The sequence below is a fragment of the Sturnus vulgaris genome, chromosome 6 (genome assembly GCF_052056855.1).
Source record: "Sturnus vulgaris isolate bStuVul1 chromosome 6, bStuVul1.hap1, whole genome shotgun sequence".
Lineage (NCBI taxonomy): Eukaryota > Metazoa > Chordata > Aves > Passeriformes > Sturnidae > Sturnus > Sturnus vulgaris.
In genome coordinates, this window is record NC_142248.1 from 45,710,055 (window position 1) to 45,820,584 (window position 110,530).

At 45.7% G+C, this 110,530-nt stretch overlaps 1 protein-coding gene across 3 annotated transcripts; it reads left to right on the forward strand.

Annotated features, from left to right (window-relative positions):
• The first annotated feature begins 29,527 nt into the window (after positions 1-29,527).
• On the forward strand, positions 29,528-92,140 carry DDHD1 (DDHD domain containing 1). Of its 3 annotated transcripts, XM_088166411.1 has the most exons (13): positions 29,528-30,229; positions 44,143-44,316; positions 49,241-49,342; positions 55,958-56,086; positions 57,613-57,760; positions 68,549-68,655; positions 69,679-69,785; positions 79,318-79,580; positions 80,967-81,042; positions 84,804-84,953; positions 86,441-86,693; positions 88,627-88,806; positions 91,042-92,140. In XM_088166411.1, the coding sequence occupies exons 1-13, from the start codon at positions 29,551-29,553 to the stop codon at positions 91,221-91,223; spliced, it is 2,550 nt and encodes an 849-aa protein (XP_088022537.1). In that variant the 5' UTR covers positions 29,528-29,550; the 3' UTR covers positions 91,224-92,140. The 3 variants fall into 3 exon arrangements, with proteins under 3 accessions (XP_088022537.1, XP_088022539.1, XP_088022538.1); XM_088166413.1 differs by lacking the exon at positions 86,441-86,693; XM_088166412.1 differs by lacking the exon at positions 49,241-49,342.
• Positions 92,141-110,530: the final 18,390 nt, after the last annotated feature.

Genomic DNA, 110,530 nt, shown 5'->3' on the forward strand with positions numbered 1-110,530 from the left:
CCCAGCCCTGCCTCCAGCCCTTGGCTGCCCAGCAGGGCTTACTCTGCCCAGGCCTCAAAACCAAACACTTCTGCTCCAAATTCCATCCAAGGTGGTGATGCCTCCTACAAAGCAGAGTTTTATCTGCTGATGACCAGTTCCTGAAGTCTGGAATGGGTGCAACACACTCATGGAAACAGTCTGTCCCAGCCTGTATCAAGGCAAAGGTAGAAAACACAGGAGCATGGCTGTGCATCAATTTGTGGTTTTAAAATCAAAACATGTACAAGCAGAGTTGCTTTTATCCCACAGGGAAGCTCTGGCCATGACCTCTCTCACCTTCTGTGTCTGTGCAATGCCTGTCTCCCATCTCCTGCTGGTCACGAAAGAACCTGAGCCTGTGACTCCCACATGTCCAAAAGGAGATTCAGCATTTACATCTCATGGCAGGTGCCATACTCTGGTAACATCTAATGTTTCACGCTTCTCATGCAATGAGTGTCCTGCACTACCCAAACAAAATGATTTAAAAATACTAGTAAAATAAACAAGAAAGGTCCTTTATGTCCCTCAAAATAATAATAATAATAATAATAATAATAATAATAATAATAATAATAATAATAATAATTTTTAAAAAATCTGGTTTAATTAGCAGTGGAATCTGTTGGTCCTGAGAGCAAAGATTCATAGCTGGAATAACGAGTGTTCAGCCCAGCTGTTTCTACTATGAGGCCATATTTCATCTCCCTCTGAAGGTCCTTCATGTTTCCACAGACAACTATCCTTGTACAGCCCAATAAATTCCATCACCTCAGCTGGCCAAACAACCACTGTGGTCTGGTGGGGTCTGACCAGCTTCCAGGATACCAACCAGCTTTGGGAGCTTCATTTTACACCTCCTCTTCTCCCAGTGAGTACCCAACACCACCCTAACTATGGATCATTGGCCTGGCCAGCACAGGGCTAATTTTTTGCATCAGCCAGGAGGAGCTGCTCTGCCTGGCTGTCCCTCTCAGTCTCAGCACTGTGACCCCAAATCCCTCCCTTCTGGCCCAATCCTTCCTAGTGCTGAGCATAAAAATTGTGCAGACAAAAAAAACAGGGAGGGAATCTCGCCAGCCATTTATCACCTCAGCAACAAGAACTTGAGAACAGGCTGTTATCTTTAGCAGAAAGCAGCAACAGAAAGGAGACACCAGATCAGCAGCCCCAGGTCACACCCCTGACGGGTGTCCTTAGCAGTTATCAGTGTCTGCAGCTCTCCAGGAGCTCAGGGAACAGGGATGCTCTTCAGCACCTGCAGATCATCTTACCCATCCACCCCAAACCACAGCCAGCTGTGTGCTCCTGCCCACCAGCACGTGCCAAGGCACAGGGTGGGATCCTTGGGGTGTCCTCTGCAAGGCCAGGAGATGGACTTGATAATCCTTGTGGGTCATTTCCAGCACAGGATATTTTGTGATAGCCTTTGGCAGCCCAGGTTTGAGCCAGCTCCCTGATCCATGCTGATTTACCCCAAAATAGGCCTTCCCTCTGTCCACCCTCCCAGTGCAAGGAATGTGTTGCATCAACCCCAGCCCCCCTGCTTGTGTCTGATGGATCATGGTGACCTTTTCAACATATTTCTTGGAGTATTATAAAACATTATCTGACAAAAAAAAAAAAAACAAAACAACAAACCAGCCCAAACCAAAGCAATGTGGGTAATGATGGCTTTTTGTTCCAGTTTATCCTGTACCAAACTCCATAGATGGCAACTCTGAACATTTCCCAGACCTTCACAGTAGAGCTTGGAACTGTCTCTCTGATTTATCGGTTGTTTCATGACACATGCATTTCTCCTATATAATCCCAGTGTTTTGCTTATAAGCCATATTGTAACTGTGAATCAATCTTCTTTATTTGAACATCTAGGACAGATTCACACATCATTTCACCATTAACTAGGATAGACTCAGCCTTGCAGATCTTTCAGGTTTCGAGCCTGGCTGTGTTGTTTCAGTTCTTTGCTGCTGCTCATGTTTTGGGGGAAAAAAAAAATTTAAAAAGCCAGACTTTGGGACTTTCTGTTGCGGCTTGAAGAAGAACACAGGTTGTTTCATCAGTGCTTGTGAGACATGTGTTACCCGGCTCATTAATTCACAACAGTTCTTGTTTTCTCTGCCTTTTTCATGCTGATGTGATACATTTGTGAAGTCCAGGGTTGTACTGCAAGTGATTAATGCTGCAGTAAAGTCTAATAAACTGAGATTCCAACAAAAAAGTGTGAAAAATGTAATCTCTAAAGTTCTGAAAGCTCACATATGACAAAACCCATAAATCACCCCAGAAGCAGTCATTATGGTGAGTTACTAACTAGATTATACAGCTGCATTTGTCATAATTTCCCATTACGTAGAGAATAAACCTATCAGGCTGATTTATGGCAGAGGGCTCCACAATATGGGAACTGGGACCTGTGCTGTTCTATGGAAAACGATGAGAAATGTTGTGTCTACTCAAGTGCTGAATGGAAAAGGAAGGAGGAGAGATAAATGTCATTTGAAGGCATTGGTTCAGGGACAAAGATTTCAGAGAGGAGTCAGGCTTATACCCATGGGATGGCAGGAAGAGTATCCACCAACCTGTCCCAACACCACCAGCAGCACCAGAATGTACTCTCCACAGGTGGGGGAAATCATAGAATCCTAGAATGGTTTGGGTTGGAAGCAATCTTAAAAACCATCTTATTCCACCCCCTGACATGGGCCAGGACAAACTGAACAGCAGAATGCCTGGATACTCAGAGGATACTCGAGGTTTTGGATTCCTTGTCTCTGTATCTACCTTGGAGCAACTGGGCCTGTTGGGAGCAGATGGAATCCACCTGACCTTAGACCACAGGCAAAAAGATGGGCAGATATGGGACTCAGCAAGGCAAAGGACATCCCTGCACAGCAGCCCTCTGACAAGAGCAGCAGTGGCCTCTTAATGGCCTCCATGGTGCAGCAGCCACTGAAGACCATGGTGGCTACACAGATACTTTTTGATCTTCAATCCCTTTGCACTCAAAGGCCATGCTGGGCATTGGCTGGCAGGGAACAGGCAAGAGGCACTGCTGTTGTGACCTCCGTATGTTTACTGGGGACACAATGAAGATTCTGTTTGTCCCAGACACTGCCCAGGGCCTTGGCACTGCAAACCTGAACTTGTTGGACATGCAGCAGACTCTCTGTTGGCAGTGGGAGTTGCCCACAGGGAGATTGCCACCTGCAGCTGCTCATCACCCCTAGGAAATATCTCTTTGGAATCAATGTCCTCTTGCAGTGGGACAGCAGAAACAGAAGCACTGCACTGGTGTCCCCAGAGCAGAGACACCTGGGCTCCTGCAGCTCTGCATCCCTCACGGCTGATGCCGAGGTTACATCAGCCCACACTGTGCATCCAAACTGCTCCATGGAGGAGAAACTTGCAGAGAGGCTTACAGCTGGTCTGTGAGCCAGAGAGGGTTAATGAATAAGGGTTATTTCTGAAAAGTATTCTATCAAGGCCGTTGGCCCGGAGACCAAGAAGAGAAGAAGAAAAAGAAGATAAGCAAGAAGAAACCTGAGCTGGGAAAAGTATTTTTAGAAAAGTTTTGTGGAAAATAGAGGTGTAGATGGCTTTACACCAATCAACATTATGTTGATCTATTGTAACCAATGGATAAAGTTTAACTTTGTAGAGTGTATAAAAGACAGCCAGTTGTTGTAATAAAGAGAATATTAGCCTTCTGAAATGTAGTGTGGTTATTTGTATGCCCGCCTGCCTCTACAGTGACAAAAACCTGACAAAAGCCTGCGTGAAGAAAAGCTTCCTGCTGGAGATGCTCTTTGGGCTGGCCAAGGCGAGCCGCACATCTCTGTGAGCAGCCAGCACACAGAGCTGAGCTGGGGCAGAGGCTCAGGGCTCCTGCCAGACCCTGCCCCTCCTCACTGCATCTCTTAACTCGATCTGCATTAACTGCATCTAGCAATGCTTTTCCATGCAGAGGCCTGCACTTCCTTGATGACGGAGCCATTTGAAGGAGGATCGGGCTGGATAGCCAGACATTGATTTAACTTCTTGATTAGTTTAGAAATATTTTAAATATTTAAAATATTTCATCTAAAAATCACTTTAATGTATAGTAATACTATTGTACAATATAATAATAATTATAATACCAACAAATAGTAATTTCATTAGAACAGTTAAACATTCTATTATATATAATCGTTCTTAGTAATAATTACTATGAATTGTATTAATAATCCACAATTGAAACGTGTTACATTTTTATCATAACCAAGGAATTTTATGTATTCTTCAGTGTTAAATTAAACTTCTTATTTGTGTTAATTAATAGATAATATGTAACAGATGAGAAAAGAATTATAATAGATGAATGATTTTAATTATTATTTGTTACTGAAAAGTTTGAAATACGTGATTGTTTCTTCAAAATAACATTGACTACCCTCCCGTCTTGGGAGTGTGTGTTCCCTCTGGGAGCTGCAGTCAGTGCAAAGTTCCAATAAAGGCGATGCTTGAACAAATGCTGTGTCTGTGAGTGTCCAGAGTGACCTCCAAGGCCATCCAGTTCCACACCTGTGCCATGGGCTGGGACACCTCATGAGAACTCAAGCAGACACAGGGGGAAGTATGAAAGAGAGGTGGGAGGAATTCTGCTAAATAATAACTTACTAGACAGGGTGTACATGTGGGGGTACAGGCCAGAAATTAGGAAGAAAGCAGCAAACTTTATGCAAATGATCAAGAAAAAGGCCACAAAGAAGAAAACTGCCTTTCCTGCTCTTTCTATAACATGTGCTCTTCTAGAATCTAGATTTTGCAAGTTCTTCTTGAACTCAACCAGACCTACAGTTCTGAAATGGTTCTGATTTGAAATTAAGCCAATTTGCATCCAGCACTTCTGCTCCCAAAAGAGCAGAAAAACAATTGGGCAAAGGGATGTGGAAGTGAGACTATGGTGCCACTCTTCTGAAAACTAGAAGAAGATCTTTCAAATACAATCCCTGAAGTGATCTGTGCTCACTCTGGTGACAGCAAGACCAGCAACAAGCAAGTGTAACCTGAGCAAGCAATTTTACTTCTGTGACACCTGGAAGGCGACTTGTGAGACGTTATCACTGAGCAATACTTTGATCTACCAGGTGGGAGCCAAATGAAGTGATGCCACTCATTTTTCAGGAGACTTCTTCACTCCAACTCTCCTGGCCCAGCCGAGCCCACCTGTGACATCCAGCTCTGTCTCAGATTCCCATCCCAGCTAAGCAGCTGTGGAGTTGAAATCTACCTTGAAAAACAACTGAAATAAACTCAGGCTGAAGAAGAAAGTTTCTTTTGTGGCAGACAGAGAGGTTTGGCCAGACAGCAGAGCCCTCTTCAGTCCAGTGAGGGGTAGTGAAGAGCTGGTTGAACCAACGTGACCTTGCAGGCACTGGCAAGCTCCCAGCTGGGCCAAACTCGGGTTTATCTGGTATAAATTTGGTACAGGAGGCACCAGGGTCTTCCAGACAAATGCACCCACTCATTGCAGCTCTCACTGTAGGTAGAAGACAAGGATCAGTCAAAGCCACAGGGTGGGAAATGCAGAAATGCATCATATAATTACAGATAGCAATTCTTGGAACAAGGATTTTTGCATGGAGAAATTTGGGGTGGAGAGGAAAAAGAGGGAGGAAAGGGAGGGAACTCACACTCTAAAGCTAATAAATAAAATTTTTTAAAGTGATTTGGCAAAACATGTCATCATGTGGCAAGGTAGTTTCTCTTGCAAACAGGTGCACCACAGTTTTAGAAATGTTAAATCTTAAGAGGTTTGCATTGCACAATAGATGGCAGCCAGAAAGCATGTTGATGTTTTTTGGCAGTGTTTCAGATGTCATGGTATTTTTTTTCTTTAAAGCTTCCATCAGCAGGAGGCAAAGCCGTGCCAAGGAAAAGGAATCAAATCTGGATGCAGCAAGTCTCACATTCAGACAGAGGCTCCCTGCCAGATGCTACGGGGCCAAATCGGAAACAACCACACTGAGTTCATTATGAAAACTGCATAATCAAAAGCCTGCAAAAAGGCAAAAAGAAAAAAAAAATTAATCTGTTTAATACTTAGCTAAATTCTCAACTGTTGAAGTAGATTTGAAGAAAAATTCATCATAATCCCCTCTTCCTTTTGAGGAATTCCTCCGTGTTCATGAGGTGTCCATGAGATGGCAGGAGTGCACTGTCCTCCGGAGGTCGAAGGACTGTCACAATGGTGACATTTCCACACAGAGAATCTCACTCTGGCTGTGGGCACCGCAGACAAAACACTGATTTATCTTTCTGTTTACTGCTCGTGGAAAGAGATAAGGAAGTGGCATCAATGGGCACATCTTCAGAGAAGGAATTGACTGGTGCAGTTTCAGCAGCCTCTTGCTTTGGTTGACAGAACCCTGCTCAGTGCAGACCCTGGATCTACAAACTCATCCCATGCCGTGCACAGGAATTTGTGACCAGGCACTGCAAAACTGAAAGAGTGCAATGAGAAAAGGATCCAGACATCTGCTAGAAAGAAATCTGGAGGATGGGATTTAGAAATCACAGCCTTCATATTTATGTCTGGGGATGACTGTGGAAACAAACCCTCAGGGGTGTCCCGGTTTTCAGCTCTTTTTATGATCCCGAGTTCTCCACACAACTGGGGCACAGCTGTGAGCCTGCCCCTGGCCAGACAGGATCCATGGCAGCCCAAGTTCTGCGAGCTGGGCCAAGGGATGGGCTGGCAAAGTTGTGCAAGTGCTTCCCTGAGCCAGGCTGCAGAAGCAACATCCCAACAAAAGATGGATGCTCGTGACTGAAGAGATCTCAGCTGCCTCAAGAGAGCAGGTTGAATGATGGAGCTACTCTTTTCATGCTCCTGGTCTTAAGCCAGGACATCTTCCAAGTTTTTGTCCACACTACCCGGACAGGAAAGCAAAAAGAATCAAAATGATTTGGGTCAGAAGAGATGTTAAAGATCACCTAGTTCCAATTCCATTTCCATGAAGCACTCCATCAGTCTCACACTGGATCTTATCTAGCAGAGAGTATAATTGGGATGTTCCAGCCCACAGCTCTTCCCACTGATCCTCTCATTGCATCTGCCCTGGGGGAGCAGAACTGGAGCAGTTTTGCTGTGCTGGGAGCTCCCTGTGCACCTGTGAGCTCTCACCTCCAGCACTGCTGTGATGGAACAGGTCTGCCTCATACTGAGCAGGGAAGGGAGGCTTAGGAGCCGCTGAGGAAGACCCCAAAGTGTCACTTGATCTGTATGTTTTAGCACTGCAAAGGCTCATTCCCTTTCCAGTGTCCCATCCCACAGCAAGCCAGGCATTCCCAGTGACATCACTGGAGCCTGCAAACAGCTCTGCTGCAGGGAGACACTACCCTCTACAATGACCAAGAGATGACATTGGTTAACTTTTCTCATTGAATCCTTTCAATTTCTTGTAGATGTGGCACTTGGGGACATGGGTTAGTGGTGGCCTTGGCAGTGCTGGAGGACTCGATCTTAGAGGGCTTTTCAAACTTAAATAATTCTATGATTCCTTACTTTCAAATTTTCAAAGATTTCCAGGCTTTCAAATTCTGCAGTTCATGATCCCTGATGTGATCTATAAGATTGCTTTCCTGCTTTTACTTCCCTGCTTCTCCTGATGGGATATCAAGTGGTATCCCAGTTCCTGGTTGCAAAACCAGTCTCACATAAAGACCCACAGACCCAATGCATTCTGCTGCAAAGGTGAACCATCTCCAGAAGCTGAAATTTATCTGCATCCATGGGCAGTTGATGGCTATGGACAATGCTCTGAAAGCAGTGGGATGGTAACAGTATGAATCCATCAGTGTGAGACCTGATTAGGAAGAAATTCTTCTCTGTAAGGGTGGGTTTTCCACCTGTCACAGGGTGCCCAGAGAAGCTGTGGCTACCCCATCCCTGGAAATGCTCGATGCCAGGCTGGAGCAACCTGGGCTAGTGGGAGGTGTCCCTGCCCATGGCAGAGGGCTGGAATGAAATGGTCTTTAATGTCCCTTCCTACTCAAACCATCCCATGATTCCATGATCTGGCTCCTGAGAGCCCATAGAGCCCCAGGGACAGCAAGGGGATGTCATTGGGATACAAAAGCTTTGAAGATGGGGGGAGAATGGAGTGGGAATTGTCCCTTCCTCCTGAGGACTGTACCATTCCCAAGGTTAGTGCCCCATTTCCAAAGTACTTGCCAATCCACAGGTCTTGGCACTCTTCTTGAGTGCTAATCTTGAACCCTCGGCCTGACTTGAATCACTGCTTCTCTCTCCAGTGTTTAAATAAATTATTAGAAAACCTCTCCCAAATGCATAAATCCCATCTTAATGCCCTCTGATGTCAGAGGGAAGGTGCCTGGTGATGTTGCAGGTCCTTGGATCAGGCTTCAGAAAAGCAGCTGCAAAATATAAACCTGCAGGCTCTGAAATTCATCTTTGCTTTAACTTGGTCTAAACCTTTGTAAATGACTCACAATGGGTTAGGGAAAAGAGAATTGAACAGCTCTGATCTGGCTGTGTTCCCCTGTCCTATAAAATCAGCTCACGCCCTTTGCAAAGAGGAAAGCTCACTAAAATTCACCCACAGCAGTGGCAGCTCCCATCCCACAAACCAAACTGTTGGAGAAGTGCAGAAATCATTGTGATGTTTCTTCACCTTTTTCCAGGGCCCTTAACAATTTCTTCCTTGTTCTGTTCAGCATTCCCCCTGCAATTCCTTCCTACCACCTCCCAATTGCCAAGAAATCCCTCCTGCTGCTGTGAGAAACATGAGAGTTCCTGGGGAATATCTCCTCATGGCATGTGAAAGCAAGGGGGGAGAGGAGCTGGGACGTTTTCTTCTAGAAGGAGATATCATGGGCATCTTGTGGGGTACCAGGCTTTAGGGGTTGGGTCTGTCCTAGCTTGGGATGTGTGTAAATCATTCCATCTTCTCCTAGCTCCAGTTGTGCCAACCAGCACAAGAACAGGCGTTACAAACTGAATGCCATTTTCCTTTGTTCTTTAAGGTGGTTCTGAAGTGGCAGGTGCTGTTACCTGGCTCAGCTGAGAAATTACTCGGTTTTTGTCATAATTATCAACTCCCCAGCTGGGAGAACAACAGCTCAACAGGGAATTACGAAGCTGGAAGGCAGTAAAGATGGGCAGTGATGGCTGAACACCATGTGAAATCTCCCACAGGCAGAAATACGGAAATTTTAGCATGTTTTCCATTATGCAAAGGGCAGAATTCCCGTGCAGCATTGGCATATGCAGAACAGCTGGGGAAGGTGGGGATGGAGTGTACCAAGCTGTCACTTCTGGGGAAAACAGCCAAGTGCATTGACACTTCTCATGTAGGCTGGCTCCAAACCAAACGGCTTCACAGCAGGATTTCCAAATTACTACCTTGACCACTCCAGGTGCTTCTTCCACAGTCTTAAAATCCACCTATGTAAGTGATCATTGCTTCCTTCCTCCAGGATAATTAATTTCTGCCCTAAAGCACCATTTTCCAGTTCACATTTCTGTAGTCCCTGTGAGGACCTTAACAAGGCTGAGAAACCTCAGGCCTCACACTGCCTCCATCGAGGTGTTGTTCATCTGCCTGTGAATCCTCTCTCAAATCTTGGTAGGGCATCTCCACCAAAGCTTTGCAGAGCCCAACCCCAAGCAAATTGCATTGCAGGGATGAAGGGCATCAATGCTTAAACTGCTGCTGAAATGTGGTCACACAAAATCAGCCATTTAAAGCTCAGCTCCAGCAGAAATTGCAGGCAGGAGTGGTGGTGGCACAAGGTGGGCAGAGCATCTGGCTCTGTTGAATTAGGTGTCAGAGCAGACTGGCTCCTAACAGCAGTGTCAGACCAGATGTGCTGCTGTTTTCATATCAGCAGGGATTACATTGCTTAAAACCATTTATTTGATACTGACTAATCGAGGAAGGCTCAGAGGAGCAGGGAAATGAAAGGGGTAATCAGATATTCCAGAGCTCAGAGCACACACACACAAAATGTTCAAGCCAGCACGGTGCAGGTGCTTATTCCCAAATGTGGGCTGGGTTGGCAAATGACCCGGTTTTCCATAGGAGCTACTGTGTCTGCAAAGGACTTCCCAGGCTCCAGCTGCCATCTCGTGGCCATACAAGAAATCTGCCTTTATTTTTTTTTTTCCCCCTCTGATTACCACCATTCATGGCTCAAGCAGTACTTTTCCAAGATTGGTAACGTTAAAAAATTCTGGGAAATGTTTTCCCCAGGAAAGCCCTGGTCGGAAGCATTATATTCCCAAATAGCAGTGGGTTTGACCTTTTCACCACGCATTAGAGAGGATACTTTATTTTCCATTGTGTGGAGAATAGTGACGTTTGGAAAAGGGAGAGGGGGTGTTTAACATCCCACATCATCCTTGAGATCTCCAGGGAATTTCAAGCAGTGTTCAGCAACACTCTCAGGTTTGAATTTTGCTGCTTCCTGATGGATTCCCTCTTGCCCAGCCCCCAGGCTGGGATGCTCTGGAGGGATGTAGGATCTGCAAAGCCACAGCAGCCCCTCTGAGCTGGAGTTGCTGTTTGTTGGCTCCTTCCTCTGAGCACTTGCTCCAGCAGCAGATCCCAGAGCCATCTGCAGCCCCAGGAAAACCAGCAGAGCTTTGAAGAAGATCAGAGCTGCATCTGCAAGGAACAGCTTGAGGTGTGGAGAGTCCCAGGGTAACATCCTGGCTCTGGGGAAGATGATGGGAGTTTGGCTGGGTTTACAGCAGGACCAAGATTTTTTAAATTTTTTTTTTTTCCAGCCTTGTTCAGTGTGACTCAGAGTGTCAGCAGGACCTGCAGCTGCTCTGGGCATAAAGCAAGGCACGTTCCAAAAACCTGCTCTGGTCTAGAAATTACCTAGTGTGAGTAAACACCACGTGGTACTCTGCTCCCTTGTCATGGAATCACAGAATGGCTTGGATTGCAAGGAACCTTTAAAACCCATCCCATTCCACCCCCTGCCAAGGACAGGGACACCTTCCACCAGCCCAGGTTGCTCCAAGCCCAATCCAACCTGGCCTGGAACACTTCCAGGGGCAGCCACAGCTTCTCTGGGCAATCTGTACCAGGGCTTCAGAGCCAAGAATTCCTTCTCAAAAGCCAAGCCAGGATCATGTCCTGGCAGGACCCCTGGACCAGCTGTTGTTACAAAATGTTCATGGCTTGTTGTGCAAGGTCCTCGGATCAGAAAAAGCCATTTTCTTTTTATACAGTGCTCTTGCTTAGAGTAGATCTTGGGTCAAACCTTCACAGCATATGATAATAATAAAATCCAAACATTTTCCCCTTGTAAAAACTGGGATCTGAAAACAATAAAATTAATGGGACCTACTGACTGAAATAGGGCAGTAAATGTGTAAGGAGAGAAGAGGCCACTTAAACTGGCTTCTAATGCCCAAGAGAGCTGGACTGGGTTACATGTTTTCAGAATTGGGTCAAATTTCTTCACACAGAGGGTGGTTGGGCACTGAACAGGCTCCCCAGGGAGGTGGTCATGGCCCCAAGGCTGCCAGAGCTCCGGGAGAACACTCTCAGCACTCTCATGGTGTGGCACTTGGTGTGCCCTGTGCAGGGCCAGGAGTTGGACTCAATGATCCTTGTGTGTCCCTTCCAAATCAGAACATTCTGTGATTCTAGGAAATTTCATTGTCCAGCTCATGGGGGCTGGAGTAGGGCAGATAATGGGGTATTTTGTGTTGATTTTATTTTGATATTTTGTGTGTAATCAAAACATACACACACAGACCAAAAAAAAGCACAAAAAAATTATAAAAATATAAATAAATTTTTTAAAATAATTTAAATAAATAAATAAATAAACCACCAGAAATTCTGGGGTGAGCCCTCAGCATTGCTTCTCACAGGCTTCATAAGCCACCTTGTTTGTGTAGGAGTGATGCAAAGTTCCTGTAATCTCCTTTACATCTCACACTGGCCAACCAGTTCCTTCTTATCTCTTCTTATCCTTCTTACCTGCTTCCCAAGCAGATGAAATCATATTTCATGTGCTTTGCTCAACTCAGAGATAAGAATCACTGGTAAGAAAGGAGGTCAGATGCCAGGTAAGCAAGATTTGCTGCAGGAATGACTAAAAAAACCCTCATGACAACACCAGTGAATTTGGCTTCAGGAAAATACCTGCAGGGATGAGCTTCAAAACACAAAATATCAGCAAAAATATTTCGCAGGGCATTTCTATCCTTTGGCTTTTTTATTTGCCATTGCTCCTGGCCATGAGACCTCATCCTCTCCTGCTCATTTCCAGCCACTACAACAGCTCCAGCAATTTCTGAGCTCTGCTCCTGCAGAGCTGAGGGGCTGGTGAGCTGTGAGGAACCTCCTGAAAGACAGAATCATGGAATCATTAGGGTTGGAAAAGCCCTCGGAGATCATGGAGTCCAACAATTCCCCCAGCACTGGCAAGGCCACCACTGACCCATGTCCCCAAGGGCCACATCCACATGGCTTTGAAATCCCTGCAGGGATGGGGACTCCACCACTGCTCTGGGCAGCTGTGCCAGGGCTGGACAAACCCTTCCATGAAGAAATTTTTCCTAATATTGAATCTAAACTTCCCCTGGTGCAATTTGGGGTCATTTCCCCTTGTCCTGTCCCTGTTCCCTGGGAGCACAGCCCGACCCCCCCGGCTGTCCCCTCCTGTCAGGAGTTGTGCAGAGCCACAAGGGCCCCCCTGAGCCTCCTTTTCTCCAGGCTGAGCCCCTTCCCAGCTCCCTCAGGAATTCTCCATTCCCTTCCCAGCTCCCTCAGCCTCTCCCAGTGCTCCAAACCCTTCCCAGCTCCATTCCTTTCCCTGGACACTCTCCAGCCCCCTCAATGTCCTGTCATGAGGGACCCAAAACTGTCCCCAGGACTGGCAGTACCTCAGCACAGTGGGAATATGTGGGTGAATGTCTTATTAGCATGTTTGGCTTTGTGCATCTTGACTTTGGAACTTAAACAGGTGGCAGAGGGAAAATCTGCCTTTTTCCATTCACTGTCTGAACTCGGTGTGAAGGTTTAACCAAGTTCAGCTCTCTCCAAATCAATACCAAGTCTGGGCACTGCCTCAGCAGTTGCTGGGAGCCTCGGTCCATTTCCCAGCAGGGTTGTGCAAAGGCACTGATGTTTTCCAGCACCAGTGGTGGGGAATCTCCTCCTGTCTCCAGGCAAAATAGACTTTCCTGTGACATGACATGAAATTTTATTGTAAACCATGGAAGAGCAAAGCCATGTGATCAGGGCTGTATGAATGAAATTCCAGCCTGGAAAAGCTCAGGCTGCACACTCCCCACACTGCTTTATGAGCTTCCCTACACTGTGATCCTGGTGCTGGCTGAGGCCACAGCCAGTTTACTGCACCAGGCCCTGGGATGCAATTCCCTTCCTTTCCAAAGAGGTTTTTTTTACAGCAAGCTGGGGCTTGCCAGGTGCCACACACCCCCAGTTCCCATGAATTTCAGAGGCAGCTCTTGGCAGCCTGCAGGGCTTGGCTCATGCCAAGGAATGTTTCAGCATCTCTGGCACTCGGATTAACGGGCTCTGTGCTGCCAAGCAGAGCCAAAGCCGACTGCTCACACCTTTGATTAGACCAGCCTCAGTCTCATTAGCATTGCCTAATAAAATAATTTCTATCTGTGCTCATTGACCTTCAAGAAATTCCAATTTCTGCACTGAAATACGTCTACCTGCACTTTGCAGAGCAAGGATTCAGGTGCAATTCCAATTCCTCAGGACAACCATGTATTTCTCATTGTTTTATGCTGTACACTATGTCATTAGGATGGAGTCTTTTAGGAAAAAGCCTCTACAAAAAGAAGGTTTCTAATTGCTTTTATATTTCTTTTCTTTCATTTAAAGAGTCAGACTCCTGCAGAGACAAAAGGCACATCTAAAAAGTTCAGATTTGTATGTGAGGCTCAGAAAAGTGACCATTTTTTATAATTAGCCTTATTACTACATTTTCTATATGGATTTCTAAAGACTGTCATATTTCCTGTTTCATAGAAGCTGCATGGCATGAAAAAAATCAGCATTTTACCAACAATGATGCAGGACTGTCTTTCCATGAACAGATCTTTCTTCCAGAGGGCAGATCTGGAAATGAAAATGTGGGGATTGGATGGGAAAAAAACTTGTGTCTCATCATCACAGGATAAGTTTGAAAAGCCTACTTTTAATGACTCTTGTAAAGAGCCACAGGGGATAGGAAGTTTAAGTCTCTGATTCCTCCATCACATCTTTTTGGACAATGTTGGATGTGTAGTTGCTGCAGATGGGATCCAAATGCTTGAGATGGTCTTGCTGCAGAAAAAATAGCAAACTCCAAAGCAAATAAACAAAAAAAAAACCAAAAAAAAAAACAACAAAAAAAACCAAACAAACAAAAAAAAAAAAAAATGGACTCCTGTGGCAGTCATTTGAACAGTTGGCAGCTTTTTATCAATCACTATTTATCTACCATGGAAGTGCAGCCAGCTCAGCTGTATTGACACAGGTCTGAGCTTGCTTTTCGTGGAGCATGGACACAGTTCCAACCAAAAGCAGCCAAACCTCGAGCCTGAGCTGGTTGGAAGGTCTGTGCATCCATCTCTGCCTCCCCAGCATCAATGTTCTCCTCCTGAGAGAGGAGACAGGAGAGGACAGGGCAGGAGCAGGGCTGCAGGAGACACCAGCCCTTTCCCTCAGCCCTTTCTTGCAGCCGTGTTTTCACCACGGTGATTTTTCCCTAATTCTTCTCTAAGAGGGGCTCTGAAGACAGATGTGGGAGAGGGGGCAGCTGTTATTTGGCTTGGGGATGCTTTCTGATCGGGATTTACATCTAGACTCTGTCAGAGCCCCATGTGCCCTCCCACAGACCATTTGATCATTCAGTGTTTCACTTTACCCTCTGCCAATATGTTTAAACACTTCCTTTCTCTTGATTTTTTTTCAATTTCTCCTTGGAGTTTGCACATTTTTGGGAAGCAAACATGGTTGCACTTCTCTGTTTGGGACCACACCCAGGCCAGTGATTTTCTGTCTTGGTTAAGGCCTTTAAATCATACATAATCATATTATTAAGAGTTATTAAAGCCTTCTGAACATTCCAGATATGTTATAATTTGAGCAGGTATATCTGGATCACCAGCTATGTTGTTGCCAAAAAAAGGAGGAAAGAACAATCTGCAATAAATAAACATCACCTGTACAAATCAAATTTGACAGGAAATCTATTTCAGATCTTAAAGAAGAGTTAATCCAGGCTGAAATCAAGCCAGAAGGAAGCTGAATTTCCAAAATTTACTGCCTTGAGACATCCCTGTAGTTGTGGTGGGTTGCTGTGGGGTTAAGGAGGAGGGGGCTGTATGGAGATGGTTTTGGTGATCTGTGCTGCTCTGCAGCATCAAGGGCTTTGTTTTCAGGGTGGCTGTGTTTGCTCTCTGCACTTCCCTGTCCTGCTGGTCCCTGGCTCCAAGGATCAGCTTGGTGGGCAGCAGTGCAGGGGCTTTGCACCACCTAATTAGTGGTTTGTCAATCAGTCTTGTCTGTCTTTTTCTCAGAGGTAGGATTAACAAAAACACAATTGAAACGGGGTTTTTTGTGTTCAGGCTTGGATGTTTATTATATCTTATCAGAAAGTACATAGAGTATGAGAGCACTTCCAGCTCCTTGCTAAAAGTGAGGAAAAATTGCTACAGAGGCAACTGCTACAAGGTCTTTTAAGGCTAAACAGTTCAATAGAGAATTAACACCTACATTATTTACATTTTTTACCCAATAACTACGTTGCCATGACCTTTAGAGTGACACCAACTGACTGACCAGAAACTGCTGCCTGAAAACCATGAACAAAGAAAGAGACAATGTCCAAAATTCGCTATCTTGTCCTATACTTACATATTACTATACTGTAAAAACCTCCGATTTAAAACCCATCACCCTGTGAAATCACACACTTCTATTTCACTCCACACCCGTGATTTTAACTCCATCACTCAAATTTGGAGCCTTCTCCAAGGTCCAAAGCAGTGTTCTCCAGGGGGTCAGTGCCTGACAGCACTGAAAGCTCAAAATCCCCAGGTTTCTGGGATCCAACAGGTTTCTGCCAGCTCCAGTGGAGCCCTCTCTCCTCCAGGAGCAGGGGCAGGAGAGGGCTGGGTATCTGTGGGGCAATCCTTCCTGCACCAGGGAGAGGGCTGGGTGTCTGTGGGGCAATCCTTCCTCCACCAGTTTCGTGCCTCCAGGGCACTGGATGGATGATGGCTGCAAAGGGCCAGCTCTGACTTTTGCAGTGAGGGTGGAGGGAAACCCACAGCAAGCTCGGATGAAAGCAAAAGAAAAGACCCCCACCATGTCATCTTCCCATCCCTGGAAGTGTTCCAGACCAGGCTGGAGCAGCCTGGGCTAGTGGAAGGTGTCCCTGCCCATGGCAGGGGGTGGAATGAGATGGTTTTTAAGGTCCCTTCCAGCTCAAACCATTCTGTGATTCTGTGGTTTATGATTCTGTAATTCTAGAATTCTGTGGCTGTCTCTTCAGGGTGCCAGAGGCACCTTAGCTGAGTAAAGTAAAATAAAGCAAGAGCACATAGAAGCTCCTGGAGAGGCTCCTGGTTCCTTGACTGAATCAAGTCCTCAGAGAAGCTCACTAATGGATCCACCTCAAGCCATTCCAGCACTATCCACTGATTCATACCAGGCACAGGTGGTAACAAAGAGCTTCTCCTGTTTGCTGTGAGCAAAATATTTTCAAACTGAGCTGAGGGAGTGATCCCAGAGGGGATGAGTTTCTTGTCAGAGGATGAGGCCACCCCCAAATCCAGGAGCAGCAGAGCTGTGGGGGGAGTGTTTTGTTGATGACAAGGAGACACAGAGTTGGTTTTTGTTCCCCAGTGCATCCATGAGCTGAAGCATCCACAGGCCACATAGAGAGGAAAAGCTGGATGTGAGGGAAAAGGAGGCAGCACGGCCCTAGGAAAAATTCCCAAGGCACAGGGATGTTTTCCCTAAGCATAGTGCTCAGTTTGAATGGAATAAATGAGCTTAGCAGACCAAGAAAATGAGGAAAAATTAATTGTCAAAGACCTTTTGCACCAGTGTTTGCCATGAAGTGACCAAAAAAGGAGGAGAGATAATGTGTTTGCTGTTTCCCTGTGTAACTGACAGGGAATCCATGGAAAAAAGCCCAGATCCCTGCCTTTCCCCAGGCAGTGCTTGCAATAGGCTCTTACTTTCTTCAAAAATATCTGGTGAAAGCACAGTAAAGAGAAAATATGAATAAAAATAGAAATCACTGCTTGATTTCAACTGTCATTTATGATTTGGCTGCCAGTGAAACAGATCCTTTCCCCATCTTATCAGCAGCCCTGAAACCTGACACATTTGTGCTAGCTTTGGCCTCTTTCCTGGGGTATTGCTTTCCCAGCATCCAAAACAATCACAAAAGTTACAGCAGTTGCAAAATGTGGATTCTTGGCTGGCTTTGCCTAGGCCTTGAGAAAGGAGAGAAGGGAAGCATATGGAATTGATGGAGAATTCAAAAAAAAATTCACAAGGCCAGTAGCAATCCTAGAATTTGAGAGTGGTGGGGCTTAGAAGGGACCTTAAAGCCCATCCAGTCCCATCCCCTGCCATGGGCATGGACACCTTCCCCTATCCCAGGGTGCTCCAAGCCCCATCCAGCCTGGCCTTGGACACTTCCAGGGATCCAGGGGCAGCCACAGCTTCTCTGGGCACCCTGTGCCAGGGCCTCCCCACCCTCACAGCCAGGAATTCCTTCCCAATCTCCCATCTAACCCTGTCCTCTGGCAGTGGAAGCCATTCCCTGTGTCCTGTCACAGCAGGCTCTTGTCCAAAGTTCCATCTCCAGCTCTGTTGGAGCTGCTTTAGGCACTGGAAGAGGCTCTAAGATCTCCCCTGGAGCCTTCTCTTCTCTTCTCTTCTCTTCTCTTCTCTTCTCTTCTCTTCTCTTCTCTTCTCTTCTCTTCTCTTCTCTTCTCTTCTCTTCTCTTCTCTTCTCTTCTCTTCTCTTCTCTTCTCTTCTCTTCTCTTCTCTTCTCTTCTCTTCTCTTCTCTTCTCTTCTCTTCTCTTCTCTTCTCTTCTCTTCTCTTCTCTTCTCTTCTCTTCTCTCCAGGCTGAACAATCCCAATTCTCTCAGCCTTTCCTTGTGAAAGAGCTGCTCCATCCCTTTGGTCCTCCTTGGTGGACTCACTCCAAGATCTCCATGTGCTTCCTGTGCTGGGGACCCCAGAGCTGGGCACAGCCCTGCCCCTGAGGAGGAGAGGGGCTCTCCTCGAGCAAGAGGAGTTGTGCTTCTCATTTTGAGCCTTGTTCAGGTCATAGAAAAAGCAGCAGAAAGAGCAGAACGTTTTGCTGGGTGACTCTTACTGGGGTCTGGCTCAGGTAGTGAAAGGTCCAATCTTCTCTCCATTTTCTTGAGGACCTGAACAGAAAGTGATGGACAAATATGTAACACTGGAGGTGTTTTGCATCACTTGATCAGTGGTTTATCTGGAGTCTCTTCTGTCTTCACTCAGAGCCAGGATTAAAAAACACATGAAGGAAATGGATTTTCTTGTGTTTGGGCTTGGTTGTTTATTAAATCTTATCAAAAGTACAGAAAGTTCATCAACACTTGTAGCTACCAGCTAGAAGCAAGCAAAATGGAGATGAATCCAGATAGTTACAAAGTCTTTTAAAGCTAAACAGTCCAATAGAGAATTAACACCGATATTATTTATCCTTTTGACCCAATAACTAAATTCCCATGACCCTCAGTGTGACACTGACTGACCAACCAGAAACTGCTGCCTGAAACCATGGAGAAGAAGAAGATGAGCACAGAAAGAGACACCACCCCAAATCTCCCATCTTGTCCCATACCCATTCCTATATTATAAAAACCCCAAATCCCAAACCCTTCCCCGTGTGCAATCACACACTTCTATTTCACTGCACACCCGTGATTTTAACTCCATCCCCCAAATTTGGAGCCTTGTCCAAGGGCTCAGCTCCAAAGCAGTGTTCTGCAGGGGGTCAGTGCCTGACAGCACAGAAAGCTCAAAATCCCCAGGATTCTGGAATCCAACAAAACAGATCCTCTGCTCAGGGTTTTCTCTGCCCACAGAGCTCTAACTGCACCATATCCACCTTGTCTGACTCTGCTTTATCTCCCCAGGCCACATCCAGTGATTTTGGCTGCCCACTCAGGCCAGGAGGGCTGGGAATACACAATTTAATGTTGGTTTAATTCTCTCCCCTTCAGGAACTGCTGATTTAAAATCAATGTGAAAAAAAGAGTGAGGCACAGTACAGCATGGCCTGGATAAGGATGTTCACTTCACTAAACCTGTCATTGCTGCTCACAGGCTGATGGCAGTGCTGACACCAGCTCTGCATGTGGCACTGTGCTACCAGAACCTCCCTGGTGAAACACAAATCCCAGGTAACAACCCAGAGATAAAAGTCCTGTGGCACAAACAAACCCTGAGATCAGGGTGTGAAATCAGCTGCAGTGAGAGTGACACCAAACACGTGCTCCTCCCTCACCCACCCAAAATTCCACTCCTGTTCTGAGCCAATCTGACAGGACAGGTGCCTGTTTTCCAGAGCAAGCACCTCATTGGGGAGCAGATAAATGATCATTAATGACAACACTGGTTTGCAGATCCACCCTGCTGTACAAACATGATGGACAGGACTGAAAGCTTCTAACTCACATATTGCCCTGCAGGGAGAGGGCTACTGTGACCTGGGGTTTAAATAAACAACCAGCCTTTCCTTGGAAGTCTTTGGGATCTTTTGGGTATGATTTAACCCACTAAAGAAGGGGAAATACTCAGAATGGTTTTGGTTACTGCATTTCTGCTAGGCTAGGGACAGATCCACGAGGCAGAAGCAGGAGGAACTCAGTCCTCTGAGTGGCCACACATGTCCCCATCCCTGGCAATCAGACAGGAGGTGTTGGAAATACTCTTGTATGTCACTATTAATTATATAAATGAGAAATTCTGGGACTGCACATGGATGGAAGTGAATGCAAGTTGATGGGAAGCCAAAGGTTTGTTTCATGGTGAGATGATTGCCTGCCTCTGCAAAGAAACAGAGAGGAAATCTCCTCAAGTGGCCTTTTCCATAATCTCAGTCCTTGGAAGTTTTCCACCACAGTCAGGTTTCCTACCAGAGTCACACTTTCTACTACAGGAGGATTTTCCACATCATATGTTTGTTCTTTCTCTCTTTAATTTTTTTTTTCCTTTTTGATCCTTCCATACCATATGAGCACAGACTGCCTCAATTCAGCCCATAAGATCTTGGAAAATGTGAAAGTTAAATAAGTTTAACTGGAAGGAGCTCGCCTCTCCTGACTTTCCTTGCCAGGCACTACTTGCTAAAATAGAACTTCCACTATAAATAGAAAGGAGCTCTCCTGCCTGACCCACTGGCCTGGCTGAAGGAACAGTTGGCCTTCATTCCCCTTCAAAACTACAGCTCAGTTCATCTTCCAGCTATGACTTAAAAGAGGGGACCTTTACCAGTGGAAGAGAAGTGAATAAATTGGCACTGGAGGCAGAACAAAGCAGCTGGAATATTCATCAAAGAGCAAAACTGGAGCGTCCTGTAGGAGTTGGAGGCTTTTGATGGAAGCACTTCCATGTAACAGATCTAATATTTATAGCTGGAATGTGCTCCCAGCCACCACCTGACCGTCCAGCAGCTCAGCACAGATGACAGCACGGTGGCTTTGGCTGCACAGTGACAAACTGCAGCCACAGGCAGCAAAGGTCCCACTGTACCTCCAAAACCAGGAGTCACGGGGCCATTCCCTGGGGGAATGGCAGTGCCAGATGATCCAGGGTCACTCAGCTGCTGTCAGGTGACACCTCACAGACACTGCAACGTCTTCAGCTCTGCAGATTCGTGCAGCCTTAAAGGTCTTCCCAATCAGGGGCTATTTCAGTCGGTATTTAAGTCATACCTGGATTTATGTGAGTATTTCCAGTGCTGGTCTCATGCTGGGAGATATTTCCCTCGGTGCTCCCATGGAGGATGGGATGATGAGCATTGCTATCGTGCTTTCCTAGAACAGAGTGTACCACGAGGGCTGGGTGATGCATTTAATATCTCTTATGATTCATTGTGCATTACAGTCGTGGGAGATTTGAGCCAGAAATACATCCCAAGTGCATTGGGATCAATTGACAATAATAAACATTTGGGAAGGGAAAGGATGACCCCCAGAGAGCAGGTGAATTTTTAACGCTGCTGAAATCAATGGAAATTCTTACAGCAGGGGCAGCAAAGCCAGGATTTCACACATGACCACGGTGACAGTGACCTCAAAGTCACTTTTACTGCCAAGTGTTCCCAGGGTCCTGCAACTCCAGCACCGCTTTTGGGGGTTACTGTGACACAAACCATTTGTGTGTAACCTTCCAGGCCTTGTGACTCTGGCCCCGAGGGCATTAAAATGTCATTTTTCCTCATCTGACCCCGCTCTGAAGAGCCTCAGCTGTGAACTCTGGCACAGCCCCACACCCCTACAAAACCTTCCTCACCCTGGCCATGTGTATTCCAACCCTGTTCCAAGGGAATGAGGGTATAATTTTCATTTGTTTCATTTTTAATCTCTATGTGCAGGAGCTTTTCACAACTTGTAACCATGCCTTGCTCTTGGCTTCTCAGCCACTCATCACACAGAGGGTTTTGTGCAGAATAAAAGGGGTTTTATTTTTCCTTGTGGTGCTCCCAGCTCTTGTTCTGTGTGTTGTGTCCTTTCAGACACCCAACAAGCAACGTGACAGTGACCTCTCACTCTTTACTTCAGCATCCACAGAAAGGAGCCAGCTTCCCATTTTCCCAAAGTTCTGGGATGGTTTCCTCTGGAGGATCTCAGTGCTTTGTCTCCTGGCTTAGTTGTTGGCACCTGTGAAAATTCAGAGCCTTTGTTTCCAGCCTTGATCCATTCAAGTCCACAGGCAACACTGACTGGAATGTTACACAACACTTCTCCCTTTGTCCTTAAAAAGTATCTGTGTCACCTTCATTTATTGTTCTTGGACCTACAGAACTAATTATTTGCCCTCTTTGAGCCCAAACTCTCGCTATCTCCTCAGGAAATAACAATAACAAAAAGAAAAACAAAAATGCCAAGAAATAAGTTTACTCTCAGATTATGTTTTAAGGGTTTTGGTTAAATGAAAGACCTGAAGAAAGTGAAGCTTTGAGGAATTTCTGCATCCTGTTTCAACTGGTTGAAAACACCAGAACCACCTTTTCTTCATTATTTATACTTTTCACATCCTTGTCCCATTCTTTCCAGTGGGACAGTGCAGGACCATTTTTTTTTTTTAGAAAAAAGGGAGCAATAATTCACATCCCACATCTCTCTGACAAGATAATTTTCCAGGCTCACGGTCAGAAACTCTTCCTTTATCCCATCAAGTTTGTCATGTTGCCCAGGTTCCCTTAGTCCAAGGACAAAATGCAGAATCCTGGAGATGCAGGATGAGGTGAGGAGGAGCCTGGAGTGGTGGCTGAGCCCACAGCAGCAGCACATCTCCAGTCCAGCCCTTCCTTTGCCAGGAATCTCTCTGTGCCTGGCTTTCCACCAGCCTCACCTGCACAAAGGTGAACTCTTAACACCGGGATTTCAGCAGATCAAAGCCTGAAAGAGTAAATATTTTTTTTGTCAGGGATCATTGATTCCTTCTTTTGTTTGCCCTGGAACAATGAGGGTGGGGAAAAGAAGGAAGAAAAAGCCTGTGCAGTTTAACAAAGCTGCATTGACAGAGACAAGATTTGATATCCCAGGAATGACCTCCTTGCCCCCTAATCCTTGTCTTTAAAGCAAGGGGGATATTCTGCTGCTGCTTGGAGCAGGAGTAAAGGAATGTGGAGCTGTGGCTTTGGATGAACATTTCAGATCCAGCAAAAGGCACTTTGACCTTGGCCTAAGAGCAGTGCCAGTAGTGCTGGTGTTCAAGGAGAAGAAAAAAGTAAACAAACAGACAAACCTCACATGTCTGGCAGCAGAGAAAAGACTCACAAAAGGAATTTTAAATCAGTTGACCAACATCCTTTCTAAACCAGCAACACAGTTAATGTTCCCTGTGCAGAAATTATCACATTGTATGCAAAGATTTTTTGGAACTCTGCTTAATTTGATGAACAATATTTTAGCAGAGTCCAATTACCAATACTCTCTGTGTATCCAAATATATTTGGATAGCTGTGAAACAAACAAAACAAAACAAAAGTCTGATAAATATTTCCTGCCTGTATTTGGGACAAAGTTGAATGCCATTTCCACGTTATATAATGATGATGAAATTCTTCCTACCCAAGCAACTTAAAAAAAGAACATCAAAAGCACAACTAACATTTCAAAGCCAGTGAGTCTAAAGGACATGTGTGTCATCATTTGCAGAGCTGGCTCTTGTTCTCACACCAGGTGGGAATGTGAGAGTTTATGAACAGCCCAGGAGACCTTTTCCAAGAAGAAAAACAGCACTGAGTCAATGTTTGAAGAGCGTGACTCAGGGACTCAGGTAAGTCCACAAAGTTTCAGGCTGGCTCATCCAGCATTGCTCCTGACCCTGGCATGATGAAATGTTTATACCAGCTAAGGAGGAAATGGAGAGTGGGGATGGAATGGAACAGCAAGCAGAAGTTTTCACGGCAAATGGTTCCTGTCACAGAACAAACTTCAGCTCGTTCTTTAATAAAATCACAAGCACAGTTGTTATCAGGAATGGTGTTGACTCAGTGCTGTGCAATACCCTGATTTGAGGGGGAAAAAAATAGACAAAATCAATGTGAGTGCATAACAAATGGTTTAGAAACAGCTAATGGAAAGATCTGAAAGTGGCCTGGAAATAAAGGATTCATCAATGAATAAAGGCTGCTTCTAATGGACTCTTGCAAGCACTTTCACTCATGCTGTTCATTGTGCTTTACTGCAGGAAAATCAAAGATGATCACATCATGAGAGATTTTCCAAACTATAAATAGTTTCACTACTTAAAATTGCAGATTGCAACTGATCAGAGCAGTTTATTTGTAAACAAAGGGCTGCAATGAGGAAAAGGAGAGGAATGTGGTAAAATGAGTTCAGAGTCATGGAATCATTAAGTTTGGAAAAGCCCTCTGGGATCAGAGTCCAACCCTTCCCCCAGCACTGCCAAGGCCACCACTGACCCCTGTCCTCAAGTGCCACATCCACATGGACTTTAAATCCCTCCAGGGAGGAGTCCATTGCTTGTACATACTTTTTTTTTAAAGTAGCATTAAAAATCGGTGGATATTCAAGAATGATGTGCAGTGCATTATTTTTTCAGTTACACACATTCTCACTACTTTTCCTTTTCCACTTGGATAAAGGGAGGTCCTGAGGAGCTTCTCATGGACCTCCTTACCTCTTTCCCAGCAAATTCCCAGCTGTATTAACTCTGCAGAGAGAAAACATGGAAAAATAGAAATAAAAATAAAAATAAATATAAATATAAATATAAATATAAATATAAATATAAATATAAATATAAATATAAATATAAATATAAATATAAATATTATATATATATAGCTATGGAAATCTTCTATGAAAGTCTCATTACAGAAGGATCCCAGTATCCACCACTCTTAATCATAGGATAGAGTATTCTGAGCTGGAAGGGACATGTATGGAAATTCACAGTGCTCTATAAATGACTTTTCAAACTAAAGGTAACTTGGCTTTAAGACTTCCACATTTATTCTACTCAAAGGAAAATTTCCTCCTCTGATGGTAAATGAAATTTATACTTTTGGTCTTATTTTTCATTTTGTGTAACTCTGTGCTGATGGAACCTGAGTCCCATGTCATGCCAGAAAGTTTCAAGCTCCTCCACATCTGTGAGCTTAGAGCTGCCAGAAGCTCTGAAAAATGGGGAAATTGTCCATTTTTGGGTTCAGATGAGAGAAGTCTGGGCTTCCAACATCATTCATACCAGCCCACTCCAGTAAGACCTCCCAAAATCAAAGTGAAATCCATCAGAAATCCTTCAGGAGAGGCTCCAGGCTCTGTAGTTCCTTTAATTTTGCCTTTAATAAACTGTTTTTGAGGCCATGTGTCCCCATAGGTCTCCAAGGAAGAACAGCCACATCACAACTCTCCGTGCCGTGGTTCAGCTTGATGATGATGATGAGGAGGAGGAGGATTGTGATGAATATCTGGTGCTCAGTTAAGTCTAAGGTTCTTCATCCTGGAGAAGAAAAGGCTCCAGGGAGAGCTCAGAGCCCCTTCCAAGCCTAAAGAGGCTCCAGGAGAGCTGGAGAGGGACTGGGGACAAGGGATGGAGGGACAGGACACAGGGAATGGCTCCCACTGCCAGAGGGCAGGGATGGATGGGATATTGGGAATTGGGAATTCCTGGCTGGGAGGGTGGGCAGGCCCTGGCACAGGGTGCCCAGAGAAGCTGTGGCTGCCCCTGGATCCCTGGAAGTGTCCAAGGCCAGGCTGGATGGGATTGGAGCAGCCTGGGACAGTGGAAGGTGTCCCTGCCATGGCAGAGGGTGGGATGAGATGAGCTTTAAGGTTCTTCCAACCCAAACCATTCCAAGATTTGAAAGAATTTATAAGACAGGTAAAGAACATTTGGAGTGCCCCTTGTTCATTTGGAAAATCTTGCCTTGATCTCAGGCAAGGAGAAAAAGGAAGGGAAATTTGAGTAGGATGACATGAAAGGTGAAACACTTCTCAGAGGAGAAAAGATGTTGAAATCACACTGGCATTGATGGAAATGTGGATTAAAAGTGAGAATCCTACAATCTGTGTCTAAAAAATCAATCTACAGCATAGGGAACATTCCCTTCTTCTTCCCCACTGTTGAGAAAAATCTGGGACGAGGCTTCAGGGTGAGGTTACCTTGTGCAGCTCATTAGAAATGCAAAAGATAAATTAAACAAACAGATCATGTCCCTGTTGCTAAAACAATGGGGCCAAACACCGCAGCCTCCTCCCCTGGCTTCTTGCTTGTTCCTTGTTTGTCTCCTCTCTTTTCCCTCTTTCTCCATTTCAAAAGGTAGAAGAATCATGCTCAGAGCTCCTCGGGTTGGATTCCCAACGTTCTTGGAGTTTTCGGGGTTGGAAAGCGCTGCTGATGCATCCAAGGATCCACGTGCAGCGTTTCAGCAGGATTTTAATGACTCAGGGAAACACCACGCCAGCAGTGAACATTTTTAAAAGCTTCACCTCCCCTTGCAGCCTGAACTCAGTCTGGCCTCTCTCTGGGTTTTAACACACTCCATTAACAGGATTCCCCGGCTGAAAGCAAACGTAGGAGGTGGAGCACAAGCCTATTTTTGGATATCCAACACCATGCGATGCACAGAAGTCCCCTGGTCACTGCAGGCTGGAGAACGGGGACAAGCAGGATGTGTGGGAGAAGGGGGAATTAGGAAACACATGCTCTGTACCCTGGGGATTTTTCCCCACAGTGGGGCTGTGAGAGGGGGTTTGCTGAAAATTCCGAAGGAGAATCACACACACACAGACTTTTAGGGGTGCACAAGAATATACATGACACTCACACTCACATTTGCTGTTTTTTTAAGTGGGGTAAAGCCCCTCATCCACCAGCACAGGGTAATTCAGAGGCAGAGGTGACATCCAGTCATCCCCTTTGCCCTGTTTTTACCCTGGGAAAGGTGTGCAGGTGTGTGCAGGAGGGGCTGGGGTACAATCAGGGCACAGCTACAGCCCCTGTCAGGCTGTTGGTCACAACAACCCCATGGACTGCTCCAGGGTGGAAAACTGGAAAAGGAAGGGAATGGAGCTGGGGAAGGGTCTGGAGCCCCAGGAATGGCTGAGGGAGCTGGGAAGGGGCTCAGCCTGGAGAAAAGGAGGCTCAGGGGGGACCTTGTGGCTCTGCACAACTCCCTGACAGGAGGGGACTGCCAGGGGGCTCCCAGGGAACAGGGACAGGACAAGGAAAAACGGCCTCAAGTTGTGCCAGAGAGGGTTTCGGTTGGATATGAGGAAGAATTTCTTCACAGAAAGGCTTGTCAGGCTCCGGAATGGGCTGTCCAGGGAGATGTTGGAGTCCCCATCCCTGGAGATGTCCAGGGAAGGACTGGAGGTGGCACTCAGCACTCTGGACTCGATGGTCTTGGAGGTCTTTTCCAACCTCAATAATTCCATGATTCTGTAGGGTGAATCTGGCTCGTGGGCACAGAGCAGCGTCCTGTCCCAGCTGTGATGTGTGTGTGGGGACACTGCACACACAGAGGGGACACTGCACACACAGGGGTGACATTGCACACATACAGGTGACACTGCACACACAGGGGGACAGAGGTGCAGGTATCAGCTCCCTGCCCATCCAGCTGTCCCCAGGACAGCAGTTTCACTCTCCCTCCTCCCTCGTGGGCATGTTGCAAAAAGGTGGGGGGATGTCTCATAAACAGGTGACCCCACCCCAGTAAGCCAGGGTGTGTTTCTGGGAGTCTCTCCTTCCCACACCAACCCTCAGCCCATGGGAAAGGGGGGAAGTGGCACCCTGGAGGTGATCCATGGCTGCCCCTCGTAGGCTGTGAGGTGTGGTTTGGGACGGGGAGTTGTCCCACACAGGTGTAAATCCTGGGAACCCTCCGTCCTCTCGGGCTGCCAGATGTTTTATCACACAAATAAGCATTTCAACACCCCCTCCTGCTGATTATCAGGTGCGGATTGGGGGTTGAAGCAACTTTCTCTCTCACACACATACAAACAAGCACAGGTGAACCCCACCTTTTTCAGTTTTGGGGGACACAGCAAGAATTCGGAGGAGTGGGGTTTCTCTCACACAAAGGTGTGTTCCTGTGTTCCTGTGCAGAGTGACAGCAGGAGGAGTGCTGGGGTGTCTGAACTCCCCTTGGCATCAGGAGGAGTGCTGGGGGTGTTTCGGATCCCCCAAAAGGCAGCAGGATGAGTTTTGGGGGTATCAGGTACCCCCACAAGGCAGCAGGATGAGTTTTGGGGGTGTCTCACCCCCCTCTTCAATCCCCCATGGGGCTGTAGGATGTGATCCCTTACACAAAGGGTACAAAATGTGCTTTAAGAGCATCTGTCACCCTCATGGGGACATTCCCGCGTCTTGGGGTCGTTGGTCACGTCACAGAGGGTTGTGCGAGGAGCCACGAGCACTCGGGGTGTGGGGTGTGTTTCAGGGCACACACGGGGCTGTCACCAGTGTCACACACGGCCCTGGGGGCTGTTCACCCTGACTGGGGCTGTCACACACACACAGGGACACGCGGAGTGTCACAGTTTTACACTGAGCACGTTACGCTGTGATGAGCATCACAGGGTTTTACACTCTTTAGCACGTCACACTCAGTGTCACACGCTGTGCGTCTGAAGATGTCACACTCAGTGTTACACCGTGTCACACGGTGTCACATGCTGTGTCACACACTCACCATGTCACACTCTGTCACAGAGTGCCACGTGGGGTCTCTGTCATGCACGTCTCACACTGTCACACGCTGTCACACTCAGTCACACTGTGTTACACACTGTCACACACCCATTGTCACTGTGTGTGACACTGTGTGACACACTCAGACACAGCGTGTGACACTGTTTCTGTCACACTGTTTCAAATGCTATCTCACACACACTCAATGTCACCCGCTGTCTGTGCCACTCTTGGTGTCACACACCCTTGGTGTCACATGCTCTGTCACACACTCGGTGTCACACTCCACGTCACACTCTCAGTGTCACACACTAACATCCCACACTCTCAGTGTCACACGCTGTACCACACTCGCAGTGTCACATGCTATGTCACACTATGTCACACGCTCACTGTCACGTACACTGTCACCCTCACATTGTCACACACTGTCTCACATACTCTCAGTGTCACACAGTGTCACAGTGTCACACAGTCACAGTCACACACGCAGTGTCACACATTCTGTATCACACACTCTGCCCCGTACTCTGTGACAAACACACTCTTGTGTCACAGGCAGTGTCACTCTCAGTGTCCCACACTCTGCCACGCACTCTCAGTGTCACTCCCATGTCCCCGTGCCGTGTGTCCATGTCCGTGCCGTGTGTCAATGTCCCCGTGCCGTGTCCCCGTGTCCCCCCCGCCGTGTGCCCACTGTACCGTGTGCCCCGTCCCTGCCGTATGTGTCCGTGTCCCCCGTGCCGTGTGTGTCCGTGTCCCCCGTGCCGTCCGTGTGTCCCCAGTGCCGTGTGCCCGTGTCCCCCGTGCCGTGTGTCCATGTCCCTGCCGTGTGTCCGTGTCCCCCGTGCCGTCTCTCCGTGTCCCCCTGCCGTTCCCTCCCCGCCGCTCCGCTCCGCTCCGCCCCCTCCCCGTCGCGCCGCCCGTGACGAAGCGGCGGCTCCGCCCCCGCCCGCTCGGAGCCGGCGGCGGCTGCGGCAGCGCGGCCGGGCCGGGGCAGCGGCGCGGGGCGGGCGCGGGGCGGGGGCGGGCGGGGCGAGGCCGGGCGGCCCCGCCGGGCAGGGCGCGCTGCGGCATGGATTACCCCGAGCCCGGCTCGCCGCAGGGCGCTCGGCACCTGCCCGGCCAAGCCGGCGGCTACGGCAGCGGCGGCTACGAGCGGCCGAGCCGCGGCGAGGAGGAGGAAGCGGCGGAGGAGGAGGAGGAGGAAGCGGCCGCTGCCCGAGCCCGCCCGCCCCGCCGCCCGCAGCCGCTCCGCGCCGCGCTCTCCACCTCCTCCTCCGAGGGCGACCCCGAGCCGGCTCCGCCGCGGCAGCGCAGCCTCAGCGACGAGGCCGCCGCCGGCGACTTCGACTCGGCCGAGTCCGGCGCGTCGCTGCGGTACTCGACGGGCACGGGCGGCGAGGGCAGCGAGGGCGAGGGCGCGGGGCTGGGCAGCAGCGACAGCGGCGGCAGCGGCTTCTCGCTGGCGGCCAGCGCGCTGCCCGAGAGGCGGCGGCCGGGCGGCGGCCGGCCCCGCTATGAGGTGGTGCGGGAGCTGGGCGCCGAGGAGGTGCGCTGGTTCTACCGCGAGGACCGCAAGACCTGGAAGCCTTTCATCGGCTACGACTCGCTGCGCATCGAGCTGGCGTTCCGCGCCTTGGGCAGCGGTGGCGGAGCCGGGGAGGCGGCGGCCGTGGAGCCGGTGTGCGTGCGGAGCGGGCTCTACGAGGTGGATGTGGCCAGCGCTGAGAGCTACCCCGTCTATTGGAACCGTGAGTGCCGCTGGGCTGGCCGGGGCAGGCGGCGGGGTGGTCCCGAGGAGGGATGCTGAGCATCCCCCGAGCGCACGGAGCTGCGCTGGTGACACCGGCTGGGACAGCGAGTGGTCCTTGCTGTCCCGGCGCACGACCCGGCCGGTGTGCTCGTGTGTTAGCGATATAGGACAAATTATCCAGAGAGAGAGGACCCGCGGTGCCCACCTCCAGCACGTACCTGAGCCAGGAGGGGCTGGGAATTCCCCTTGCAATGCTCTGGGCATCGCACCCTGCCAGCGACACTAAGGGAAGAAATCTGGGCATCCCTGAGAGAAGGGACACTGGGCCATCCTCGCCTCCCCACCACACTCAGGGTGTTCTGAGCACGTCCAGCCGCAAAGGGAACTGAGCATCTTTATCCTCCTCGCCTCCCTGTGCACACAAACCTGGAGGAGGTGATCTGGGGCATTGCACACCTGGCACCAGAGACTTGGAAAAGGGAGGTCTGGGCATCTGCTCATTCCTTGGCGTGTGTGGGAGAAAGTGGGAGGGAAGGTGGCTGAGAACCTTCTTAAGCTCTGCTTTTCCTAAGCAGAGGGTGAGTGAGGGTGGATATTTGCTTTCAGCATTCTCCCTGCTCACCTTTCCTTCAGGTGCAGAGCAGAAACATCAGTTGTTTGTGCACTCTCTCCTCCCCACAGACATGTCTATGATCCCCCATCTTCAGTGAAAAATGATGGAAGAGAGGGTTGTCCCTGGCTTCCCCTTTGTGACCCCTGTCCTCTCCACTAGGGAAATGATGATCTTGTGCTTTGTATTTTTCTCATCACCTGCCCACTGGGAGGAGGCATGAAGTGGGATTTGGTGTTTGTCTTGGAGGAATTGCAACAGGCATCTCATACATACATAATCCTTAATTCCTACCCTTCCAGTAGAGCGAAATTTGTTTTCCCCCCCTCAATTTCAAAATGAGGTGGGAATACACCCCCTCTGCCCCCTTTCCCCTTGCATTCCTGTGTCCTTTGCTGGAGGACAGGAGACCTTGGTGGGGCAGGGACCCCAACTCCCTGCACTTTTCCTCTGGTGGGAAGGGCTCAGGGGTCTTGCTGGACAGGTGAGCTCCTGCTTTCCTGAGGCTGACAGGCTGTGCCACTGCTCACCTGCTGTTCCCGAGGACTTTCAGCTTTCCAGCTGCATTCCCTCAAGGACAAGGGAGATGTTGTGGAGTCGAGTGAGCTGCAGAGGAGCTGAGCATGTCCTGGCATGGGCTTGGCAGAGGGGCAGGCAGGTTTCTCTCATCTTGAGACTCAGTGAGAGTCTCAGGGGACCAGCAGAGCTGTTTCAGAGATGAAAACCAGGGTTTTCTGTTGTTTTCCCTCTTTATTTATCAGCCTCTTTACAGGAGGGAGCTCCATAAATGACAATACTGTGTGGTACAGTTCACTTGTGTGACAATTTGTCTTTCAAATCACCACCCCGGCAGACAGACACTGAGCTCCAGGAGCGGGCAGAGGTCTCAGTGCACAGGAATTCTGAGCTAGAGGAGCCTGGGCACGGCTTCTGGAGCAGAAACTGGAGCTGCTTCTCCCCGTCAGCACCCTGCAGCCCCTTGCTGTTGGCACTGGGTGCTTCTGGTTCCTGGGAAGAGAAAAGAAGCAGGACAGCCAGGGGAAGAGGAAAAGGCTGCCAGCCCTGTAACTGTGCCATAAGAGAGAGGGGAAGGAGCGAGCAGAGCTGTCAGGTGAGGCAGGATTGCTCCTGGTAATGGGAGCAAGGACTGCACTCGTCAGCAGCTTAAAGGTTTAATTTCTTGACACTGTGCCTTGTCCATTTTGGAAGCTGATTCAGTCTCATTAAGCTGGAGGAGCAGATGTTTCAGATGGCAGCATAGGCTGTGCAGAGACGATTTCTGGTGCTGGAAGGAAAGGTTCCCAGAGGTACAGAGCACCAGAGGCAGGGGAGAAATAAACTCCTGGGCCTGAGCAGACTAATGACGGGGATGATTTCTAGTCCTCAGAAAGCTGATTAAGGGCAGTGCTCAAGTCTTTTCTTATTAGCAGGTTAGTCCTTTGCAAGGCTGAGATCAACTTTTGATGTTTCAAGGGGCTTCTGGTGCCTTCTGGTTTAACTTCTTCACTGCACATTTCCTTGCCTCTATTCCCTATGAGTGCCTTTCTCCCATTCTTCCTAACTGCTGCATCCAGATCTGAGAAAACAGCAAGGTCAAATCCCAGGATTCAAATCAGTGTTATCTGTGCCTTTGAAGGCCTTGGTGGAGCCATAATTCCCATATTATTCCTGTTTGGCAGCGTGTGTGTAATTCTGGATCCAAAGGGTGGCTGCTGCCCTGACGTGGAAGTGTCAAACCAGCTGTGAGTAAGGCAGGAGAATGCTCCCCTCTGACCACACAAGCACGAGGTGTGATGTGTACAACTGACTTCAAATGTGCTGAGGTGCCTGCTGAAGAGTACAGAAACCTCTGGCTGCTTTTGCTGATTCATGGTTCAGCTCAGAGCAAAGGTCAAAAGCCTTTCTGTTTGTTATTTTGCCCTTTTTCCTGTATGTGCTGGGCTCCAGGGGAGGATGCTGTCACACAGCCACCACACTGAGCAGTTGGTTCCTCAGCTGACAATTCCTGGGGCATCACAATGCCAGGGAAATGTTGGTTGTAGCTTGGCATGTGCTGGAATACTTTTTTTTATATCTGCATTTTAAGCTCGCTAAAGGATTCCTTGGTAACATCAAGAATATCAGCCTGAGTTACAATTTGAGCAGATTAATTACTGAGAATTTTATCCTTACCTTGTGACCTCTGGGATTTATTTAATTAGTGCTGAAGAACCAGCAAAAAATGGTTCAAGAGGATGAAAATTATTAGTGTAGGCTTTCAGATAAGTCAGTAATTTGGAGCAGGGCTCCTTCTTGTTTGCTGTGGAGATGACAAGAGTGATATTTTATACAAGGGTCTTCTGTTTAAATCTTAAATTATCCAGCCCTTTTCAGCCCTCTCAGTTGAAGAGGGCTGCTTTACAACCATTTTGCTGTGGAATTTGGAGTTTTCAAAGTCCTGTGTGAGTTTGTTCTATCTGTGGCCTGTAAACTTTTGGGTGACTCTCTCCTGTTTTCTGGCTCATGGGTTTGTCCCATGCAACCATTGTCCTGTCAGGTATTTGCTTTTTCCAGGCTTTTTTTTTTTTATAGGTACATTGTCAAGTTGCCTGTATTTATTTAAATTCTCCACTCCCAGACACAGGTTTGGTAAGGTTGGGGTTTTTTTTGCTTGTTTTTTTAATGTATATTATTTTTCTACCAAACAGTTGCTGAAATCTATTAAGTAAAAAGCCTATTTTTGTATATATAAAAAAAATTATTCACTTGAACCATCCCTGAATGAAGATGTACTGATGTAACAGATATTTTACTGACTTTAATCTGGAAATACAAATACTTTAATCTGTGAATACAAAGTGGACCTCTAGGTCTTAAACTTAAGGTCTCTCTGCTCAGGCTGGAATTGGACTGCTTTAAAAAAACATTTTAGCTGCCATCTTGATCAAGATGAAAATTAAGGGTATGGAATCAAGAGTATATCATTGTTTGGGATTTTAATTTGGTTTTGTTTAGTTTTAGTTGTTTTACAGCACACTTAGAACATTGGTTTCAGTGTGCTGGACAGTCTTTGAACTTGTTTGATAACAATTTCCTTTATTTAAATGACCTTTTGATTGAAGGCTAAATTCCTAAGTACTATTTTATGGCTTTTTTTATCTCCAAGTGTGTAATTCTTTGGCAAATAAAACACTGACAGTTTACTTTGTAAAGGTGAAACGTTGCTTTCACTACTCAAAATCTTTCGGGGTTCTCCTTTTTTTGCATCTGTTTTTACTGCAACATCCTTTCAAAAACATCTCTTAGCTTTGTTTTTTGGCTAATTCCTTCCTGGCCAAAAGGTCTGGAGGTGTTCTGGGCCAGGCTGGACAGGGCTTGTAAAAACCTGGGACAGTGGAAGGTGTCCCTGCCCATGGAAGGGGTGGAATGGGATGAGCTTTAAGGTTCTTTCCAACCCAAACCACTCTGGGATTCTGTGACCTCACACACCTGGATCAAATAACTTTATGATTTGCAGTGTTGTATGTATTTTATTTTTAAAAAATAAATTTCTTGTGTGTATATGTTCAGGGGGGTTTTTTTGTGGCCTCTCAGTAGAGAGAGCTTGGGATTTTTTTTGGGATGCTTTCACCAGGCCAGGGTTGAGATGGCAGCACTTGGGATGTGTCTCTGAGGGAAGGTTTCTTCCATACCCTCACCTTTTATGTTTTATTTAAGCATATTTAATCAAAATTAATCTGTTGTCCCTCTCCTTTAAATGGGACCAAAATAATTCTCCAGTGGATGGTTCAGTTAAGGGTGGACATGGCTTAGAAAGTTGTGCTTGTCCTTTGATGTGGTCCAGCACTTTTCCTGCTGGATTTGGTCCACAAGGACAAAAGCAGAGATGCAGGGAATATTTGGATTACAAACTATGGGTGAGAGGGATGTTTTCTGCTGTAACTGTGGCAGCAGGAAATGTTTTTGGGATGAGGAGGATCAGGAGTTCTGCTCTGACTTCCTTCAGGTTTGAACATGGGTTGGACAGTGCTGAGATCAAAGGAATAGGATGGGATTTAATTTGGAAGTGACAGAGTTGGATTAAAGACGGATGACAGGTGAATTTTAGTGTTTTGAATTTTTCCTCTTTTGGGGGAAACCGCACTGAAAGCAGAGACTTTGTGCAGAGCTTTTGGAGGAGCACAAGGATGTGTAAGAGCTGACTCTGTGCCAGTCAGTGAGCAGAAAGTCTAAATGGGGGGAAAAAAAACCTGCAAAAGAGCAAGAAATGAAAATTAGAAGCACAAGCAGTTGTCTCAGAGATGTGTGTAAGGTTGAAAACAGTGAGGGTGAAGGAATGGTTTGAGTTTTGGCCAGAGGAAAAGTCACTGTTGTGATGGGATCTGTTTGGGGTGGGCTGGGAGTGACTGGGGAGGAGAAACTCCACGGATAATAAATGTTGTAAACAGCAGGATTAGGGAGAGCTGGGATGAATGGAACACGATCCCAGGCTGAGAAATTTACAATGAAAGAAACTAAAAGAGTTGTCCAGAGAAGCTGTGGCTGTCCCTGGATCCCTGGAAGTGTCCAAGGCCAGGTTGGACTTTGGGGTTGGAGTAGCCTGGGATGGAGGGAGGTGCCCCTGGTCTTCAAAGTCCCTCCCAAACAAAACCATTCTGGGCTTCTGTGAAAATCAGACTGGTTTGCTGGAAACCCTACAGGCTGAGAAGAAATGGAGGGAAAATTCAAACATGGGGATAAAGGGATAGGGAATTCTGGAGTAGACAAAGAAGGAAGTGAGTTCAGGAGGAGAGCACAGAAAAATAATTCCTGGGGTGGAGAAGGGAGGAGTTGAAGCAATCCAAGGGCATAAATAACCTTTGCTGTCATCTTGTTCATTAGTGGCAGGTCTGAGGTGTGCACTGGGACAATCTTGCTCTTCTTTATTTTGGAAGATATTCCAGGAACCTGTCGTCCAGCTGTTCTGTGCTGCTGGAGCTGGGGAGCACAGCTGGATTTTCAGGAGAGCAGACTCAGGGTGTGAGAGTGGGATTGTGCAAAATCCCCTGGCTGGGGATGGGCTGGGAGCACACACTCATTTTTGGGAGGTGTTCACGTGTTGGTCATGTGGCACAGGAGTTGTTCTTTTGTGGTTTTAAAAAAATGCAAGTCTCCCTTGGGGAGGGGAAAGAGCTGATAAAGGACAAACTCAGTGGTTCCAGCAGCAAATGCCAGTGGTGGAAGTGCTTCAGAGCACTAGGATTGAAATGTTTTAATGGATAAGAATTCAATAAAAGTACAATTCTAAGTTTAAAATGTAGCCTGTTTCATGTTTTGACAGTTCAGGTTTTTTTTGATGAGTGCTTCCTGCTTGACATGGCCTGTAAAGTCAGCTTTAGGATTTTGCCTTGGACCATCAGGATCAGGTCTGTGGAAAGAGCAATTGTGGAGATGGTGATTAAACTGTTCCCTTAAACCAGGAAAATCCTCCCTGGAAAACTTAACTCCTGGAGCCAGGCTGGGAGAGCTGGGAATGTTCACCTGGAGAGGAGAAGGATCCAGGGAGAGCTCAGAGCCCCTTGCAGAGCCTAAAGGGGCTCCAGGAGAGCTGGAGAGGGACTGGGGACAAGGGATGGAGGGACAGGACACAGGGAATGGCTCCCACTGCCAGAGGGCAGGGATGGATGGGATATTGGGAATTCCTGGCTGGGAGGGTGGGGAAGAGCTGGGATGGAATTCCCAGATTTGCTGTGGCTGTCCCTGGATCCCTGGCAATGTCCAAGGCCAGGCTGGACATTGGGGTTGGAGCAACCTGGGACAGTGGAATGTGTCCCATGGCAGGGGGTGGAACAAAATGATCTTTAAGGTCCCTTCCAACCCAAAGCATTTTGTGATCCTGTGTTTTGGGATGATTTATAGCATTGATGACTCGGAGCACATTCACCAGTTTTTGTGGGGTTCCTTCTGTCTTTGACTGGAACCAGCCCCAGAGAGCAGCCTTTAATTCCTGATTGCTCAATTCATAGTGTAAATGGATTCAAAACAGTTTTGGGCTGTTGCTGGAATACTTCAGGCAGGTAAAACAGAGGCAATTCCATGTTTGGAGCAGAGCAAAACATCTATTCCTGCCTCTGGGGTCCAGCACTGGAACAAACACTGAGGCTCACAGGTTTAGCTGCTCTGGAAAGAAAATCCAGTTGGATTGCTGGGAATGTGCTTGGTTCTCCAGGAAACTCAAATGTAACTTTCACCTGGAAATTACAAATTGCTTCATTGAAGCAATTGGGAGTTACTGGATAAACCAGCAAAATGATGATTTTTACTGCTCAGTGAACAGAATCTCTTTTCAGCTCAGTCACAAGCTCTGAGTTTGTGTCACTCTGAAGTTTGCTGAGGCTTCACCCTTGAATTCCTCCCCAGGACTTGTTCCTTTTGGAAGAGCAGGACAGGTCACACCGTTTGTGGTTGAACAAAGGGAGGTCACACAAGTGATTCCATTTATTTAAAAGTCACTCACCTGCTGTGTTCTGGAATAACATGAAGGAGAGCTAGAAAGGTGTGCAATGTTAAGCTTTTTTTTAAAAGAGAAAAAAAGTTGAAGTGTGTTATGTTAGGTAGCAACAAGAAATTATGCAATTTTGGTTTGGGGCTATTTCATTACAACACCACCATCCTCACAGGCAAGAATTTCCCCCACATATCTAAACTAAATTCCAGTTCTTTCAGTTTGAACTTGTATCTCCTTGTTTTGTCTCTAAAGTTCCTGATGAAATATACCCAGAACATGATTTTAGGCTTGATATAATAGGAATGGATAACACATTTTTTAAAAATTCTCTAACAACACCCTTGATTTTATTCTGGAATATATTTTTATATATTTATTTGCTCATATTTATATAAATAGACACTGCCACAAGTTGCCCAGATAGTGTGGGTGCCCCATCCCTGGAAGTGTTTCAGGCCAGGTCCTTGGTAAATGTATGAGAAGTTCATTATTTAGCTAACTTTCAGTTTCAGATGTCACATTTGTAGCCTCAGAGTTGCCTTCAGCTTGTGCAGATGTTATTCTCACATGCTGCAAATTGTTTGCCACTGTAGTAAGAAGGAAATCAAATTTAAGGAAATCAAATTTAAGGAAATGTTACAACACCAAAAAGCAGGAACCTGAAATTACTACACTGAAAAACATTTCAACCTGGTTTTATAAACTTGTGTTTCTTGCCTAACTTCTTGGCCTTGGGCTTGGAGAGCTGGGAATTGTCAATTTGAGCAAAGCACCAGCTTTAATTTAAATTTCTGAGCCTCTGAATATTCTATTAACCTTTTAGATCTCATTTGTGGGTACATCATCATAAGTGTCTTGGGACTGATGCTGCAGAGTGCCAGGAGTGCCTGGGCTTGGCCACTTGAGTTCTTATTTCTGTATTATCTTGGTTTTGTCACAGTTTCGTGGTCCTGAATCAATGCAGGTGCAAAAGGATTGTTTGAGCTGTGCAAAATTGAGATTTAAGGCTGTGCCCTGTCCAGCACTGTGGTGGCAGGAAATGAATGATGGAATTTATTAGAAAGGCATTTTTTATTCAAATTTATATTAGATGTGATCACCCAGTTTTAAAAGTCTTCATGAAGGAGTAGCTGGGTTATGCACATTCACTACACACACATGCCATAGATTTTATGTTGTACACAGTTTTTATTTTAACATAATTCTTGTTATTCAGAGGCTTTTGGTGATTATCATAATGCAAATCACTCATGTTCTTATCACACCATTAATTACAGCACTTGTATTCTTTTATTCTTTGGATTTTCAGTGGGGGGAAAAAAAGATCCATTTGTGCAAAAATAAATAAATCCTGTGTTCCAGAGAAAAATCTCTTAAACTGATTTCCTCTAAAATTGTAAAATACGTGTGACTAATTAAAATTAAGTGATTTTCATCTACTTTTAATCTCCACCATTCAGATTTATTTGGAAGTTCTTTTATAAATAAACCATGGAAGTATATAACCAGTCAAATATGTTGATATTTTTCAGTCTGAAGCACTGCCAGCTGCAGGTTATAATGGGGTAAAACTTAAGGCAGTAAAGAAATCAAGGAAAATCCTTTCCTAGGGATTGAGATTGCAGGGATAAAGATAAATAACACTCATGTTATAGGTTTGGAATTCTGTATTGACAAAAAAGAAATTAAATTACAACATGATGTAATTCCAGTGTCTTTAACTCTTCCATAAAACAAAAGTAACTGAAAGAATGTGGTTTAAGCTTTGTGAAATATGAGTATGCAAGACATGAATGAATTTATTGAAGGTGGATAAGTGAATGCTAAAAAAATTATGAAATTGGGTGCTGAAATGGCAATTCTGGTTCATCACTTTTTAATGCTCTTTACTGTCATAAATTTGCATCACGTCTCCTGGATTAAAGATGGGAGTTTTTCAGTGGCAGCCCCTGTGCAGGATTAAACAGAGGAATTGTGCTTAGAAACCTCTTTCCCAGAGTGACAAATTTTACTGAGAAATCTCTTGTGGGAAGTTATTTCCCCACCCCATGCAGAATATTCCATGGAATGACCACTGATGCACTTCCCTGTCTTCATGAACTCAACTCTCTTCCTTCTGGAGCTGGGATTTGGTGTTCATAGAATTGGAGTTTGTGAGAGAGTCAAGGGATGGTTTGGGTTGGAAGGGACCTTAAAGATCATTTTGTTCCACCCCTGCCATGGCAGGGACACCTTCCACTGTCCCAGGTTTCTCCAAGCCCCAATGTCCAGCCTGACCTCGGACACTTCCAGGGATTTGGGGCAGCCACAGCTTCTCTGGGAATTCCATCCCAGTCCCTCCCCACCCTCACAGATGAGAATTTCTCCCTAATATTCCCCCCTAATCTCCTCTCTTCTAGTTTGAAGCCATTCCCTGTGTCCTGTCCCTCCATCCCTTGTCCCCAGTCCCTCTCCAGCTCTCCTGGAGCCCCTTTAGGTCCCCTCAGCTCTCCCTGGATCCTTCTCCTCTCCAGGTGAACATTCCCAGCTCTCCCAGCCTGGCTCCACAGGAAATGGGTTTTTTTTATGTTCTGTGATCACAGATTTGATTATCTGGGTTCTGCAGGGCCGTGTTCAGTTTTCTGAGAACCAAACCGTGCTGCTGATGGCAGGAAATGTCATTTTCTGGCTTCCTCTTCCTTCCAGGTGGTTTTCTCTTGAGGTTTCCCTGTAGCTCAGTGTTCAAACCTGCCCCCCAGCTTGTGATGGGAAATAAAAGCAATTTGTGGTTCAGAAATAAAATCAATTTGGCTGCTCTGAGAGTGTGCAACTGTTTAAAGGAGGTAATGGGGGGAAAAAAAAGGCAATTTCTTGGTCACCCTCAAAATCCCACAGAGCTGGAAACCAGGATTGCCTCACTTGGGTTTTTCAAACCTCCATAATTGTCTTTGGATCTGAAAATAATTTATATTTGTGTATGAACAGCTTTTCCAGAGCCAGATATATTAATTTATTCCCAAACTCAACTGTTCTGCAGAGATTTTATGTTAAATTTTTTCTTGTTTCAAACAGTGTTTCCTGCTTGAGCCTTTCTGGGAAGGGCTCAAGTTATGTTTGAGAGCTGCTGTTGAGTGCTATAGACTGCTCTTGTAAGGAACCACTCTGGGAAAAGTTTCTCTCAGGCAAAAAGAGCCTGAAAATGTTTATTTTAATACTTGATGGTTGGAATTTCAAAAATCTGTAGGTGGAAATTCCCATGTGAAAAACTCGAAGCCATTCAAAAGTGAAAAAGAGGTGTCTTGTATTCACTTATTGCAGTACAAAATAGTATTCATGTGATTATTATTTAAAAAAAAAATATCTCTGCCTGTGGATTCAGTGAATGGAGCCTCATCAGGCTGCTTAGTGAAGAATTAAGGAATTGCTCCCAGATTTTCCCAGTGAGGATTAACCCTGGCATTGCTGAAGCCACAATGGGAGCCTTTATCTCCCCCTCACGTTTCGTTTCTTCCTTCAGGCAGAGCTTTGTTTGGGAGGGCAGCCTGACTGGGTCTGTGTGCATTGGATGAGCTGAAAAATGTGGATTCCTGACAGGTGTAAAATGTCTGGGAATACTGCAGAGGTTGAGGAAGGAGGCTGCTGTGTGTGGTGACACTGCTGTGGTTAAGTCTCAGTTCATGAAAACTGAAATCTCACCTTTCACCCTCCTTTGATGGGATGTAGACTCCAAAGTTAGTCTCAATTGTCATGAAACACTGAATTCTGTGTGACTTGCAGGCATTGTTGGACTTCTACTACTCAGAATTTTGGTTTTCCTGGTATTTTTGGGAATTATTTTCTACTAAACAAGTTCTATACCCTTAGAACACTCCAACCTCTTTATTCAAGCTGATGGATCATGAACACCTCAGGAATTCAGCACACAGCTGGCTCCTACCTGGAACAGCTGTTTTAGGAGGGCAAACAGCAGCTGAATGGCACAACTGGGTCTTGCACTACTTTTGTGGTCTGGTCACACGAGCTGAGCTGTCTGTGTTCCACACAGGGGATGGAGGAGCTTTGGGCAGGGGTGATCCAGCATGTCCAGTGCCTCGGGGAGAAACTGGGATCTGTGGGTGCCTTGGTTTGAAAGACAGGTGCCTGCTAAGCAAGGCAGGAGCCTCTCTTGAAATGGAAAATGTAAACCCCCTCCCTCCAAATTATTATCATTTTGAAATTAAGGGGCTCTCAGGCAAAGATATGGGAATAGGAATAACAGTTCTTTGCCAGGAAAATTAAAATAAAAATACAGTAATATAAAATAAAATACTGGCAGTGTCAGAATACAGCCTGTGAGGGTGATGTTAGGGTAGAAATTTGATTAAATGGTGGCTGCATCCTCCTGCAGTGACAGATGTGGTTCTGCTGGAGCAGGGCTCCTGCACAAGGTGCAGTTTTCCTCCAAAGCTCCAGGGATGATGTGCAAGGCTCTGGTTTTCCTCTGGGATCCAGTGGGAAAAGGCTGCTCTGCTGTTCCAAATCTCCCCTTTGATCTGGGTAGGAAATGCTCGGCTCCTGCCCTGGCTGGAGCATCTCCCAATGGGATGATGGAATTTGATCAACCCTGCCCTGGGACTGCATGGCCATGAACAGGAGAGATCTCCTGGAGGGAGGATGGATTGAGTAAAGTTAAAGAACACTGCCCCATGTGGATTTTAATGGCCCATTAACAGGAGATATCCCCCTCTGGAGATAAAGAACACTGCCCCAGCTGCTTTAACACCCGGCCCATTAACAGGAGATATCTCCCACAGAGATCAGGATCACTGCCCCTGCTGGTTTTAATAAATGGCCCATTAACAGGAGATATCTCCTGGAGAAAAGATGGATTGAGTAAAGGATAAAGAACACTGCCCCATGTGGATTTTAATGGCCCATTAACAGGAGATATCCCCCTCTGGAGATCAGGATCACTGCCCAGCTGGTTTTTAGCAGCTGGTGGAATACACGCTGCTGGTTACATCCTGCATTGCAGCCTAAGGCAGTGAGGAGCTGGGATGAGGGAGCTGGAGATGCTCTGAGCTGTTCTTTTGGGATGTTGTCCTGCCAGATGTGCACAGAGGGGATGTTCTGCAGGATTCACACTCAGGGGAGCTCAGGGAGGACCAAGTGAGGGAAGTCCAGTGGGAATCTGAGCTCCTGATTATCTTCTTTATTGAGTTTTCCTGCTGTTCACCTTTCCTTGCCAACGTCAAGGTGTCATCACCCACCTGTGTGCCCTCCTCTCACAAAGGTGAGAGCTGATTGTCACTGCCAGGGCTGTGGATGCACAGTTTTCCTGCAAATCTCTTACAGCAAAAGTTTCAAAATTGGCTTTGGTACCTTTGGAGTGTTACTTGCCCTGTGGGGAGATTATTTCAAGGTGATTTTTCTCTTTATTTTCATGGCTTGTGCATTCTGTGGTCTGAGGGATGGAAAATTCAGAGTAGTTTAGAGGTTCTAAGTAAACTGTGGAGGTGTTTGCAATTGTCTGTCACGTTCTCACCTGCCAGCAGTTGGTGTGGAAATGATTTTTGGGCACAGCAAGCACTCGTGGTGTGTCTGTAGTGGAGGGCAGCACAGAACCAGGAGCTGTTGTGATCTGAGCCACTGCTTGTGCTCACAGAGAATTGGGACCAGACTAAAAACCACTGCCTGTGGCTGGGTCACCTCACCCAGCTCTGGTGACAGATCAAAGAGTTCCCTTCAGTGCTCAGAAACTCTGAAATCTATTGTTTCATGTTTAATTTCCACCTGAATTTCATTTACTGCCTGTTTGCATCTGTTGTTTCTTTCCCAATTTGTCCTTGCCAGCTTTTTTTCCACCCTCCAGGTCAAAACAGATCTTGGAGCAGTGAAGTCTATTTTTTCCCCCCCTCCCATCTCCTTTTCTTTTAAGCCTTTTTTTCTTTGGTTGAATTCTTATTTGCTTTGTAGAGCTAAACTTTTGTGGTCAGTATAACACACAGAGGATCTTTGCTTTTGGCTGAGTCAGTTTATACATATATATAAATATATATATATATATATACACATATATGTATATATACACTCCCAGTGTGCACTGGAGGTCACTACTTCTACTCCTCTGTGCTCTCAGCAGACCTAAATCCATGTTAATCCCATGAAAACTTGGATTTGGGATCTTTGAGGCTTATGGGGCACAGGCAAACACTGTATTTCTTCTTGATTTTCCAGATGTAGGAGGAGAAATTCAAAGCTGAGTTACAATGGATGTCTTTGTCCCAGCTTGCTTGCAGGGATGGGTATCAGAGGGGGATTTCTGCTCCCTGTAGTCAGTGTGGGCAACAATTCAGCACAGTTTGATGTGGAATAAGCACCAAGTTCTATTTTTTAAGAGATTTCTCTTTTGCCACGTGCACAGCAAACTGAGCCCCCACTTTCCTCATTTGGAGAACTGAAGCTGAAACGTTAACAGTAACCAAAACCAGCCCTCGGTAAAACATTGATTTTAATTTTAAAAATGAAAAATGGCATTTTTAAATACCACCGTTTATGCTAATTGATGAAATTTGGGGTGTTGGAAGTGTCCAAGGCCAGGTTGGACAGGGCTTGGAGCACCCTGGGATAGTGGAAGGTGTCCCTGGCCATGATAGGGGGTGGGGATTTTAAAGGTATTTTAAGGTCTCTTCCAACCCAAGCCATTGTGGGATCCTGTTTTTCCATCCATCTCTCACATCCTCACACACAATTGGAAAATCTGGCCTCGTTAGCCCAAATTTTCAGCTCACACTCCATTTCCTGCTCTCAGCCTGTGATTTGTTGACATTAAAAACCCTGGTTTTTTGTGTTGTTTGTTTTTTTTTTTTTTTTTTAGAAACAGAAAAGATCCCTGTAATGCGTGGGCAGTGGTTTATTGATGGCACTTGGCAACCTCTGGAAGAGGAGGAAAGTAATTTAATAGAGCAGGAGCATCTCAACCGCTTCAAAGGCCAGCAGCTGCAGGAGAGCTTTGATATGGAAATATCCAAACCCGTTGATGGAAAGGAGGGTAAGATTGTTCACATCACTGTAACACATTTTTTGGACACTTTTGGGGTCTGATTTTCCTGAGTAAGAATGTGATCTGTGTTGGTTTTGCATCCTGTAAAGTGGGGAACATGGGTTTGTTCTTCCATTTTTCCAGTGTAGGATTTCTTGCTGCAGCACGTTTTTGGGGAATGCTGTAAAAATGAGAGTCATGGAGAAACTTCTTGTTCCCATTGTGTTTCACATCTTTTAATTGTGTTTGAAATCTCACTTCAAACTCAAATCTCTTGATGGGACAAGAGGAGTCAGTGTCCAAAGACAAGCTGGCTGATAGCTCTCTGGCCAGCATCCCTAATTCTAAAATCCCTAATTTTAAAATCCCTAAAGGTAGTGGGGTCATTTTTACAAACCACATTCCGTTTTCCATTTTTATTCAAGCTGGATTTATTAGTTTTCAGCTGCAGTAAATCTTGGGCATTCATTCTTTTGGGGAAGTCCTTACATTGAATGAGCAGGCTGAGGATGTCCAGGTAGTGTTGCTGGAAATCTTGCTCTGCTGCATGAAATGTTTCTAAGGACAGATTTCTGAAATTAGTGGTCAATTATTCAATATACACAGCTGAATTGATTGCTCAGAGCAGGTATTGCACACCAAAAATTCAGTATTTTTGCCATTCACACTTTTGGCTGTCACTTGCTCAAACAAACTACAAGCTGCAAGTACAGAGGGGCCCTGAAGATATTTTAATAGGGATTTGGCTGTGTTGTTCTTTACAAAGAAACTTTATTTTTGAAGTGCAGCTTTGTGCAAACTGTAGGAATGGCTGTGTTTTGGCCATGAGTTCTTATGTGTGAACTGCACGACCACACAAGTAAAACTTTGTTAATAAATCGGAAGCACAGCAATACTCAGGGTAATTCTGTAATCACTGGAAGGAAAACCAAAGTGTCATTTGTTGATTTAGGGAGTTTTTTCAGCATTACAAAGAGTTTCTAACTCCCTTTTAAAATTAGTGAGGACTTCATGAATTTTTTTTTTCCCCTGTTCATGCTACTTTTCACCTGGCCAAGGCTGCAGAACAATTTTCTGCTTCAACAGCTCTGTCAAAAAGGTTCGTGGAGTGGTGTGACCCCTGAGCCACAGCACTGTGCCTGTCCAAACATCCTTCTGGAAGGCACTTCCACCTGTATTTCTGATTTATTGTCCCAGAGGCACAAAACTCAGGGTTGTTAGTGGCAGGGATTTATGGGTTTTTTTGTGGTTCCTGAGTGCTGCCAGCCTTTGGTAGTTTAATTTTTGAAGGAGGGATGGCTTCAGTGCTACTTGGATTCTCCTTATAAATAAGAGAGATCAGGGCTGGGTTTTTTTTCAGGTCAAGTCTGGACTATGGAACAGAAATTTTCAGATTTGATGTTTGGATGGATTGGGGAGAGTGATGAGAAAGATACGACCACTGAGATTTATGAAAATGTAAAAGAGCAAAGAAAGAAACTCCAAATTCAGGCGCCAATGCCTTTTCTAAAATCAAAGTTAAAAAAGAAAAAAAGGAAGAAAAAAACCAAACAAAAACCTAAACAACAAAAAAAAAAACAAACCAAAACAAAAAAAAAAACTTAAAAAACCCAAGTTATGTATGGCATCACTTCAATGGAATATGTCAAGTCACCAGTAAGTTTCAACAGGGTTTTTTGGTTGTAATAGTAGAGTTGCAGGGCAGTTACAGCTGACAGTGTGTGAAAAGTGGTTTTGTCATTCTAATTTTCCTCTCAATACCTCTTGGATCCTCTGGCACCCACAGTTGCCATCTGCAGTGGCACTGGGAGAAGCTCTGCAACTTGCATTATTGCTGGTGAAGTAAACATAATTAGCTGAATTCAGTTTATAAATTTCTTAAATGCTGCAGTTCGTTGTAATTGCATCCTGTATGAAACAGTTTTTGGTGCCATCGAGGTTTACAGGTACCTGTTATTTATGATCAGTGAAAGCTGAGATAAATCTCAGCAAAGTGCCTGTTCCCAGTGCTGTGTGAGGCATGAAAAACGTCCTCTGGTTCCTCAGCAAAATTAATACAAGCTGCTGTAAGAGTCCCTTTGTACTCAGAATTACTGCAGTGATTAAATTTATTAATTCTGCTCCTGGATTGCAGCGAAATCACCAAGCTTCACCCGGGGCTTTTGGAGGTGCTAAGAGGGATAATGGCCCATTATTAAACTCCTAATCCGAGCAAACCTTCCTCTGAAAGTGCAGAATTATTCGGGATAAGGGTCCCCAGCCTGCAGCCTGCAAATACCATCACGCCCATGCTGATGTGTTGTGTTTTTTGGGAACACAAGGAGCTTTAAATGCAGGAGGGAACAGAAAGATGACAGTGAATGATTCCCCCAATTCCATGGGACAGCCTGGAGATCACTCCTTTGCTGAGCAAACTGTAACTGCAGTTTGATTTTCGTCCTTACAAAGTATTCAATTTCATGCCTTGCAAAATGAACTTGGTTTATGATGCCAGGTCCCCTTCAGAGCATCAGATAAATCGTTATTTTAATGGCAGGATGCAGAAAAAGGGGCACTTTGTGATCCAAAGGAGCTTGGCCAGCAGCTCAAGGGAAGGGATTCTCTCCCTCTGCTCTGGTGAGAACCCTCTGGAATTCTGTGTCCAGCCCTGGAGCCAGGCTGGGAGAGCTGGGAATGTTCCCCTGGAGAGGAGAAGGATCCAGGGAGAGCTCAGAGCCCCTTGCAGAGCCTAAAGGGGCTCCAGGAGAGCTGGAGAGGGACACCCATGCAGCAGTGAATGAGCTTAAAATTTACAGAACGTCTGAAGATTTGGAAACTGCCTTTTCTTCGTGCTTAGGCAGACAGTGAGTTCAGGACCTGTGAGGAGGAGCCCATCCAGAAATTCCTGACATAGCCAGGCTGTTGTAGGATCAAACAAGAGCAGTTAAGTTCCTGTCATCCATTGCTCCGTGATCTTTTTTAGGAGAATTCATTTAGTGATGATGAAGTGAAAGCTTTATTTATGTGAGAGGATGGTAGGAACAGACACAATGCTTTGTAGTTGCAAGGAGAGATGGTGAAAATTGAGCTGGAAATCACCCAAGCAGCCTGATTCAAGCCTGGAATTGGATCTGACTTTAAAGTTGTCCTGATCTGTGTAGAGGATTGGGACAGATGAAACCCAGCAGTTCCTCTGCCAGAAAATATTCTGTGATCAAGTCTGTGATTCCATGATAGAAATACAGAAAAAAAAAAAAACCCTTGTCAGTTAGAATTAATATTTCAGTGCATTAATTTTGAGACAGCAGAATTCTATTGGCTTTTTCTTACCGAATTTCAGTGTGTGGTCAAGCCCACAAAACCTCTAAAAATTGCATTTGGAAGAGCTGATTTTTTTTTTTTTTCTTTTGGTCTTAGCTTTAAAATATAATTTTCTCACAGTATAAAAAGCTCATAGAGATTTTTTTTTTTTGGCACAGCTCAGCGAAGCTGTAGGTGGAGAAGTCGTGTTGATGGAATTGGGGAGTTGTGGGATGTCAGGAGGGATCTCTGGGGATGCTCAAACCCAACGTCCCTGCTCAGAGGCACGGGTGTGATGAGAGCAGCTTGCTCAGGATATTCCCTGTGGGATTTTCAGCATCTCCAACAACAAACTCCACAACTTCTCTGTGCAGCCTGTTCAGTGTTTTACCACCCTCACCATGAAAAACAATTTTTCTTCTACTTTTCTTAAGTTCCCTGTGCTCATTCTTCTGAGGGTTGCATTCCCACAGCCAGTAAAATATTGTAAATTAAATTATTCCATGGAATCCCAACGACTGTAGCTCTGAGCCTGATTTTCTTCTGATTTGCAGAGATAAATACATTTTATTTGCACCTGCACTGAGGGCAGAGCTGTTGGGATAACTCTGGCAGGTTTTTCCATTCCACAAATGTGGAATTTCACTCACTTTGCTGGGTCAGGGATTGCTGAGTCCTGGGGCCTTGCAGAACAGGGCAATTGTACTGGTTTAAAAAAAAAAAAAAAACAACTTTTACTTTTAAACAGTTCATTCTTAAAACTAAATACCCCATGAGTTTAAAATAACCCGTAAGCACAGTTTAAAAAAAAAGCTGTTAAGAGAGAAGTTCATAGAAAATAAATCCATGAAAAAACTGATTTTTTGCTCTTATGAAAAAATCCCTATAGCTTAACAAAATAAAACTCCCCTCCCTAAAATAAACTAAAAAAAATATTTAAATTAATAACTAAAATATTTTTATATATTATTATTTTTAAAAGTATTAAAAAATCTAAAAATTTTATTCTAAATTCATTATTTCTTTATATTATTAATAAAATTTTTCTTTACACCCTTGAAGTAGGGCAAGTTTAAAACTTATAATTCTATCTCACAGCAAAAAAAAAGATTATTTATTATTTATATTATTATATGAATATTATAAATATATATAATTTTTATTTTTATTATTGTGATTTATTATTTGAAATAAATATATTCACATGAACAAATCTAAACTACTACAGCAACAAGAGGAGATTTTGTCTAATCTAACTTTTAACCGTCCCCTTACACTCCTTTGGGGGGGAAAATAAAAAAGTTGTGCTGAAATGGAAGTTTTTAGTGTGCATTTAGGAGGGGCCAGTGTGTCCTTTAGGTCCTGTGACTTTGGTGACATCGTGTCCCAGCTGCCTCTTCCTGATGCCTTTAGCTCTGTTGTGATGTCATAACTGGTTATAAAAAAATGAACAAATTGAGTTTGGGACCTGACACTTCTGCTACAAAATCTGTTTGTTGTTTTTTTTTTTTTTTTAATATATACATTTTATTCTTTGTAGAAAATGTGATTTCTTTCGGTTTTTTTTCCCCTAAAAATGGTGATACTAATGAAAAAAAAAAATGACACCCCTTTTAAAAATTTTACTTTGAAGCTCAAGTGTTTTTACTTTTAGTTCTCTACTACCTCCCTCCCTTCTCCCTCCCTTCTTTGTTCAAATGGAGAGGATATAAGGAGAAATCAGATGCTGCATGTCTTAAGAGAAAGCATTCCCAAGGTACAGTAATTTGGAGATTTCTTTTTTTTTTTTTTTTTTTTTTGTAGTGCTCCTGGGTTAGGAAGCTTTAAATTCTAGTTTGCTTGTCTCAGTTCAATGTTAGATTTACATGCTGCAGTTTTTGGTGCTGTATCCATCCCATTTCCTTCCAAGGGGAAGGAAAAAGCATCTTAAAACTTAGAGGAAAAGTAGAAGTGTTGTGAGTCCTAGAGAAAAGTAGATGCTCGTGGTGTCACACAGGAATTCTTGTTAGAATTGATTTTGTTTGTGACTGCTGAAAACTGCAAACATTTGTTTCTTGCCCTCTTTTTGTGTGTGGTTTGGTTTTTTTCAATAAAATAAAAGTGACTTTTTTTTTTTAGGATTGCAGCAGGCCTGGTATGAGATGAATTCTGTCAGAGAAGCAACAGAGGGTTATAATAATAATGTTCTGTTTGCTGCTTTCTTTTGGATAATACCATCTTTAATTTTATGTTATAATTCATTTTTGCTGCAGCTTTGGGATGAAATGAGTCCCTGGCCATGGGACTGGATGGAATGTAGCTGAAGGCTGCACAAAACAACCCTGACCTTTTGCAGCAGCTGATGTGCTGCAAATTTATTTCAGAAAATGGGGGGAAGATCTTCCAGGAGCCATTAATGATTGCAGAAGGCTCCAAAGTTCTTCACTGGGCTCACTCTGCCACCATTAAAGCCAGGAGTGATTAAACTTTCACTGACTTCTAAAGCCTTTAATTAAAAATGTAAATGTAAATGTGGTCGGTTCAGAGTTGTTCTTGCCATACTTTGTATTCTTGTAGCTCCTGGGGATGGTGTGAACTCTGAGAATTTATTTTGACATGCATAAATGTTGGCCTTTTTGATTTCCTTGAATTATTTTTTTTTATGTGATTGGGTCCAAATGGAAAATGCCTGAATTCAGAATGTTTTGTAGTCAACTTTTTCCTGCCTCTTCTCACACAAGGAACCCAAATCTGTTAAAGCTGAATTAGTGTAACTCCCAGCAATAAGAAAGGACTTCTGCCTTTTCTTTTGTAAATTGAAATTTTGAAATTATGTTCTGCTTTGTATTCCCCTCAAATCATGTTCAGGTACAATAATGAATGTGCTCAAATTTTTTACAAACTGGAGATTAGGTGGTTTTGTGACAAATAGTGACACTGATGAATTGAGAGGTGGTGAAGTGCAATGTAAAAATGACAGCAGTGTGAGACATTTTAATTTAAGAGCAATGGCCTTTTTAATGGCTCTTTTTAAAGAAAAATAAGTAAGAAAAGGTTTTTAAATCCACAGGTTTATGCAGCAGAAGCTGAGAATCATTTCAGAGGGAACAACAGCAGCCCAATTATGCTCCCAGCTCCCTGTGCCATGTGTCAGGATTTTGTGTGGCACCTGCTGCTTGCAAGACAGATTAATTTAAAAATCCTTGGGGGAAAAAAAAAAAAAAAAAAACAAAAAACAAATAAGGCAGGAGAGGTTTTGAGACAGTTTGTGTCCATCCTCTGGTCTTTATCCTGGCTGGAATGACAGAACCTTTGTCCTTGGAGGCAGTGCCAGCCCTGAGCACTTCAGAGATGCTTTTCCCTGGATTGATTTTTGACTTGAGCACCATCAAACTCTGGGGAGAAAAGATCCACCCCGTGCTTTGCTCTGGGCAGGTGGGTGAAAGCATCAAGTAGAGAAGCAGGTATTTAGCTAAAAAAGGAGTTTAATTGTGAGCAGTTGGCCCCAGGGGTGGGAATTTTCCATGAGCACATCCCTGCCTTCTCCAGGAGTTCCTTGCCATGAGCATAAACACAGCTCAGGCTTTCTGCTCCTCTGTTATTCTCCATTTCTTGGACTCAAGATGAGTCAAAAGCCTGATTGTGATCAGGTCCTGCAAGGCTTTGGGGATATCTGTTCTGTGTTTTATGGTTCATTTTTTCATATTTCAATTTTTTAGGGGGATTTTTTCCCCTCAGTGTTCATCTATGTGGAGGTTTGTGTGAATAGTAACCATTGATTTCTTCAGCTGAAGGAAATCCTTTCTTGATCCCATCTTCCATCTGAGCTTTTCATATGCTCACACTGTTGGTATTCCTGAAAAATGTTTCATTTCTAACTTCTGGCTCCAAAAGAACACAAAATTTCACCTCATCTCCAAGGACTTGGCCTTCAATCCCAAACTAAAATCCTAGAAAGGATTTTATAAAGGGGAGGGACCTTTAAATCCCATTTCATTCCACCCCTGCCATGGGCAGGGACACCTCCCACTGTCCCAAACCCCAAAGTCCAACCTGGCCCTGCGCACTTCCAGGGATCCAGGGGCAGCCACAGCTGCTCTGGGTCATCTCAGAGCCTCACAACTCTCATAAATAATCTAAAATCTCTCTTCCTTTAATTTAAAACCCTCTTGTCCTATCTCTATCTCCCCATGTAAAAAAAAAAAAAACAACAACTTGTTCCCCCTTTTTTAAATGCCCCCTCCAAATTCTGGGAGGCTGCTGGAAGATTTCTCCACAAAAGTGTGCAGGGATTTTCTGCCTGTGAGGAATTTCACCTACAGAGAGATGCCTGCAGGGATGCTCTCAGAGTCAGGGAAGTGCCAGTGTGGAAACAAATCCAGAATTCTGGTCCAGAGGGAGATTTATGGGAGTCACATCTCAGTGAAGCTCAGCAGGGAGACTCCTCAGCTGTGGAATTTGTGCTCCTGGGAGGCAGAGGGATGAGCAGGAGGAGATTCCCCTGAGCCTGTCCCCATCCCTCATCTGGATTCTGTGCCCTGGGCTCCCTCAGCCAGGCTGGGACACGCCCTGGTGGCTCTTTTGACACCCTGGACATGCCTTGGTGGCACTCTGACACCCTGGACATGCCTTGGTGGCACTCTGACACCCTGGACATGCCCTGGTGGCTCTGTGACACTGGGACACCCTGAGCTGTGGGTGTGAGCCCCTCTGGAGCAGGTGGGAGGCTGGCAGGACACACACTGACAGAATGTCAATCCTGTTCTCAGGTGACATCACTTTCCCTTCCTCAGGTTCAGTTTCAAGCCAGCAGTGTCAGGCTGTGACATCCCGTGTCTGCAAAGCACAGTTTGAATGTTTTTTTGGGTTTTTTTTAAGAATATTTCTTTTCAAACTGCTGTCAAATCCTCCCCAAAGACACATTTTTCTGTTCCCTGCCTCACTATTAACACCCCCTGGGGCTGTCAGCAGCAGAAGCTGCTTTTGGTTGAACTCTCAAAGGTTTTTAATCATCTCTTCACTGTCAATAATCACAGAATCAAATCCCAGAAATGTTTATGTTGGAAGGGTCCTTTAAAGCCCATCTCATTCCTGCCATGGGCAGGGACACCTCCCACTGGTCCAGGTTGTTGCAAACCCCATCCAGCCTGAGTCAAAAGGTTTGTGGACATCACATCCAGGGTTTGAGGATGAACAGACATCACAGTGTTTACAGAAATTAAAAAGTGAAGATAAGAATCTTACCAAAGATTTTGGGTTAAAATAAAAACAAGCAAAAAAAAAGCTCTAAAGCAAAGCAGGGAATGTGTTGGTAAGCAAAATTTACTGATAGATTGAAAAAGGAAATGTAAATATGTCAATTTTGTCAATATGTCAAAATTGCAACATTTATTTCCTTACTGGCAAATTGTTATCTTCTCTGGGAAGCATTGCCCATGGGCCTGTTCTGGATCCTGCCACTTACCTAAAAAACTCCTGATATTTTGTGACTAAAGGAAACCTGAGAAGCAAAGACTAACACATGAAATTGTTTTTGTTCTGTTTCTGTGTAGAAAGGAAGAGTTCCCAGTCCACGAGCTGTAAGAAATTGATCTGAGCTTGAATGCAATGTGTCCATTAATGGCACATCTCACAGGAATTACTCTGCAGTCAGGGGACAAGTTTGGTCCTGCTGAAGGCCACTGCCACTTTCATGTGGTGTTTTGTTAACAGTGGACCCAGTTTTTAAGGATTTATTTTGAATGTGTTGCTAAATATGCAGAGAAATTGTGCTGAGCAGTGCCTGGAAAACTTAAAATCCATTCCCTGTGTCCTGTCCCTCCATCCCTTGTCCCCAGTCCCTCTCCAGCTCTCCTGGAGCCCCTTTAGGCTCTGGCAGGGGCTCTGAGCTCTCCCTGGATCCTTCTCCTCTCCAGGGGAACATTCCCAGCTCTCTGCAGGTGCCATTTCTTTGGATGCAGCCCAGGACACATTTGGGCTGCATCCATGGCTGGGTTGTGTTCGTGTCCTTGGGGCTGCTCTGTCCTTTTCCCTTCCAGCCCCAATCTGTGCTTGGCATTGCCCTGACCCAGCTGCAGGAGCTCCCACCTGGCCCTGCTGGATTTCATTTAAAGCACTTTGGTGCTTCCACATTAGTGCCTTGTCTTCATTTTCTTCTGTCTTCACTCAGAGTCAGGATTAAAAATACAAAGGGGACAAATTTCTCAGACTTGGTTGTTTATTAAATCTTATCTAAAGTACAGAGAGTTCTGTAACATTTCCAGCTGCCAGCTAAAAGTGAGCAAAATGGAGATCAGCTTAGCTGGTTACAAGGTTTTTTAAATCTAAACAGTCCAATAGAGAATTAACACCTGCATTATTTATAGTTTTGACCCAATAACCAAACTCCTGTGACCTGCAGTGCAGCACTGACTGTCCAACCAAAAACTACTGCCTGAAACCATGGAGAAGAAGGAAGATGAGCCCAGAAAGAGACACCACCCCAAATCCTCCATCTTGTCCCATACCCATTCCTATATTATAAAACCCCAAATCCCAAACCCTTCCCCGTGTGCAATCACACACTTCTATTTCACTGCACACCCGTGATTTTAACTCCATCCCCCACATTTGGAGCCTTGTCCAAGGGCTCAGCTCCAAAGCAGTGTTCTGCAGGGGGGCAGTGCCTGACAGCACAGAAAGCTCAAAATCCCCAGGATTCTGGGATCCAACACACATTTTGTGGTTGATGTTGGTGTTCCTTCCATGTCCACGTTCAAGAGCAGCATAAAAGTGAGGAATTTGTTCTTCCCAAGTGGGGATAATGAGTGCAGGGTTGGGGAAAAGTTTCTTGTTCCTTCGTGCTCTTCCAATAGAGAGGTTGGACTCCATTGCAGAAGGAATTTGAGGATCACTCCTCCACAAACTGCTGGTTTTGGATTGGTGATAAGAGATTCAACCAATTCTTCCTCTTCTTTTTTTTTTTTTGGATGTTGAACACAACATCCTCCAAAGGCATCAAACTTCCATCCCTCCTGTGCCAGCTTCCCCAGGATCATACTCTGAGAGGGATTTTGCAGAATGCAAATGGAACAATTCTTGAAGATTTCCTGGACAAACCATTGCTGCTCTTCAAAGCCAGGCTTATTTCTTTCCTCTTCTTGCTCTGTCATTGTAAAACAACGATGCAATTCCATTTATTTTGGTGAATCAGTTGTTTACCACAACACAAAGGCTAATCCTCTAATCCCTGTGTTCCTTAAGGATTTTTCATCAGTCTATGTCAAGTCTATCTGCTCTGGCAGAGAAACAAAAAATACTGCAGGAGAAAGGTCACAACATCTGGCTGAGCTGGTTTGTGCTGTAGCAGAGTTAAAATTGGAAATTGTGATGGCTCAGGCTTTCTCAGAATGTTTTCAGAAGAGTATAAAAAATTCATTTGGGTGATTCATGGAGGAGGCAGGTTAGAGCTCTGCTATAGAAAAAACAACCCCCAAAACATCTTCTCTGGGTGTTTTCCATGACTTTGGACTTCCCAGCAAGAGCAGTGACCATTAAATCACCATTTCTTTGGTCACGGGGCTATTGCTGTTGTCACCTCTCCAAATTCTGTGCACCCCACGTTTGACAAGACCTCAGCAAGGAATTTTGGTGAAATCCAAATGACTGTAACTCAACTGTGGCACTGCTTGGCTCCTGCAAGCTCCAAGGCTGGGATGGTTTTGATGTGCCTGTTGTTTAATCCTCACAGTCAGGCTGTGTGTCATGAGGTCGAGCCCAGAGCTCAATCAGTTCCAAATCTGGAAAAACACAATCAGCACACAGAAAAAAAAAAAAAAAAAACAAACAACAACCTAGCCACTGGAGCTCTTAGTGGCTTTTGAAAGAGCTAAATTCTGTTCTGTGCCAGAAATTGCTCATTCAGAGGCTCATTGAGCTGCATTTCCAGCCCTGAGATATTTTCTGAAAGGGAAGAAATGTAACAGAGCCTTCTAGCAAGGGAGAGGCTGTGTGTTAGAGCAGCTCTCATGGGAGACAGGGCTGAAATTTCACTTTTTTTTTAGTGATGGAAATACCTGAGGCAGCCACCTGCTCATCACACCCACCTCTAATATTGCAGGATCCATCACCCTGCCCTATTTAAGGGAATATTTTGGGTATTTCCCACCCTAAAATGAGGGTGGGAGGGGAATGATGTGAGGTGATTTTTAAACTGCTGCTTGTCCTGCTCAGATTAAACCCAGCTGTCAGAATCCCTCAAGGTAAGAAATAACACAAATTCAGGCATAAAGGAGCTCTAGATTTTAACCTGTGTGTAAATCACCCATCTCTCTCTCTCTGTGTGTCTTTGTTTAAAGACTTTTTCCCCCCTTTTTCCCCCACCTAAATTCAGTGTTGTTCCTTTTTGCTGCAGCTATCCACAGTCTCAAGCTGAGCAGAAACCACGTGGACTGGCACAGTGTGGATGAAGTGTATCTGTACAGTGATGCCACCACATCCAAAATTGCAAGGACTGTTACACAAAAATTGGGCTTTTCCAAAGGTAATCCTTCCCAGACTTTGTAAAGAATATTGTAAATGCAATTTGAAGTTTGTTGCTCTAACTCCAAAAGGATATTTCAGGTTTTAATATGAGTAGTCCAATTTGGCCATTGCATTTTTTACTTTATATGAGTATTCAGAGTCCTTAGCTTGTGTAAATAATTGTAACTAGATGTGAATATTTTTAAATTTTATTTTATTTACATTACATATTTGATTTATTATATTTTTATTTTTCCCCTATTTTGATGGGTTTGGATGCAGCAGTTTGGACTACATGACAAATACATGAAAATATTACAGTGGCAGAGTCCAGAAGCTACTGTAAAATTAGAATTATTCCTGTAATAATATAAGTATTACAGTTCCTTTTGCCTTAATTTTAATTTTAATTTTACTTAATTTTACTTAATTTTACTGCTGGGTGTCTCTCAAGGAAAAAGCAGATTATTACCAGCCTAGAAAATGGGAATTTGTCCTGTACAGGACACCAGAACAAGAACCTGCACATTTGGTTTGTTCCTTGAAGAGACAAGGTCAGGTCCTGAGTCTGACTTTAATCTGCATCCCCCTGCCCTGTAATTCATGCTCCTGGGTGAACACTTAATTAATGTTTCCTAAAAAATTAATGTCATTGAGTGCTTCAGTTCCAGAAGAAATGAAGTAATTTAGCCAGAACACCATTGGGATAATGTGTAATAAATAATGAGATTTCTCCTGAATGATTTGTGGGGGAGAAATATCAAAGAGAAGCTCACTTGGTAAACAAAACAAAAATGCCCTTAGTGGGTTTGGGGTGTTTTACTCCTCTTTAAAAGCAAAATAAGCTGTTAGTTCCAGTTTTTGAGGGCAGCACTGGTGCCTGGTGTGGTCCCCTGCATGTCACTAGAGGGGGATGGAGGCACATTGTGCCCATGGCTTTGTCAGCACAGCAGGGACAAAATGCCCACATTTACCCTGGGGAATTGATTTTGAGTCTGGCCAAGGAGCTGGAGAACCTGGGGGGGAAATTTCAGGTTGGATCAGCTCAAAAGAAAGCAAGTTTTCCCTATCAAAATGATAAATTTTAAAGGTTTTCAACCAACTCTCTTAATTGGGGTGGATAAAGTGACAACATTTAATGACTCCTGTGGGCAGGTCATTTCCATGATCCTTCCATGCTGTGGGAGTAAGGTGGAGACAGAAGGAATTTCACTGATTGGGACACTCAGGAGAAGGGTTTTGTGTTGTAAAAGCGTGTGCACATTTACACAATTGTTTTCTGAAGAGCTGTTCTTCAAAACATACCTGAAATTAATTCCCTTTGCATTGGCAATGGATACTGACATCACCTGGCTGCCCAAATCTTTCAGGGTTTTAAAAGTGCCCGTGTTTAAAAATAGATGCTAATCCTTTAATTTTGTGATTCTGTATTGTATAATCTGATTTTCAATGTGTTGGCCTGAGAAAAGCCAAGCTTCTGTCAGCAGCTGAGAGCAGTGCCCTTGGCAGAGTGTCACTGATGTGGGGTAAATGTTCTGTCTGCAGCTTCCAGCAGTGGCACGAGGTTACATAGAGGTTATGTAGAAGAAGCCACGTTGGAGGACAAGCCACCCCAGACGAGTCACATTGTGTTTGTTGTGCATGGCATTGGGCAGAAAATGGACCAAGGGAGGATCATCAAAAACACAGCCATGTGAGTGCTCTGGAATGCTTTAATTTAAATACTTTAATTTAAAGGTGTTGTGAGTGACAGCAGAGCTTTTGGTTGGGGCTGAATCTTTTCCCTGTTTTCCTCCTCTCCTCCTGACTCGTTAATCTCTGTGTTGTGGCTACACTGTTTTTTATGTTAATTTTATGTATGGACTCAGGGAGAGCAGCTGTGAGCCAGAAGAGCAAAGATTTATTCTGATTTGATCACCAGCACTTGTGACTTTTGGGGAACCTGTCAAGAGGACATAACCTCAAGCTGTACCAGGGGAGGTTCAGCTTGGACATCAGCAGGAATTTCTCCATGGAAAAGGTTGTTAAGCATTGGCAGGGGAGGTTTGGAGTCCCCATCCCTGGAGGTGTCCAAGGAATTCCTGGATGTGGCACTCAGAGCTCCGGGCTGGGGACCAATGACCTTGAGCTGGGACTTGTTGACCTTGGAGATCTTTTCCAGCCTAAAGGAATCTGTGAAATTCTGGCTCCTGTGCTCAGTGACTTTGCTGAGCAGGGAGAGGTTTCTCATTGGGTCAGAATCAAGGAGGATGTTGTTTCTAAGTGGATTTTTTGATTAAGTGGAATGGGAAAGTTAATTTCAGAGTGGAATCTCTCAGAGCTCAGAGTTGGGATAGTGGGTGAGCAAATTGCATCCTGTACAAGGGGGGAGATGGGGAGATGCAGGAATGTTGTCATTCCTGACAGGACAGGAGTGAAGCTGTTGCTGTGAGGCTGCTCATGGAGCTGTGGCTGAAAAGCCAAATGTGACCAAAAGGCTGTGAAATCTCTTCACTGAATGGCTTTTGTGGTTTGGGAATGATGTTTCCCAGAGCTGGGGCTGCTCCATTGCTGGGACTGTTCAAGGATCACTGGTCTGGTGAGTGGCATCCTCACTCATGCCAGGGGTTGGAACTTCAAGTCCTTTCCAACCCAAAGCACTCTGTGGTTTTGTGCTGAAAAGATGGTTTTGAATCCTAGAAAAATATTATAAAGTGCTGATGACAGCTGTGTGGGGGACAGGGTGGCATTGAGGAATCCTTCATTAGCTGAAAAAGTGTTAATTACAGATCTGGATGGTTCAGTAGGTGTGTCCCAAATAGCCCCAGGTGCCATCAGCCTGACAAACCCAGTGGCTCCTGTGAGAAGAGCTGGGATTTTGTGGTGGCAGCTTTGTCACCCTCCCTTTGCCTCCAGAATGTCACTCCAGGTCAGTGCTCGTGTGCTCTGTGCCATCCTGTCATCAGCCTCTTGTGTCCCCACAGCTCTTTGTGCCACTCCAGTGTCCTCTGGAGTGCCAGGGTAAAGCTTTCCATGTCACTTGTGTGTCATTTGTCACCTCACAGCACCAACCTGCAGCTCCCCACCCTCTTTCACTGCTCTGGTATTCACCTTGTTTAAGAGCCAGCAATCCAAAGCAGAGAGAAAAAGCCTTTGGTTCAAAGTTAGTCACCAAAATGAATTTAAAAACTTCCATTTTTGTGGGATGGAATGACACTGGGAGTGCAGATAGCCTCAGTAGAAGCTGCTGTTTTAAAAGTGACCAGAAATAAAACTCCAGCCTTGCAATCATTAAATTTTTCTGCTTTATCTTTCTGCCTCCTCTGTTTTCTATGGATACAGGGGTTATATGGGTGGATTAACTTCAGCTCAGGTCTCAGTGCAGAGATGTTCATTCCATAAGTCCTGTTCTAATTGGCAGCCCAGCATATGAAATATTTGCTCAAAAAGGGACACAAGACTTTATGTGCTTCAGTAAATCCCACTCATATCCTCAAGAAATACCAGACAGCATTGCATAGCCTTTTAAAATGCTAATTATTGGCATAAATTCTGCATTCTGCACGAAATTTGCAAATTAAAGCATCATTTTAGATTGAAGTATCTTTTTTTTTCCCTTTTCCTTTTTTTTTTTTTTTTAATAACAACTTAAAACTTATCAGTGAGGAACACCCCATATGTTCCAGGGAGAGATTTCAGAAGGAATGTCTGCCAAGCTCTCACAAGCCCCACTGGCACTTTCTGTTAGCACCTTCATCCTTGATATTTGTGTGCTGTTTGGTTTTTGGGGTGGTTTTATTTTACATGCTTTTCCATTAGGGACACAGTGGTGCCTATTGAAAAAGAAAATTAATAAAGAAAAGGATTTTTTTTTACTGTTCACGCTTTGAAATCGAAACTAAGGAGAGAAGGTGTCAGTGGGGTTATTTTGCCTTTTAAATGCACTTTTTTTTTTAGTAGGAAACCTGTAGCTGGACTTTGCCAGAGCTCATTTGGCACATTCTGTCCTCAGGTTACCACCTTGAGCAGATGCTGCTGCATCATTAGGCAGATCCTGCTGGTTACAGAGGTGAAAACAGAAAACCCTTGTCCGGGGAAATTCCAAATTATCCACGCTAATTTCATTAAGGACTGCAGCTCAATCTCCTCATTAGTGTGGCTGGATGCTGTGGTTGCAGGGTGTCCTGTGAGTAGGTAAATGGAAAAGATGCATTTTATGGATGCTTGGATGAGCAGATCCGTGGTGGATGTGACATAATTTTGGTTTTTTTTCTCTGTGTAGTTAAACACATTTATTATCTAAATGTAGCACAGCAGCTGGTGCAACAAGCTGCTGCTGTCAGCTCTGATATTCACGGGGAGCCTGGCTGGGCAATGACAGTCCCTGCTCCAGGCTGGAGCACGGATTCAGCTGCCCCAGCATGGGCACAGTGATGTGTTGGGACCACAGGGATGGGGATTTAGGCTTTGTAGTCTGTATTTCTGCCTAGCCAAGGTATTATGGCAGAAGGAGCTTTAGTTGGAGGGGGTTTTATTTGCCATCAGGTGCAGAATCCTGGAATTCCTTGGTTTGTGATAAGGCAGAGTGTTAGCTTTAAAATAAATCTCTCTGGGATGTTTTTTTGCTGTGGACACTCACATATTCTTCTTTGGAGTGTGTTTTTTCATTTTTTTCAGAAGGTGATCTGTGGTTCTGTTGAATTTGTGGGTGGAGGGGAGGGAGAGATGTTGTTACACAAATTGAGTGTAACTTAGAATCATGGAATGGTTTGGCTTGGAAGGGAGCTTAAAACTCATCTCATTCCTTTGGCAGGGACACCTTTCCCTGTCCCAGGCTGCTCCAATCCCATCCAGCCTGGCCTTGGGCACTGCCAGGGATCCAGGGGCAGCCACAGCAAATCTGGGAATTCCATCCCAGTCCCTCCCCACCCTCCCAGCCAGGAATTCCCAATTCCCAATATCCCATCCATCCCTGCCCTCTGGCAGTGGAAGCCATTCCCTGTGTCCTGTCCCTCCATCCCTTGTCCCCAGTCCCTCTCCAGCTCTCCTGGAGCCCCTTTAGGCTCTGGAAAGGGCTCTGAGCTCTCCCTGGAGCCTTCTCTGCTCCATGCTGAACATTCCCAGCTCTCCCAGCCTTTCCCCCTAGGAGAGATGCTCCATCCCTGGGATCATCTTGGTGCTCCCCTCTGGACATCTAGGAATGTTTGTCTCCATGTTCTCAACCTCCTTTTCAAAGCTGCTGTTGTTTTACCTGACCCAGGTGAAGGTCACACCTTTCAGCTGCCTTAGGCAGGGTTCAGACTTTTAGGCTGAACTAAATTTCATCAGCTCCTGTGCCTTGGGGGATGAGTGAAGAGACTCTCCTGTGTTTTTCCATAACAGCTGCAGTGTTGTGTCACTTGTGGGCTGCTCTCAGCCTAAAGCTGGGCTCTGTCTCTGTCTGAATCTCCTGTTTGGATTCCAAAATCCCATTTGTCTGTGCTGCTGCTCCTAGCACAAGAATTGCTGCCTGCACAAGCACCAGCATCTTGGCCTAATCACCAATTACATTTTTATTGCAAGTCCCATTAGCAAGCATTTTAATTGTGGATTATCATTAGGATAATTACTTTGGAATAGCTATTTTGGTACATTTCCATTGATATGCAAGCCTGGGCAGAGCCTCTCAGAAGCTTTTCACTGCATTAATGTGTGCTGCTGGAATTTCAAATGAAGATTTGCCTGTAAAATCTTTTCTATAATTTTAGCTCTTGAGGTGTTTGGTAGCTTTATGTCCTATTCAAATGCTTGCATTGCATTAAATACATATGAGATGCTTGTTTTTCATCCTTTGGTGCAGGTATTAATTCAGAATTAAGCACCCAGCTGGTAAATATTGGCTTACAGGTTTCAGCTTGAGCCTGTCTTGCAAGAGAAGTTCAGGCCAAGAGGTAAAAGGTGATGGTTAGGGCATGAAATGCTTTTGGAACAGCTTGTTTTGTGTGTATTTATTACCTAACACATAAGTTGTGTTAGGTAATAAATATAATAAGGTAATAAAGAGGTAATAAGCTGCATGTTGGACAGGAGCTGGAGCAGCCTGCTCAGGATTTGGGTGTATCCCCAGGGCTGCTCCCATTCCCAGCCTCTCCTCATCCCTTGTTTGTGCCTTTTCTCTGCCCACACCATCCCTGCTGTAACCTGGATCACTCCAGTTGGTCTAAAAAATTGGGATTTCATCAGGAAGATGGGAGTGAGGGGTGTGGAGTTGGGAGAGGGCAGTGGGGACAGGGAGTGCCTGCAGTGCTCTGTGCCAGCTCCTCCCTGCAGGGCAAACCTTCCTGCCCTTTGGAAAACAGTGCTGGAAGAGATCCTGAAATCTGCCAGGATTGTCCCAGGATCCTGTGACCAACCAACAAAGCAGCTTCAGTTCCTCTGATCATGCAGAATCCTGTAACTCTTCAAAAGCATGGAGTGTGGGTCCCAAAAGGATGGAGTGTGGATCCCAAAAGGATGGAGTGTGGGTCCCAAAAGGATGGAGTGAGAATCCCAGTCGTGCTTCCTTTCTTTTTATCCTAGACTTTCCACCTCTCCTCTGAAGGAGGATGGGTCTGTCATGGATGTGTGTGTGTGTGTCATGGATGTGTGTGTGTGTCATGGATGTGTCTGTGTGTGTGTCATGGATGTGTGTGTGTGTGTGTCATGGATGTGTGTGTGTGTCATGGATGGTCTGTGTGTGTCATGGATGTCTGTGTGTGTGTCATGGATGTGTGTGTGTGTGTCATGGATGTGTGTGTGTGTCATGGATGGTCTGTGTGTGTCATGGATGTCTGTGTGTGTGTCATGGATGTGTGTGTGTGTCATGGATGTGTGTGTGTGTGTCATGGATGGTCTGTGTGTGTCATGGATGTCTGTGTGTGTGTCATGGATGGTCTGTGTGTGTCATGGATGTGTGTGTGTGTGTCATGGATGTGTGTGTGTGTGTCATGGATGTCTGTGTGTGTGTCATGGATGGTCTGTGTGTCATGGATGGTCTGTGTGTGTCATGGAGCACCAATTTCCAGATCATTTTTCTGGGAGCAGCAGAGAGCAGCAGTGGCAGAGCATGACTCGTGTCTTGCAGTTGCTCTTTGAAATCCTGGAGTTGGCATTTGTGCAGCTCAGCTTGGGGAACAGCCACCCTCCCATTTCCTCATCTCTCAGCAGATTTCCATTTTTATTACTCACGCCTGCTGCTCTCACTTCAGCTTAGCAAACTCAGCCCAAGCCAGCCCTAAATTTCCTCAATAAAGTGAGTGGTATTATTTCCTTAAAGAGGCTGTGAGTGCTGGCCACGGTTTGGGGGAGCTCCAGGGGGGTGAGAGCAGTTGGGGAATGATTTAGAACATCCTTCACCAGTTCTGGCACCAAAATCCTGAAATGGATCCACGTGGCTTTGCAGGGAATAGTGAGAGTTGAGGGGATTTTTCAGGGAACATCCCATGGCCTTGTCTCTTAGCATCAGGGATGAAGGGTTATGGCTTTAAACTGACACAAAGGGCAGGCTCATGTGAAATATTAGGAAGAAATTCCTCACTGTGAGGATGGTGAGACCCTGGAATTGTGGAAGAGGTTGCTCAGGTGGCTGCCCCATCCCTAGAATGTCCAAGGCTGGGTTGGGATGGGGTTTGAAATACCCTGGGATAATGGAATGTGTCCTTGCCCATGGCACAGGGTAGAACTGGATGAATTTTAAGGTCCTTTCCAACCCAAACCATTCTGGGATTCAATGATTTTATGAAATCAAAAGTTCAGAGCAAGAACCTGACACGTTTAAGGCTTTAATTAAAGATCATTCCCTATTTCTCTCTCAGATGGGTCATCTGACTGAAGAGAGTCTGCAAAGATAACTTGAAATTAAAATTAATAGTTTCTTCAAGCTTTCAGGCATTTTGCTCTGTTGACATCAGCATCATTCCGCAAAATTTGGGAAGCAGCTGAAGCTAACTCAGTTTGCAGCTCCCCTATTTTTAATGGAGTATTTGCAAATCCTACACAAAACTAGTAGCATGCAAAAACCCCTCAGTAATAATTCTAAATATGTTAACATATCTCTGGAATATACTCAATTTAAGCAAGGATGTATATCTGTGAAAGTATGGGTTTATTATTTATTATTTTAATCAGGGAAAGGCAGCCAGGCACATTTTATTCGTGGTGAATCTCCCAGTACCTATTTTCAGGCCATTACTTCTTGCAGGGAAAATAGCAATATGTCAGAATTCTTTCTAAGGTGTGCATTGCATCTGTGCATGAGTAGTTTTTCTTCCTTAGACAAATCATAAATTAGAGTTGTTTCCTTGTGTTTCAATGCATAGCTTCAAATAATGTTGCTCTGGAGTCAGTATTTCAACATGCATTTGTATCAGGTGAATTCTCTGCCTGTTTAGGTGAGGATTTATGACTTCAGTTGGTGTTAATTTAAAAAGTGAGTAGAGGGATTTACCATCTAATAAAATTTTTTAAAAGAAATTTATTTTTAAGAGCCAGAAGAAGAAAAAAAGAATAATACCCCCATCTTTATAGCAGAAGAGATCAGCAGGTGTGTGTGCACGTGTCTGTAGCTGCATTGCCTGGAAATTGCACCCAATTCTCTTCAGAATTGGTGTCCCCCTGCTGATCAGGACCAGTGGGATGTGCTGCAGGGCCACTGGATGTTATTGGGATGGTCTGCACTGGGAATTCCAGTGATTCCTGTGAGCAGGAGATGGATGTGCCATTGCTGCTGGGAGATGATGAGAGGGTAAATGCAGTGACAAAAATGGGTTGGAACAGAGATTTTTTTTGTTCCCTGGTACCAGGATGAGTTTTGAGAACCCTGAGGAAGAAACGTGCAGAGCTGGGGTTTGGTTTTCTCGTGAGTGATTGTGTTTGTTCAGGATCATTCCAGCACGAGAGAAGGATCCAGGGAGAGCTCAGAGCCTGAAGGGGCTCCAGGAGAGCTGGAGAGGGGCTGGGGACAAGGGATGGAGGGACAGGACACAGGGAATGGCTCCCACTGCCATTGGATGGGATATTGGGAATTGGGAATTCCTGGCTGGGAGGGTGGGGAGGGACTGGGATGGAATTCCCAGATTTGCTGTGGCTGTCCCTGGATCCCTGGCAGTGCCCAAGGCCAGGCTGGACAGGGCTTGGAGCAGTTCGGGGTTGTAGAAAGTGTCCCTGCCCATGGATAAATTTAAAGTCCCTCCCAAATCAAACCCTTCTGGGATTTTACAAGTTCAGTTTATTTTGCTGGAGGCAGGACCACAGCTTGGACAACCTCACCTTCCCTGAGGTGAGCCCACATCTGAATAAAATCAGGCTTTACATTTCCAAAGTTCTGGATAAGGACACAAAGCCAGCACAGTTTTTAGGAGGGGAGACCTGAAGCTTTTCCCAAATGGTTTGGCAGAATTGCAAGGCCACATTATTTTCTCCAAACTCCTATTTCTTGCTTTGATTTTTATATAAAAAAAACTCTCTGAGTCAGTTTATGAACAGCTTTAATAAGAAATGGACCCTTTCAGACAGCAGAAAGCTCTGTAGTTGTTGTATTTAAAGATTTAAAGATTTAGGGATGTCTAATAGCTGTTCCTTCACAATACTTCCAGCTGTTACTGATGTATAAATAATGTTTTTTCCTGCTCTAATAGGACCAGGTTATTTACCATTTCCTTCAAGTTGTTGTTGCTGTGTAAAATTCTGTTCTTTTCATTCAATAATTCGATGCTTCTACTGTTTTTAAGCTCAGCAGCTTTAATTTGCTGCTCAATTTAATTTCCTCCTCAATTGAGCTGTTTCTGAATTCTTTTTTTTGCTGGTGTCAAAGCTTTAACCCCAGCCTGCAGCTGCAGTGGGATGGGGAGGAGAATTGGGAAAAGGTAAAACCCAAAAGGTTGAGATGAGAATAGTTTAATTAAAAAAAAATAAATAAAATAATTATAATGGGGGGGGAATGCAGAAATAAGTCTGGGTCAGCTCTCCTGGCCATGTTCCCCCCCAGCTTCTTGTGCATCTCCCTGTTGGCAGAGCATGAGACACTGAAAATCCCTGATTTAGGGTAAGCACAACCAAAATATCAACATTATTCTCATTCTAAATCCAAATCGTGCTGTACCAGCTACCAGGAAGGAAATTCACTTTATCCCAACCAAAACCACCTCCTCCATGCAGAGAAAGTGAAGCTGACTTGGCAATACCAAGGAGTTGTGGCATTTTCCAAGATTTCCTTTATTCTTCTCACTCAGGGACTCCAGGAATGTTCATATATTCATTGGAATTGTAATAATATAATCTTTATCATCTAGAAATTCCATGCTGAAGTTGGACTCTCTCATGTCCTGTGGGGGTGGCAGGGAGGGTTTTGTGCTTGGCAGGGATGGCTCAGCTCAGCCTTTAAATCAACCCTGATTTCAGCAGATCCTCTTGGGGAATTTTTTTTTTCCCCCCTCATCACGGGAAGGATATTCTGCTTTATTTGAACCTTTGCCATCTCTTTGGACAGGAATCCAGGAGATTAGGAGAGCAATCACACCAGGCTTTAAAAATAGAGATGCTGAGCAGTTGCATTTCTTGGCTGTTTGCACAAGCCTGCAGTAACTGCTTTGGAAAAAAAAGGGTGTAAAGGATTCTCCTTCCCTTTCCCCATTTTTTTCTCCTTTTTCTTCTTTCCCTCTTTTTTCTTTTCCCTGTTTTTTTTACCCTTCCCCCTTTTTTCCTTCCCCCTTTTTTTCCCCCTTTTTCTCCTTCTTCCTCTTTTTTCTTTTCCCTGTTTTTTTCCCTTCCCTCATTTTCCCTTTCCCTTTTTTCCTTCCACTCTTTTTTCTTCCCCCGTTTTCTCTCCCTTTTTCTTCCTTCCCCTTTTTTCCTTTCTCTGGTTTTTTCCCTTCCCCCATTTTCCCTTTCCCTTTTGTCCTCCCCCTCTTTCTTTCTTCCCTTTTTTTCTCACTTTCCCCTTTTTCTCTTTTACCCCCTTTTTTCCTTTCCCTTCTTCTTTCCTTCCCCCATTTTCCCCTTTTCTTCTTTCCCCTTTTTTTCTCACTTTCTCCTTTTTCCCCCTTTTTTCTTCTCTCTTTTTTTCTCACTTTCTCCTTTTCCCCCTTTTCCCCTTTTTCCCCTTTTTCCCCCTGTTCCCCTTATTCCTCTTTTTCCCCTTTTTTTCCCCTTTCCCCCCTTTTCCCCTTTTCCTCTTTTTCCCCTTTTTTTCCTTTTTACCCTTTCTCACCTTTCCCCCTTCCCCCTTTTATCTCCTTTTTCCCCTTCCTCCTTTTATTCCTTTCTCATTTTTCCCCTTTTCCCCAACTTTTCTTTCACCCTTTCCCCATTTCATTTCCCTTCCCCCTTTTTTCCTCCCCATTCCTCCTTTTTTCTTTTCTTTCATCAGAAGATAAGTGTCAGTGACGGAAAACATTTGGACAAGTGGAAGTGCAGGTGGAAGATTAATGTCATTGTGCCTTTGGTTGTAGAATTAACTAAAAGTGGGTTGTTTTGAAAATAGGGGGAAAAGGCATTGAAAACACTGAAATAAATAAAAAACTTGATGCTTGGAACTGGAAACCAAGTGCTGGAAACCCAGCACTGGAGTTGGGTTTGGTTTGTTGGGCTCATCTTCAAAAATGGGAATTTTTGGGCCAGGATTCAGGTAAAGGAAATAAAATAAAATAAAAAACTTCCTGGCTTTGGATGCTGAGTGACACTGATAGAATGCCTGGATGTTATTTAATATTTTTTCTGATTTCATGCTGGTTTTCCATTTTCAGTGATGGGTTTTTCACACAACACAAATAAAATAATGTTTTTAAAAGAACATAACTTACCATTATTCCCATTTTCCCTCAAACAACAGAGAAGGTCAGAGATATTTGGGGTTGAAGTATTTTAAGTTTTCCTCATCCCTTGAGAGAGGTGCAGCAATGTTCATGTTCAGATATGCAGTAAAAATGAAAAACCTTTTCAAAGCCTCTCCATCTGCTCCTGCAAGTTAAAACACTCATAAGTGATCCTGTTTCTCACCCTTGGAGCTCTCAAACCTTCCAATTCAGTATGGAAAATTAAAATAAAATTCTGCTCTTTCAAGCCATATTTTTAAGAGTTTTCTTTGTGTTTGAAAGCACTGAATTGTCTCCCTTCTGTATGGATCAAATGGTTGATTTCAATGGATTCTAGATTTCAAAGCAGAGGTGAAATTCTTCATTTTCTAATTCTTTTCTAATTTTCTAATCCTTACCTTTCACATTCAGCCCCAAACCCACCAGAGTAAACAGACACCTTTGAATTGAATTTGAGTGGATTATGTTAAGCCCATACTGTGACACATTCAGACTCTTTTGAGAATGCAATGCACAGAATTTTTTTAATTATATGAGAGTTTTAAGTATTTCCTAATAAAAGCTTGGAATTGAGGAAATCACACATTTCAGTAGGGATGGAAAAGCAGCAATTCAGGAAATGTGTTGTGCCAAGAGTATTCTTTACAGGAAAACACTAATTTCTTTTTTTGTAGGATGAGAGATACTGCGAGAAAAGTGGAAGAAAAATATTTTTCCAATCTTGCAACGCACGTGGAATTCCTTCCAGTGGAGTGGAGATCAAAGCTGACCCTCGATGGAGGTACAGGACTGGCAGCTGCAGGATGCAGAATTCTCACCTGTGTTCTCTCCTTGTGCCTTGCTTGGATTTTGGTTGGGTTTTGAACTATTCCCATGCCTGGGAGTGTCCAGGCTGGAGCATCCTGGCACAGTGCAAGGTGTCCCTGCCATGGCAGGGAGTGGAACTGAGTGATCTTTAAGGTCCTGATGCCTTGAGGAGCTGGAGCAGAGGCTACACACAGAGTTAAAGGGAATAAAATGGGTGTTTATTGAGAGGGCTACAAAAGCCACACCATGGCAATATCAGTGCCCCTGCCTGGATGGCTCCAAGATGGAAGGAAAGGAGGGGGTTGGTCACAAAATCTCACACTTTGATAGGTTCTGGTTCATTTGCATGAACCCACCCTCCACCTTTCCACGGAGTTTGTGCTCAGGGCCTGAAGTTTGGAGAAACTGTCCTTGAGTTCTGAACTGGAATAGGACTGGTGTGGTGACTGCACTGCAGAGAGGGAGAAAGGACAGCAACACCCACGGAGCTCTTTGGGGAAAAAAGGCCAATTTATTGTACAGCCAGCCCGGATTTAAAGTGTGTTAGTGCATCCAGGACAGGACAGGAGCTCATTGGACAATTGGGAAAAACATCCTTGGGACAGCACCTCAGGATGTGTCCCACGGGAAAGACACCAGGGGTTAATGTTGGTGATGAATTTCACTCTGTTTGTCACCATGTTGTCACCCTGGGAGACTCCTCCCTAACTGAAGCTGCAGTCAGCTTGTCAGCCTGGGAATGGAGCTGAGAGTCAGGAGAAATCCAGGCCTGGAAAAGGATTTCCAGGCTGGAATTCCCCAGCTCTGTGAATGTGTCCCCACAGACTGATTTGTCTTCATCACCCCAGCGCATCAGAAAAGCACATCCAAGAACAGGAAAACTTAAAACTAAAGGCATCAGTCCCCTGCAGCCCAAACCATTCCACGATTTTATTGAATCGTTCTCCTGGCTGTAAGTTAAGTCTCCTCTTGTATTTTTTTTTTTTTTTTTTTGCAGACACCGTGGACTCCATCACTCCGGACAAAGTGCGGGGATTGCGGGACATGCTCAACAGCAGCGCCATGGACATCATGTACTACACCAGTCCTCTCTACAGGGACGAGGTGGGTCTGCAAAAAAAAAAAAAAAAAAAAGTGCTTTTGTTTCAATTTCACCAGAGCAGGGCAGAGAGGCTGAAAAAAAAAAAAAAATCTGGATTTGGGAATGTCAGGAAATCTCCCTTCTAAGGAAAACCAAAGTGAATTGTGTTAATACTTTGTAAGTGTGTCGTGATCACCCACAGTGAGCAGAGTTTTAATACTGAGAGGGGAAGAAGGACAGCAAAAAGTACAATCCGTGTCATTTATTTAGAGCAGAAATGTCTAAAATGGTTCTGTATCAACAGATGAGAAATGGGAAAGGGTTTAATGTTGTTCTTCTTAATTTCTGCATCTTTAAAGCAGTGAGAGTCCATAGAGCTGAGGTTCTTTTTACCTCTGACAGAATCCATGGATATTTGTCACTTCATTTTTTGCTGTTTCTGAGGACAGATGGGATGGCAGCACGAGCAAACGTGCCCAAGCCAGTCTGAATGCATTTGTGTGCCATGCAGGGAAACCAAAATAATCCCCAGTTTCTCAGTTTATTAAGGGACTGTTCATACCCTGGATACTCCCATCCTACCTTGACCCCATCTGTGTAGCTGTTGAGTGACCCCATAAATCAGAGGAGCAAGACCAGGAATTTGATCATAAATTATAGTAAATAAATAATGATAAGTCTTGAATAAATGATAATAACCTGAATAAATGAAGTAGCCCATAAAATATAGAGAGTGCTTTACCCCAGTAGCATCCCTTGTGTATCACACTCACTAGAAAAGCCCTGTGGGGCTGTTTTAGGATTAATTTCTGTAGGAATTTTAGCTTTGTTCTGTTATATGTGCAGTAGTGTTGATCCTTTTTGCAGCCTTGATACCCTGAGCGTGGTTAGACTGGGGCAAGGTGAGACTTCTAAATCTTACCTGGGTACTTGATGCTACCTTTCAATCAAATTCGGTGTGTTGACATCCTTTAGACTGGCAGCACAATTTTCAAACTGAAATCTGTACCTCTCTTCCTGCTCATTAATGCAGAATTCATTGATCAGGGCTCTCCACTGTCTCTCAGGTTTCCCTGTCTGTTGTGTGCCTGAAGCCAACATGAACTTTTGTGGCAAGCAATGGAAATTCCTCTGGCAGCTTGAGAACAGATATTTTTAAGCTGCATTAGAGGCTTGGCATGAGTGTGAGCATCTCATGGGAGATGGGTTAGTGAGTAAAGTTCAGGTGTGCTGGCCAGCAGTGTGTGAAAATTTAATTCATTGCTCAGCAGAACTGCAGTTTTACAGGTTTATCACCATCCCCTGGGTGTGAGAACTGACAGAGAAGCATGCTTAGATCTGATTACAAAATACTAAAGTTGGTTTTCATCAAGTCAAATTAATTTCCTTGAAATGTTTGCAGCAGTACACATATGTTAGTCTTCCTTATCCCATTTTATTTTCTGTGAGCTAACTTTGCAGACTTTAACACACAAATGGAACGTTCTTCTGGATGGTTTTCCCATCTTCAGTGTGTTTTTCTTGTGGCACTTTGCTCCTTCCAGCTCAGCAATGAGCCTTGTCTTTGAGGATTCATTCACATGGTCACACATTGCTCAGAATTAATGTCCCTGCTCACTGCTCGATCACCCCAGCACAATTCTTTGTGTACTCTGGGCACTTCCAGGGCTTTCCACCCAGAAATCCTCAAAGGAGCTCAAAAGGAAATTATTAAACTTCCCTTTGGCCCTGGGAAATAAATTGAGGAGTTTATGAGCTCAGCCTAGAGTGAAGCTGCTGGCTCTGAGCAGCCACAGATCCCAGCCTGGTTTGGGTTGGAAGGGGTTTGAAAAATCCATCCCATCCCACCCCTGCCATGGCAGGGACACCTTCCACTGTCCCAGGCTGCTCCAAGCCCTGTCCAGCCTGGCCTGGGACACTTCCAGGGATCCAGGGGCAGCCACAGCAAATCTGGGAATTCCAGCCCAGCCAGGAATTCCCACTATCCCAATATCCATCCCTGCCCTCTGGCAGTGGGAGCCATTCCCTGTGTCCTGTCCCTCCATCCCTTGTCCCCAGTCCCTCTCCAGCTCTCCTGGAGCCCCTTTAGGCTCTGCAAGGGGCTCTGAGCTCTCCCTGGATCCTTCTCCTCTCCAGGGGAACATTCCCAGCTCTCCCAGCCTGGCTCCATCCCTTGGAGCATCTCCAGGATTTTCTCTGGACTCTCTCCAACGGCTCCTTCTGCTGTTGGGAGCCCCAGAGCTGGCAGAGCATTCCAGGAGGGCTCTCCTGTGTCCAGGGCAGGGGCACAATCCTGTCCCTGTCCCTGTCCCTGCTCCCCTCCACGCCAGGGCTGCAGCCCAGGACCCCCCTTGGCATTTTTGGGCTGCAGGCACCCAGGGCACAACGCTGGGATAGGAATTTTCTTTCCCTTTTTTCAAGGATTTTCCCCACAACTTCTCCTTTCGAGCTCCTGGCCTCTCAGAGCAGCTCATTAAGGGGTTTGCAATGGCAAAATTCCCCTCTCCTCCTGCCAGGGGAAGGAGCTTTGTCGTGCTGGTGTCACAGGAGAGCTCAGAGCTCTCCAGGGGCTCTGGATTGTTCATTCCAGCCCTCCCAGAGCCTGCTGGGTGAGCCCCTCTCTGATTTCAGCTATTGTTTCTTCTCCAGGACAATATCCAAAAGGTGCCTGTGACTGGTGGCGTGTGATGTGATACCAGACAGGCATTAATTAATAATTCAGCACAGCCCCCTGAACATCCCAGGCTGGTCTCAAACTGCAGCCAGCACATTCAGCTGGGCTGGATTTTGTGGGAGACAACTGTGCTGTGTCCCCTTCTGTGCCAAATCCCTCCTGAAATGTTACCCAGATGTAAGAAAAAGCAATAAATTGATATTCTGATGCACACAAGCCTCTGTCTGAATGAAGGGTCGTTTCACATTCTGCCCCTGACCTTACTGGTCCATCTGTGGTAATGTAATCTTGGGTTTTAGTGTCCTCGGTGGTGACTTTGTTTCACATCTGTGTCACTGTAGCTTCATATTTCTTTAATAATAAATGGTTGCAACAGGGATCCCAAAGACTCGTTGTTGCATAGTAAATTCAGAGTTGTCACCTTCCTTATACTGTTAAGTGCCTTTTTCTAACTGATCTTCCCTTCACTTACTTGCAGGCTAATTGGCATTCTGTTAATTATTGATAAATGTCTCGGCAGAAAATGCCTTTAGGGCAAGATAAATATAATTTACTTCCATCATTCCAAGATTTCTAAGGATTTAGTGCAAATATTGCACTATAAAAGTGGAGAAACTTCAATGTCCATCCTAGAATTACTGAATAGTTTGTGTTGGAAGGGACATTAAGGACAATCTCATTCCAATCCCTGCCATGGGCAGGGATATCTTCCACTAGAACAGGTTGCTTAGAATCCTGACCTTGGAGTGGCTTCATGGTTTGCCCTTATACACATAATTAAAAGGAGAATTAATGACTAACCCCTTGAAATTTGGGACAAGTATTATCTCTCACCAGAGCTTTCACTCCCCTTGGTTTGCTTTGCAATGGAAATATCATTCTCTTGTGCACTCCTTTCAGCAGTAAAAGGCACCTGGCTCAGGTGTGTCTGAAAACAAGATGGGAAGCAGGAAATTTTAAGCTGGGACTATTTCAGGACTGGTTTTGCACATCCTGTTGAGCCTAATAGTGAAGGAGCTGCTTGGCAGCACTTCCATGGCTGCTTTAATTAATTTGATTGCCCTTGAATGTATTCTCAGCTTTATAAAGTGATTGATTAGTGGCTCTGCCTGGACACCTAAACTTCATCTTGAGCACAGTGACTTGTTAGAAATGGGTTAGACTCAGCTTTTCAGCAGCAAGAGGGAGAGATTCAGGCAGATCCACAGATCCTTTCTCTGTATCATCCCTTCCCATCTGTTCCCACAGCCTCAGCTCATTCTGGCCTCTCATCTGTTGTTGTGACACTGCTCTGGCATCCATCAGTGATTCCATCAGGGAATGTGACAGCTCCTGTCTCCTGGGGGTCAGCAGCCTCACCAGCTCTGCTGCCACCTTCTCCTGGGCCACGTGGAGCACAAACTCCTCATCCTGCCTTTCCCAACCCTTCACAATCCACCCTGGAGCTGCTGCTCCTCCCTTGGCTTTCAAGGACCCTCTCCCCCCTCCAGCTGGCTCACACTCCCCGGTGCCTGCTGGCTGAATTGCAAATTTGCATTTTCTCCTGAAGTTCTCTTGACGTTTGGAAAGAGCAGAACTCACCATTCCTCAGATCTCCTTCACATTCCTTTCCCACAAAGCCTGCAGGAAGAGTCTTCCTCTTCAGGCTGGCAGGTCAGGTGTCCTGCACTCCCTTTCCATAGGTTACCTGTCTCTTTGTTTTATTTTTCTTTGTATTGCTTTGTATTTTTCTTTGTATTTCTTGTTTTTTGGGCTTCACACTGTTCATGTGGGAAGATTGTCAGTGGCTGAGGATCCTGTGGAGACAGCACAGGGAAAAGAGCAGCACCCAAGCTCTGTGTTACTGCTGTGCTCAGGTGCCAGCAGGGGTTTTCTGCTCCTTGTTTTCTTAAAAAAAAATTCATTTCCTGGATATTGAGAGGAAAATGTCATTTTCTACACTGGTAATTTTGGGTGTGCACTGAAAAGCCTCTTCCACCACAGTGGAATGGATCAGGAGATGGAATTCTGGAGCTCCTTGGTGTGGGTCCAGGGGGTGTTTGTCCATCCACACATCCCAATTTCCTTTTGCTTTTCCAGAATACTCTGTCCATGATTATTTATGCTGGTGGCTTCAAGGCTGCTTTTCCTTAGAGGAGGGTGAACAGCTGTTTGATGTGCTGGATCTGGAATTTAGGGGTTGAACAGCTTGGGACACTGGTGTTAGAATTTAGGGCTTGAACAGGAGTTTGGGATACTAGTGCTGGAATTTAGGGGTTGAACAGGTGTTTGGGATGCTGGTGTTGGAATTTAGAGGTTTGGATTTTTCCAGCCTGGCACAGGATGCTGTTAATGCTCTGCACAAAAGGGCAGCAGCTCTGGGTATCTCATTCCTTCCCCAATTCCTTGTTCCCAATCATGATCCAGCAGTTCAGGCTTGCCCAACAGCCAGGAGGTGATAAAAGACAATAAAAGACACGATTCTGCTGCCCTTTCTATCAGTGTTCTTCAGCCTGAGGTGACAGGGATGTGTCACCTGGCTCAGAATCCCCATCTTGTCCTTACAAAACCCCTGTGCCACCAGGATTCCTGGATGGATGGCATGGGCTGTTATTTTTTTGCCCTCTTTGAAGCCATGTGCCACACAGGCACAAAGCTGGGAAAGCAAAGGGCATTTTTGACCTCATCAAATCCAACCTCCTGCTCCTTGGTCAGCACTCTGGTTTTTGGCTGGAATTGCATGGAATTGGCAGCTCCCTGTGAATGTGCAGGAAGATCATTCCTTACTCTGCCCTAAATTTGGTTTCTGAAGGGCAGAGAGCTTTTAACCTCAGTTGGTTTGAATATGAGCTGCTGCCTTTGAGCAACCTGATCCTGCAGGCTTGAGTTTCCTGCAAGGAGGATTTACTGGCAAAACTTCAGCTGATAAAGGGAGAGAATAATGCCAGAATGGTTTGTGTTGGAAGGGATGTTAAAATCCCATCTCATTCCAAACCCCTGCCATGGCAGGGACATCTCCCACTATCTCAGGGTGCTCAGGATTTGGAAACTTCCAGGGATCCAGGGCCTCCCCACCCTCCCAGCCAGGAATTCCTTCCCAATATCCCATCTATATTCCCCTCTATCAATGGGAAGCCATTCCCCCTTGTCCTGTCATTCGGGCCCTTTTTTTTTTTTAAATATTTCTGTGTCCTAGGCTGATGCTAAATGAGCACTGAGGTAGGAGGGCCAGCTGGAAAGATGGGATTTAAAACAGCTTTTCTGGAAGAAATAAGAATTTTTCCCTTTGTTACAGTGTTTGATCTGCTCAGAAACAGAGAGATAAAGGTGCTGCATTCCCTGCTCCCTTTGGAAGAGCCAAAGGTGATGGAGCAGCTGACAGGGAAAAACATCAGCTCAGTCCACTGCTGCCTCTTTTATTCTTTTGTGAGATATTTGAGCTTGTTTAGTCTGGGGGAGAAGCTTTAGGAGGTGGGCAGAGACCCTTAAAACGGGCTGGGCAGAAACTCAAGGAATCTCTGGGCTTTTTGTAAGGAGAGCCCTATGGGATGGATGGAGAAACAGCTCCCAGTGTCCCCAGAATGAGCTGGGAACTGGGAGGGAGGATGGAAGAGGGGAATTGGGGAGAGAGAGAGGAGTCTGGTCATGCTGCATTCCACATTCCCACCGTTCCTGGGATTTTTTTGGGGGGTGATTCCTGCTCTCCTGTTCTTCCCAAGCTCATAACAGATCCCATGGACCAGCAGGTGCTGAGGTTTGGGGCTGGCAGGAGCAGCAGGGAAAGCAGTGGGGAAAATGCTGCTGATTTCAGCAGGAATTCCTTGGCTGGAGGTGCAGTGAGAGCAGGAGAAGCTGTCAGCAAGCTCAGGATGAGGAACCCAATTCCCATATCCCAGCCATGAGATGCAGACATGGAGCAGCCACTTGGATGTGCTGGGTTTGGGAGGCTGAGGAGGGAGTTGTTATTTTGTTATTTTTAATTAAGACCCTTTAGAGGGAGTAGAAAGACAAGCTGTGCATAAAAAAATCAGCTCTTTAAAAATTTATTGTAGTGATGCCATTTAGGAGAGAAAATTTGATAGGCACTCATGTTTTTTATGTTTAAATCCAATTTTAGGCAATGCAAAGCCACTTACTGGTTTTAGAAGTATGTCTATATGGGTTATTAGTAAATATCAAGGTGCAACTACAAAAGATTTGAAAGCAGTTCATGTTGCATTTACTGGACTAAAAACCTTTTTCAAATCAAACTTTTCTTTCACAAGTTGGAGTATTTTATGAAGACAAAAAAGCAAATCAGGATTAAATCATAGAATGCCTTGGACTAGAAGGGAAAAACACCCTCTAGTTCCATCCCCCAATAAATATTACCTTAACTTCATATACTGCTTAACCAAACAGGTTTTTAGCTGGGACTTTAAATGAATATTCATTTTCTTTTTGGTTCCTTTTGTTTTTCTCCTTTTTTTTTTTTTTTTTTTTTTGCCTTACTCTGCACCACAAAGGTTCAGTTTCTAATCTTAGGACTGGCACAGGGCTGTTGGCAGGACACCAACATGGATAAGTGCTCCCTGCAGGTGGAGGGCTCCTGGTTTTGGCAGAGCAGCAAACCAGACCATTCCCAGTGCCTGGAAATCTGGAGCCTTTCCCACAGCAGACCTTCCACTCCACAATTACTCCACAATTAGGGATTTGGAGTTTAGGAATCATCTCCAGCAGATGATTTGGTTGAATTCAGTGCTTGGACTCTGGTCTGTAAAATTGTAAATGTGCACCTATTTGGAAATCCGTGAAGCTTTTCTTTGTTGTGTCCATTTTGTGTCTGACTTCCCAATAAAAGCAAGTTTTTGAGGAGGAGGAGGAGGATTAAAAACAGGGCTGGGCTCAGTGTGCAAGCAGGATTTTCCACGAATATTCAGTTTTATGCCCTCAGATTGCAATATCAGATGTTTATCATGAAAATGCCACGATGCCAGAAGATTATTTACCCATTCCTGCCAGGAATCCCCAAACACTTTGATTTCACCTGATTCCTGCTACGTTGTTCTGAGTTTTAATCAAAACCTTTTTAAATGGAGAAAACACCAGCCAGCCACAGCTCATCCTGATTGATATTTTCAGCTCCAGCTCTTGCTGGAACCTCTGTTGAGATGTGAAAATTTGTGCCCACAGTCTGTGTAAACCCAAATGGAAGAAGAGGCAGCATCACAGTCAAAAAATACTTGAAAAATACTTGAAAATGGATATTCTGATACTCTTTTCTCCAGGCTGCTGCAGGGCTCTGTTAATCATTTCACAGTGCTGCAGGCAGAGGGTTTGTTGTGTGGATTCTCACTCACTAAAATGTGTATCAAACACTGGCACTTGTGCTGCCATTCATATTTATATTCAGTAATGACTCAGGCTCTTGAAAAATCATGTTGAAATTATATGTTCCATGGCTTTAATTTCCCGTTGCTAACGAGGGAATGATTTGCACTGTCTTGTTTGTCCTCCTCCCTGCCACAGCCTGGAAGCATTGCTCAGTTTCCATGCTGGCATTCACAGGCAAAGCTGGCTTGGTTTGTTTTTTTATTTGGGTTTTTTGGGGGTTTTTTTTTTGTTTGTTTGTCTGGTTTTGGGGTTTTTTTTGTCTGTTTTTTTTGTTTGTGTTTTTAATTGTTTTATTTTGGTTTGGGGTTTTTTGTGGGTTTTTTTGTTTTTGTTTTTGTTTTTGTTTTTGTTTTTGTTTTTTTGCATTGGCCAGTTCCCAAATCTCATGGTTTCTAGTATTTCTCTCTAAAATACTTCCTGGGAAGCTGTACCTTTTTACCCTACACTGTAGGGTTTGGAGGAGATAAGCTTCTCAGAGACTCCATGAACACAGGACCAACATTTATTTATTTATTGCTGTAGTACTGTAGGATTTGTTTGTGATTTTTCAGAACCAGGTTGCACTCCTGCTTTTCCCCAGAAATCCCTCCTGGAAACCTCTAACCAAAAACTAGGTTTTTTTAAGCATTGTTTATATCAAATGTTCACATTCTGGCTCTGTTTTTTACCTTTTTTCTTCCTGTATCATCCTCTTACCTGACATGAGGCTTTTGATTTTTTAGCAGCATCATTTCACTCTGATCCCTTGGGAATCATTTCCAGCAGGTGAAGGAAGGGAGGGAGGGAGGGCAGGAATCTGCCTCTCCTTTCAGCCAGGCAGTGAGGAGGAGGAGGAGGATGAAAACTGATGAGTTCAAGCCTGTTTTACTGAGCCCCAAAAGCAATTTGAGGATATTTTCCCAGAACCCCTCCAGGCTGTCACTGCAGTGTCTGAGCACATCCCTTTTAGGGGATTTCTCTCTTCCCAGTCCCCTGTTGCTGTCAGTGACAAAGGGGAAGGGCTGTGAGCTGTTGGGAGGCTGATGCCGAGGTTATGGCAGAGGTGGGAGTTGATTCCAGGTCATGTGTGGCTCCTTCCATCCTCCTTCAATTCAAAAAGGAGCTGAACCTCTTGATACAAGAGGAGTGCTCAGTGCAGTGCTGCAGAAAATGGGAGAGAATCCAGCAAGAAGGGAAATAAATGCCAGCAGTCACTGTTGTGAAAACCAGGTGTTGCTCACCTCACAGGGTGCTGCTCAGTCCTTCAAGCCCCGCTGCCATTTATTGAGGTGTTTATTTCAATTTGGGGCCTTGGGCTGTGCACTGCAGCTGTTTGAGGGTCACCCCGTGTCCTGTGTGGTGGCTCTGGAGGGGAGGGATGAATTTCTGGAGTCAGTGACCAGCAGCCAGGCTGGTGCTGCTGGCTGTGGGATTGAGCTCACCTTCCCAGCCTGGTTTAACAGGAATGGGTCAGGGTGGGGTGGGGACATTCCTGAACATCAGCTGGAGCAGCAAGACGTTGATCCTGAACCCTGTGCTCTCCCTCTCAGCTGGTGAAGGGGCTGCAGCAGGAGCTGAACAGGCTCTACTCGCTCTTCTGCTCCCGGAACCCCGAGTTTGAGGAGAAGGGAGGGAAGGTGTCCATCGTGTCCCACTCCCTGGGCTGTGTCATCACCTACGACATCATGACAGGCTGGAATCCAGTCAGGCTCTACGAGCAGCTGCTGCAGAAGGAGGAGGAGGAGCTGGAGGAGAGCTGGATGAGCTACGAGGAGCGGCGTTTGCTGGAGGAGCTCTACATCACCAAACAACGGTAATGCCCCCCTGCCGGGGGCCACAGCAGATCACCACGGCCCTGCCAGCACCCTCGGGGTGTCCCCAGAACCCGGCAGGGCTCGTAGCTCTGCTGGCTGCTGTCCTTCTGCTGGGGCTGGTGGTAAATGCTGAACGCAGCACTGGGTGGGCACAGGGAGCTCCGAGTCCACACAGACCCATGGAATGGTTTGGGTTGGAAGGGATCTTCAGGATCATCCAGTTCCGACCCCCTGCCATGGGCAGAGACCTTTCCACTATCCCAGCTTGCTGCCAAGTCACATCCAACCTGGCCTTGGACACTTCCAGGGTTGGGGATGTTGTGGTGCTATGAGACACCCATTAGAGAATCTAAAATTAGCAACTCCAGTCACTCGAGTGAGACATGACAAATGATGAATCACGAGTTTTTGGTTCCTTCCTGAAACCAATGTGAGTATTGGTGAATTGGGAAGCATGAATATAGCAGCAGCCCTGCTGGGGTGGCAATCAGGGTGTGTCTCACTAGGGATGGGTGCAGGACGTCTGTGTCAGCTGCAGGGCTGGACTGAGCACAGGATTTCTGAGAAAAGGGAAGTTTAGAAACCTGATGAAGTGTTGCAGTGATAAGATGACCCTTCAGGCATGTCACAAACATATAATCAGGGAGAAATGGCCATTTTCTCACCCGTGCTCCAGCTCCTTAGGCATCCTCTGAAGTGCTTCCACAGAAATCCCAAGTATCATTTCAATCATTTGACACTGGCACTTCTGCACAGAAAGAGGGGCTCTCCCTTCTGTGAGCAATTCAGTGTGAAATGATGGAAAATGGACTCCTGACATCCTGTAACCTCTGGAATTTACTGGGACTGGGAACAGCTTTACCCATCCATACGTGTGCTTTGTGTTGTAGCTGTTTTTTTTAATTCAGGCCAAGGAGAAAAGCAGGTGAAAAACCTTTTTTCCATGGTAGTTGAAAGGGTGGGACACCACCTTCAGAAATTCCACCTCCATGCAGAGCTCCATAGTGCCCAGACCATTTCCTGTGGCTTTGTTGGGGTTTTTTTTTGGGGGGGGGGGGGGGGTTTAAAACAAAATAAAGCAGGTGAATTTGGCTGCAAAATCACCAAGGAAACGGGAGGTGAGTCAGCTGCTCCTGAGGAAGGAGAGTGGGCAGATGCTTGGGGTGCTGAACAGGGGAATTGTCATGTCTTGATTGATCCCTTCTGTGGCCAGAGAAACAGGATTTGACAGACATTGGCTCTTGATGAGTTGCAGGAAATACTGACACCATCACTCTCTCTTCCCAGCAGACAAAACTGTTGGACCCCCACAGGAATGCCTGTTTGGATCAGAGAGGTTAAAGCTGCATTTTTTATTGGATCTCAGAAAGATCTCTATTTTCTAGGTTGAGAGAGATAGAAGAGAGGTTACATGAGTTAAAGGCATCCACCATATCAAAACCACCTGTCTTAAAATTTAAGGTATGTATGTTTAAGAGGTTTCTACTGAATTCTTCTGCTTGCTGTAAAAATACACCTGCAGTGTGAGTCATTCTGCTTACTTTTATTTTTTTCCCATGTCCCTAGACATGATTTTGGCAGAATAATTTGGATGTTGGGTGAAGCTTGTGTACCTATATGTAAAAATGTTGTTTCATTCATAGATTATTGTTATTTATTGCAGTTCTGTATTTGTAATAAATTTTGAGCAGCCTGGTCTAGTGGAAGGTGTCCCTGCCCATGGCAGGGGGTTGGAATGAGCTGAGCTTTAAGGTCCCTTCCAACCCAAACCATTCTGGGATTCTGTTACATGTGTTTATATGAAATTATGTGTAAACATATATGTAAATATATAGATTGTAAATCTATTTAATACATAAACCTAGTTGTTACATTGCACACACACACAATTCTGTGGGAAGGTAAAAACCATTTGGCAGATTACATCAATCACATACTTTAAACAGTTTTCACTTCTACTCCATTGAATAATCCATCTTCCTTGGGGACTCCTTTTAGCATGTCACATCTCTGAGCAAATCTGATTGAATTTCCTCCAGGAGTGGATTTTCCTTCCAAATTATTCTGCTCTGACAGCTAGCACACTTCCAGTCTCCTGAAGCAGATTGCTTGCTAATCAGCTGTGCAAATTGCTGGAATTCCTTATCTTTGGGCAAAGGCATTTTCCAGCTCCTGGGTGGGATGTGCAACACTTTCTAATTGCTCAACTCCATCCTAAAGTATTAAACCATAAAAATGTGACATGATAGATGAGAATAAAATGGATTATTGTTTCTTAACTTGCCATTTTTCTTTCCTTATGAGTTCAGAAGGGCTCCTGGAAGCCAAGGTCAATGTTAAGCCATAAAAAAAGAGGAAACCAGCCATAATTCAAGTTGTCACAGCCTTCTCCTTTTCATCACTGTTGGAAAGCATGTGTCAGGCTATTATCTCTGCCATCGAGGAAGCTGCAGTCAGGCTGGTGCTCCCCCAGCTCTGGGAAAGATTATTCTTCACTCAGTTTGAGCTGAAGGGTTTTTGGACAATTGCTTTTTAGATGGAGAGGAGAAAAGTGGAAAGAAACTTTAGATAAAGACTTAGGTAGATAAACTTTATCTACCTAAATAGATGAGATAGATGTGTAATCTTCAGGTGACATTTCCACTTCAGTTCATCCCTTACTGACAGGGAAATGTTTTGTTTCTTTGGGCAAGACAAATGCAAGAAGAAATAGAGCAGCTTGCTTGGTTCGTGCTTAATATTACAGAAAATGAAATTATTGACTCCATGGGAGGAAAAACCCCACAAAACATGAAGATGTGGGGTGTGTTGTGCTCTAATAAAATATTGGACAAGCCATCAGAGTGGGAGCTTGAGTGGGGAGGGATCTTTGTCTCTTTTCTTCTGCTTCTCCTCAGATGGAATAACGGAATTATTACCTGCTAGACCACCAGGAGCTGTGGGGAGCAGAGCCAACACCTCATTGTAAATTTAAGATTTAGAATCACAGCCCTCTCCCCACCAGCCTTGGAAGAGGAGTTGGAGTTAAAGGATGAGGGGCTGAAGAATAAGGGAACATGGAGAATGGTGTGACACCAACCCCTTCATGCCTGTGGTGTGTGAAAATAGGAAATTTTTTTATTGCAGGGTGATTTTCAGTCATGGGAAGAGGAGAGCAGGATGCTCCTTAGGATTGACATGGAAATCCCATTTAAATCTGGCCTTGCAATGTCCTGGCCCAAAAAACTTCAGGGTTCTTCTCCCCTCTCACTGAGCCAAGAAATTCTTCTGGAGGAAATTCCAGCCTCTACCTGACATTCCTTTGTGCCCAGCACAGAAGGGCTCTGCTGCCTCACTTCTGTTGACTCATTCAGCTTTTTTTCTTTTTTTTTCTTAATTATGAAAATACTGCATTGCTAAGTTGAATGGATGACTACTTGGCTCAGCTTCTGCTTAAAATACAAATAAATTCATCAAGTCTTGTGTTTATGAATCATAAGCAGGAGAGGAGTGCTGCTCTCAAAGGTCATTTTGTAAACATGTCTCCTGTGTTGTTGAACATTTACAGGAAAATGCCCCACTCCTGATTTCAGGAAAAACATCGAAATTTATAAATATTTGCTGGAAAGATTTTGATCTTCTATTCCCAGTAGGTTTTATAATACAGCAGCCTGATTTTCAGCCACCTTGCAACAGCACCGACAGTCTAATTAAAGGATTTGGGGTTTAAAATTGCAGAATTAAGGTTGGAAAAGACCTGTCCACCACTGAACCACGTCCCCAGGTGCCACATCCACATTAAATCCCTACAGGGCTGGGGACTCCAGCACTTTATCCATAGAAATGATGGGACAACAGTGGGACAAAAGCCACACACCATATAACCACTGAAACCAGTTACCTTTTGAGGTTTTTCCCAGTCCCTTTGGAGTGTCCTGTGCTAAGGACAAGCTGGCAGGCACTGTCTGATTCCTCCCTAAAGCAGAAGAAAAAAACAGAATTGTGCCTTTCAACTGCTTGACAGGGAATTATCAGCTGGACAGGGTTAGGGGTTACTTATTCCATTTAAAGGGGTTTACTGGGAATGTCTCTTTCTGTTGTGTTTGAAGATGAAAATGCTTTTTGTCCAAGCTGCCAAAACACGAGATCTGTGTAAAATCTTCTGGTGCTGAAGAAAGGAAAGGAGCTTTGCACCAAGTGACAATTTTAATGACACAGCAGTGCTGGGCTGCATGTGACATGGAATAACCATGCTCAAAGTCGAGGGTTTTTTTTATTTTCCCATTGAACTGGGATTTCTTTTGGAAGGAAGGGATGTGACACCAGTGCCAACACAGAGGAGGAGGAGGAGGAGGAATGTTTTTTGTGCAGCACTGGAATCCAAGAGATGAAAAGAGCCATTATTCCTCATTCCATGTGCTGACATACAGGGAAGGCACGTGGCATTCCAAGGATCCTCCACATGCATTTAGCAAGAATTCAGCAACTTCTCTTGCTGGCTGAGCATTAGAAAATGGTCAAATTAATTTTCCAAGTAAGAAAATAAAGGTTGAAAGGTGATTTTGACTTAGGGAAATACCTTTTTCAGCAAGTTTTCCATTTGATGGTTTTAGCAGGTGATGTCTGAGGGTTGCTGGTGGGGGGGGGTCAGTGTTGAATCCTGACCTTGGATTGGTTGTAAAGACCCCAAAATGCAGGTTCAGTGATTTCTCAGATGTGGCAGCTCAGATTGACTTAGTTGGAGTTGGAGGCAGGACTTGAGAGCGAGGTCACAGCAGCTCTGGGTGACATCAGAGTGTCTCAGAGGGCTGTGCCTGCTCCTGGGACATGTGGCACTGAGGACAAGCACCATTCTGGTCACTTAGCACCAGCAAGAAAATCATGGACAACTTGTCAGGATAAGAATGAGGAGGTCTGGCAGGTTTGGGAAGCTCCAGGAGAAATCAGACTCATTTCTTTAGTGTCTCCCAAAGTCTTCTTGCTCCATCCTTTCCAGCACTGGTGGACCTCAAATATTCCAGATTTTCAAATATCCAGCTTGATTTTTTGGTTTTAGCACCCCGACATGCAGCCAAAGGCCGTTTAACCCTCATTTATTGATGTCATGGTGTCCTTCCCTGTTTGGACCCACCAAGACTTCGAGTCCCCCCTCTTAAAATCAGGTGGAGAGAGAAACCAAATCCAGCAGCGTTAGGAAACATCATTTCCATCCTCTTTTAACATGGATGAAATCTCTCCCCCAGGTTGAGAATTTCTTCTGTATGGGATCCCCCCTGGCAGTGTTCCTGGCCCTGCGTGGGATCCGTCCTGGCACCAGTGGCAGCCAGGACCACATCCTGCCCAGAACCATTTGTAACAGGTTATTAAACATCTTCCACCCTACAGATCCAGTGGTGAGTCTTCAATTGCAGCCTCAAAGCTTTCACTTTGCCTGGTTTTTAAAGCTCTGGGATAGTGTGGGATCTTTAAAGTGTGTGAGTCAACAGCGGGGTGTTCCATCAGGGGATTATTTGTTAATGGTTGTTATACAATGGCTTGGGGTTTGGAAGTGTAGGATTGCATTTCCTACAAATAATTGCTGTAAATAACGTGTATTTTGCTTCTCTTTTCATAGTAAGAAGCATAAGATTTGGGGTTGTTCTGATTTTTTTTTTCTAAATAAATATTCCTTGTTCAGACAAGGATTTTGTGTTTAACTTCCGTTAAAACATCATCTGTCCAAAGATGTTAAAAAAGGCTTCACAAGCAGTTTACAAGATAATCTAGAAAAGCAAAGACTGGGATTTTTTTCCCAAAGGATCCCAAAGGTTTGTTGATTTGGGAGAGGATTATTGGTGTAGCTTTGCCTTTTCCTTATTCCACAGCAGCCAATGTTGGCTTTTACCAAATCAATACTGAACCTTTGGTCTGCATCCCCTTGGTAACTTCTCTGATGCAAATTTGATTTGGAATTTCATGTACAACAGCAATTTGGGGATGCTTTCCTATTTAAAGTAGCTGAATTTAAGTATATTCAGACTTCAATCCAAACATGGTGTCTTGGATTAGTTTGGGGTTTTGGTTAATGTACTAATAAATGTTATAGTTTAGGTTTGCTAATTTTAATATATTTATTTATTTATTATTGTGAGGTAGAAATAGGAGTAAAAGTAAGATAGGCTTAAAATTTAAAAGGGTGTAAAGAAAAGCTTTATTAACAACACAAAGAAAATAATAAATTTAGAATAAGACCCTGCCCTCCCTTCAATGCACAACCAACACACGTGGTCATGTTCAGCTCCAGCTACTGCAGAATTTTCCTGGATTATCAGGGACAATTGGTTCCACTCTGCCAATAGTAATTTCACTTAGTTCTAAAATAAAGAAGTGCAGGATGCTTTTCTACATCTAAGTGGACAAAGAGAAATAAATAATCAAGAGGAAAATATTTTTAAAATAAACACAACTCATGATTTGCACAGGGATCAACAAAGAGCCATCAAACAAAATGTTTACAAAGCCAATTCCTCTTTATTGTGTTGGGATCAGCTTAACTTTACATGAAGTTTGTTCTCTAAGTAAAACCATCTGTGTGTTGGTAACAATGTGTAGTACAAGTGTTGTAATCCAGGTGTTGCAGAGATGTGCAAAAGTGAGCTCACAAGGAACTGTGAGATGATAAATCTGCAAAACTAAAAGTGAAATTTATTCACTAAAAATGAATATTTATTTATTCACTAAAAGTGAATCAGACCATAACACCACCACTGTGTCACCTTCTAGGCTTTGCTTAGGATAAATATTCTGGATTTGAGTTTGGAGAGAGCTGTGGATGGGAAGGGAAAGTGATTTCTTTTTTTATTATCCCAGGATTGATCTTCACTCCAAATTCCCCTTGCAGGCTTACAGATTAGAACCCTTAATCCTGAAACACTACAGCAACATCTCACCTGTGCAGATCCACTGGTACAACACAGCCAACCCCCTCCCCTACGAGCACATGAAGCCAAATTTCCTGAACCCCAGCAAAGAATCTACCTCAGCCCCCGAGCCCGAGAGCGCCTCGGCAGCGCCCAGCCCCACCACGTCCCCTGTGCTGCTCAGGCGCCACTATGGGGAGTCCATCACCAACATTGGCAAAGCCAGCATCCTGGGTAAGGGCTCTGGGGTGGGGATGGCACATCCAGAATCCTGGGAGATGTCCCTGGGGTGGGGATGGCACATCCAGAATCCTTGCAAATGTCCCTGGGCTGGGAATGGCACATCCAGCATGCTGGGAAATGTCCCTGAGATGGGGATGGCAGATCCAGCATCCTGGGAGATGTCCCTGGGATGGGGATGGGATATTCAGCATCCTGGGAAATGTCCCCTCTGTCCCCAGGCTGGGTTGGGAGATCCCTGGGGAGCTTCACTGCTCCTTGGGGTTGGGGCACAGCCCTAAGGAAACTCAGCTCTGGAGCCAGGCTGGGAGAGCTGGGAATGTTCACCTGGAGAGGAGAAGGATCCAGGGAGAGCTCAGAGCCCCTTGCAGAGCCTAAAGGGGCTCCAGGAGAGCTGGAGAGGGACTGGGGACAAGGGATGGAGGGACAGGACACAGGGAATGGCTTCCACTGCCAGAGGGCAGAGATAGTGGGAAGGAATTCTTCCCTGTGAGGGTGGGGGGCCCTGAGGATTTTCAGAGAAGCTGTGGCTGCCCCTGGATCCCTGGAAATGCCCAAAGCCAGGTTGGACAGAGCTTGGAACAATCTGGGATAGTGGAAGGTGTCCCTGTCCATGGCAGGGAATTGAAACTGGATGAGCTTTAAGATCCCTTCCAACCCAAACCATTCCAGGATTCCTGTCCCTTGCACAGAATCAGAGAATTGCTGAGGTTGGAAGTGACCTCTGGATCCACCCCCCAAAATCCTCCCTGGCAGAGGGTGGTTTCAGTGAGTTCTGTAGGTGTCTGGCTTGGTTTAATCCCAGCTGACATTTACTTTGAAATAAAACCCAGTTTATGTGCATTGGAGTCAAAGCTTGGGGGAGATGATGTAGTTCATGCAATTGCTGCCTTATTTTTGTCTGCCTTATTGAAGTAACATCCCAGTGATTTAACAGTTTCCACTCTGCTTCGTGGAAAAAAAAAATTAAATTAAAGCTTGTGTTCTGATTGCATTTTCTGTTATTGGCAAATAGCAGAAAAATCACACCATATAACCCATTACAGTTACCTTTAACTCATAATTCTACAATAGGAAATTCAGGCTGGTTTAATAGAAAGTCTCTTCTTTTCTGGCTTTCTGAGTCAAAATAAGCCCTGGTTTAAGTGAGCTTAAGTTCCCTTCACTGGAGCTTATACTTGATCATGCACTTGCAGTTTTTGTTGACTCAAGGCTTTTCTTTAGCTCTCTGTGTGGGATTTGGGGAGAAACCTAGTGCCAGGAGTCTTCCTAATCAAATAAGAATATAAAAGCAGTTTTTCCTCAAGTAGAAATTTTTCAGAGTAGAGTGGCTTTTTTGGGGGGTTTCTATAGTAACTTTAATATCTCGTCCATGAGGTGGCAGCAGAGTCGGGATAAAACATGACAAAACTACTCTTAACTTTTATATTCCTCTTCCTAAACCACCAAAATAATCCTTTTAAAGGATGATGTAACATTTTTAAAGGTCTGTTAGGGCACTGAACCCTTAATAAGTGAAATGTCTTAAATGTGATACTGGGATTTTTAAATGCAGAAGGCACCGACATGGTTAGAAAGCATTTTTGGTTTAGAATTTATGAAAGAGGAATCACAACATATCCTTCAAAGCACCAGATTTCTCTCTGCAGATGGATTTCATAGGTTTTTTGGGGTTTTTTTGCCCCCTAACTACAGCTTCCAAATTCCAGCTTTTGTACATGAGATGAGTTTGGGGATAAACAGAGCCCAGTCCAGTCAGATGTTCCCACCCCTGGAAAGCACCAGGAGTGTTTCCCATCCCTCAGCTCTAATTAATGGGTGCTGCAGTGACTTTAATTTGCAGTGACTTTAATTTGCAGTGACTTTAATTTGCAGTTGGATTGATGCATCCTGGGCTGGTTTTTTTCCCCCTCTGTGCTGGCTGCAGGAGCTGCAAGCATTGGGAAGGGCCTCGGTGGGATGCTCTTCTCCAGGTTTGGCCGGTCCAGTGCCACCCCCCAGACCATGGAGGCAGGAAAAGATGGACCTGAGGGGGATGAGAAGAAAGCCACCACTGTCGGGACCCCACCTTTGCCACACAGCAGCTCGGGATTCCTTGAACCCACAGGTGAGTGATGCCCACCCTGTTAGGTCCAGGGAAACAAGAGTGGGATGGGGAGCTGGAAATGCCATCACTGCACACTAAAGGATTTGCTCTTGTGGGTTTGCCATAAAGTAATAAATGTTGGATATCAAAGCCAGCTTGGACAGGGCTTGGAGCAACCTCTGGGGTAATGGAAGGTGTCCCTGGCCGTGGCAGGGGTGGAATGAGATGATTTTAAATGTCCCTTCCAACCCAAACCATTCTGGGATTCTGTGAATCTGTTCCTGGGTTGGATTGGAAGGGACCTTAAAGCCCATCCCATCCCATCCCACCCCCTGCCATGGGCAGGGACACCTTCCACTGTCCCAGGCTGCTCCAAGCCCCAATGTCCAGCCTGGCCTTGGACACTTCCAGGGATCCAGGGGCAGCCACAGCATCTCTGGGAATTCAATCCCAGTCCCTCCCCACCCTCAAAGCCAGGAATTTCTTCCCAATATCCCATCCATCCCTGTCCTCTGACAGTTTAAACCCTTTTTTCCACCTAAACTCCCAGTTCCCCATACATTTCCCATTCTGTTGGACTCTGGATTTTAGGACATGTATGACTGGAAACAGAAGCTGCCCTTGTCCTGATCTGAACTGCTCAGAAACAGAAAGTGCAATTTTAGCAGCTGGGTTTTTTTGAAAAGCATAGGTACTTCCTGTCAGGAAATTCATCCTTGGATTTATTTCTCAGCTGTGCCCCTTGGCACTGCTGCAGGACACAGGGTTTTTGGGTTTTTTTTGGTTTTTTTTTTGCAATCGAAGGAGTCACAAGCGTCCTGTGACAGCATTCACATGATGGATTGCTGTCTGTCCATACTAATTGCAACAGATAAACCTGTCTGAGTCAGTGTTTGAGGGCAGGAAACTTTGGGTCAGACGTGAGGGAAGTAGAGAAGCAGGACAGGGAACATCACACAGCTGCCAAGGGGGTCCTGTCAGGGGGGGAGTTGGCACCCTGAGGGTTTCCTGCATGGATCCCACATCTCCCCGTGCTGCAAAACCATCCCTGCTCCATGGAAGGAGAAGGTGGAGCAGAGGCCAGCGGGGCTGGGAGCTGAATGATGCAATCCCCACCAAAGGCTGTGCTCACACTGGGCTGAGCTGGGCTTTGGCTCCTGCCCAAGCTCCCGTAACGGCCTCTCCGAGTGGCCTTCCTGCACAGCCACTGCGTTTTTTGGTTTTTTTTTTTTTTTTTTTTTTTTTTTTTTTTGGATAAACTCTCCTTCTTGGAAATGATTCTGCTTGTCTGCTGGTGTTCCAAGGTTCCTGGCTGCCTGTGCTTGCTGCAGAGTGGGGCAGTGCTCCCGGGGAAGCAGGGAGAGCTGTGCGATGCTCCCTCTCTCTGCTCCTCCTTTCTGTGCCAAGAATTAAAATTCCTCCAAACTGCCTTTGATAAATGGCTGCATTTTTGACTCAGTCTAGGGGGTTTGGTTTTTGTAGCTCAGCAGGCTTTTAGGGTTGGTTTTTTTGTTTTTTTTTTTGTCCTTTTTATTTTATTGCTCCTCGTGGAGATTTTCTGACCGCTGAAGTGCCTCAGCAATAGGTTAACATTGGCCCAGTTAAAATGCAGTGGTAATTGCTTTGGATGTGGCATTAATCAAAGCAGCCATTGAAATAAAAGGGTAACTGCTGAAATATACTTGGAATAATCAGGATATTGAAAGGGCAGAGCTGTGGAGGGACAGCTTTGCAGGAAGGGCTCGTAGTGTTGGGTGTTGTCTCCTTGCATAGACAATAAAAATGCAAGAAATGCATTTATTTCAGAAAGCTTCCTCGTAGGGCCTCAGCATTTGCTGGATATTTCTCTGTAGTTATCATAACAAGTATAAATAAATATATTTATAGAGTTACAATAAGGAAAACAGCTGCTTGAAAAAAAAAAATCTGTCTTTTCTCAAGCTGAGAATCACAGAATCATTCAGGTTGGAAAAGACCTCTAAGAGCAAGTTTAGTTTCCTTTCTTTTGCTTTTTTTTTTTTTTTTTAACTGAGCTCAGCACCACTCTTAGGTTTGTGCCAAATGCACGAGGTGCATTAAAATGTATTTCTATATTATTAAATCTTGGTGTAGTTGAGTGCCCTGTGAAATGTAAGCACAGAGGGATTTTGTGCTTTGTTTGTATGACAGAATCAGAACCCGAAGCTCTGGGGTGTTTTTGCAGCTCTAACACCCCTCTTGTTCCTTTTCTTGTTCCTTTCCTTGTTGATTTTCCAGTGGAACTGGAGCACAGGATCGACTTTGAGCTCAGGGAAGGTCTGGTGGAGAGCAGATACTGGTCTGCAGTCACATCCCACACTGCTTACTGGTCATCCCTGGATATTGCCCTTTTCCTCCTCACCTTCATGTACAAACAAGACCAAGAAGAGACTGACAAATCCAATTTAGACACGATGTGAATTTTTGGCTGGGGGACAGGAGAGGAAACTTTCAAAACCAATGGCACAAAGTGGATGTTTGACTGCAGAGCTGCAGGACCTGTGGCATGGAGGTTTCAGGTTTAAGTGCATGTTTGGGGGGGGGGTTTTCTCTATTTCTGAAGAGAAGAGGTTATTTGTATTTCAAAGCACTTTATAGTTTTCAACGTTTTGCAGTGCTGAATTAGACCTGAAAGGATTCCAAATTCCTGTCAACGTGGACTGTACAAAGAGCCAAGACAGCATTGTAGCATCCCGTGGGCAGTTGTGCTTGGGTGACATCCTTGTTAATGACCATAATTGCTGTTTAGTTCATTAAACTATTAAAAAAAAAAAATTAGTGGATTAAAAAAAAAACAAAAAACAACAACAAACCAAATTTGATTTCCATTAACAAAAAAAAAAAAAAAAATACATGTTCAGTACAAACCTAAACCTGCCATGTGCTGATGTTTTATGTACCCTGTGAATAACAAGCAGTGGTGTCATTTTTCCAGGACTTTTATTCAGCTCCACATCCAATTATCCCAACATTGGAAGTCCATCCTGACTGCTGGCTTCTGAGGGCCTATCCTACGTGACACATTTAGAAACTAATGCTGAAGAGAAAAAAAAAAAAAAAAAAAAGGAAAAAAAAAAAGCATGAGGCAAATATTTGAAATACTGTAATTATAATTTATTATTCTCTCTAATCGTTTCATTTTATTCCAGTGTAAAAAACATTACTTTTTTACTGGTTTCTTTTGACATAATTTAAGAACCACATTTATTTTCTACAGTGTTAAGACTTTTTCTCAGAAATACATATCTTTGTACTACTATTCAAATGAATATATGGACACTGTGGCACACTTTAAGTATTTTTTCATTAAAAATAAATATTTGTGGTTTCACACAAATGACATCAGTCACGTTCTTCTCAGAGGTAAGTGCCTTTGCTTTTTCAGGTTCCAAGTGTTTCTCAGGCACTTCAGATTGGTTTGCAGAGGATCCAGCTGTCCTTTGTTTACCAGAATTAAATCCATACATGTGTGTGTTTGTATAAAAACGTATGGATGTGTATATTTATGTGCAAGGGGAGAGACAGCACCATAAAATAAACTTGGTGAGGCCTGAGAATACCAACATTTAGATGAGGTTTGTATCTGAAACTAATTCAGAAGTCAAGAGGGAAGTTTTGGGATGAAAGGGAATAATCTCCAAATAAAACACCAGAGGGTCATTGCTGAGATTTCAGAGCCACGTGCAAGGCTCTGGAGCAGAAGTGTTGGATATTTGCCCTCAGAGCTGCCTCTGCCTGAGGTATTTGTGATCTGGATGGCACATGTAGGAGCTGCAGAGCCTAAATTTCAGTTAAAATAGCAAAAAAAACTCAGGCTGTGGTGTTGGTGAATTGTGTTTTTAGTGTGCACAGATGTGGCAACATCTGCCCAGAGCAGTGGCTGGAGCTGTGGAAACCCCAGAGTTCCCTGTCTGGGAGGAGAGGGTGGCTCTTCTCCCAAATTATATTTATTTGGGCTGCTCCTTCCATGAGAGAATTAGGAGTTAGGATTCTCTGCTGGATTTAGGGATTTAGGTATAATTCTGAAGGGGGAAAAACAAAAGAGAAAGAAAGGGAGGAGTGGAGGGGAATGGGAAGGGAAAACGACACCAACAGCACTGCAGTGAAGCAAAACCCAACATTCACGTGGTGGAAAGGACCTTGCTTTGCTGTGGATCCCTGAAAAATCCTATCTGGCCTCAGAGAATTGGAGCAATCCTGCCTGAGCTGTTCACCCTGGTGGATGAGCAATCCCAGGAAAGGAGAATAATCCCCTGGGAGGAGGAAACCTCTGCTCCAGCCAACGGCCTCGTGTTTACAGCACTGGGCTCTCCAGATAAGTTGTTTAATCAGCTCCTCCTAATGAGGACAAACACAAAAAGGAGAATCTCCTTTTATATTTAGAGCGTGCAAAGGGTTTCCAAATGTGCCTGGTTGGTGTTTCAGGGCTTTGAGCTGGGTTGTGGGGCTGCTGCCTTCTCCCTTTCCACCACTGCATCCTTTTCTAAGGGCTGTAAACAAAAGGGGTTAATTCCTGCAATTCTTGTGGCCTGTGGAAACCCTGCTGTTGTCCAGGACATGTTTCAGATTTATGGAATAGCTGTTCCCCTGGCCTCAGAACATGCTGGTACTTGCTGACTGCTCTCCATATAAGGGAGGAGATCCGACTTTTAGGTCCGTGCCCCTTGGAAAATCAGGGAGAAGGCAGAGCTGAGGAGTAAATCATATTGCTGGGGGGAGAAGGGATAATGAGAACCAACACCTGATCATGCCTTTGTGTTTTTCCTGAGTTAATTGGGTGTGTTTATTTGTGATTCTGTCCTAATTAACAACTCCCTGGACCACCTACTAATCTCCCAAGCTGAATTCCAAATATAAAACACACCTTGAAAGAATCAATGGAGATTTATTCTAAATTGCATGCAGTGATGTTAAACAGCCTTTCATCTTTTTTAATCCTCAAAAAATGCCCCTCATCGTGCTGCAGAGGTGAAATCCTCTTTGCAAAGCAGATGTTGAAGGTGGTGGAAGGGTTGCCCCGTTCCTGTTTGTGTGGTGCAGCACAGAATTCAAGTGAGGTCACGTCTGCTGCTTCAAACTTTCTGGTTCAGATGCTCTGGGCCATAATATGGAGCTGGAATGTTCTGCCTTCCAGTTACTGCCTTGTTTTCTTCTGCAAGGGCGATGTTGAGCTTTCCAAGCTGTGTTGAGTGGTGGTTTTTCTTGAGAAACCAAGATAAGAGGAATGTTCCTCACTGCTGTCACTCTCCTGCCTGATACCGACCTGTTTTCCAAACTTGACCTTGAGGTCTTTGTCCAACTCCGTTGCTTACAATGGTTTTGCTGCAAGGTCATTTCTGCAGATAATGAGCATGAATTTCATTATTTTTCTTAATTCTGTCCCTTTGCTCCTAATTATTCTGTCCTGGTTCTGCTGCAGCTTCCTCTCCATTTGCATTCACTCCCTCCCTGCTTCAGTGCCAGAGTTTCTGGAGTCAGACACCCTTTGCTTTATTTCACCATGGACAGTCTGGCTGGCCAACTGCAATTATTTTATCTCCTTTCCTAATTAGTATTATCAGGCTCAGCTAAAACATATTTCACATTCCCATACTTATATTTTGCCTGGCTTCCACCTGTTTTTCCTGGTTTCCTGCAGTCCTGGTGCTCCTTTCCCACGTGCTTGGCTCTTGAGCTGACTCTGCTGTACCTGAATCGCTGGAATTGATTTTTTTTTTCAAGCTGAGTTCATGAATCACTGTGTCAACTGTTTGCACTGAGTTAGTTAAAAGTATATTTGTGTGCCCTCTGCCAGGCGAGTTTATTTGGATTTCCTTCTTCCCTTTTTTTCCTGTTACTAGCTTGGAGATGAGATTTCTGCTTCCACACATCTTTTTTTCTGCTGAATTTGGACTGCAGGTGATTGACCTGTACAGGGTCACCTCCCCAGGCTCTGCCAGACATTTTCAGTCACCATCAGAAAGTTTTTACACACCAAGGCCCAGTTTGATCTGTATTTAATAATAATTCTCCTCCAAAAACTTCCCCACCATTTCTCTTGGTTTGGCTTTTCCCTCCCTCTTCCACAGGTGGTTTTGTGTTTTTTTTCTCTTCCCCACTGCACTCCAACCTGTTCTGGGATTTCATTCCTGCTGGATTCCTGCCTGCTGGAATCAGGATTTGTTTCGTGCTTGTCTGAGCGTCCTCAAGACTTTTAGGGGAAATCTTGGACCCTGTTGGAACCCCAAGAGGCTGTTCCTGCTGTTGTGATCCCCAAGAGTTCTGCTGAAAGCTCAGCATCAGCAGATCCCATCTGGATGTGCTCAGCTCCCAGGATGGCTTTGCAATGTTCTCTCTCTCTCTCTCTCTCTCACTGTGTTTATTTCTCTGGCTGCTGCTGTCAGCTCAACCCCAGCACTGACAAAGCACTTTCTGTCGTTGTCAATGAATTTTGGCACTTCAGCCAGCAGTGGAGCTGGGCTGGGCTCTCCCAAGGCTGACTCCTTGCTCCTCGTGTTTCTCCTGCATCCCTGGGGACTCATTTGACCCCCACTTTGCTATAGAAATCCAATGTTTTGTGTTTCCCTGCGTGCCTTTGCAGAAGCTCCAAAGCTGGCAGCACAGCTCAGAGTGTGTCAACACTTCTCCTCTTGCAAGAGAAGTCCCAGTCCGTGGAGAGAAATACCTGGCTCTGAAGTTTCTGGTCACCCTGGGGGTCAGTGCTCTCTGGGAAGCAAATTCCAGCATCAGCCTTTTCCCCTCTGTCCCTCTGCAGCTCCCCAGCAAACCTTGGCCAGTCCTTGCCCTTCAGGAGTGAGAAGCTCCCTGCAAAAATGAGCTGTCCCAGGAGCCATCTCTCATGGTTTTGGAATCCTCAGTGATTTATCCAAAAAGAGGGGAGTTTCATTTGATGATTCTGCAAGCATCTGCCACGGATTAACTCCTCTCTTTGCTTCCTAAATAAAATAGCAGTTGTTGCAGCTAGGCTGCCCATTCCCTGGGGCCTCACTGATTGTGGCCATGGACAGAGAATCCCAGAATGGTTTGGGAAGGGACCTTAAAGATGATCTGATTCCAACCCCCAGTGGGGCTGAGATGGGAGAGGGGAAGTGCAAACATCTCGAGCTCCAAGGACCCCACATCCAGTTTGTTCTTGCTCATTTTATGGCTTTTCCCATGGCTTTGGTTTCCAACCAGTCTGAGCTTTGCAGGCAGAGGAACAGAAAACCAGAGTGGAGCAGTGGAATGGTGAGACAGAGCTGCCCTTTAAGAGACAGTCTGGGACCAGTCTGGGATGAGATCCTGACTTTCTGGAGATACTGGAAGAGGGAAAGGAGAGCAAACTCTGCTGACCTTGGATTTGTGGTCTCTCACCTGCTGGTGTCTCTCACACCTTCCCAAAGCTAAAAATGAGGTTGTGCTGCTATCAGAGAATCCCAGAATGGATTGGGCTGGAAGGAACTTGAAATCTCATCCCATTCCACCCCTGCCATGGCAGGGACATCTTCCACTATCCCAGGTTCCTCCAAGCCCTGTCCAACCTGGCCTTGGACACTTCCAGGAATTCAGGGACAGCCACAGCTTCTCTGGGCACCCTGTGCCAGGGCCTCCCCACTCTCAAAGCCAGGAATTCCTTCCCAACATCTAAACTAAACCTCCTTTTCTGAAACCTGGCCGTGGTTTGGAGCAGGGCTGCCCCAATCCCTGCCCTGTGTCACTGTGAGTGCAGCTGGGCAGGAACAGCCCCCCCAGCTCCCGGGACAGGGCTTTCCTGTTGGAAATGCAAAATGGCAAAAAAACCCTCTGAAAGATGAGAGGAGCCAAAACATGCACAGATGTTTTATCTTTCCACCTTTCCATCCCACTCCTGCTGTGCTGAGCTGAAAGTCCAAATGAGGAACATCCATACTTTGAGTCTTATAATGCCAATGTCCTGCTCTGATGACTTTCCAGGATGTTTATGACTGCAGGATTTGTCAGAAATTTTCACATTCGTAATTACTGTGAAGTGACCAGTACTGAAGTTTAAAAATAACTCGATGTACTTTCAGTTTTGCTACAAGCACTTTCAGTATGGAAATTTAAATTAGAGTAATTTGCAAAGAGGGACAGACCACTTCCCAAACAAACTCTGCTTTCTAGGACAAAGGGGGAGAGTTTTAAACTAAAAGATGAGCGATTTAGATTGGATATTAGGAAGGAATTATTGGCTGGGAAGGTGGAGAGGCCCTGGCACAGGGTGCCCAGAGAAGCTGTGGCTGCCCCTGGATCCCTGGAAATGTCCAAGGCCAGGTTGGACATTGGGGTTTGGAGCACCCTGGGATAGTGGAAGGTGTCCCTGCCACGGCAGGGGGTGGGACTGGATGGTTTCCAAGCCAAACCATTCTGCAATTCTGTGATTCCATCTTCCAGTTGCTTCTTTACAGCTGTTTGTTCCAGCAATCCCACCACTATATTCCACCAGTGTTTTCCCAAATAATTTCACAGCTTCTGGGCTCCCTGCTTTGGACAAGGTGAGATCCTGTTGGAAAAGGAATCTTTAAGGATCTGGGATGTGGCACTGGGGTGCAGCCCTGAGTGCTCTGCAGGGAGGGCTCACACTGAGACAGCAGCTGAGCGTTTTGTGTTTCCAAAGCCTGTTCAGATGGGATGGTTCTGTCTCTTGGCAAACTCCTTGGGAATTCTCCTTTATGCCTTCCAGGCTGCCCCTCCTCGCATGCAACTGAGTGTGGGGGGTTGATTTTTGTATAAAACTGAGGTATTAAAAACCAGCAGGAGATAGAGAGGGAGGTGAGGCTGCTTTGTGGTGGCTGCAGGAAAGGGAAGAGGGCAGAGATGTTCCTGCCAGCGCTGCGTGTTCCGCTGTCACGGATCCACCTTCGCCTTGGAGACACCACATGTGCCCGGGGAGGGGAGGAGGGGGACACAGCCCAGGCAGCAGAGGAGCTGATTAAATCAAGGAGAAGTTTGGCAGCACTGGGGAACAGCCTGATGTAGATCAGCCAGCACGTGTGCAACACATGTCAGAGCTTGAGATGTTCCCAGCCGGAGCCGTGGGCGCAGGGAGGGCAGGAGCAGGATGGGAGCCACGGACCTTCCTCCCACCAGGGCTCAGTTCTGCCCACAGCACCCTCTTACTCAGGGAGTCCTGGAATGGTCTGGCTTGGAAAGAACATTAAAGCCATCTCATCCCACCCCCTGCCATGGCAGGGACACCTTCCACTGTCCCAGGCTGCTCCAAGCTCCATCCAACCCAGCCTTGGACACTTCCAGGGATCCAGGGGCAGCCACAGCTTCTCTGAGCACTCTCCCACAGAAGAATCTCTTCTCAATGTCTAACCTAAACTATTCTCTTTTTGTTCAAAACCACCAACATTTGTCCCATCAATTATTCTTCTATCATTCTATTCACCGTGAGCACACCTGAGCAAGGGAACTCACCCAAATCGTGGCTGTCTCAAGGCTTGTCCTGGTGGGATTTAACTCCTCCAGTGACCACACACAGTTCTGCAAGGCACCTCATGTCCTGTGTGCTTAGATGGGATCTCCCAGAGCCCACAGCACGATCTGTGTCCAGGGAACTGCTGGGCTCTGCTCCCAGGGAACAAGTGACAAGAGGAAACAGCCTCAAGTTGCACCAGGGGAGGTTTAGATTGGATATTGGGAAAATTTCTCCATAGAAAGGGTTGTCCAGCCCTGGCACAGCTGCCCAGGGCAGTGGTGGAGTCCCCATGCCTGGAGAGATTTAAAAGCCCTGTGGATGTGGCACTTGGGGACAGGGACAGTGGTGGCCGTGCCAGTGCTGGGGGAACGTTTGCACTTGACCTTGGAGGGGTTTTCCAACCTAAACAATTCCATGATTCCCAGCCTGTCCCAGCCCTGCTGCACCATCTCCAGCCCATTTTCAGTGGAGCAGCTGATTCCTGTCCCAGAGCCTCCTAAACCCAGGCACTGATGGATGGCTTCAGGCAGAAGGGGCTGATGTGGCTGCTCCCACCCAGCATCTCCAGGCTGCTTTCTAGGGATTATTCACTTCCCTTCCCAAGTCCTGGGGCTCTCTGAGAGTTACAGCTTTGACATCTGCAGCCACAGAGCCTTAGGGAAAAGAAAAAAAAACAAAAAAACCAAAACCAGTTGAGGTTTCACTGCTTCTTCCTGCAGTGAATTTCAATTCCAGTGCCTGGGAATGCCTGGGAAATCTGCAGCCCCTGTCAGTCCCCAGCCCTGCAATGCATCCCCAAAGAAAAGCAGAGTCATATGGATTTTGCAGCAAACATTTTGCCAGTTTCTAGTTCTCCTTCATAATCCTGATGGCATTCTTGGCCTCCTTGGGTTCAGGATTTATGGGGACACGTTCCCAGTCTCCTGGGGGAACTGGGAGCTCTGGCTGTTCCTGGGGAAGGATCAGGCTGCTCCTGGGTTGATCCTGTGCTCTCACGAGGAGCTGTGTGTGGAATCTGAGCAGGGATGGATTCATTTTGTGCATCACTTACATCTGCAGTGCTCACTTGTTACTCCACAGCCAAAGCTGTGTTTAAATCAGGCCTTTTAAAGCCTAAAACCTGCTGTAAAATTTCCCCCTCTCCAAACAATTGAGTTAATTAGCCAGCTAACTCAGCTCTGACTGGCTCTCCCTGCAAATACCCCGTCCTGAACGAGATTTTTCCTTCGATTTGGATGAAATGCAATAATTGAGTCATGATTTTTTTTTTCCCTGGCTCAGTTGCTGGAGCAGAGAATGTTGTTCACAATACTGGCTGTTGCCATATGCTTTTTTCATCAAGTTAAAGGGTGCAACTTTCTTTTTTGCTTCCCCCTCCACTGACTCACTCCCCAAATATGTTTCTGGTTAGGATGCCTTGTGACTTCTTCCTGACATAAGGTTTTCTAGTTTGCAGGCAGCTTTGGGAATCGCCTCTGTGAGTTCTAAAACATCCCAGCTCCGGAGAGAAGTGTCCTGGAGAGAAGGAGCAGCAAGATGCTGACCTGGAGTTTGGGTGCTCGCAGTTTTTGGGAGTTCTCCTGCTCCAGAAATGGTTTTCCAGAAGCCTGGAAGTCCCACTCTGATGTTTTTTGTGTGAGGATTGTTGTGCCTGGGAAATGCCTGAGGGGATTTTTGAAGAGATTTCACTTCTGGATGCTGTGCAGAGCCAGGAGCTGGACTGGATGATCCTTGTGAGTCCCTTCCAGCTCAGGATATTCTGTGATTCCGTGATTAGGTGAACTTGGCCTTTTATCTGTTTGCTTTCAGGAATGCTGGGAGTGAAGGATGGGAGATGCTTGGAGGGACAGACAGAACAGACAGACAGACTTGTCCCTCCTGGAATTCCTTTAAGGCCTTGCCTTCAGGCCACCTTGTGCTGCCCTTCACCACTGGTGCCAAATTCCCTTGGGGAAGGTGAGTGAGGAGCCACCCCAGTGCTCCCAACATCCCAGTGGGCAGCTCAAGGGAAGGAAACACTCCCCAAAAAACAAGCAGGCTACAAATCATCCCAGTGGCACTTCCTGAAGCTGCCCCTGCACCTGTGAACATGGCAGGGACAGAAATCCAGCATCCCCCACGCTTGGGGATGTGCTCACTTCCCAAAATCCTCCCAGCCTGGGAGATGCCAAAAGCCAGGAAGAAAATCCTGCCTCTCTTCCAGCTGCAGGAACTGAGATGCTGAGAGTTAAGTGACTGGCCTGAAGCCAAAGTGCCTGGAAAGGAGCCCAAATCTTGCCTCTATGAGCTGGGATGTGACCCTGCAGCGTTCCTTGCCCTGCTGGAAATGTCACCCATGATCTCTGGAGCAGCTCTCCTGCAAAGAACATCTCCTGCTTTTTTTTTTTTTTTTCCACCCCCCTCCTCGAAATTGCTTTTCCTCACTGGACAATCCCCATCTGGTTTGATCTTGTGGGATGCAGGAGGGCAGGAATGAACCAGCCCCTCTTTTGTAGCACTTCTTGTTGGAACCTTGGAAATTGAGAATTTTAGACTTTTTGTGCTGACCACCCCAAAAACCACTGCTTTTAACCTTTTTCATTTTCTAAAATTAAATAATAAAACTGGAATCACGTGTATGTAGTTTGAATAGAAGTGTGCAGTATCACATAGTAGAAAACTTAAAATTTAAGGTTTTAAAATACAGTAATATGTAGAAAGCAAAATAAGTTTTAAAGCAGAAGTTTTCTTCTTTCTTTCTTCACCTTCTTCTTCTTCATGGTCTAAGTGATCTTTTGTAATTAAATAGAAAATTCAGCATTGCAATCCACGAATAATTAATTATTAAATTAAAAGTAAAAATAATATAGGTGTCTGTTCTTAATTAAACAGTTTAGCCTTAAAAAAAAAAACTTGCAAAAAGCAAAATACATATCAATTTTTAACTCATTAGCTGAAAGTACTGTAGAACTCACTGTGATGCAAATAAAAACTAATGAACATCTAAGTCTAAATGAAAAGTACAGTATCTCAAACTTTGAATCCCAACTCTAACAAAAAAAAATTAAAAAAAAAAAAATTCTCATTTCCTACAGCCTTGCCTGGAAAGTTGACTCTGGGTTTCTCCACACTGGGAATGTTCCAGAGAAAGTTGTTCAGCTGAGTGACTCCAGCACTCCCTGGGGGTGGGTTGGTGGCAGAAGACACATGAGGACACAGCAGGGTGGCCCTGCCTGATCCTGGCACCTCTCGCAGGGAACAGAAAGTGGGATTCTCCTTCTCCCTGCACCTCCTGAGGACATGGAAGATGACACCTGGGATGTCACCTGTCACCACCACCAGCAGGCTGGCTGTGGAAGGTGGCAGCTGTGCTGTCACCTGCCAAAGCCACCTGAGGTGCCAATGCTGCTTCCAGCATTTGGCTTCTCCCAGCAGGTCCCACCTTTGCACTGGGGTCTCTTCACAGGTCATTTATGAGCAGCCCTCCACATGGGGACCTCTCCTTGGAGATCCAGGGCTGAATCCTGCAAGATGCTGCCTCATTTCAATGGGATTTGATGGAACTTTGGGCGTTTTTACTGTGATTTTTTTTTCCCCCTTTATTCTTTCCAGTGCTGCTATCACTGTTCTTTTTCTTGTCCTGGCTCTGTCACCATCCGGTGTCATCACTTGGGAGATGGAGGAGGAGGGGCAGAGGTGTTTCCTTGCAAGGAACAAATGTTGGAATAACCCATCCTTGTTCAGCTGGCAGCATCTCCAGTGTCCCAAACACACTGGGGAGCTGGAAGCAAAGCCTGGCCACTCCACAGCCCTGCAAGGAAGGACAAGGGATCAGAAGCTTGGAAAAAAAATACCCTGGCAGCACAACCTCATGGAAAACCCACAGGAAAAAAAAAAAATCCAGATGTGTCAGGATTTAGATTGTTGGATGGGATGGGGTTTCCCTAAAGCAGCCAGTTCTTGGTGCAGAGAGCTTTGGGAGCCAAGCAAGGTCATAAATCCTTGGCTGTTCATCCCTTGACATCTCAAGGTGGGAGAGCAGCAGGGGCCTGGGTTGGGATCCCAAACTTGTCCAGTGCCCCCCGTGCATCCCTGAGAAGGGGGCACTGAACTTCCCACCTGTTCCTGCAGTTCCTGGTCCCCAGGAACTTGCAGATCCCAGCTGAAATCATGACATCCATCACGGGAAATAACCACCCTCCATTCTGATACGACAAGGGGTGATGGTTTTACACTGCAGAGGGCAGGGGCAGATGGGATATTGGGAAGGAATTCCCGGCTCTGAGGGTGGGGAGGCCCTGGCACAGGGTGTCCAGAGAAGCTGTGGCTGCCCCTGGATGCCTGGAAATGTTCCAGACCGGGTTGGACAGGGGCTTGGAGCAACCTGGGACAGTGGAAGGTGTCCCTGCCATGGCAGGGGTGGAATGAGATGGGATTTAAGGCTCTTTCCAACCCAAACCATTCCAGGATCCAACAATTCCATGGTCTCTGCCATGGTGACCTCTTCTCACCTGAACCAATTCCCCCTCTGTGCCATTCCCTTTCCCAAGAGCTTCCTGATGTCCTGTTAAGCCACTTCAGAGCATTGACCTGATTTTCTCCTTGTCTCCAGGATGTTTCCTACCCTGCTGCCATGAGCCTTGGCTTCTCCTCCCACCCTCCCACGGCTGCACAGCACATTCCTGCTCCTCCTGGAATCCCTGCCTTGCTATCTAAGGAGCTGAAGGATAATTCCAACCCAGCCCTGCCAGAAAATACTGGCACCCACCTCCATGTCCTGTCCTCCTGCACACACATCCAGCTCCTTGAGTGCTCTGATTCTCTGCCATGTTTAAACAACCATCACTGACAGGCAGCTCTCCATCCAGCAGGTTATTTTCTTTCCTGGCTGAAAGGGTTTTTTTCCCCTTTTCCAAGCCCCAGCTGCTTCCTGCAGTTTCCTCTCCTAGTGACTGGGTTGGACTCTTCCTGCTGAGTGTTCATGCTGAGATTTACCTGCAAGTGGGACTGGAGCAAGGCCGTGCCTGGCATTAACTTCAACCCACCTTTGCAGAGAACCACAGAATGGTTTAGAAGGGACCTTAAAGATCACCTGGTTCCAACCCTGCTGCCATGGACAGGGCTGCCACAAGAAGCTGGAATGGAGCTGTTAAAGCTCCAGCATCTTCCAGTTCAAGCAATGAGCTGTTAAAAGGTTTTTCTGGACAAAGAATGTGGGAGAGCTCTGCTGGCACAGAGTGGGCACAGCGAGCACCCAGGACTCCTGTTTCTGGCTTTTAAAACCCTCTGATGGTGGGGTCACTCCTTCACTCCCTCACATCTAAACAGCCCCCCCCAAAAGCCAGTCTGAGCCTTTCTCCAGGTGATTTGTCCATTGTTTTTTGCCCATTCCTTGTGGAAAGGCAGAACAAGGCATTTCCTCCCTCTTCCATCCCTCACTCCTTAGATAAACCCTCTTTTATCTACCTGGAGATGTTATCATCATTCTTTCTTTCTCTAGGGTAAACAGCCTGGATTCTTTCAGCCTTTCCTCATTGTTCACTGTCCTGTCCCACCAGGATCTGCTGAGGAACTGGGACTTGGGGTCCCCAGTGGGGCCTTCCAGGAGCCCACCTGACCCTTCCTTTGCAGGGAATGTGAGGCTGCACCAGCAGCACTTGGCTGCAGGTACCATCAGTGTCTTCCAGGAGCTCACAAATCACCTCCAATTCCATGAGATTTGAGGGATTCCCAACATTTTGCCCATTCCTGGGCAGTGAGAGCCCACCTCCCTTTCCTAGGGGAGCTGCTGATCGTTTCAGAGTGCTCTGCTCAGAGACAGAGTTCATCCCACCAGGCTGATTCAATAACATCGACCTTATTAAACCACTCTGCCCTGCTCTGGCTCTATTTTTCCAGCCCTAACTGCATTACCATCCCTCTCACATCCGATCTTTCCGGGGAAGGCTGGAGCTGGAAAAGCACAAAGCCCTGCAGCTGTCTGGGCATCATCCATCTCCCCCTTCCCCCAGCACAACAGGTTCCTGAATGTGCTGCAGCTTCTCAGGTGTCTGAGGGACAAATAAAAGGTATCAACCCCTTCCACGGATGGATTTGTTTGCTGATTTTGTTCCCCAAATCCCTTTTTTCAGCTCTCTGAGAGCCGAGGTGTGGATGTGACCAGGAAATCTGAGCCCTGTGTCCATCAGGGCACAACCCCCCTGTTTCCCTGCAGCCTCCCAGTGTTAATTTCCCTTCAAAAGGAAGCAATTTGGGGTTATTTTTTAACCAATGCTGCACACGGGGGCTGTTGTGCTTTTTCACAAAGTGAACCACCCCGGCCGTCCTGGGCAGTGTGATCCCTGCTCCAGTCAGGATCTGAATCCTCAGGGGGTGTAAGTCACTGCCATGTGTCCACTGGACTTCTCCCTCTGGAAAATGGGGAGAAAATTGCTGTGATTCCCTTGGCTGCAGCCATTCATTGCGGGATATTTGTGAATATGAGTATATATAATAATAGGGAAATAACAGAGAATAACAGGGAATAACAGGGAATAACAGGGAATAACGGAATAACAGAATAACAGGGAATTTGGGTGACCTGTGCTGACACACACCCCCAACACAGCAAGAACAGCCAGGATATAGAATTCCCAAAATCCCAGAATGGTTTGGGCTGGAAGGGACCTTGAAGAACATCTCATTCCACCCCCCATGCTATGGGCAGATATTCTTGATTTTGGTTTAAAACAGGACAGCAGAGATGTTGGGGGGCTGGAGAGCCCCATGAACACCCCAGTGAAGAGGTTGTAGGGGATGATGCTGAGTCACTGCCCCTGGACCTGTGACTCAGGGTCTGGGGCAAATTTGGGTGCCTCACACAGGGTAAAAGTGTCCTTCTCCATCAGGGCCGTGCCCCTAAACACCCCACAGAGCCCCGTGGTGTCGGTGCTTAGCTCAGGGACCTGTTATCAGCCAGCTCTCACACAGCTCTGACGTGGGAATCGATAAAAATTCTCCTTCGGTGCTTTTTGGTCTCTGGCAGCGCATGAGCAAAGGCAGCCAAAGCCCAGCAGCTTGTCCTTGGTGCCCTCCTCCTCCTCCTCCTCCTCCTCCTCCTCTCCTCTCCTCTTCTTCACTTCCTCCTCTTCTCCTCCTCTACTTCTCCTCTCTCCTTTTTCTTTCTCCTCCTCTCCTCCTCCTCCTCTTTTTTCCTGCTCCTCTCCTCCTCCTGCTCCTCTCCTCCTCCTTCTCTCTTCCTCCTCCTTTTCCTCCTCCTCATCCTCCTCCTCTCTTCCTTCTCTCCTCCTACTCCTCTCCTCCTCTCTCCTATTTCTTCCTCCTCCTCTCCTCCTTTCCTCCTCCTCCTCGACCTCCAGCCCCGCAGCAGGGGTGGGATTTATCCGGAGGGTGTGATTTATAGGACAGGTGTGATTTATGGGGCTGCTGCTACACTCGGAGGGGCTCTGCAGCCTTGGAGAGCTCCCTGCTCCTGCGTGGCTTCCTTCGAGTCCCTTATTCCCGAGGTTTTGGATGTTTCTGGGATCAGGCAATGGGAACAAGAGGTGTTTTTTCTGCTGCCAGCCTCTCCTTCCTTCTGGCTGGGCTTGGGGGCAGCAGACCCCATCCTTAGGGAGCTCGAGGCCACATGGGTCCCTCTCAGGATGCCACAGGAAAGGGAGGTGTGGGATTTTGGGGGATAATTGGTCCACAAGTGTTTCCCAACTGGTCTCCACGTCTGGGTGGAGATTGCCATTGCCCTCCCTGAGCTGCTGCTGTCATGGGGATGAAGAATAAACCCATCTCAGAGCATTTTGGGGGGATGTGGGGCAGGGACAGGATCCTGGCACCAAGTGGGTTGGTGGTGGAGCCAGCATGGAGCATCCCAGTGCCATCCAGAGGGGATGAGTGGCCCAGGCTGGGGTTTCTGGGAGTTCCACAGTATGAAAATCCATCCCCATCATCATCATGTCCCCTGAGCACTGCTGGCCAGCCCCGTCCCCAGGGTTGGATTTCCTTCTCCATTCCACAATTTCGGGATTTTTGCCAAGCTCCAGAGCAACACCAGAGCACATCCATAGAGTGGGAGTCCTCCAGTGTGTCCAGTGTGTCTCAGGGATGCCCCAGGCCTCATTTCCCTAAAAAAACCTGCCAGACCAGCTTCACCTCCCCCTCAGAGAGGGAACACTGATGGGCTGGGAGCCAATTTCCCGAACGGTTGGGGAGGGAAAAGCTGGGGCTGGGGTGATAACGGGATGGGTCAGTGCCAGGGCTGGGCTGATGCTGCAGCACTCGGTGCTGCTGGGTGTGGGGCTGTCCCTTTGGAATCACACAGGGTGCTGGGGACAGTTTTCCTCCCCTCCTTCACTGGGAGACGTGCAGGGCACTGGGTGCCAGCACAGGGTGAGTTCCCACAGCTCCACTTCCCATCAAGTGGCTTCCCCCAAAAGGGTCTGAAGAGCAGCTGTGAATAATTGACGGTGGAATTTGGGGATTTTTTTGGTTTTTTTCCCCTCCAGTAAATCATTCCCAAATAGATGTTTCACACTATCTGGCCAGAGAAATGTCAGATCCATCAGATGAATTATTTGGGATTTCTGGTGTTTCTTCTTGCTGACTAACAGTGGATAAACGATTCAGGGTGTTACTTCTGACACCCCAGAGTCACCAGCCCCAGGGGTGGTGATTGAGTGTTGCCTGACATTTGGATTTTCTTTGAGCCTCATCTCCGTGGGAGAAATTCAGCCTTCCAGCCTGGACTTGGTATTTGTAAAGGAAGAAGAATAGGAGGCCTTCTGGAGGTGGAGAAAAGCCAGAACGGGAGTGGCAAAGGCTCAAAAAATCTGATGGACAATAGAAAGTGGTTTAATATGTTGCATATTGTGGGAGAAGAGGGGGTGTGGGAGATGTTTGAGCCTTTGGGCTGGATGGAGGCCATGGTCCAACATCCCTGAGGGTTCTGGAGATGTCTGAAAGATGCATGTGGACAGCAGCACCTGAGAGGGACAAATTCCTGCATCCCTGTGCAGCATTTACCATGGGAAGTCACAAGGTGAGGATGATGAGCAGTCCCAAAACCATCAGTCAGGGACAGAGGAAGATCAGCAATGGAGGAATTCCTGGGCATGGCTTTGGGAGACACTCAGGCACCAGGCAAGGAGGTGCAGGGAGATTTTGCAGCTCTGGGAATGAATCAGCTTTTAGGAGAATTTACCTGGGATTTATCCAAATTCTCCATCACATGGATTCAAGTGTTCAGCTAACAACTCCCTTTGGCTCAAAGTGATGTTTTAGGATGCTCTAGAACCTGCCAGCCCTTCCAGAAGGACACAGAATTCAAGGACACTCCTGACACTGGAGACAACCAGAAAATGATTTGAGGGGACAAGCAGAAAATTATTTGAGGCACGTTGCTTCCTGTGTGGACCAAAGCAAGAGTCACACTCAGTGGAGGTCACTCCTGGCAGCTGGAAACATCAGAAGAACACAGAAAAAGGCTGAAAGATAAATGACAGCACAGGAATTAATGTCAGCAGGAAACCAGTGCCTGACACACAGAGAACCAGCAGAGTGCTGTGTTATAAAGAGCTGATTGCAGAGGAGAAAACCTCCCAGCCTGAGGCTTCAAGAGCTTAATTAACCCAAATACCTGGGCAAGAAGGTGAAGAGGGGACAGAGAAGGGCCCTGCAGGGAGGTTTGTCCTGCAGCACGAGCCTGGCAGGCTCCAGTGCACCGTGGCTGATTTTAGGAATTAGAGGCAGGAAAATGAGAGGGGAATTTGTAGCTGTAGGGCCTCGAAACCTCAGCTTGACTTGCCAAGGAGGAGGCACCTCAATGCAGCTTCGTGCCTCTTATCTCAGTGTAGCTGTCTTTTACAGCCTAGGATTTGTTCCAGGTGCTGCCAGGAGAAGCTGTGGATGCCCTGGAAGTGTTCCAGGCCAGGCTGGACAGGCTAGGAGTGACCTGGTCTATGGAAGGTGTCCCTGCCCATGGCAGGGATTATTTTTAAGGTCCTTTCCAACCCAAATTATTCCAGGATTCTATTCTATGATTTTGTAACCTTTGGGCATGAAGGACCAGTGTTGAATCTTGGTCCCTGCCTTCATCCCATATGGCCTCGGCCATCAGGAAAAGGACATGGACAAGGGATGGAAGGACAGGACACAGGGAATGACCTCTCACTGCCACATGGCAGGGAGAGATGGGATATTGGGAAGGAATTCCTCCCTGTGAGGGTGGTGAGGTCCTGGCACAGGGTGCCCAGAGCAGCTGTGACTGCCCCTGGATCCCTGGAAGTTTCCAAGGCCAGGTTGGACACTGGGGCTTGGAGCAACCAAATCACAACCACAACCTAGCAAGGTGAAACCTCCTCATCTCCTGTGCCTCTTCAAGATCCTCATCACAAATATCCTTCATCCCTTCATTACAGGAATAGTGGATTCACTCCATGCATGTCCCAGGTGGTGGCACATTTCTGGGACACGAAGCCACAACAGCATCATTGCTCTGCGTTTACATCCAGAAAAATAGGAGAGCCACATCATGTGGATGTTTCTGAAATGACAAAATCAGGGAAGAACAAATGTGGCCAGGAATAAACAAGGAAGCAGAGTAACCCTGCATGTTTCCTTTGCCAGGAGCATGACCTTGTCCCCCTGCTGGGAAATGGTCATTTATGAAAAGGGAGCCTTGGCTGCATCCAAAAGACGCTTGGAGGCGGAAGGGGATGACGAGGTGGGGGATTGGAATGAGGTGGTCTTTAAGGTCTCTTCCAACCCAAACTATTCTGCAATTCCATGACTTTGTGAAGGAAAGAGCTTGCAAACCCCATGTGAAGAGTGGTACCAATGGCAGTGGTTTGGAAGGGAAAATATGAGCTGGGAAATGTTGGAGACACAAAAAGTGGAGGGAATAACAAACATCTGCTCTGCATTTCTTCTTTTTGGTTGCTTTTTTTTTCCCCTGAAACTTTTATCTTTTTTAAGAAAGAAGCTGCAGAGAGGGAATGTCAAAACCCAGGTGAAGGAGAGAGGTGACAGGAGCCTGCTCACCACCAGCATATTGTGCTCAGAGCATTTGAGGAAACAGAGCCTTTATTTACACAGAGATTTGGGGAATTTCTCTGTCTCTGTGCATGGAGACAGGCCAGGCACTCGGTCCTGTTGCTCTCCCAGCTCCAGCCACCCCAGCAAAGGCACCCACATGTGCAGGGCAGGGTTCCATGGCTGGTCACCCTGGGAAGAGCCAGTCTGACCGGCTTGCCCAGAGCAGCCAAGCAGGAACACCAGCTGCTTTCAACAACTGCCCATAACACTTTAAAAACCAAAATAGAGGTCACGAGCTTAAAAAAAAAAAAAAAAGGGACAAAAATAATTGTGGACAGGGAAATTGTCACGCTGGTTTCCCAAGGATGCCCATGGAGCCATTTCGCTGGAAAAGTATCCTGGTTTCCACGGAGAAGGGGCAGGCGGGTTGGCAGGTCTGGTAGGTATCATCCCAATCCCAATGGAAGCAGCCCCGCGTTTCGGCACCTTATTTGGCTATGGCTGCTCGGAGGGAGCGAGGGCTTGCTGCAAACAGTGGGAAGAGCCCTGGGGATGCTTGGCTGGCTCTGACGCAAGAGCTGCCTGTGCCGGTGCATTTTTGACCTTGCTTTGCCTCTCAGCCGAGCACTGGAGCTCAGGGAGCCTCTCCCTCCGCATAGGAAAGGAGCCCACGGGATGGAGAGGGGCTTCCTCAGGGAAAAGGAAACTCCGCGAGTGGGTTTAGGAGCAGAAGGAGCCAGCAGCCTTTCCTCAGCGTGCAGCCAGCTGTACTAAAAGGTTACCAGCTCCGCGGGGCCGTATCCAATTGCATCAGCTGGGGAGCTCGTCCAACACGCCGGGCCGAGAGTAACCCTTTCTATTTATTGCCCTATTGTTTGAGGCTGGAGGAACACGGAGATACCATCTGGGAAAGCTTTGTTGTTACAGACCGGCTTTTGCCTGCACTCCAGAGTCACCCTCTAAATCACATTCAGGCTTCCACGTTTGGGGGGGATGGAATGGGGGTTCCTCTGACCAGGGATTGAGGCCCCAGGAGGGTTTGAGGGGGCAGGTCACCTGCTGCAGCGTCACCCAATTTCCCTCTGGCAGCATCAGCCACTTTAGCAAAAAACACTCGGATAAAACCTGGCTAAGTCTGCCCAGAGTGACCTCAGGAAAGGTTTTATTAGTATTAATAGTATTAAAGGTATATTAGCATTTATAAATATCTCCATTATAACAGCAGAGTGAAAAGTGGAGAAATCCTGTTAAGATCCTGTTAAAGAGGTTTTGTTGCCTGTATGGTGCCAAAGCAACCTGGTC

What these genes read in the sequence shown, in the direction of transcription:
- DDHD1 (XM_088166411.1), top strand. Translation starts at nt 29,551, where the DNA reads ATGGATTACCCCGAGCCCGGCTCGCCGCAGGGCGCTCGGCACCTGCCC. An exon ending in GTCCTCTCTACAGGGACGAG is followed by an intron (nt 69,786 to 79,317) that starts GTGGGTCTGCAA and finishes TCTCCCTCTCAG; the next exon opens with CTGGTGAAGGGGCTGCAGCA. An exon ending in CACCTGTCTTAAAATTTAAG is followed by an intron (nt 81,043 to 84,803) that starts GTATGTATGTTT and finishes TCTCTCCCCCAG; the next exon opens with GTTGAGAATTTCTTCTGTAT.